Here is a 130,912-nt window from a genome sequence, read left to right on the forward strand (position 1 = left end):
GATTCCCAAGGTTGTTAATGTTCCAACCATGAATAATCTGAATGGAGGTTGCAGGCTCTTTTGTCCTAGCAGACTAGGAGGCTCTATTGGCCAGGTCTGGCTTAGTAAATATAAATGCTATAAGTGACATGGCTCAAGCTCTATTTGGAGAAGAATTCTTGTACTTATGACTGGCACAATGGTTAGCCCTGCTACCTCACAGCGCCAGGGACCCAGGTTCAATTCCGGCCTCGGGTCACTGTCTGTGGGGAGTTTGCACATTCTCCCCATGTCTGCATGGGCTTCCTCCGGGTGCTCCGGTTTCCTCCCACACTCCAAAGAGGTGTGGGTTAGGTTGATTGGCCATGCTAAATTGACCTTAGTGTCAGGGGGATTAGCAGGGTAAATATGTGGAGTTACGGAAATGGGGCCTGGGTGGGATTGTGATCGGTGCAGACTCGATGGGCCGAATGGTCTCCTTCTGCACGGTAGGGATTCTATTATTAACTATATCTCATCACTATTTTGTAATTTAGCTATGTCAAAGACGATACACATTGGCATATGAAGGACTCAGTGTTAAATAAAATAGTTTGCTCAACAATTTCACCCAGGCATCCAATTTATTTTAGCTCAAGTTGAACAACAAGGAAGTATTATAATGATAACTTTGACAATAGGACAGAAATTTTAAATTTAAAATTAATTTTTAATTCCAATTTTAAACAAATTTACCTACTTTCTCAATAGAGATTTTCCATAAAAATTCTGGGTTCATCAACTCAAGAATATCATTGGCTCAAGGGCAATATTTGGGAGCATTTCTGCTGCCAGCATTTAACCAATTTTTTTTTTTAATTACCCTTGCATTGTCAGCATCCCTGGCAAAACCAGCATTTACTGATCATCTCTTGTTGCCCTGGAGAAGGTAGCAGTGAGTCTTCTTCCTGAATGGCTGCACTCTGTGTACTGAAACTGCTTCCCTGATGATATTAGTTTGAACGTTCCAGGATTTTGATCCAATGACAATTAATTTAGTGGTAATCATTCTATCATGCATATATATACCTGTAAATATATGTTAAAAACTATTTAAAACAGATTTAAACATAAAAAATTAAACGATGATGATTTGAGGGTTTATTGTCTTGAGAAAAACTCTACTCTGCTGCAAACTGCTCGTGTGACATATCATCTTTGACAATAATGCTTACAAATGCAATTTGAGCATCAACATATGAGAACTGTACACAGTATTCAATGTCCAGAAAATAGGGCTTATTTACCTAATATGGGTAAAGGTCTATGAAATGGCTTGGTACAAAGAAAGAAGATATGAACAATGTGCCACATATTTCATCATCATACATAATATTGTCCGAAACAAATGCATGTTTATGCTTCATGGGCCTTGGAAAGATCAAAAATAGCCACTGATATTGGCGTGCTATCTTCTGGAAGAGACTCAAATTCTAAAGGGAACAGTTTGTGGAGTTAGGACTTGGTGTGCCTTGTACCATGATTGTTATTTATCAGGCTTTACGCATGAATGTCTCAAGTGTGTAGGCGTTACAATTTCAAGGTTGGAACTATACAAAAAACCTAATCTCTTTTGCTCTTAGTGGCTGCAGATGAAACAACTTAAAGAAAATTGAATCATCTGAATCACTGCAGCAAAATGTCACTTTTTCTCATTAACTCCATTGAGTTTGGGAATGAATGAGGTGAAAATATTAGTGTTAATATCTGCAGATTGAAGAACTCCGGATTTTTTTTTCCCTGCACCCAAACAACATGGGTGACTCTTGAATCTGTTAACCAGATGCTAAAAATGACCTGCTCATTCCTGTGCTATTGGCTAAACTAAGGTTAAAATATATCTTTATTGTCCAATTGAATTCATCGAACAGTGTATAGAACAATCCTGTTAAGCTGAATTAATTTTCCTTAAATGAATTATATTAATTTAATTGATTATTCATTTAATTCATATTCATGCGGCGGTTGGAACAATGGTTAACACTGCTGCCTCACAGCACCAGGGAGTCAGGTTCGATTCTCAGCTTGGGTCATTGTCTGTGGAGAATCTGTATGTTCTCCCCTTGTCTGCCTGGGTTTCCTCTGGGTGCTTCCGTTTCCTCCCACAGTCCGAAAGACATACTGGTTAGGTGCATTGGCCATGCTGAATTCTCCCTCAGTGTACCGGAACAGGCACCGGAGTGTGGTGACTAGGGGATTTTCATTGTAACTTCATTGCAGTGTTAATGTAAGCCTACTTGTGACACTAATAAAATAAACTTTAAAACTTTATAAACTATAATATTCATACATACCAGTTTGTTCATTTTATAATCAGACTTGCCATATAATAGAAAGATAAATTAGAATATAATTTGATGCTTTTACAAAAAGCACCAAATTAAAAATTTGTACATTATTCACTAAACTTCTGAAAGACATCCTTTAATGGACACTAAGCCTGAATTTATGTATTCAGAGGATCTAAGTCGTGTTTAAGGCATCTGCACAAGATGGCTAGAATGGGCGTCACAAACTGGACTCGCACCAATTTATACAGATGCACTAAAGAAAGCATTCTTTCTGGATGTATCTCAGCTTGGTATGGCTCCTGCTCTGACCAAGACTACAAGAAATTACAAAGGCTTGTGAACGTAGCCCAGTCCATCACGCATACCAGCCTCCCATCCATTGACTCAATTACACTTCCTGTTGCCTCGGGAAACCAGCCAGCAGAATCAAGGACCGCACCATGCACCCTGAATGTACTGTCTTCCACCTTCTTCCGTCAGGAAAAAGATACAAAATTCTGAGGACACATACCAACCAACTCAAGAACAGCTTCTTCTCTGTTGCCATCAGACTTTTGAATGGTCCTACCATATATTAAGCTGATCTTTCTCTTCACCATATCTGTAACCGCAACACTATATTCTGCACCCTATCTTTTCCTTCTCTCCTATGAACCCTATGAACTGGTTTTTCTGCATAGCATGCCAGAAACAATACTTTTCACTGTATCCCGATACATGTGACAATAATAAATCAAATCAAAATTTGGCAGTGGAACCATTACCTATTCAGATTGAGTGCAGGCTGGCCCGTTGCTAAATTGTTACATGTGCCTGTTTTACGCTCAGCAATTAGGCACAATGTTCTGGACCACCCAACTCCCTTCATGGCATGCTGGACAAACCAATGAGCTAATTATCCCTGGTGTCAGATTGAGACAGATAGGTACAGCCCGTTCCAATTCAATATGCATTGTTTGATGACCATAGCGTACTGCCATTGTGCAAGTGATTTAATCTCTGTCAAAAAGGTGGAAAGTTTCTCCCCACTTTTACATTGTCAGGGTTCAAACAATCCTCTCTGTTGTCATTTCCAATGTGCAAATGGTAGTCTTCAAGCCTAGTATCTGGTGCATCTAATGAGCTGTTCTAACAGAGTGCCCTAAAGTGGAGTACCAAATAGATCGAGGATTTTTAAATGCCCTCCAGCTGTTAAAAATGAACACTGATCATTTAACCTCATCCCGTCTCATAGAAGGACATTTTCAGCTCTGATTCCTTTACCAGTGAAACCATTATAGTCACCAAGTTTGCCCTGTAGAACATCATATGAAATACAAAATGTTGTTGTGCCTCTGCAGAGAGGAAATTAGAATTCTGCACACACAAAACATTGTATTCTTAAGGGCCAAACTCAGCCATATGTGCAAGTCTGTGCTGACCAGGTTTTAATGGGGTTCTTCTTCTGTTTTCCAAATGTGGCTTTTCATGAAAGTAGATTCGCTTTGTTTTGTAACCCCTTAGCTTGCTGATTCCCTTCAATGCCCTCGTCTTCTCTTCTTTCAGGTACAGCTCTCTATTCTGCTCCATCAGGGAAATTCTTTTTCTACCTTCCATTTCTTACCTCTTCCCCCAACAACAGCGCTAACCTACATTTTATAGCACTATGAGCACAGTGAAACATCGCATTAGCCTCTGCAGGAACATTATCAAACAAAATTTGACACTGAGCCACATTAAGGAAATTTTAGGACAGATGAGCAAAAGCTTTTTTGAAGAGATAGGTTATGAGGAACACATTAAAGAAGGAAAGAGGTTTGGGGAGGGAATTCCAGGGCCTAAGGTCTTGGCATCTGAGGGTATGTCTGCCAATGGTGGAGCAATTAAAACCAGGGATGTACAAGATTCCAGAATGGAGGAATGTCGATATTTCAGAGGGATGTAGGGCTTAGATAGATAAATTTTTGAAAAGTAAAGGAATTAAGGGTGAGCGGGCGGGTAAGTGGAGCTGAGTCCACGAAAAGATCAGCCATGATCTTATTAAATGGATGATGCACATCAATTGGACACGAGGCTCGAAGCTTCGGTAAAAGAAGGCTTTTATTAACTAACAATGGAACTATCAGAACTTTAACACACTATCCCAGACTGAAGGGGTACCGTCCGAGCAGGGAGTCTTATACCTCTCCCAGGAGGCGGAGCCCGACTGGGATGTGCCACAACAGTAACAAACACAGGTGTAACAATCCCACCCTAACCCAACAGCAACATTAGTACAATCCCACAGTAACCTATATACATTCCTGTAGTACTGGCCAGCCCTGGCTCAGTACTATCCAGTGGGAACCAACGATGGTTCACCACATTCACCCCTCCTTTGAGAACAAAGGCCGGCGGGGTACGAAAACAGACTAAAATGTCAGCAGATTATAAGTTCAGACGGTCTGGAGGACCGCACCGTCGTTGTGACCTCCTCAATACCAGCGGTGACACCGGAGTAGGCACTTGCGGTGGCGTTCTCCCCAAAACAGCGTCCAGCTGTTCTTCCACGGACTCACAGGCCGGTTGACCCTGATGAGACGGTAGTGCAGGGGATCCTGACACGTCCTGCGGTGGCAACCATCTTCGGGGCTCAGGCAAGCTGTGCATTGGAGTAAAACTGTTCAGCAATGGTCCCGATGCTGCCCGCGCCATGTCCGGGGAAGAAATGAGGGATAATGGATTCGTCACTGGGGGTATGGGAGCGACAGGAGTTGCTATGTCCCCTGCAGGCGCCAGGTCTCGGATCGAGACTGTGTCCTCTCGCTCGTCAGGATATGCCACATAGGCATACTGAGGGTTGGCGTGGAGGAGGTGGACCTGTTCGACCAAGGGGTCGGACTTGCGGGCCCTTACATGTCGCCGCAGGAGGACGGGTCCTGGGTACGTCAACCAGGCTGGTAAAGATATCCCCGAGAAAGACTTCCGAGGGAATGAGAACATCCTCTCGTGGGGAGTAGCATTGGTTGCCGTACACAGGAGGGAGCGAATGGAGTGAAGCGCATCAGGGAGGACCTCCTGCCAACGGGAGACTGGAAGACCTTTGGATTTCAACGCCAATAGGACAGCCTTCCAGACTGTAGCATTCTCTCGTTCCACCTGTCCATTACCCCTAGGGTTGTAACTCGTAGTCCTACTAGAGGCAATCCCGTATGAGAGCAGGAATTGCCTCAAGTCATCGCTCATGAACGACGAGCCCCTGTCGCTATGGATATAGCTGGGGTACCCGAACAGGGTAAAAAGATCACGGAATGCCTTGATCACCGTGGCAGCTGATGTGTCCGAGCAGGGGATGACAAACGGGAACCGGGAGTACTCATCGATTATGTTCAGAAAGCACACGTTCCGATCTGTTGAGGGAAGGGGGCCCTTAAAATCAACACTCAGCCTCTCGAAGGGGCGAGTGGCCTTGACCAAATGTGCCCGGTCAGGTCGGTAAAAGTGCGGTTTGCATTCCGCGCAAATCCGACAGCTCCTTGTCACCGACCTGACGTCCTCCACTGAGTAAGGCAGGTTGCGGGCTTTGACAAAGTGGTAGAGCCGAGTGACCCCAGGATGGCACAGATCATTATGGAGGGCGTTCAAGCGATCCTCCTGAATACTAGCGCATGTTCCGCGCGAGAGGGCATCCGAGGGCTCATTGAGTTTCCCTGGACGATACATGATATCGTAGTTATAGGTGGAGAGTTCAATTCTCCACCGCAAGATCTTGTCATTCTTGATCTTGCCCCTCTGCGAGTTGTTGAACATGAACGCCACGGACCGTTGGTCCGTGATCAGGGTGAACCGCTTTCCCGCCAGGTAATGGCGCCAGTGTCTGACGGCCTCCACAATGGCCTGGGCCTCCTTCTCCACCGCTGAATGCCGAATTTCGGGGCCTAGGAGGGTGCGGGAAAAAAACGCGATGGGCCTGCCGCCTGGTTTAGTGTGGCGGCCAGGGCGAAATCAGATGCATCGCTTTCCACCTGAAAAGGGATGGATTCGTCTACCGCGTGCATCGTGGCTTTCGCGATGTCGTCTTTCAATTTCTTGAAGGCCAATTGGGCCTCTGGCGTGAGTGGAAAAGTCGTGGACTTAATAAGCGGACGGGCTTTGTCCGCGTAGTTGGGGACCCACTGCGCATAATAGGAGAAGAAGCCTAGGCATCTTCTCAGTGCTTTTGCGCTAGCGGGCAAGGGAAGTTCAGCAAGGGGGCGCATACGGTCTGGATCAGGGCCAATGACCCCGTTTTCCACCACGTATCCCAGGATGGCTAACCGGCGCGTACGGAATACACACTTCTCCCTGTTGTAGGTCAAGTTCAGGCGAGATGCAGTGCGTAAGAAGTTATGGAGGTTTGTGTCATGGTCCTGCTGATCATGGCCGCAGATGGTGACATTATCTAGGTACGGGAAGGTAGCCCGCAGCCTGTTCTGGTCCACCATTCGGTCCACAGCACGCTGGAAGACCGAGACCCCATTGGTGACACGAAATGGAACCCTGAGAAAATGATACAAACGACCATCCGCCTCAAAGGCCGTGTATTGTCGGTCCTCTGGGCGGATGGGGAGTTGGTGGTAGGCGGACTTGAGGTCTATGGTGGAGAAAACCCGGTACTGCGCAATCTGATTGACCATATCAGATATGCGCGGGAGAGGATACGCATCCAGCTGCGTATATCAAAGAACAACAAAGAACAATACAGCACAGGAACAGGCCCTTCGGCCCTCCAAGCCCGCGCCGCTCCCCGGTCCAGGATTGAATCCTGAATCCAGGATCCCCGCCCAATTTTCCAGCCTATCTACATACCAATATCCTATCCACTGAGCTGTCCCTCACAGCTACGATGCTTTGTTCATCACAACCTATTAACTCACCCCCACCCCCCCATTCCAGACCATGTGATCTCCAGGGAGAGGCGAAAACCCAGAGTGAAAACCCCAGGGCCAATATGGGGAAAAGAAAATCTGGGAAATTCCTCTCCGACCCCCTGAGGCGATCGAAACGAGTCCAGGAGATCACACTGGCCCTGATCGGAAAATGCTTCCCAACCCTAGTCATTTCCACTTCCACGAACACCATATGAATTCCCTGCCCCCGAGACAGGTTCCCAACTATCCGCAGTCTCGCTCTGTACTGGCACCAGCAAGATGATCATAGAATGAAGCCTTGAAACGAGAAACAAGGAACAATTAGCCCGCGCCGCTCCCTGGTCCAAACTAGACCACTCTTTTGTATCCCTCCATTCCCACTCCGTTCATATAGCTGTCTAGATAAGTCTTAAACGTTCCCAGTGTGTCCGCCTCCACCACCTTGCCCGGCAACACATTCCAGGCCCCCACGACCCTCTGTGTAAAATATGTCCTTCTGATATCTGTGTTAAACCTCCCCCCCTTCACCTTGAACCTATGACCCCTCGTGAACGTCACCACCGACCCGGGGAAAAGCTTCCCACCGTTCACCCTATCTATGCCTTTCATAATTTTATACACCTCTATTAAGTCTCCCCTCATCCTCCGTCTTTCCAAGGAGAACAACCCCAGTTTCCCCAATCTCTCCTCATAACCAAGCCCCTCCATACCAGGCAACATCCTGGTAAACCATATCGGTTAATGGTCTGACTGTAATCAATGACCATCCGGGGTTTGTTCCCGCTCTTGACCACCACAACCTGTGCTCTCCACGGACTAACACTGGGCTGTATGATCCCTTCTTTGAGGAGTCGCTGAACCTCAGATCTGATGAAGATCTGATCCTCAGTGCTGTAACGCCTACTTCTAGTAGCGATGGGCTTGCAGCCTGGTACCAGATTCTGAAATAAAGAGGGTGTGGCGATCTTTAACGTAGAAAGATTACAGGCGGGGCGCGTTGGGCAATTTGGAGACTGCAGCTGTTCTCCCACTGCCAGCGAAGGGAGTGGCCCACCATACTGTAGGATCACACTCCTCAAGTGGACCATGAGGTTTAGTCCGAGAAGAATTGGTGCGCAAAGATACGGCAACACAAGGAGCTTGAAACGCTCGTAAATTGTGCCTTGTACTTTCAAGGTTACCACACAACTCCCTAGCACGGCGACAGACCGGGACCTTGATGCCATAGAGATTGTCTGTTTGGCAGGTTGAATCTGGAGTCCACACCTCTTCACAGTGTCAGGGTGGATAAAGCTCTCAGTGCTCCCGCTGTCAAACAGACAATAAAGCACATGATTGTTTACCTGGATATCCATCATTGAACAATCAAGCCTGTGAGGCTTAGCCTGGTCCAGGATGATCGACGCCACCGTTGGTCCATGAACGTCACTGCAGGCAGCTGAAGTCGATGCTGAGGACCCCTGCTGGTCGCTCGTGGTCATCGTCGACCAACATGACCGCCCCCATGAATCGCACATGGGTGAGGGCGCCAAACTCAGCGACCCCTGGTGGTCATACTCCTCCGACTCCGTCGACCGCAATGGCGTCGTCCTGGACTCGCACGTGGACGAACCCCGCGAGGACTTCGACGACGATGGTGATGATCCCAGCTCCGAAGAGTCGCAGGCCGCACTGCCGTTCCTGGGCTTCGATCTGCACACCTTTGCATAATGCCCTTTTTTACCGCATGCGGTGCAGATTACTGCTTTAGCGGGACACTTTTGCTCCTCCGCAGAAATAGCACCGCGGGCCGCATGGGGCTGCAGCCGTCGTCTGGCCCACATGGGAGCACGCCATAACACAGCACTTCAAGCCCGAGGGGCGAGGAGGGATTTGCGACTGCTCCTGCCACGTTGTCTCCACGTGGTCCTCTGGATATAGGATTAAGCTCTTCGAAGCCGACTCGAGCATTTCAGCTAATTCGATGGCCTGGGTAAGGTTGAGATTACCCTTTTCTAGCAGTTTGAGACGGATGTATGAAGACCCGACCCCGGCCACAAACGCATCTCGGGCGAGGTCGTACATGCTCTGCTCAGCCGACACAGCTTTGCAGTCACAGCCCCTGGCTAGCTGTAAGAGCTCATTGGCGTAGTCCTCCATGGTTTCGCCCGACTGCCGACGTCGTGTAGCGAGGAGGTAACGAGCGTGGATCTCGTTAGGAGGTTTTGTATAGCGCTTCTTTAGAAGCTCGAGGGCCCTAGGGTAAGTGGTGGCCGCACGGATCGCGAGGTAGACTGTGTCGCTTACCCTCGCATGGAGGACCCGGAGTCTGTCATCATCTGTGGTGACCGCTGCGGAGGCTGCTAGGTAATCTTCAAAACACTTCAGCCAGTGGTCGAAGGTGTTAGAAGCGCCCACCGCACGTGGATCTAGCGTCAGACGTTCTGGCTTGAGGATTTGCTCCATACTCTCCTTTCTTTTTTCTTCCGTCGAGAGTTTAATTTTAGTTAATAAAATTGATGCACATCAATTGGACACGAGGCTCGAAGCTTCAGTAAAAGAAGGCTTTTATTAACTAACAATGGAACTATCAGAACTTTAACACACTATCCCAGACTGAAGGGGTCCCGTCCGAGCAGGGAGTCTTATACCTCTCCCAGGAGGCGGAGCCCGACTGGGATGTGCCACAACAGTAACAAACACAGGTGTAACAATCCCACCCTAACCCAACAGCAACATTAGTACAATCCCACAGTAACCTATATACATTCCTGTAGTACTGGCCAGCCCTGGCTCAGTACTATCCAGTGGGAACCAACGATGGTTCACCACAATGGATTTATTCCCACTTGGAATTAAGTGGACGTATTAGTGAGAGGCAACATGGTTTTGTGAAGGGGAGGTCGTGTCTCACTAACTTGATCGAGTTTTTCAAGGAAGTGACGAAGATGATTGATGAGGGTAGGGCAGTGGATGTTGTCTACATGGACTTCAGTGAGGCCTTTGACAAGGTCCCTCATGGCAGACTGGTGCAGAAGGTGAAGCCGCATGGGATCAGAGGTGAGCTGGCAAGATGGATATAAAACTAGCTCGGTCAAAGAAGACAGAGGGTAGCAGTGGAAGGGTGCGTTTCTGAATGGAGGGCTGTGACAAGTGGCATTCCTCAGGGATCAGTGCTGGGACCTTTGCTGTTTGTAATATATATAAATGATTTGGAGGAAAATGTAACTGGATTGATTAGTAAGTTTGCGGATGACACAAAGGTTGGTGGATTTGCAGATAGCGATGAGGACCATCAGAGGATACAGCAGGATATAGATCAGCTGTAGACTTGGGCAGAGAAGTGGCAGATGGAGTTTAATCCAGAAAAATGTGAGGTAATGCATTTTAGAAGGTCTAATACAAATAGGAAATATACAGTAAATGGCAGAACCCTTAAGAGTATTGATAGGCAAAGGGATCTGCGTGTACAGGTACACAGGTCACTGAAAGTGGCAATGCAGGTGGAGAAGGTAGTCAAGAAGGCATATGGCATGCTTACCTTCATCAGCTGGGGCATTGAGTTAAAAAATTGGCAAGCCATGTTGCAGCTTTATAGAACCTTAGTTAGGCCGCACTTGGAATATAGTGTTCAATTCTGGTCACCACACTACCAGAAGGATGTGGAGGCTTTGGAGAGAGTACAGAAAAGATTTATCAGGATGTTGCCTAGTGTGGAGGGCATCAGCTATGAGGAGAGGTTGGAGAAACTTGGTTTGTTCTCACTAGAACAACGGAAGTTGAGGGGTGACCTGATAGAAGTCTACAAAATTATGAGAGGCATGGACAGAATGGATAGTCAGAAGCTTTTTCCCAGGGTGGAAGAGTCAACGAGGGGGCACAGGTTTAAGGTGCGAGGGGCAAGGTTTAAAGGAGATGTACGAGGCAGATGTTTTACACAGAGGGTGGTGGGTGCCTGGAACTCGTTGCCGGGGGAGGTAGTGGAAGCAGATATGATAATGACTTTTAAGGGGTGTCTTGATAAATACATGAATAGGATGGGAATAGAGGGATATGGTCCCCGGAAGGGTAGGGGATTTTAGTTAAGCCGGGTAGCATGGTTGGAGGGCCGAAGGGCCTGCTCCTGCGCTGTAATTTTCTTTGTTCTTTGGCAGAGCAGGCTCGAGAGGCCAGATGGCCTACTCCTGCTCCTAATTCTTATGTTCTTAGGAGGTTGCAGAGTTAGTGAGGGATGATGCCATGGAGCAATCTGAAAACAAGGATGATAATTTTAGAATAGAAGTGTCAACCATGCAGCCCAGGTTTATGGAGAGGTAAGATGGAAGGTTGGCCAGGAATGTGTAGGAATAGCCAAGTCCAGAGGTAATGAAGGCATGGATGAGGATTTCAACAGCAGATGCATTGAGGTGGAGCAGAGTTGGGCAATGTTACAGAGATAGGGAGTCTTAGTGATGGTGCAGAGAAGTGGTCAGAAGTTCACCTTGGGTTGTAATATATACCAAGGTGACAAACAGTCTGTTTCAGCTTCAGTGAGTTTCCTGGGAGATGGATGGAGGCCGTGGCTAGGGAACAGGGTTTTCTACAGGCCCCAAAGACAGCTTCAGACTTCCCAATACTTAATTGGAGTAAATTTCTCTAATTCAGTCCTCGATGTTGAATTAGCAGTCTGACAATTTAGAGACAATGGAGGTACCGAGAGAAGTGCTGGTGAGATAAATCTGATTGTTGTCAGTGTACTATTCTTTAGGGACACCAGAGGTAATGGTGCAAAAGAGAGAAGAGAAGCTATTGACGGTAATTCTATGGCTACAACTGGACAGATGAAGGTGGATCAGCAGAGCCCCCACAGCTGGAAAATAGAAGACCAGCACTGGAGGAGGATGGTGTAGTCAATTGTGTCAAATGTTGCAGGGAGGCTTAGAAGAATGAGTAGGGGCATGATCATGGTCACAAAAGATGTAATTTGTGATTTTCTTAAGAGCCTTTTCAGAAGGGTTGGAAACCTGATTGTAGGGATTCAAACATGGAGTTCTGGTAAAGATGGGCATGGATTTGTGATATATGGTAGCTCATTCAGGTACTTTGGAGAAGAAAAGAAGGTTGGATATGAGGCGGTCATTTGCAAGGACAGAGGAGTCAAAGAATGCTTTTTGAGAGGGACTGCTGAGCAGAGTTGAAGGGGAAGGGTCAGTACTTGAGAGAAAACCATTAAAAATGTCAAATACCATAGAGGCCAAGAAGGGAAGTTGGATGGTCAACAGTTTAGTGGGAATAGAGTTGAGGGAATAGGAGGCATGTCTCATGAGTTTGGAGGGGGCATGAGAATAGGTTGGAGATAAAGCTCCAGGCTAGGCAGCTGGAACCTTAAATGAAGGATACTCCAGTGAGTTAGGAGAAGAGAGAGAGGTGGCAGAGACAATCGGATGGATGGTCTCAATCTTAATTACAAAGAGGTCTATGAGCTCCTTATGCTTGTTCTTGGAGGAGAAAAGGTACGTGCCTAATTAATGTCCACTCTCCCCAACCTCCCACATGGATGTAAAACATTACCCTCAGTTTGCCACAGCTTTATCTGATCTCTTTCTCATTTCCCTTTGCTCCCAATCTCATGATTTCACAGTTTTGCCTGATCTCGCCTTTTATTTTCCTGTCGCAAACTTTCCCAGGTCCTTCTCTTGATTAATCCCTCAATGAATCTTAACATTTGTTTTGAGATCTCTCGTTTTCCCACATGTTGCAGCCAGCACCCAACTCCCTCTCTCTGCCTCTCCCTCCCCTTATTCACAAACTGGCCAGTTTGTCTTTAACATTAGTGCTGCCTGGGCACTCCCTTGATTGGCACTTGGCCAGTATTCTGTTTGCTCTTCCTGTTGTCCTGGAATTGTGTCATCAAACACTGTGACTACATTTTATCAAGTTTGTAACTATTAAAGCACACAGACTGCATGCAGAGCTTATTCCAGTAAAACTCTATTGAAAATGAAATTGTTGAAACTATGACAACACCCAAGGCTTTCTTTGTATTTTATAGTGCTCAGAAGATAAAATACTACTTTCATCTACAAACATCAAACGCCACACCGCAGGGAAGGAAAGTCCATTACTGCCGTAACTCTGGCAGAGTTTATGATGCACATTCATCATTCTCTTCCATTCCTCTTTATTTCTAAGCTCCTTTATTGGTAACTGCTTACATCCAAGCAAAGGAACTAAGCAGTACATACTCCATCAAAAGGAGACAGTGTAATTTGTTTTTCCTGCCTCTTCCACATCTTTAATAGTTCTAAACAACTCATGTAAGGTATTATGGTAACTCAACCTATCAACATCGTTTTTTGCAGTTTCTGTTGTTTGTTTTTCTCATAACAGCTGTGAAAGTGGTTCTTCAATCAATGAAAACCTCCTGACAAGTCCACTAAATGGGTGATAAATGTCTTCTGGTACCATATGGTACAGAACCATCTCCAATCCCCCAACCATTCCTTCTATGTATGATGGACTTGTTTTGGTTAGTGAAGTGATGGAGTCATAGCTGGGCATCACACCAAATCTCTAGTATGGCACTAACTCTCACACAATCCCACAGTTTTAAGTGAAGGACTGTAAAGACAGCTCAGGTATGGAGTCCATTCTCATTTAAAAGTGGCCTCTCTTTGTGTTTGCCCAACTTTAGTGTATCAGCCAGGTCAGGTACCTGCAGTTTGTCAAAGCTCTTGAGAAAGGTGGCTAGGACACTGATCGCCTCCTGCTAGTTCACATTCTTGACTGGCCCATCAGACAGTTTATCTCCCCCTCAGCATATGAAATATGCTCCATTGTGTCCTTGAACATAGGCGATGAATAGCGGCGTTCCCAAGGTCCTTTTATATGTGCTGAAAGCTTCCTCTCAATGTCAAAACCTTTGTCTAAGGATCATAACTCTATAGATTGGTCATTTGTATCATCCAGAACAGGCGGCACAGTGGTTAGCACTGCTGCCTCACAGCACCAAGGGTGAGGGTTCAATTCTGGCCTCGGTGACTGCCCGTGTGGAGTTTGCACATTCTCCCTGTGTCTGCATGGGTTTCCTCCGGGTGCTCTGGTTTCCTCCCACAATCCAACGATGTGCGGGTTAGGTTGATTGGCCATGCTAAATTGCCCTTAGTGTCAGGGGGACTAACGGTAAATATGTGGGGTTATGGGGATAGGGCCTGGGTGGGATAGTTGTCAGGCTTGATGGGCTGAATGGCCTCATTCTGCACTGTAGGGATTCTATGAGAAACATCAGCTGGATCTACTGAAAGTTTGTTTCTTCCAAGATTCCTATTCCTTATCAAGCTGTATAGGAAATATATTTTGAAAAGTATATTTTAATCCCTAGTTCACTGATAATGTCCTTCAGGATTAGTTTGAGCTTGCAATAGTTGTTGTGGTCTTTCCTCCCTTTCCAAAGAAGTTAGGAGTCTAACCTCAGTGGTTGGTAAGCTGATGGAGAAGATCCTGAGGGACAAGATTTATGAGCATTTAGAGAGGTTTAGTATGCTCAAGAATACTCAGCATGGCTTTGTCAAAGGCAGATCGTGCCTTACGAGCCTGGTGGAGTTCTTCGAAAATGTGACTAAACACATTGACGAAGGGAAAGCGGTAGATGTGGTTTATATGGATTTTAGCAAGGTGTTCGATAAGGTCCCCCATGCAAGGCTTCTCAAAAAAGTGAGAGGGCATGGGATCCAAGGGGCTGCTGCCCTGTGGATCCAGAACTGGCTTGCCCAAAGGAGGCAGAGAGTGGGTATAGATGGGTCTTTTTCTAATTGGAGGTCAGTCACCAGTGGTGTGCCCCAGGGATCTGTTCTGGGACCCTTGCTGTTTGTCATTTTCATAAATGACCTGGATGAGGAAGTGGAGGGATGGGTTGGTAAGTTTGCCGACGACACGAAGGTTGGTGGGGTTGTGGATAATCTGGAGGGATGTCAGAAGTTACAGAGGGACATAGATAGGATGCAAGACTGGGCGGAGAAGTGGCAGATGGACTTCAACCCAGATAAATGCGTAGTGGTCCATTTTGGCAGGTCGAATGGGATGAAGGAGTACAATATAAAGGGAAAGACTCTTAGTACGGTAGAGGATCAGAAGGACCTTGGGGTCCGGGTCCATAGGACTCTAAAATCGGCCCCGCAGGTGGAGGAGGTGGTTAAGAAGGCGTATGGTGTGCTGGCCTTTATCAATCGAGGGATTGAGTTTAGGAGTCCGGGGATAATGCTGCAGCTATATAAGACCCTCGTCAGACGCCACTTGGAGTACTGTGCTCAGTTCTGGTCGCCTCATGACAGGAAGGATGTGGAAAAGATTGAAAGGGTGCGGAGGAGATTTACAAGGATGTTGCCTGGATTGAGTGGCATGCCTTATGAGGATAGGCTGAGGGAGCTCGGTCTTTTCTCCTTGGAGAGACGTAGGATGAGAGGAGATCTAATAGAGGTATGTAGGATGTTGAGAGGCATAGATCGGGTGGACTCTCAGAGGCTTTTTCCGAGGGTGGAAATGGCTGCTACGAGAGGACACAGGTTTAAGGTGCTGGGGGGTAGGTACAGTGGAAATGTTTGGGGAAAGTTTTTCACACAGAGGGTGATGGGCGAGTGGAATCGACTGCCGTCAGTGGTGGTGGAGGCAAACTCAATAGGATCTTTTAAGAGACTCCTGGATGAGTACATTGGACTTAATAGGATGGAGGGTTATAGGTAGGCCTAGAAGGTAGGGATATGTTCGGCACAACTTGTGGGGCCAAAGGGCCTGTTTTGTGCTGTAGTTTTCTATGTTTCCATGTTTTACAATGATTACCTCCTGTGCTCTAGAGAAGTCTGATGAATTTATATGCCCACTTTGGTTATTAGAAAGCTTGGTCTATTTATGAAAGATACCCCTTTTGATGTAAATAAAAGACTAGAATTTGGAACAAAGCTTGAAAAGTAGCAAATGTTTCTGTCCTTAAAAATATTTACCCATGTTATCAATCTCAGCTAGTTTTACAGCTTATTCAATCTACATGTTAGCAAAAGCAAAGAACAAAGTGCAAAAATCTATGGTCTGAAAGTGTGCTACAGCAGGGATAGCTTCTGTCAAAAGGCATATTTTTCCTGCCAGTTATATGGATATATACCAATGAAGCTGCAAGACAGAGGGTTCCCGCAAGCTCCAGGATATTAACTGCTTTAAAACTAACCCCCCTGTAAGAGATAATAGGTTGAAAGCCACAGAGTCCATGAGAGTGGAGAGAGGGCAGATCTGCAATTATCCTGTCTGAGTGGCCATTCAAAGAACAAAGAACAAAGAACAATACAGCACAGGAACAGGCCCTTCGGCCCTCCAAGCCCGCGCCGCTCCCCGGTCCAGGATTGAATCCTGAATCCAGGATCCCCGCCCAATTTTCCAGCCTATCTACATACCAATATCCTATCCACCGAGCTGTCCCTCACAGCTACGATGCTTTGTTCATTACAACCTATTAACTTACCCCCACCCCCCCATTCCAGACCATGTGATCTCCAGGGAGAGGCGAAAACCCAGAGTGAAAAACCCCAGGGCCAATATGGGGAAAAAAAATCTGGGAAATTCCTCTCTGACCCCCTGAGGCGATCGAAACGAGTCCAGGAGATCACAATGGCCCCGATCGGAAAATGCTTCCCAACCCTAGTCATTTCCACTTCCACGAACACCATATGAATTCCCTGCCCCCGAGACAGGTTCCCAACTATCCGCAGTCTCACTCTGTACTGGCACCAGCAAGATGATCATAGAATTAAGCCTTGAAACGAGAAACCAGGAACAATTAGCCCGCGCCGCTCCCTGGTCCAAACTAGACCACTCTTTTGTATCCCTCCATTCCCACTCCGTTCATATAGCTGTCTAGATAAGTCTTAAACGTTCCCAGTGTGTCCGCCTCCACCACCTTGCCCGGCAACACATTCCAGGCCCCCACGACCCTCTGTGTAAAATATGTCCTTCTGATATCTGTGTTAAACCTCCCCCCCTTCACCTTGAACCTATGACCCCTCGTGAACGTCACCACCGACCCGGGGAAAAGCTTCCCACCATTCACCCTATCTATGCCTTTCATAATTTTATACACCTCTATTAAGTCTCCCCTCATCCTCCGTCTTTCCAAGGAGAACAACCCCAGTTTCCCCAATCTCTCCTCATAACCAAGCCCCTCCATACCAGGCAACATCCTGGTAAACCTCCTCTGTACTCTCTCCAAAGCCTCCACGTCCTTCTGGTAGTGTGGCGACCAGAACTGGACGCAGTATTCCAAATGCGGCCGAACCAACGTTCTATACATCTGCAACATCAGACCCCAACTTTTATACTCTATGCCCCGTCCTATAAAGGCAAGCATGCCATATGCCTTCTTCACCACCTTCTCCACCTGTGACGTCACCTTCAAAGATCTGTGGACTTGCACACCCAGGTAAATTCTTTATGAATGAGTCTATACAAGTGCCAGCAGATTGTTCAGTCATGGAAGGTTTACTATCAGTTATAACCCTAATATGATATCCCTAAAGGTACAGTTTCCAGCAAGTTACTGATTGCTAATTTGGGGTGGAAACCACGACTACTTTAACCCTTTCTAGCCTAAGGATATTGAGACCATTAGTAGCTCCCCAAGATATCTCATCTGTCCCAATGATAACCAGTTGGTAACAATGTATATAATTAAACCTCATAATAAATATCTCAGCATCTTATCAACTCAGAACCAATTGAAAGCACTTTTGCATCTGAGTAATTGCTTTAAGGCGCATTGTTGTTTATGTTATATGGATGAATGCAGTAACTATTTTATTCAAAGCATTGAGGAGAAGTGACCAATTAATCTATGTTTTGGTGATGGCAGTTGAAAGGAGAACGTTGGCCAAAGCTCATCCTCAAAGAGTGTAATGAGTTCGACAACCTCTCCTTTCTTTCTCTCTCTTGCTCTCTGTCACTCTCTTTCATTCCCTTTCTCTATAGAAAGTAAGGGTGCTGTAAATGACATAAGCATTAATGGGCCAGGGAGAAGTGAAAACAATTGATGGATTCCGCTTCTCACTGGTGTCCAATGAACTTGCCTTATTGAGTGTCAGCCTAGACTGTGCTGGTTAACATATTAATAATGACTCTTGTGTGCCAGCTCAGCCTGTGGCTGAGTGAGGAAAAGAATATTTGAGGACCAGGATCTCAAACCAGACACAAAGGTCATGGTTAACTGGGGAGCCATGATCCTGAAGTTGCTATATGCTTCAGAGATTTGGACAATGTACAACATGGATCTCAAAGCACAGAAGAAGTATCATCAGCGGCGCCTTCGTAAGATCCTCCAAATCTGGTAGTAAGAAAGGCAATCCAATCACTGTCCTCTCCCAAGCCAACCTGCCCAGCATCAGGACACTAATCACTCAGAAATAGCTTCACTGGGTGGAACATGTTGTTGATATGCCTTAGAACGGAGAACGGAAACACTTTAATGATATCCTCAAAGCATTCTGGAAGAGGAAAAACATCCTTGCCGACTCATGGGAGACCCTGGCTTGTAACTAACCAAAACTGAGAGGAAGGCTCATTTGGAAAGATACCGAACACATCGAGAGACTTTGTCAAGAATCTGCATAGGCAAAGTGAAGGCATCAGAGGGAGCATACGTACCTCTGAACAATCCACCTCTCTAAGCCTTCAAACACCACCTGGCAAAGTCTGCAGATTGCACATTGGATTTCTCAGCCATCTCAGAATTCATCAAACTGGACTGGGAGCCAGTCATCCTCAAACGCAAGGGACTGTCTAAGAAGGGGAGAGATTAATAATGACAACAGCTATTATATCTTAAATAGCAAGAGAGGCGTTGAGAAATTATAGACAGGGCCCACTGAAATGATCAAGGAATGTCACCCTTATGATTGAAATAGAACATTCTGTAATTTATATAGTTGTGGATAGGATAAATTCAAATTATAAAATGTAGGATACATCTTAATTAAAAAATGCATCAAGAGTTTCATCTTTGGGATGTCAGTGTGAAATTTCTTCTTTTGTGTGACAAATTGATATGTAGGCAGTCAATATGCACTGTGATGCACATAGATATTTTTCAAACATTATTTTGAAGTTACATATCACTACAGAGCTACCCAAAGTGCAAGCCCTTGGTTCTTTCTGTTATAGGATCACTTCTACCAATACTATCATGGACACATTCATCTGTGATAGACTGGTGAGGACAAGGTCAAGTAGATTTTTCCCTCTTGTTGGTTCCCTCACCATCTGCTGCAAACCCAGTCAAGCAGCCTTTAGGAATCAGCCAGCTCATGTGATGGAATACTCACCAAAAGACGGTTGAAGCAGCTACAACAGGCCATGTTCATACAAGTCAGAACAACTCCTGGTGCTCCTGTCACCAGCTCCTCCAGCTGTACTAATGTTGTTGCAGTAAGTATGACCTATGGGTTGCACTGCAATAATTCGTCCAGAGTACATTTACTGACTCTCCTTCACCTGCAATCTCTTTGCTATCAAGAAGGATAAGTACAGCAATATTATGGAAACACCATCATTTCTAAGTCACAGACCATCCTGACATGAACTTATATCATCTTTCCTTCATTGTCATTAGCTCATTGCTGTCTTACAAAAGCAAAATTTCAAATGAAAACAGAACGTTCTGGAAATACTCAGTCTGTCAAGCAGGATCTGTGGAGAGTCATAGAGATTTACAGCATGGAAACAGGCCCTTTGGCCCAACTTGTCCATGCGCCCAGTTTTTAACCACTAAGCTAGTCCCAATTACCTGCATTTGGCCCATATCCCTCTATACCCATGTAACTATCTAAATGCTTTTTAAAAGACAAAATTGTACCAGCCTCTACTACTGCTTCTGGCACCTCATTCCAGATACTCACCACCCTCTGAGTGAAAGAATTGCATCTCTGGCCCCTTTTGTATCTCTCCCCTCTCACCTTAATCCTATGCCCTCTAGTTTTAGACTCCCCTACCTTTGGGAAAAGATATTGACTTTCTAGCTGATCTATGCCCCTCATTATTTTGTAGACCTCTATAAGATCACCCCTCAGTCTTCCATGCTCCAGAGAAAAAAGTCCCAGTCTATCTACCCTCTCCTTGTAACTCAAACCATCAAATCCCGGTAGCGTCCTAGTAAATCTCTTCTGGACTCTTTCTAGTTTAATAATATCCTTTCTATAGTAGGGTGACCAGAACTGTGCACAGTATTCCAAGTGTGGCCTTACCAATGTCTTATACAACTTCAACAAGACGTCCCAACTCCTGTATTCAATGTTCTGACCAATGAAACCAAGCATGCCGAATGTCTTCTTCACCACTGTGTCCCACCTGTGACTCCACTTTCAAGAAGCCATGAACCTGTACTCCTAAATCTCTTTGTTCTAGAACTCTCCTCAATGCCCTGCCATTAACTGAGTAGGTCCTGCCCCGATTCGATCTCCCAAAATGCATCATCTCACATTTATCTAAATTAAACTCCATCTGCTATTCATCGACCCACTGGCCCAATTGATCAAGATCCTATTGCAATCCAAGATAACCTTCTTCACTGTCCACTATGCCACCAATCTTGGTGTCATCTACAAACTTGCTAACCATGCCCCATAAATTCTCATCCAAATCATTAATATAAATAACAAATAACAGTGGCCCCAGCACTGATCCCTGAGGCACACTGCTGGTCACAGGCCTCCAGTTTGAAAAACAACCCTCTATAACCACCCTCAGTTTTCTTTCATCAAGCTAATTTTGTATCCAATTAGCTACCTCACCCTGGATCCCATGGGAGAGGTATCAAGTTAACATTTCAGGTTAATGCCATTTTATAATTGAACAATTAGTATTTTGTCAATCTAGCGATTTCTGTACATTTTGATCAGTAAGCCAAACTCTATGAGCACAGTTAGCCCATAGTGGCATGGTATTTCCAGCCTTCTAACAAAAAAACATGGTGAACATCCCATAAATTATTCACTGAGTGATTTACCACAATGTTAGGTTGTGTGATCTGGACTATGCTTCCCATGCATTGGCAGAGAATAGAAATACAGGTTTTGGTTTACAAAACACTTCCTCCAGTCTAATTGTGTAAGAAGTTGAGAATATAAGGACAGTTTGGGTGTGGAAGGACTGAGTTTTAGTTCCAAACTGAATTCTGGATCGGGAACCCAGAAGTGGGCATGGTGGGACCTTGGAGGAGATGTTTGGGGAGGCAGCAAATGAAGAGGCTGCTTCCAGGAGCCTCATCAAATTAAGGATGATGAGAAGGCTCAGTAGCTGAGAGGGCCAATTGGAATATCCAAGGCTCTGGGTAGCTGGCTGCCTCACCTGGAGAAGTGGGAGGTGCTGCTATGGGTGGGAGAGCACAAGGGTACTCCAAATGGGGGAGCGCTCTCTGAAAACATATAGATGGTACAAAATCATTGCAGAGGGAGTGAGGGGGAGGGGTTGCTCACAACCGAATCATAGAATCCCTATAGTGCGGAAGGAGGCCATTCAGCCCTTTGAATCTGTACCGACTCTCTGACAGAGCATCTTACTCAGACCCTATCCCCATAACCCCACGCATTCACCCCATACATCTTGGGGCACTAAGGGAGAATTAGCATGGCCAATCTACCTAACCTGCACATCTTCGGACTGTGGGAGGAAACTAGAGCACGGGGAGAAGGAGCAAACTCCACACAGTCACCCAAGGCCAGAATTGAACCAGGATCTCTGGTGCTAAATAACCACTGTGTCGCCTGCACCCTGCCCCCACAATTGTGTCAATCACAGGTGAGCAATTCCATGCTGGACTGCTTTACATGATGCAGCTCTGGCAACCCCTGGCCTGCTGGGAGACTGCCACCATTCGATCTACAAGATCCAGCCACACTGGGGAGCTGGGGGAAAGGGGGCTGTGCCAGTCTGGAAAATCCAGATGGCGTGTGGAGTGCCCTCAATTGGCTGTGTAATGGGCCTAATTGACTACCCACTGCTAGTGAGTGTAAGGTCGCCAGCCCCCCAACAGCGGCCTCCATGGAAATAGACTGGAGGTGGGAACATGGGATCATGCCAATCAGTAGCGAGAAATTGCTAGCAGTCCCATCTTCAAACCTACCTTTACCTCGGGATGAAATATCAGCCCAACGGGTTTGGAAGATTATGAACTGAAACTGGTGATATTTTAATAATTATTTTCTTTTGTTAATTCCTTCTAGGCAATGAAACGCTCTTTGGAAATGCTGATGCTGAAAATGGTAATGAAGACAATTCATCTCAAGGTGTCCCTGCATTGCATTATATTCAATTGCAAAGGATTTTCATTCCTTAAGAATCTAGTCTATCGTCAAACAATCCCCATAGAGATGTGAAATGGTCATTTTTCGGTAAGGAGTGAATTAGTGACACAGTCCAGTCCTCATGATGACGGAGTGTAATCACACCCTTCAGAGCTGTGTTCCTGAGGTTCTGAATGCAACTGTGAATTCAGGCAAGACAAATCTTCCCATCCTTGTAAGGATATTACTAGCAATAGTTATGATGTCAATGATTGCAGTTGGTTTCCTTGGTAATGCAATTGTGTGTTTAATTGTGTATCAGAAGCCTGCGATGCGCTCAGCAATCAACCTGCTCTTAGCAACCCTTGCATTTTCTGACATCATGCTGTCTTTGATGTGCATGCCTTTTACCACGGTCACCATCGTAACCGTCGAGTGGATCTTTGGAAGTTATTTTTGTCGGATATCTGCTATGCTCTACTGGTTCTTTGTCCTGGAAGGTGTGGCCATACTTCTGATAATCAGTGTTGACCGCTACTTAATCATTGTGCAGCGACAAGACAGACTGAATCCTCACCGTGCCAAAATAATGATTGTCATTTCATGGGTAGTCTCCTTTGGCATTTCATTTCCATCAGCGATTGACGGGACCATGGTGGAAGTGCCAACTCGGGCACCTCAGTGCGTTCTGGGATATGCAGAGACTGGAACTGACCGCGTTTACGCAGTGCTCTTGCTGGTTACTATTTTTTTTGTTCCTTTCAGTGTGATGCTATACTCTTACCTCTGCATACTGAACACGGTGCGGAGAAATGCCGTGCGGATCCACAACCACGCGGACACCCTGTGCCTGAGCCAAGTAAGCAAGCTGGGACAAATGGGCTTGCAGCGCCCTCATCAAATAAACGTCGATATGAGCTTCAAAACCCGAGCCTTCACAACGATTTTAATCCTCTTCATTGGCTTCTCCTTTTGCTGGTTGCCGTACACAGTGTATACTTTACTCTCTGTTTTCAATGAGAACTTTTATCACAGCCAGTCCTTCTACGCTGTCAGCGTCTGGATTTTGTGGCTCACTTACCTCAAATCCGTGTTCAATCCCCTCATCTACTGTTGGCGCATTAAGAAATTCCGCGAGTCCTGCATGGAATTCATGCCAAAAACATTCAAAATTCTACCAAAGTTGCCGGGCAGGACAAGGCGGAGAGTCCGGCCCAGCACAATTTATGTTTGTAATGAGCATCAGTCAGCTGTATAAATGAAAACTTTTGTTCCAAATGCCTTGTCAAACTACCCGTAAGTAGAATAATTTTTGGTGTGACATGCACTTGCCATTTATTGTATGAAATTGATCTTTTATTGTGATGGGTTGCTGCCAAAAAGTCATTTGTTAATTTTGCAAACCTGTTTATTGCTGCCCTGAACGGATGTGTTAATGAGAAAATGATATTTGCGATTTGTGCTTTACTATGTAGCAGCATTGAGAAAACCCTCTACACTTTTAAGGATCCTCATTAGAAGTGAAACAAACAAGACTTCATATTTCATTCAAAATTGTCCCATGGCATTGTGCAAACAGAGTATGTCACAGTGGAATTAACACTTTAACACGCTAAATGTTGTCACCTGTGATTTATAATTATTTCTTTTGTGAAATGGACTGTGTTTTCACAATTTTCTAATGTGTTGCTCCAATTTAAATAGCATCAAACTTGCTGCCTGGGTTTAAAGCTACTGTTACAGATCAGTCACCCATTCCAGAAACTGCACCATTTTAATTCTCACTGAAACTATTTGGAATGAAAATTAGGCAGTTTCTATAACCAGCAGCCAATCCACAATGTTAACAAAGATAGATAAAGAGCCTGTGGACTCGATGTGAATCAGCATATTCTATCACATGTTAATTCTCCCAGTGTTGATTTCCAGTCTGTTTACTTGCACACGGATTGGCTCCAAGTCACAAAGATCCGTCAAGAATATCAACATTTGTAAATGAACTGCCTATTTACTTCTAAGGTAGAATAAAGTTGGGGGTCTTGAGAATAGCTAATTAGCATTGCTGCTGCTTGGATACAAGGCACATGTGATTCATATTATCATGGAGATAGGCTTCGAGAAGAGGAGAGTCCATCAGAAACCATTGTGGGACGAGGTTCTATGTTTTCCTAAAAATGTTGCTTAACCTCACAAACATGGTCAGTCTGCACAAACCTGAAAACAAACAGAAGGATGGAGAGGGCAAGTCTCTATTATTTACCATGCAGATTGTGGGTAGGAGCTCCCATTCAGTTAAAGAAACCATGTTTGTGAGGATCCACATAAAGCTAGAAGATTTGCCAAGCTTTAGCTAGAGGAAAGGATCTCCAATTCGTTCTTCACAGTGCAAGTCAACTGGGGGAGAAGATGTTATCGGCCTGGAAAAGGATAAAGGAACTGTGAATAGCTTTAGACTGCTTCACAAAATGAAGTGCCCATTTAAGGGACAGAGTACAGTGTGTAACCATGGCAGGGGGATTTTTGATTATTGTAAAAGTTAAATGGGGGATCTTTTCTGGCATTTATTGTGTAAGTTTCCCACTGAAATATTGTTTAGTCAATGCTGCTTTTAGTTTGTTCCAGTAAAAGTTTTAAAAACCTGAAATCTCGATGTGTGATCCTTTCAGCATTTACTGCAAGTTTGAATTTCTTTTTAAAAGTTGTCGGTGTCCACAGGAATCATAACAAGTACACTGGGATTTGCCAGAGTTCAAATGAACCAGGTTTCACGGTGAAAATGCCTTGCAACAGTTAACAAAGATTCAGGAGCAGAGTCAGATTGAACAGTTAACTTTGTTTCTCTCTCTACAGTTGCTGTCAGACCTGCTGAACCTTTCCTGCATTTTCTGTTTTATTTAAGATTTCACTGTGACGGTCGCTGTATTAATTGAAAGATTACCATTGTCCAGTGCTAAAGCATTCCTCAAAAGAGAGGAGATATCTTTGCAGCAGTTAATAAAAGTTAACTTGAAGCTGATAGCAAAGAAATTGAAAATAACTTTAAAAATAGGTGCAGAGAAAGTTGAGGTATTGGCTCAACATTTGAACATTGAGGAAACAAAAGTAATCGAGATAAAATACGGGTTAGGTTAGCCAGGATTCAGTTACAGATAAAGCAACGTGAATTAGAATTCCAAAGGGAAGAAAACGAAAGAGAATTTTTAAAAAAAACTTGAATTAGAATTCCAAGTGAAAAAATTAAAGACAGAGGGTCCTATTTTATCATTTTGATTCAAAGTGCTGGGCGGACATGAAACTGGGAGTGTTTCAGATCCACCTTTTTGACCCGTTCTCATCCGCCCCCATACACACTCTGCCTGCGAAAATATCAGTGATTCCGAATTGCGCTGTACAAGCCTGCGGGCGGGGCTTGACGCGCCTGAAATCCTGCAGCTCCGATCGCCGCCTCCAACTACGCATGCGCAGAAAAAAAATGAGAGAGTGTGGCTCCCCTGCCACATCACTCTGCAAGTCGTGCCAGATCATCGACATGGATGCCAACATCTCATGTGAGAACACCCTCCACCAGGTACACGGTACATACTCTGCGACTCGGCCAACGTTGTCTACCTGATACGCTGCAGGAAAGGATGTCCCGAGGCATGGTACATTGGGGAGACCATGCAGACGCTACGACAACGAATGAATGAACACCGCTCGACAATCACCAGGCAGGAGTGTTCCCTTCCAGTCGGGGAACACTTCAGCAGTCACGGGCATTCAGCCTCGGGTAAGCATTCTCCAAGGCGGCCTTCACGATACACGACAACGCAGAATCGCTGAGCAGAAACTGATAGCCAAGTTCCGCACACATGAGGACGGCCTCAACCGGGATCTTGGGTTCATGTCACACTATCTGTAACCCCCACGACTTGCCTGGGCTTGCAAAATCTCACTAACTGTCCTGGCTGGAGACAATACACATCTCTTTAACCTGTGCTTAACCCTCTCTCCACTCACATTGTCTGTACCTTTAAGACTTGATTACCTGTAAAGACTCGCATTCCAATCATTATCTTGTAAATTGAGTTTGTGTCTGTATATGACCTGTTTGTGAACACAAGTCCTCACTCACCTGATGAAGGAGCCTGAGACTCCGAAAGCTAGTGCCAAATAAACCTGTTGGACTTTAACCTGGTGTTTGAGACTTCTTACTGTGCTTACCCCAGTCCAACGCTGGCATCTCCACAACATCGCTCCTAGCCAGTACTATCTTTAACTATAGACAATACAAAATTCACGAGGCAGATATCTCTGTATAAAGACGTAACAATCATTCAAAACAAAAACACAACAAGCAGCTGCTCGGAGATCACCAAAAGGGTTAAGTAGCTCTGAGATAGAGCAACAGAACCTCTCCAATGAATCTAATGTATACAATCAAAAACAGATCAATTACAGGTTTTCTTATCAATTAATCCCACCTCATATTAGTTTAAAATCAATTACATTCAGTAAACATACATCAATAATAATTCCTGACGTACACTTTAGGCAATTGCATTTTATCATCCAGCATAATGATATCTCATTCATCCATTTAATCCGGACGCTAGCTCCCATCTTGGCTAAAGTCACTTTCTGGTTGCCTGGTTACCCTGGATGCTTGCTACAGGGGTCAAAGTGGATGTTCTCACCGAATCATTGCCAACCTGGATAAACACATGTTCCTGCATCCAGGCACGTCCTTATCCAGAGTCTAGACAATGAATGGACCTATTCACAATGTTGCAAGATGTGTTCACTCATAAGAAACCTTCTGATATGAATTTCGCTAACTACAGAAGTTCCCAGGCCTTTGGCTCTGAACTATCCACCTCTACCATCATCCCTTGTAGTAACCTGCTTTCGGCTGAAGTGAGCAATGATTCATACAACACTTAAAATATATTCAAAATATCAACATATGTTTTAAAATCATAATTACTTGTTTAATTCTTGTACTGCAGCCACATATGTGTAATCTATTTGTCTCATTAGCTTATTAACTTTGTTTCAAGAATCATTTAACTCTTTACTGGTAGTCTTGTCAGTGCCTTATGGATTCTGTCTAACACCTTATTAATTGGTTAGTAATTTCCCTCTTCAGTACGGAAAGTGTTGGAGGTTGATTTGACCCTGTTGGATGAACAGTGTGTAAGGTTACAAAATGGTTAAGAGTGCTGTGTACATTAAGCATATGAGTTAATTCCAGAAGGTCGCACACAAGACTTTGGAGAGCTGAGGAATGGACTGCATCAGACTTTTGTGGAAGTTGCAAGAGAAAAACATTGTTTGATGGATGGTGCGGAGTGATGAAGCTTGAGCAAGATTTTGAAAGCCTTAGATAATAGAAAAAATGAAAAAGGAATAAGGTGTCACCTAGAAGACTGTAAGGTTTCTAAAATAAGAGAAGTTGCTGTTATGGCTGATGATTACAAACTATCCCACAAAGCTTTGTTTGCAAACACACACACCATTTGGAGAGATAAGAGGAGGAATCATGAACTGGATACGAATTACCATGAGAGGTGTGGGAGAAATGAACAGATATGCTTCTGAGGGTAGTGAAAAAAAGTGTGGAGGATAAGTGATTCAGGGGGCCAGCATGATACTTTTGCCACAAGGTGAGGCATGTGAAAGGAGATTTCTGGAAATGAGAAGTTAAAGCTGGTGGCATCTATAGGTGTGTCTAATGTATTTCCAGATTATGTTGTACCAGTGAATGGAGTTTGTGACAAATAGTGGATATACATTGGAACATAAAACATAATGGGAGTTTTATGCTTGAGACTAAGGTGAGTTTGCTTTCGTCTGAGAAAGGTACCAAAAAAGTTGTTATTCTTCATGATTTAGGTCTGGGCTCAATCCCTGGTATCAGTAAAAGATCTGAATTTCTCACTGGACAGTTAATTAAATAAAAGCGTATTGATACAGAACATTGATGGAAATTGTTTGCCTGTTTCATTGTGTGGAGTGAAACTGTGTTTTAGTCAAAGGTTCTGTTATGAAGGGAGTGGTGTCAAGATTGCCTATGAATGATATTGACTTTATCTTGGGAAACAATCTAACTGGAAACCATGTGCTACCTCGGGACATTTCCACCAAATCCGTTGAATTTGTTAAAGGTACAGATCAGCAAGATCAATGGAAAGCGGGCGGCACGGTGGTACAGTGGTTAGCGCTGCTGCCTCACAGCGCCAGGGACCTGGGTTCGATTGCCGGCTTGGATCACTATCTGTGCGGAGTCTGCATTTTCTCCGTTTCTGCGTGGGTTTCCTCCAAGCGTTCCAGTTTCCTCCCACAGTACAAAGATGTGCGGGTTAGGTGGTTGGCCACGTTAAATTGCCCCTTAGTGTCAGGGGGACTAGCTAGGGTAAATGCATGGGGTTATGGGGATGGGGCCTGGGTGGGATTGTGGCCGGTGCAGACTCGAGGGGCTGAATGGCCTCTTTCTGCACTGTAGGATTCTATTATTCTATAACAGTACAAGGACAAGAATAAACTCATTATGATATTCTTTGGTGCCATGCCAAATAGCCTGCAAAGTGTGTTAGTGCTATGCAGGAACGTGAGAAAAGAGTTTGGACAGATGTGCCAAGGTGCCCCCACCTCCTCCTGCTTTCCCCAGGGTAGCTTCTGTTCATCAACAGCAACTTACCCAGCAGCAGCAAGAAACTTACTGAGGTTACTAATGATGCAATTAGGAGATATTTTGCGAGGGCAGTGGAATTTTACCAGTGGTGCACAGGACCCCAATTGTGTCTGCAGCTTGTCAACTCAAAAGGAGATGACTGCACAGCAAAAGATTGGAGCACCATAAAAATAATCTGCAATCTGCACATTAACAGAGCAAATCAGTAAGCTTGAGGCCATCGGCAAGCAAAGACTTGTAATTAATTTCATGACTATCTCCTTGATAATTCAGACAGTTCTGGTGGCTGCCGTTTCCTCCAGCCATTTCGGCCCTCACCCGATTCACCACTCTCACTGCAGATGTAGTGAAGGCTGCTGTAGCAACTGTGTATGCTGAACTATCCTCCCATCTCCTCAACACACCTGCTGTCCTGAATTGGTCAGTCATCCCGAGAGCTTCTACAGGCAGTCTCGCTGCTGTGGTATTCAGGCTTGCAACCTGAAAATGCTACAGAAAAATCCAAAGGTGGGAAAATTCATCTCAACATGTGAAGGATTTGAACAATGCGTCATGTGGCTACTTGACAAGATTGTGAATACTTTGCAGGCAACAGCAAGGATAAACAAATGGTGTGACTCACTGCTTGGAGACCTTGGATTCTCACCTACAAAAGACTGACTTGACCAATTTGAGATTGCTTTGAGAGAGGTCTGATAATAGGATTCACACACTTTGTGGAAACAGATGATGTAGACATGTCCAGGAGCTGAGACATGAGAGAGAGAGAAACAATGAATGCTTTCTCTCAGGGCAATCACATATCCAACAAAACACAATGGTAGACAGTAGCAACCTAGTTATATAAATTTCAGCTGATGACTTTTGAGCATTTTATTTATCTTTAGTGAATTTTGCCTCTATTAAGTGCCGTATTAAGGTTAGACCTGGTAATAAGATAGTGACTGTAAGACACTTGTTAAACTAGAGTAGACAGAAAAGTACAGATTATTGTTTGAATGCACATTATATTATTTTGTTTATTTACAATATTTGTAAAACCATCTAGAAATTACAGAAACAGCTAGGAACGTCTGCATACTAATCTTCCAAGCTGTAATCTTCCTGTGCTATTACTATACCCTTGGCCAGCTCATCCTGTCTCGCACTGACACCTCTTTGTGTTGCAAAGCTGTGTGACATGCAGCAAATGTTGTTTATTTGGGCCACCTTTGCAGAGTGACAGAGAGGTCCACTGCTGTTCTAAACAGCAGACACTTTTCCTTCAGCAATAATGTAATCCCTACAATTTCTAGTTGAGGCATGTGCTTCGATGTAGCTACATTTCACTGTTGTTCAGGAGTTTCGCAATGTGATGGGAGTGGGTTGGGTTTGTCTTTGAATAACCATCCATAAGTCTTCATGGCACACTGGCATTGTTGGCTGTCTTATAATGACAGCATCATAGGTCTTGCCTAAATAACAATCACAGACTTGCATTAGGATGTTTCTGTGATCAGACGCCACCTACAGATTAATTGAATGAAAACACTTTCAGGTTAGAAGTCGGGTCACCAATCTTTTTCTAAGTTATATTTTTTAGAAATGATATTTAAAAGATCACGTTGTATCAAGTACTGGCTTTCAAACTTAAAAGCCATTGGACAGGATTTCCCCAAATGAGAGGCAGTCCCAACATCAAGGTTAAATTCAGGTCCTGTAGCCACCCGAGTGCGTGTGTGTACCAGGACATCCTCATCCGCAGTCAAGTAACATTTGTCAGGTGGGACAGCCAGTTACTATCAGGTGGTGAGCAGGCGATGGTACTATATTGTCAAAGAAAGGTGCCATTTTAGTCAGCACAGCCTTCATCCAGGTGGCACACAGGGCATTGCAAAGGAATCTGAACAAGGGAGGCTCAGAAGGAAACACTAGTGTCAGAGGAAGGGTTGGACCAAGGTTCAGTGATGTCTCCCTTGAGGTGCTCCTGCAGATGGCAATAACACAGAGAGGGGTATTCTTCCCGGTGAATGGGAGGAAGAGGCTGGTAAGTTTCACAAAGGATTACCAAAAACGTCAGCAGCTATGGGACGCTTGCAGGAACATTGGTGGAGTACTGGAAACATCATAAATGACTATATATGGTCTGGCAAGGTGAGTGGTATTCATAATTATAAACACCCATAACACCTGGTCGACCCATGCATTGGACATGGCCAGGGGCCAGCACCCACAGTTAGATACAGAATTGACTCAGACCAGAGCCCAAAATAAATCACTGCATTGACAATACAGAATAGCCACTTGCAGCAAGCTTCCATTGGTGCAATGTTGTAATGGAAAGTGACAGGCTGATGAGTGTAGCTGGGCTATGAAACAAGAGTGTCACTGTGTGTCCATGTATATGCTCACAGGAGAAGCATTCTCACAATGCCAGGGAGTAGGGAGAAGTGGAGGTGGTGTGCAATTCATAGCATTGACTCCAATAGACGAGGAAGCAATGAAACTAGAATGGGTTGGAGAAGGGCAATCTGTCACTGAGGGCAAGATGGAGTCCACAGAGAATGAGCACCATGATGGATGTGGGCACTTTCTGATAAGCACCAACTATAGTTCACGTTATCCTTGAACACAGGAATACCAGATCACGATCAGCAAGCAGGAGTTAGTTGGAAGCACAGCACCCGCATATCACTCGTCTCCTCAGCAGGCCTAGTTCTGAGTATGGGACCGGCAATTGCTTAAAAATCATGAGACCTCAGAGGAGAAGCTACCATCTGAGGAGACAATAATTCAGCACACCCTCCAATGCGGATACTTGCACACCCGAGGGCCTTCATGTGCAGTTAGAAACTGCAGTGGGTGAGCACAGCATAGATGCGCGAGGATAGCTAACAGAGGCAGTGACAGCAATGGGCACTTACCATCGGAGGACTGAGGGAGGGTTCAGTGATGCTCAGTTTCAGATGTCGGTACTCGGGAGCCACCAGCAAAGTGGCAGATGCTGAAGCAGCAGCGTGAAATGTGGATATTGGTCAGAGTTTTGAGAGGCTGTTCACTCCCATGCACATTCAATGGAGGAGTTTCTAAGCATGTGCCTGCTTCACAATGCTGCTGAACTCAACTGGCTGCCAACTCCACCCAACACTCACCTGCCACTGAGCTATCACAGGCATGCCACAAACGCTCTGTGGATCCCACGCGCCCCAGGGAAAATTTAAAATACACTTCCAAATTACTGTCAATTGGCTGTTTAACAGCCCTAATTGTCTGCCCACTGCTGTCCTATGCATTCGCAATCCCACTGCCTGTATGCCCCTGGTTTTATGATCTTTTAAAAGGAGATTCAAATTTCCAGTTATTAGCTGAAAGAAAGACATGACAAGATTTCACATTTGAAAATTTTACTGTAACAAATGACAAACAAAATGCTTGACAAAACACTATTTTCTTTTTGTAGGTAACTTATACTTTAAACGCCAAAGGATACAGACCTTTGGGAACGTGTAATTGGCAGAGAGGGAAAGCCAACACCAATGGTACCCTGCTCCTGACAAAATGCCTAGAACGTGACCTTGTCATAACCAACACCATGATCCATCAGACAGACAAGAATAAGGCCTCTTTGCAACACCCTTGCTCCAAGCACTGACACCTGTTTGACTATATGATTGTCCAAATGAGAGACCACAAGTAAGTGCACATCACACGCACCATGGCTGGAGGCAATGACTGCTGGACAGAGCACCATCTAATCCACTCTGTGATCAACATCAATGTAGACCCAAAGCAGCAACAGCAGCAATGCTGCAGGAAAATCAACGCCAAAATTGCTTGGGAACATTTCTCTACAATGGAAAGAGTAGGAAAAGTACAAGATGTTATTGTTGTCCTGCACATTTTAATTTCACCCAGAAGTGACCAAATGTTGGATGGATTAGCAGCCCAGCGCAAATGCAAAAGCATCTTCAGAAAGGATCTGTTAACTCCCATACGCTAAAACATTGTCTGCTGTTGATTATAATTAATAGATATGGTAAAATAATTTTAGGGCGATTCTAAATGTTGTACAGAAAAAGTAAAGGTATCTTGCACATTACAACCCAACCATTTAACAGCCATTCTTGCTGGCAACATGACATTGATTTCTTCCTATGTAGATTTATAGTCAGTCATGATGTGGAGATGCCGGCGTTGGACTGGGGTAAACACAGTAAGAAGTTTAACAACACCAGGTTAAAGTCCAACAGGTTTATTTGGTAGCTTTTGCTACCAAATAAACCTGTTGGACTTTAACCTGGTGTTGTTAAACTTCTTACTGGATTTATAGTCAGGCCAGGAGAGCAACTTTTATTTGCAACATTGTGAAATGGCTATTCCAAATATGATTCTTAGATTTTTTTTAAAGCAGTGATACAGTAATGGGGTGGTTATGTTAATAGAGGTATAAACCAGCAAAGCAGCATCAAGTTTTCATGGGGTCACATGATGTGGGCATCCAACACCATCAATGTGGCCATGAAGCTGTCACTTTACATGGCCATATTAGTACCAGCAACAATCTATACCAGCAAGACATCGAAGAAAGCAGCAAAGATGTCACCCAAGTTGGACATCTTTCACCTGCCCAACCCAAGTAAGAAACTGGGCATCACATGGAAAGACAGCCAATGAGGGAGTGCTATAGAGGACTGATCAAAGGTGCCTGTGTGTGATTGTGACCGAGAGCTGATTGACGCTGGCAGGACAGGGATTTTACCTCCTGGACATCCCCCCCCCCCACCGACCCCCAGCATGGCAGTAGAGTGGAGACCAGCAGGTGGAAGAAGAAGACAGGGCTGCCCTAAGATGACATGCTAAAGTAGTACATTTAAGGAAGATCTTAAAGACTGGGACATTACCTGCACTGGAGCGAAAGGGATTGTGATGAACCTAGGCCGGGCAGAGTCTTGCTGCTCATTGTCCTGCATGGGACTGCAGGAACCAAATCCAAGCCTAAGGCAGCTTGTTAATGGATCAACAACCATCCAATGCCAGTTTGAAAACTTGAATTCAGTTACAAAAATACTCTGAAGTAAAATTTTAGCAGCAGTAAGACTGATTGTAAAGCTGTTGGATTGTTTCATTCACATCTAGAATGAGAAAAAAAGTGAAAAGATTAAAGTATTATTTTGTAAATCTGTAGCTGCTAAATGCTTATAAGATGATGATTTAAGAGCAATTTTTTTTACATCATAATATTTGAGTAAATAGTGTAACTACTATTAAACATGTTTTACGAACTGCATTATAATATACACCATTAGCAATGCTAAACTATTGTGTGTGTAAACAATTTACAATGCTGTGTTTAGGTCCACTGGAGGTTTCAATCTCTGAAGGTACCTCTCCTTCCATTCTGAAATATTTCTGTGGTTACATTTAGTAAACAAAGGGGTTGTGTTTTTGTCTTCACCGTCTGGGCAGTAATCCGGCAGGGAAGATTGCTGGCTTATTATAGATGAATGATTTTCATTCCATTGAAATCGAGCTGGTTCTATGACGTCCAGGCAATCTGCCACACCAAATTATAACAGCAATAATTTTCTCCAATGGTTTTCAGAAAGCTTTAGAAGATTTTCATTTTGGCAAATTAAAAACTTAGGTACTGAACAGAAAATCAATGGTTTAAAAGATGCACCAAGGGAGTCTTTCAGTATTTTAGTCTTACTTCATACAATCAGTATTTTCCTTTAATTATCCATGGGAATTGGTATTTGAGGTTTATCGGCTAACTTTTAGAGAAGGTTTCAAGGGGCAGTTGTGAGGCCCATTTGCTTTTAATCAGGTCTCTTACAAACACAAGAAACACAAATGTTCTAATAGTGTGTAGGTTAAAACAAGGTGAAAACAGCATTCTATATACAAATACATTTTTGGCCCTACTATCATTCCAACAATACAGTTGGGCTAAATTTACTTGCAAAATAATTATGAGTTTAATGCTATTTGCTGTCATTAATGTCCAAATCAGTGAGGATTGTGGTGAGATAAGAGATACCCCACAAATTGCAAAATACAGCGTATTGCTGGACAATTTGAGTTGCTTGGCTGTCAACTTCTTGAAAACAGCAGCTAACAACTTCCCCATGTGTTTCAAGAAATTTTCTACATTTACAAATTAAACTTGCCACAGTACATTAGGGCGTAAGTACCCTTTTGATGGTGAAACATATTTTAATCCAATGCCACTCAACCTCTCCAGTCCAGAAAAGGGTATCAGTGAAATTGCGGAGTTTCATCCTACGAATAATAAATAGTTCATCTAGATTTTAATCTTTTTCTTACTTTTCCTTTTAATTTGTTTCTTGTAATCCAAAGCTTAATTCCCACTTCATTTCTTTCTGTGCCTTTTTTGACTTAATTCATCCTGTTCCCTCCTCAGTCTCTTTCCCAATTCTCAAGTCTCATTGCTTGAGAAGATATTACACATTGTTGGTCCTCACATTCACCTGTCCATCTGGTCACGCTGCTATCATCTCACACATCCAACAATTTGAGATGCAAAGATTTTTTGAGCTGAAGGATGAAACAAAAACTGTTACCATGCCTTACTGAGAGATGCTCTGTTCCAGAAGATTCTGGGCTAATACATAACAAATGACTGCATGGTTGGCTTTCGATCCATGCATGATCGAAATTCATCTGTCTGAAGTATTGTAACAATGGTACATGACACTACTTTAATTTTGAACTGTGCTTTTTGTTATTATGAATTTCCCTTCCATATTATTCACTTTTTACCTTAACTATTTGCCTCCTGTGTACAAAAACCATTGGGAAATCAGAAATGATTAATGACAAGAGAGTGCATTTGCAAGGCTCACCAGTAATTTTGCAAAATTTCCAAGGGTGGTTATAGAGTCATAGAGGTTTACAACATGGAAACAGGCCCTTCAGCCCAACTTGTCCATGCTGTCACTTTTTTGAACCTCTAAGCTAGTCCCAATTGCCCACGTTTGGCCCAAATCCCTCTGTACCCATCTTATCAATGTAACTGTCTAAACCCTTTTTAAATGACAAAATTGTACCCGCCTCTACTACTACCTCTGGCAGCTTGTTCTAGACACTCACCACCCTCTGTGTGAAAAAATTGTCCCTCTGGACCCTTTTGTATCTCTCCCCTTAAACCTATGCTCTCTAGTTTTAGACTCCCCAACCTTTGGGAAAAGATATTGACTAGCTGATCTGTGCCCCAAATTGTAATGGCAAGGTTATACTATAAGGTTGTCGTACTGCTTTGCGTCTCCTCCGGAAAGGTGACAGTGAAGACTCCCATGGCACAACTGGGCTGCCAATCTTCCCCCTATAATAACTTAAATTCATGTCATACTTTTAGTGTAGAAAATAATTTTGAGGAACTTCACAGGTGCAAGATAAATATTGGTACAGAATCAAAAATTGGAGAAGCTCGGACAACATGATCGAAAGCTTTTGCGAAGATATAAGGTCTGCTGGTAGAAATACAAGTTTTTGTTGACAATGAGTTGGTAAAGCAGCCCTGTTACTATACCTCCCATCCTGTTGGGCTGAATTGCACGTTGCAGGAGACTGGGAATGATTGAGGACCAGAAACTCAACCCATCATCAATTGAGAAATGCAAAGGGTTGGTGGCTAAGAGTGAGAGCAGTGTTTCAGGGAAAAAGAAGTGGCAGCAAAGGGAATTGAAATGAATGCCCTTGGACCTGAGCACACAAAATGAAACCATGCCCTCTGAGAACAAAAGTGGGAGTCTAGGAGAAGAGTGACATCTCAGGCAATTGATATGGCAGCCCGTGGGCAGACAAGCAGATGCTGTAGTCAAGGAACTATCAGGACAGAACAGATGCAGCTGCGGGTAATTTGATGATTTCTGGTTTGGTTTTAATTTGGAAATATTTATCAACATAAGGAAATCATTTTGGTCTCTCACAGAAGCCCACTGGAAATGGAATAATATGGAAAATATATAAACATAACAGGATATTTTCGTTCTAGTGGGAATGTTTTTCAATGCAGTTCACCATTCAACTGAAGTTACTTGTGCCATGTTATTTTTCAAATGGAATACTTTCATGTTTAAATAGGCAGTGCTTTACAGATTTTAGTCACACTGCAATCTCTTTACTTTTTAAGTTCTTTTTGTATGAATAAAAAGATAGGCAGAATTCAGTGGCAACAGTAATTTTAAACAAATCAATTTTGCAGGAGTTGCTACTACTAGGACTGTAAACCCATATTTATTCCAAGAATGCAAGATTGCTGGACCTGCTTGGCAACATTCTGGAGTAGTGCATTCTGCACATTATAGTGTTGCAGAGTATTGTGCATAGCTTATGTTTGTGGCACTCACACCCAAACAATTATTTATTTGTTTAGTTGACGTTATAAGAAACCTTTCTGTATTCATATCAAACAAGCATCCAACTAAATATTGTTGCAATTCAGCTACCAATTCCATACATTCCTTTTTGTCATACTGGTACGGAGTCAGTTAGATCTGTTGATTGGATGGCTGGCTCATGATGCAGAACAATGCCAACGGCACAGGTTCAATTCTTGTTCTGGCTTAGGTTATTCATGAATGCCTGCCTTCTTAACCTTCGCCTGAGGTGTGGCGATCCTCAGATTAAAATCACCACCAATCAGCTCATGGTCATCTGGGACAATGGTGACTTTACTATTACTTGCCACATTTGTCTTCATTCTAATTTTAAGTCTCAACAAAGCAGATTGTCATCTATGTCCCCATAATTCTGTATTTAAATAAGGAGATGCAAAATGAATCTAATGCATAGGATAATCATCATGCAATTCAAAATTGGGACGGCATGAATCACTAAAACAAAGGGCCAAACCCAGCATGATCTATAAACAATTGGTGCAAAGTTACGTTTCTAATAATATGTACTCCCACATGTGTGGAATGTGAAAGGTAAAATGGTAGAACCTGTTTTAGAACCCCAACATAACTCATGAGCAGAGCTGGCCCTATTTACATGATGTGGAGATGCCGGCGTTGGACTGGGGTAAGCACAGTAAGAAGTCTCACAACACCAGGTTAAAGTCCAACAGGTTTATTTGGTAGCAAATACCATAAGCTTTCGGAGCACTGCTCCTTCGTCAGATGGAGTAGATATCTCCATGGAGATATCCACTCCATCTGACGACGGAGCAGTGCTCCGAAAGCTTATGGTATTTGCTACCAAATAAACCTGTTGGACTTTAACCTGGTGTTGTGAAACTTCTTACCCTATTTACATGGCCAGTGAGATAATTTTGCCAGAATATTTAGGAGATTCTGAAAAATGGCAGATGTGACTTATGCCCTATGTCACCCTGCCAACATTTTGTTGACAATTCTGTAGCTCGGCAACTTTGTTTAATGCCGAGTTTCAATTGGCAAACAATTATGTAACTTTCAGAGTAAAATAAGCATAAAATCGAATTGTGGAGAGGGATTTTCTATGCTAGCATGCCTCTGGGAAAATTATTCAATTTACCACCAATTTCAGCCCAGCATTCAGTCCAGATTGAATTGATGCTGCATTTTGCACCTTAGTTGAGAGCTGCCAAAATTGCCTGCCAACATTATGGCAAGTGACAGGCATCTCTGGAGTCAATGACAATCTGGTTTGGTGTCTCAAGGCGATTGTATTCAAGTTAGCCAGCAAGAAAACATCTAATTATTCTATCCATTTTTAAAGTTCTTTCACAGGATGTGGCTATACTAGCAAGTACAGTAAGAAGTCTCACAACACCAGGTTAAAGTCCAAGAGGTTTATTTGGTCGTAAAAGCCACAAGCTTTTGGAGCGCTTGCTGCTCCTTCGTCAGGTGAGTCATATACTAGCAAGGCCAATGTTTATTACACATTTCCAATGTGTAATTGTATGAAGGTGCTGGTGAGCTGTTTCAGTCTGTGTGAAGAAGGTAATTATGTAGGGAGTACCAGAACTTTGACCCAGAGCTGTTGAAAGAGCAGCAATATGTTTCCAAGCCATGATTGTATGTTGCTTGGAAGAGATCTCTGTGATGGTGGTGTTTCCATGCAACAGCTGCGCTTATCTTTCTGGGTGGTAGACACCTGGATTTGGAAGATACTGTTGAAGGAGTCTTGGTGAGTTGCTGCAGTACATTTTATAGGTGGTACACACTGCTACACTGTGTGCCGGTGACGGAGAGGTGCCAAACAGGCTACGTCCTGACTGTTGACAAGTTTGAGCATTATTGGAACTGTTTTCATCCAGGCAAGTGGAGAGCATTTCATCTCACTCCTGAGTTGCTCCTTGTAGACGGTGGAAAGGCACTGGGGAGGTGAGTCATGTGTGGCTACAAGCGCCTCTGCTCCCCATTGAGTTGTCCATCAACATTCATGACTGGATGTGGCAGGACTGTAGAATCTTGAACTGATCCTTTGATTGTGGGATTGTTTAGTTCTGTCCATAACATTGTGCTTCAGCTTATGTTTTGGCATGGCAAGTGCTGCTCTTGACATGCTCTTCTACACTACTCATTGAGCCAAAGGTTGGTATTCTGGCTTAGTGGTAATAGCAGAATGAGGGATATGCCTGCCCATGTGGTCACAAATTGTGGTTGAATACAGTTGATAGCCCACAGCAGCTCAAGGATGCCCAGTTTTGAACTGCTAAAGCTGTTTGAATCTATCCTGCTCAGCACGATGGTAGTGTCACACAACACAATGGCAACTGATTTTTGTTCAAAGATAGGATTTCACCTCTTTTTGATTTATTGTCACATGTATTAGCATACAATGAAAAGTATTGTTTCTTGCGCGCTATACAAAGCATACCGTTCATAGAGGAGAACAGTGAGTGCCGAATGTAGTTTTACAGTCAGAGCTAGGGCGTAGAGAAAAATCAACTTAATGTAAGGTATGTCCATTCAAAAGTCTGATAACAGCAGGGAAGAAGCTGTTCAAGTCCGTTAGTACGTGTCCTCAGACTTTTGTATCTTTTTCCTGACAGACGAAGGTGAAAGAGAGAATGTCTGGGGTGCATGGGGTCCTTAATTATGCTGGCTGCTTTTCTGAGGCAGCGGGAAGTGTAGACAGAGTCAATGGATGGGAGGTTAGTTTGAGTGATTGACTGGGCTTCGTTCATGACCCTTAGTTTCTTGCAGTCTTGGACAGAGCAGGAGCCATACCCAAGCTGTGATACAACCAGAATGTTTTCTATGGTGCATCTGTAAAAGTTGGGAGAGTCGTAGCGGACATGCCAAATTTCGTTAGTCTTCTGAGAAAGTAGAGGCGTTGGTGGATTTTCTTAACTATAGTGTCGGCATGGGGGGAACCAAGACAGGTTGGTGATCTGGACACCTAAAAACTTGAAGCTCTCGACCATTTCTATTTCGTCCCCATTGATGTAGACTGCTTCTGAAGTCGATGACCATCTCTGTTTTGTTGACATTGAGGGAGAGATTATGGTCGTCGCACCAGTTCACCAGATTCCCTCTTTCCTGGACTCCATCTCATCATTGTTTGAGATCCGACCCACTACAGTGATGTCATCAGCAAACTTGAAAATAGAGTTGAAGGGGAATTTGGCCACATAATCATCGGTGTATAAGGAATATGGTAAGCGGCTGAGGACACAGCCTTCTACAAGGACTGTACAGTAGTCACTCCTATCAATACTGTCATGACAGATGCATTTGTGATAGGTAGATTGGTAAAGACAAAGTCAAGAAATTGTTTCCTCATGTTGGTATATATAATTCTGACTCAAAAGGTTCATTAAATCAGAGTGCACGTTGTTACGGGACCCATGGGGAAACCATAAATCAAACAACTAAATTTTTGCAATGACCCCTCCAGATGAAGAGATTACCAACAAGATTCTACTTTTCATAGCATTTACTTTAATGCATATCAGAATCAATACCAATTACACATGAATAGGCAAACGATACTTCAAACAAAATGGTAAATTTCAATATAACAAGGATACAGCTTACACAACCACAAGCATTTGCATCACTCCCCATGGAAATGTGACATTATGTACCCACATAGTTCCACAATCTGATGTTCTTTATTCATGATGTGGAGATGCCGGCGTTGGACTGGGGTAAACACAGTAAGAAGTTTAACAACACCAGGTTAAAGTCCAACAGGTTTATTTGGTAGCAAAAGCCACACAAGCTTTCGGAGCCTTAAGCCCCTTCTTCAGGTGAGTGGGAATTCACCTGTGGCTTTTGCTACCAAATAAACCTGTTGGACTTTAACCTGGTGTTGTTAAACTTCTTATTACGTTCTTTATTCATGCAGGAAAGTTTGAGTGTTCTAATTGACAATACCTTTTACCAAGTTTCATGGGTGTGATTATCATCAGCAAGGCACACTTCTACGAACCGTCTCTCCCTTGAATCATGACAGTCCTGGTGGTGTAGCTTTCCAGAGTTTATTTTTAATTGATCAACTAGTTACATCCTAGTCCACTGTTTGGCCACTTCTTGAAAACATTCGGTCCTTTAGTGTCTCTGAGCTAATTATGCTGTGTTCCAGGTTTTAGACTTGTTCAGCCAACTCAAAGTACCTCCAAGAGCTCCTATTTCCTTTTCCGCCAAACAGAAAAACTGACCTCTTCCTGAGCGTGACTTGCTTCTTCTCCAAACAAAAATCTGTGTTCCTCTTTCTGGCTCTGCCTGCTTTCTCTTTGTGCCTGAATCTGTACCTTCACCCTCCAACTTCTCTGCTTGTAGTTCTTGCAGTCAAATGGACAAGGCCTGAGAAATTAGGCCCAACATAAAAGTGGACTTTTAAAATTAATCCAGCTAATAACTGCTTCTGAGGTTACCACAGGTCAAAAGCCAACAGGGACACATACCAGAACTGTCTCGCCCATCGAACAGGGTGCTTCACTTTAACAATAGGGAAGTCATCAGGACCTGAAACCAGAACCCAGACCTTTTACATATTGAACAGAGAGGCTCAAACTTCACAATGGAAGAGTCGTTACAGGCTGAAACCCATCAGGGGGAACTCAGACATTATGATTGTGTATTCCCTAGCTTCAGCCAGATTCCCTGCTGCTAAAGAGATATGTACAACTAGGATGACCTGGCCTAACCTCATTGGGTGTTGTGACCCCCCCCCTCCCCCCGCCCCCCCAGCCCCCCTGCACCCTGTCACCCCATTGCCCAAAGACCAGTGAACATTTGAAGGAAGGAAGGAGAATAATAAAAACAGCCATATTCAAGACAACCTCCAGGAAAGACTCCTCCAAACCTACTGTGCCCTGGGATGATGCAAGTGGTCGTGCAAGATCCACCTTCATACGAAGAGGATGCTGAGCTCAGTGAATTGAATCCAACAGCCCAATCAATTTCACCAGATTGGGTCATATCTATTTCTAAGGCAATTAGCCTAATTTGGGGAAAGTTAACAATCTGTGCAAGAATGATTTTTTAATCCAGGAGTGTTTTTAATAAAGTTAAATTTGAATCACAGTCCTTTGTCTGAATCAAAGTAAAGGCATTTGAGATAAATGTAATAAACTGGTCGAGGTGATTGTATAAAATATTTCGCCATCAACACTCACTCCTTTGTGTCTTTACAGCTCCCAGTCTTAACTTTCTTCCTGTTGGTGCTACTTTCAGGTCACATGGACCAGTATTTATTACCCAAGAAAATTACAATTGATCTCTATAATTGATGCAACTCTTAAAAGCCCTTCTCAGTCATTCCGAAAAACAATTAGATTCCATTACCATTGCAATTGCTAATTTTCCTTACTGTGGTGCTTCCAGATCAAAGGTCATCATGACATCAACTTTGAACTCAAAATGATAGGATCATTTGCACTTGTTATATTTGCACTGTTACCATCACTTGTAACCCAAAGGAGTTTTCATCATGTCTGAATAAATTCAGGTCACCAAACTGAGAGCTCAAAGGCCAATATTCTAACTCAATTTCCACCCGACATCACACGTGAATGTGCTGTTACCTAATTTAACCCAAATGTAACTGGGGATCTCATTACAGCAATATTAAGTGAAACAACTTGGAAAAAAATGGATTATTTTGTTGGAATAAAGAAAAAAACCTGCTACAACAAACAGAATTAAATCAGTGGTGTTGAGCTTGTGGTCTAAATAAGTAAATGCACAATTGACAATGCATGGGGTAGCTCAAATTCTGCAGTATTGAAATGGAAGTTAACAAGAGCAAACTATGGTTTGACCTCAGGAATAACGGTATCAGTTGGAATCGTTGAGTGTTTGATCCAAATCAGATGATTATAAAATATGGGGTACACTGTAAAAATTGAAATCGATAGTTGATGCAGTTAATAATTTTGAAACCAAATTTGTTTATTGGGTTGGGGTTGGAACAAGACATTTCAGTTTATATTTAATTTCTCACTATGCATCTCCTTCAATACAGTACTGGGGAATATCTGGCTGGAGTTTAGCAGATTACAGGTCACAGCAGGTATACTGATATTGCACAAATCAAAGGGGGACATCAATTCTGGATTATGGATGGAGGTTTTGGTCCTGTAAGTTGGGCTAAGAATAAAGCTTTAGGGAACTAGGTTTTTCAAGACAAGCTCAAGTAACTACTTTCCTTGAGAAAGATAACCAGGATGATCCAAGTGTTAAAATACTAAAAGCTAAAGTAAGGAACTAACATGGACAATAAACAATATAATACAAGATTCATAAGACTCAAACAACATTGGAAATGAAGAATAAGCGTGGCAAATTGTTACTATTTTGTCAGAAGAGAACCTAATGCTCCTTAAAATATAGGACAACTTGATGGGGAGAGTAATATTGATGGGGTGATGGTGGGGGGTGACAAGGGATAGGATTGTGTAGAAAAGTTTTAATTAATTCTGATTAATAATAATTTGACATGGACCCCAAACATAGCTAACTTAATGGGCTGAATGGTTTTCTCATTTCAGTTTATGCTTGTAACATTTCTAGCTTGCTGCAGAAATTCAATTAAATAATTTCCAACGCACTCGCATCTCAAGTGAAACATCTGTGTGTATGTGGTACCTGACCACCTTTACATTTAGTACGCATGACAGGAATGCTACAAAAATGCAACATTTGCATTGCGCAGAAAGACTGCAAGAAACTGAATGAATTCAGAAAATTGTGGAAACAACAACTTAGATGTGGAACTTAAGGTCAAAGTGTGAGGATGTACTTGAAGGTTAACATGAAGAATTAATGAAAGCCATCGAGTGGATTTTCATAAAATTATTTAATTACTGTACAAAAAACTGCCAAATGTCCAATTGCAAGCTTCTTCACAGATTCAGGGATGTTGGTGGGGGGTCGGGTGTATGGTAGGTGTAAGTTTCCCTCTAATATTAAGTTCTGGGTGGCCCCCACATCCCAGAGCAGCACCACAGACTTGCACACATCGAGGGGTAGGGGGACATAGTTCCTGACAGGTCAAAACTCGCTGGGAGTTTGATTGGAGTGCATGGCACTGTGTATGTGCCAAAGGGCAAGTTTCTGTAGTGAGAGGCTCTGCTTGCTGTGCTGCAGTATCCATCAAGGCATTCTTCAAGGGACTACTCATGTGATGTCTGACTGGACCAAATGGCTTGCCTTGCAATCTCCAGCATTTGGGACTGCAATGGCCTATTTTGTTGCAATGACATATACAATAGCAGAGCAGGCTCAAAGGGCTGAATTGCTTACTCTCGCTCAGAATGCTTGTGAGAACACACTGGCCTCCATTTAATCTCCTTTTGGGCTTTAGGGGGGCTTCTCAAACCCTCTTTAGTGTTGTCTTTTCTGGATGAGGGTCTTTTCCTGAGTGGATTGCTTTGCTTATCTTTACAATGCTCACGGGCATAGTTTGGAAAGGGTCAGCCTGAGTTTCTGGGCTGCTGGGTGAGGTCATAACTGTCTGCTGTGATTGCTGAGAATTCTTTGGTCCTCGAGGTGTATTCACAGGTTGGAGGCTTGGCAATGTCTTAATTCCTCCAGTGCAAAGCCTCATGGGTGAATGGGATTTTTTGAGATCTTATCCATTAATTGGACACGATTCATTTCAGCCAAACGTAATGTCGACTTGTGATGGAATTGCCGGCAGAATGGCTTTGGGATTAACTCTCAGGCACTTAGGATGGCAGCCTTACTCTGCTCATTATTTAGGGACACCTCAGTGGGCAGAATGGAGTAGACCTCTTGGGCTCTCCCACACAGCTGCCCTCGAATTAAAAATATCCAGATTTCCGAGGGCCATTTTAGATGTCCTGCTAGCTTCTCAAAGGTGGTAAAGAAATGACTATGTCACTTCAAATTTGGGAAGGAACCTCGCATACCTCAAGGCCTGGTGATTTGCACTCAAATTGCTAAATCAGCTTCCTGTAATTAGTAATTAACACCTATTCAGCAGCCACACTTTCAATTGATTGACAGACAACTGCCACAGCTCAACAGTTTGTTTAATTAGGCTTTTTAACTAGCTTGCAGTTTTAAAGTTCCAATTCAGAGTCTGACTGTTAATCTAAATTATAGCTGGACAAAAACTTAACAGAGATATCCCAACTGCACCAAATTGCCACCCACACCTCAAAGCACTCTGCCCTCAACATACTGTAATGCTGCATCAAAGTGCCAGGGACCCGGGTTCGATTCCTGGCTTGGGTCACTGTCTGTGCAAAATCTGCACGCTCACCCTGGGATTTCCTCCAGGTGCTCTGGTTTCCTCCCACAGTCTGAAAGATGCACCTGTTAGGTGCATTTGCCATGCTAAATTCTTCCATAGTGTACCCGAACGGTCACTGGAGCGTGACGACTAAGGGATTTTCACAGTAACTTCATTGCAGTGTTAATGTAAGCTTACCTGTAACACTAATAAATAAAATGTACTCCCACACACCTAAATGCAAGCTTGTTTGATGAAATAATTAAAAGCCTGTAAAAATTAATGTTTTAAAGGGTATGAGGACAATTGATATAAATTATTAATATTGGCTACTGGGATGTTACCTGGATAGCCTTAAGTTCTGAAGTGCTCGAGCAAACATAACAGAGGCAATCTTTTAAAGCTGGTACTTAAGCAACAAACCAGTATATTTTCCCCTTCTTCAGTGCTGAGAATCAAGAAAATTGCTGGCAAAATACGTCACAGAAGTTGTTACTTTGCTGCCTTAGTTATACATTTCTATTAAATATACAAAGGGGTATGATTGGAAATAAGGATGGTCTGTCAAAGCAACCTTATCAGCTTTGCATGTTTATACCACATCCCATCCTGAGATTGTTCAAAAAGGAGAAAATGTCGATGGAATGAACATAGTTATGTTCCAATTGTAGCAGTCCAAGGATAATTGCCCCGAGAATGCTTCAATTGACAAAACTTTGGATTTTTGTTTACAATATTGCCTCTAATTAAATTAGTAGCAATCTTAAATGGTAGTTCCTTCAAACAGCAAAGAATACAGGGAGCTGAGGACAAAATGCAAGCTGGAAAATTATGGGCAACACCAACAATATCAGACAATTCACCCTTGCCAGCAGTGTGGTCTGCAATCAAGCCCCTTGGCCACATTAGAATGCACAACAGATGATGCTACGCAGGCAAATAGCCATTTTCAATAATGAAGAGAAACTACTGACGACAAAACAAGTAGCTCAAAATTAGTCAAATTCCGACAACATCCAATCGGTTGGTACATTCTTTGACCTGGGAAAAGTCAGTTCGGTGCAAATAAACATAATGGATTATCTTTATGATAAGGAGATTTGAACTTGGTAACCTCAGTACAACAGTTTTAAATATGGAAGGCAAGTTTCCTTTTATAGGTTAACCAAGAAATGATACATTAATGGTGTTTGAACAGGGTTGCTACTTGTTAGGAGTGCAATGATATTTCAACAGTTTTTACACCAAGAAGTTTAAAAAGGAAAATTGAATTCAGGCAGCAATGAGGAGGAAAGTTAGGAGAGATGACTTGAAAGGCATGATCAAAGTTGGAGAAATCAAGTTCACATTCCCAAGTTTAGGGCAATATTTAAAGGAAAACAGGACTTAATTTAAGTTCACTTTTCTGACCATTTTTAGAATAGAAAATATATGCAAGAAATTGCAAAGTAAGCTTATGCTTCATTATAGTTCAAACTATAATGAAAGGGTTAAAGGCCAGAACATACAATGGCCAGAATTTTCTGGCCGTTCACCCCGGTGGGATTCTCCGATCGTGCCAACAGCACAGCCCCGCCCAAGGATTTAACAGCGGCAGGATCAGAGAATCCCACCGTTAGCAAACAAAGCGCCACCTCTCGCAGGTGGAAAACATGTGGCTGAGAGGTCGGAGGATCTTGCCCTCTTTTTAGGTCAAACCAAACCAAGTAAACAAACTCAGATTAAATCAGGACAAAGTAAAAGGGGCAGCTCCCCAAAAAGGAGGGGGAACAGCCCGAACAGAAATCAAAGTACAAAGGAAACTTAAAAACATCAAATTAAAATGTGATTATTGGGGTCAATAGTGCACCCCAACCCCTGCGGTGCCCAGCGGGCGCGGAAAGCGTCAACCGCGCCCGTGGACACCGCATGCTCCCTCTCCAGGGACACCTGGCCGCGAACATAGCCGCGGTAGAGGGGAAGACAGTCAGGATGGACGGCCCCCTCGATCGCCCGCAGCCTGGACCGGTAAATGGCGCGTTTCGCCAGGCCCAGGAGCAGGTTCACGAGGAGGTCGCCATCCCGACCCTCCCCTCTCCGCACCGGGTGTCCGTAGATCAGGAGCGTGGGACTGAAGTGCAGACAAAACATCAACAAAAGGTTCTTCGGAGGATCTTGCCCAATAGGTTTGATCTAATGACTCAAAAAATTATTGATCAAATAGATGTACTGCAAGCAATCATATGTTTTAGAATTTAATTTTGAAGCACCGGTCAGACTTAATGTTTCTTGATGATATGGTGATCTCCGTAAAACCAATATCATCCAAAACTCTGCTGCCTGTGGCCGAACCTACACCGAGCCTGCTTCACCTGTGCACTCATTAGCTTTGGTTCACTAATGCCTTAAACTTTAAAATTCTCATGCAATTCTATTTTCCCAATGAAAGAATTTATTAAAATTGCCATCTGTACATTTATACAATTAATTATGTCACCAAATATTTACAGTGCAAAGTTTAACAGAAGCAGAGCAGTCAGATACAACAATTAAAGTAGAAATTACTTCACCGCATTAGGCAATTTGCAAAGGTTAAAATGTTTCCACCTTGATGTCACCAGGTTTAAGTGAGCATATGGAGGAAACAAAGTTTAGATCATCATCCAATATATAATTTACTGCTACCAGCACTAATGCATATGCACACAGACTACAAAACCACAGAAATAGTAAGTGCACATCTGTGATTCAATAGTGAACATGCACTTTGGTTCAGTTTTTCTCATTTGATTGCATTGTTTAAAACTTACTGAATTTTTAAAACTTGGTTGTTTTGCTATTTGAAGCAAAAGTTACGTTTTCCTTTTAAAATCTAGTACAATTCACAAATTGTAAAAATATGCACAGTTTGGTAGAAAAACCTTTGCTTACTTTAGGATATACCTTTCAAAGGATGATGTAACAGAATTGGAAGTTATCATCGATTTAAATCCATATCAAACAAAATGTCATTGGAGATAGGGACGTTGATGAAGATTTGGTTGCAAAAAAAAAAAACCGGAAAGAAACGGAAGAAATACTGTAAAGGATGTGCAAATTTTGATCTAGTTTTTATCAGTAAGCAATATGTTCAAAACACACATCTGTTACTGCAAACATTTTAAAAGTATCTAGAGTAAGAGTCTTTCATCCAATACTTAATAAATCCTCCAACATAGGTTAATACAGAACACCTGAAAAAGATACATTTGACCAGGCTAGAGAGTCAATAAACAAGATTTATAAATTAAATGTTTACTTACTACGGAAGTATAATCATTACAAGATGGAAGATTAAACAAAACTCAGCCAGTTGCAAGAGTTATTATGTTATGATGTTAATAAATTAATGGCATCATTGATAAATATTTAGCTGTAGATTAAACAAATAGCATTTGACAGGTCCAAAGGGGTTATTTATTCTCATTTTTACAGAATTGGATAATCAAACATTGTTTCATGAAATAATGTTCCAGATCATTTAGATTAACCAACGTTCTCGAGTAGCCAAAAGCTATCTTTTCGAACAGAATAGAATTGTGTGAATTAAAACTTAATCCATCAGCTCCTTATTCTGTCTTCCCCATTGTTTCCCTTCTAAAAATCTATGGAAATTGCATTAGGACGTTCACAAACTGGATATATTGGAGATCAGACAATTATTATTTTCAAGGATTTTTTCAGCTCTCTTTCCTCCCCCCCAAACACATCCATCATTGTTTATCAACTGCCTGCAATCCATCATTGCTGGGAAAGTCAGATTAAAAGATGGTTAGGAAGGAAAGTGTAATTCATTACATAAAACAGCTGGTCAAGACTAAATTACAATAGGACATCATACTGTTAGCCTGTAAATGAACTCTCAGCTCTCCCACTATATACATACTGGCCTAAGTGTGACATGTACATCCACAGTTCACTCTCATCAGTTATTCTATGACAGAACTATTGGACAGTAAGAAGTCTATTACTGATGTTCAAATAAGTCCTTTCAGGAGCAGCAGGGATAGCCTACACATATCCAATGGAAGGCAAAAAATTCAAGGGATAAAGTATGATTCTTGCACACTCTCATAGGGCAATATTCCCAAACCATCAAGAAGTACAGAACCAAAGTCTAAGTCACCATACTGTGAAGTTAAACATGGCCAGGTTATCAGAAGATCAGTGTGTTTTCTGCATGTTGCATATTACAACTAATAGCATCACCTTTAGTATTGGGGAATTTGAAAAGTTCAGGTAATGCTCGACTGCATTTTCTTTGTAGATCAGTGCAATCAGTTACATATAATGTAGGTTGCTGGAAATTTCCAGTAGATGCAGACTCTTTTTCTTCTTCCTCGATTAGCAGCATGTTCCTCTTCCTTACCGTGATCTTCAATAAAGTAATTTTTGAACTGGCCAACCCACTCAGTTCTGGCCACTATTTCATGACTGATTTCTAGCACTGGCAAAGTTCTGACCAGTGGCAGGCGAACTGTGGAGTTTTGTAGTACACTGGATGTGAGCAAGACCACCCTCTGGGTATCGCACAAAGACTGGCTCAGTGAAAAAGCCCCGGCATACTTGGCAGACCTTTTTATCTGAAAGTTTAATAAGGTTTCCTCTTGATTTTACCTGAAAAGCGAGGAGTAGAAAGCAAAAACAAAGAGGGGACTATGTTTCAGTTCATTGCAGTTTAAGATCCTAAAACTTGAACTAGAAAAGTAATAAACAATATGATACAGAATATCACAAGGCAACTTGTGTGCAAAAAATCTGAAATGAATAAATCTGTTTTATACTGTAAAAAAAATATTATTTTTGTTCGTCATGCCCTCGATTTTGACAAATTAGTTTTTGGGTTTTGTCATTTGGACATTTTGAGTTAACCGTCACACAAAGAGCTGCCGCACTCTCTGCTCAGTCTGTACCTGAAGCTTTACTATCCTGTGGCAGACAGAATAAGAATAAAATATACTTTGTGCAACATTGTGGTGCAGCAAGAGGCAATGGTATGATAGACAACTCTGAAAGCTAGTGGCTTGTGCTACCAAATAAACCTGTTGGACTTTAACCTGGTGTTGAGAGACTTCTTACTATGATAGACAACGTCATGGTTTTGCTCCCAGTGAAATTTCATCATGGGACTACAGACAGATATTTCTTAAAGTCAAATGTATACCCCATACAGAGTTAAAACCAAGATAAGACCTCTCATATTGGTGCCAGAACAGACAAGACACGAGTCAATTATTGGTCAACCCTCTAATAGCATACTTGTACAAAGCTGCTGCTGCTTCTTCAACTTAATAAAACCAGCTTGGTCTGAAAAGAGACAGTATTGCATTCTCAGTAGACTTTGATCAATTATGTCTCCCCTAGAGCCCGAGATGGTCAGGGCATAGATGTGTGTTGAAAGCTGATCACTGTCTGAATATTCAAAGAACCAACTTGGACAATGTTTTCGTCCAAGCTGTAAGAAAAACCAATATATGTACTGCTCTATGCAATCACAGGCAAGAGCTATTGAGGTAGAGGTTGAAGAGAATGATGAAACAGCTGAAGTAACAGAGCATGTCATTTATGATTCTGACCAGCGCAGTCTCTGCTACAGATGTGACAGAAACCATGATCTCAAAAGGAACGGTGGAAGCTTGGATGAGGAAACATAATTTTTCAGATTTTTCTACTGCAGAAACATTACCAACTCATGTATTCAATCACTTCTTCCTATTCTATGATCACATGACGGAGTTAGGGGCATTTTATTTTTCATTGGAGCTTTACACCACCACAACCAGACTCCAGTTTGTAAATACAGAGTGCTTTCTGGACCAAGCCAAATAGAATGAATGGATACCAAATAAGCAAAGAAAAATTAGAGGGAATGTGTTTTTTTTATTCTTACATGTGGGCATTGCTGGCTGCCCATCCCTAATTGTCTCAGTCCTTGGACTGAGTGGCTGGCTAGGCCCATTTCAGAGTCAACCATATTGCTGTGCGTCTGGGGTCACATGGTAAGAATCAGGTAAGGATGGCAGATTTCCTTCCCTTAAGGACATTAGTGAACCAGATGGGCTGATGACAATTGTCAATGGTTTGATGAATCATCGTTAGACTTCCCCACCCCACCACCACCTACTGCTGATCATTTGCGACCATTTTAAAACTTGTCGAGAGATAGATTGTTGGCAAATATGACATTTAGGACAAACTTAATCGGGTGAAGCTTGGTATCAGCTGTTAAATGATATGGGAGAAAGCAAGAGTTACTACAAACTAGTTTGTAGCTCTGAAGAGTCATATGGACTTGAAATGTTAAGTCTATCTCTCTCTCCACAGATGCTGCCAGACCTGCTGAGTTTTTCCAGCATTTTCTGTTTTCAGATTCTCAACATCTGCAGCATTTTTCTTTTATTATATAGGAGTTTATGGTTACTATGGAATACAAAGTCCCCCCTGGCCTAAAGCAAATATGGGAGATAGGATTAAAGAACATTAAAACTTGTTTAGTTTGCCTAGTACAACCTCAAGTTCAACAACAATTTGCATTTATATAGCATCTTTAATTTAGGAACGGGTTCCATTGTCTTTCACAGAAAAGTAATGAGAACAAACTGAGACAGCTGAGGCGAAGGTATTAAGACAGGCCACTAAAAGCTTGGTCAAAGAGGTTTTTTTTTTAAGGACCAGAGTTGTATAGAGATGTAGAAGTTCGTGCCAAGATGCCTGAAGGCACAGCCTTCAATAGTGAGGCAAAGCGAGTGAGGGATGAATAAGAAACGGAAATTGGGGAATGAAAGACCTTGGAGCACATTAGAGAGAGGATGACTCAGGCAATGAAGGGATTTAAACACTAGGTTGAGAATTCTAAATTGGAGGCATTGTAGGGACCACAAACCAATGAAGGTCAGTGTGCACAGGAATGACAGGTGTGAAAATTGGCACAGATAAGTCTGGGGTAAGTTCACGTTTATGGAAAGTTGTCATTTACTACAAGGAAATGAAATATGAAATTAGTGAAGTTGTGCAGGGCTTTGGTGAGGCCACATCTAGAGTAATGTCTACATTTTCTGTCTCCTTATTTAAGAAAGGACATAACTGCATTAGAAGCAGCTCAGGGAAGGTTCACTCGACTAATTCCTGGGATGAGGGGGTTACCTTAGGAGGAAAGATTGGACAGGTTGAGCTGTAGCCATTGGAGTTTAGAAGAATGAGAGATGGTCTTATTAAAACAAAAGATCCTGATGGGACTTGACAGATTGGAAGTTGAGAGGATATTTCCCTTGTGGAAGAGATTGGAACCAGGGGACAGAGTTTAAAAATAAGAGGTCTCCCATTTAAGATGGAGATGAAGTGAAATATTTTCCTCTCAGAGGGTTGCGAAGCCCTTCCCCAAATACGGTAGAGGCAAGATCATTAAATATTTTTAAGGCAGAGGTAGACAGATTCTTGACTAACAAAGCAATCAAAGAACATATGGTATAAGCAGCATCGAGACTGCAATCAGGTCAGCCATGATCTTATTGAACGGCTTAGCAGGTTCGAGGGGCCAAAAGGCCCACTCCTGCTCCTAATTCGTACATTGGTAAAGGATACAGAGAGGTTGAGAAGGACGAGGAGGTTCAGGGCACCAGGTCACTGGTGGTATCATTTGGACCTATTAAAGCTGTGATAGGGACAACAATTGCGATTAAAATAGGAACAGAGGCAATCACAGATTAAAAGAACTTGACAGAAAATGCTCGGACGATAGATTACAAGGAGGATTGAGGGTGTTCATCTTTAAGGATGTAACAAAGTAACATGCTCAAAAAAAGGTGTATGAAGAATAGGAGGATGAGGCTAAGGTGAGGTTTGATGAAAAGGACCATGGCAGTGCTTCAGGTGTGCGAGATGGAGGGCAGAATTTAATAAGAGGAACAACGTTTGCTCCCATAAGCCAAGCTTTCATCAGTGCAATCATGCATGAATAGTATCAATACAATCACCAATTTTAAAAGGTGGTGAATGACAAAGACAAATGGCAAAGGGAGATGCAGAGGGAATAATTAGCAATTGACTGGCAGGGTCCAAGGAATCTGTGGTGCAAGGCAGCAGCAAAGCAAGGAGGAGTTTGGCAAGATTATCCCAAATTCTTTTGGAACAATATAGAAGCATATCAACAAATCATTACAAATATATTGGTTCCAGAATTATACTAAAGCCACTATTGAACAGTATAACCAAGATAAAGAGGACTATACAGGTATACTAGGTAGATATTGCATCTGATTAAATTAATATAGAAATTAAAATTTAGAATAATTCTATACATAGCATTTGACATTTTAATTATTTTTAAATTAACCTAATAAATGGAAGATTGAAACAAAAAGTAACTTAAGTGCAAGGTTTGCTTTTACTGAAAGCTACCCACCTTTGCATATTTATAATTTAAGTTTTCGGATCTTGCCAAGCCGGATGAAAGTTCTGCTGTGCATTTGGAATGAAAGCTCCCTCTCATTGCCCTAGTTAGGAATGGTGAAAGCAGTTGTATTGACCAATTTTCAGGGACCTGCTGCAAAACGCGAATTGCATCAAATTCAACAGCACGGTTATTTAAGAGGTCCACACCAGCCATTGTTAATGCATCACTGGCAACACTGGGGTGCAGATAAAGTGCTAATAACATGTGAAAGAGCCTTTGCCGACATGAAGGATCCTTTCCATGAGAATTCCACAAGCAGTAAGACTCAGCTGCTCGGAAATCCTTTAACTTGTGAACCAGGATTTCAAGAGCTTTCTCGTGCTCTTCCAGCTTTCCGTGTAATATTGCACATTCCATGTAGAGATCAGTGTCTTTAATTTTACCTACAAAGAGAGGAGGGGAGAATACACATTAGTTAACAAGTAAAATGCTGTTGCTATCCTTCTAGATGACGGTTTAAGGCAGTGGTTCCCAAAGTTTTTTTCACTGGGCCGCACTTTCGGAATAAAAATTTGCTCGCGCCACACCGAACTTTTTATTGATAAGAAATACATTCAAAAACAAAAAATAAACAACTCCTAGCAGTGCTTGATTCATAACATAGAACACAACTACTTTATAATATGATCATGGGACATCCAGAAAGTATAAAACAATCACTTTGGAAAAATATCTAATCCATGTTTAAATGTTTCTTTGATTGTCCTTGAATCTTCCCGGCACACTTGCCATCCTCTCTTGCTGTACCAGTGTGGCACGCCGCACCCTTTGGGAACCACTGGTTTAAGGTCATTACTTTTCAAAACCAACTAAGGATACCTTTTTGTGATGCAGTCAGTTATAAAAATATGAACAGTGGGGTGCACAAGCCAGGTATAGACTTTCTGCAAGGAAATGCTCTACCGCTGTCAGCAGGATCATAAAAATCCAATAGATGGGACCACAGCGTGCACAGTTTTCTCTTATTCAGAAATTTCCTGATCCACATTCAAGGGAAACTTAGATGTCATAGAATCCCTACAATGCATAAGGAGGCCATTCAGCCCATCAAGCCTCAACTGACTGTCCAAAAAAAGCATCTCACCCTTATCCACATAACCCCATGCATTTACCATACCTACCCGAGACATCTTTGGATGCTATGGGGCAATTTGGTATGGCCAATCCATCTAACCTGCACATCTTTGGACTGTGGAAGGAAACCAGACCACTTGGAGGAAACCCATGCAGAAACAGGAAGAATGACTCCCCATAGTCACCCAAGACTGTAACTGAACCCTGGTCCCTGGCACTAAGGCAGCAGTGCTAACCACTGTACCACCTGTCGGTCCATGTCAACCTACATAGAGTTACTTGTTGGCCTTCCAGCAGTTGGCATCAGCTGTCATCAGGATAGCTCACTACTGAAGGGATGAATGAAAATTGTGGGAACCCTTGGGTTTGAGAATGACTCTTGCCAAGATAGCTAGATAAATCCAGCACTGAGTTTGGAAGAAACAAGATGGTACATTGAAAATACTTAGCCATTTTCTCCTTTTATGCAGTGAAAGCACAGGCTATAGAAAGAGATTTCTTTCAAGCCACTAAGGCAAGTTTCAATATTACAAGTTTAATTTTGCATCACTTTGAAGTGTTGAACTAACAGGAATATGTTGGCAGGATTTACCTAGCAAAAGATGGACTCTATAGAGATTAGAGTGTTGAAGCAGATTCTTGAGACTGTGACGTGCTGAAATTAGTTCTTCTGACATGCTCCCTGTCTGAGAGTGTAATCCTAGAACTTTATCCAGGTACAATACAGCCAAATGAGTGTGGTACTTTTCCTTCTGTAGATGCAAATAGATCATAATTCACTATGATTAAAATAGGCAATAAAAATGAACAGAAATTTTATACACCGTTTGAGAGCTATCAAATTGCCAAAAAGACAATTGTCTTCTACAGCTCCATACATCCCAATATGCTTATCAAATTAGATTTGGACGACTAGAACCGTGGCCAGAGCAAAATACATAGCAACCAAGGAGAGGTTGTAGAATACAAAGAGGCAACTCTGGAAATACAGCAGGAGTTGGGTAAAGTGGGTAAATCATCACCAAAACAGAAAACGCTGGAAAAACTCAGCTCGAAGTCATATGGACTTGAAATGTTAATTCTATTTTCTCTCTCCACAGATGCTGCCTGACCTGCTGAGATTTCCCAGCTTTTTCTGTTTTTGTTTCAGATCCAGCATCCGCAGTATTTTGCTTTTATTTTAGGTAAATGATTAAAGAGATTCAGTCTAATACATTTGTTCCAGAATACCATTTCAAAAAGGACACAGATCCAAACTAGTGAAGGGAATATTTCAGATTGATGTCAGAAATTTCATCACACCAGTGACTAACAAATGGTATAGACACTGAAATGAAAGCAATCCATTGAATTGTTTAACAGTTGGATGCTGTGATGGGCTGGAGGGGAGAGATAGGTATGAGACTAATGATCTTTCTGGGTGCATGTATTAAGCAGGGTCAATAGCTTTCCTCTTCTGAAAATCAATCTTGTGGTCAACTATGCTAAAAATCAATTTCCAGCCATAAATTTCTAAATTAAGGAATATATTCCACTACAAGTGACAGCTGTTCATCTGGTGCAAATGGATAACAGAACAATTCAGCTTTCCATTAATGCTGAGTGTCTGCATAGTTTAAATATTCCAGCAGAAACTAAGGCCCACATTTTGCTGGGGGGGGGGGGGGGGGGGGGGAGAGGGGGGGAATGGTTCGCACTACACATCCAGCAGATGCAAAGTCAGCGTGTACCTTGCTCCCATGCCTGCCTGGACCCACAGCCATAATGTGCTACGGGTGGACTTCTGCCCCTCCCTCCTGTGGAAGTCCTGCCCTCAGGAGCTTTTGGCCAATTGCACTGGCCGACAGCTCCAGCAGTCCTGGCAACACCAAGAGCACATTAGTGGGCACTGCCAGGACTGCAAGCAAGCCCATTTTATTTCAGGGGGTGGGTGTGAAGGTGACACGGTTGGCACCAGTCCTATTTTACATGCCCTCCCCACCACCATCAGAAACACGTCCTGCACATCAAATCCAGCCCCAAGTTGTCAGTTGGGTTTTCCCACATATAGAATATCATATCTCACATTTATGAACCATAAATATTGGGCAGAACTTTTGATTTCCAAGCTCCATATTCATACAGGTTTGCTGAAGGTTTACCTGAATATTTCTTTCAAATACTAAGTGTTCCAAGTATACAACAACAGCTTTCTTGTACTTATGAAGATAGTTGACAATGTCATCTGGATTCATATGGCTTGTCTGGTTTTCATCCAAAGGTCGCCTTGTGAAAATTTGTATGCCAACCTACACCACAACAACAAAATGATAACTATGTCACTGTAGGGACTCTTAATTTACCACAACACCCCATCCCCCTACTGACAAGATTATTCTAACTTTTCACAGGACATAAGCTTGCCTACAGATGGTGTGTTTACAGGGAATAAAAAGCCCTCTTTCTTTCCTCCCCTATCCCAGTGTGCTAGCCGACTTGTTCGGTCGAACAAAATCTACTCAGAAACAGACTCAAATGACAGTCACAGGTCGCGTTCCCCAGAGCGGGTCTATCTAGCTCAGATGTCCCCCCCCCCAAACGTCTTCCACAATTTTGTTCACTATCGATTCTGAAGCCACTTGGTATTTAATTCTAAATTTCCTAATTCATAAGCAGGTGGTGATTTTTATTTTAAAGCGTGCCACACATCTGTATAAAACAGATTTACACATTGCTGAGATTATTGTATCAATTTTTCAGTTTTCAAACTAAAGATAACCCATTATCCTTATGCCTCATTTCGTACAGCCTGTAGGAATGTGCACCATGTTCTCAAGTTACTGCTCATGATAGTAACTAATATACCCTTTTATTTAAGCTATACTTTGGAATAAATGCAACTCGAGCTCAGCTTGTGCTACAAGATTAGTCCATGTGAAATTAATTCAGATTTTAAAAAACATACATTACATACACATACATTAGAATAAGTTGCATTTGTAAATTACCATAGGGCAAGTTGCCCTTTGTACATTGTGCATTCAAATTTTCAGATGATGAGACCAGATTGCAAAACAATAATAAAAAAATCAAGGCAAAGACAATTCATCGAGCACCTACATCCATGAAATTAAAAAAAAACAAAGCAAACCTCTTCATTTTTCTGCAAGGCCCACTCCGCATACTTCCACACCAGTTCATGGTTAGAGCAGAAACTGAGAAAATCCACAATATACTCAAAAAGATCTGAACGAGTTGCATCCTGGAGCTGTCCATCAACTATCTTCACCCACAACTGAGGAAAAGAAAGGAAAACATATAGTTGTATAAATGCCTCAAATTATCAGACATAATGGACCAGAACCTCTGAGGAGTGGAACTCACTGTTGGATTGCCACTCCACTCTATTTCACTTGTCTCAATCGGGAGCTGCACATTTCTCGCCCACTCTTCCAATTCAGGTCTGGTAAGAATGGTGCAGTGCAGCAAGGTGCCGAGGACTTCAGTCTAGGGCAGCACAGCTGTACAGCACAGTGGGACAGGTAACTGAATTGACACCTGACGGGAAGTGAATCTATGCTTCCTTTTTAAGGCATAAGCTACCGTAAAACAGGCAAGTTTAAAAGTCCCAATCACTTTGAGAAGATAGGCAGAATATAAGTGTGTATGTTAAGTGGTAGTGTCATTGGTATGGAGTCTTCAGGAGTTAGAAGTGGTTTTAATTCTTACTTTTCCTGGATCACTATTCTGCTGAGGGAGTCAGAAGCATCTGAAGTCTCTGATTTAAATTATTGGATGGATGGTTGGTTCCCAGTGCAAGGTAACTGGCCATCCAAAGTTTTAACTTTCCAGGTAATTCCCAGGCAGTCCTGGTGTGGGGACTTCTGGAGGATCACCCTGCGCATCTTCTGGGGTACCTCCAGGGTATGTGTTTCACTCTCCCCATCCCCCCCCCCTCCCCCCCTCTAACAATGCTGTAATTGATGGCTGATCAAACAGTGGAATTTAATAAGGTAAGGGTGGCATGATGGCACAGTGGTTAGCACTGCTGCCTCACAGCGCCAGGGACCCGCTCGGACACTGTGCGGAGTTTGCACATTCTCCGTGTCTGCGTGGGTTCCCTCCCACAGTCCAAAGATGGGCGGGTTGGGTTGATTGGCCATGCTAAACTGACCCTCAGGCGCCGGAGTGTGGCGACGAGGGGATTTTGACAGTAACTTCTTTGCAGTGTTAATGTAAGCATACTTGTGACTCATAAATAAACTTTAACTTTTAAATGGGACGCACCAAGTCTTAAACACCTCAATCTGCTCTCTTCTAAAACTGAGAATCACAGACTAAACGGCTACTTTGTCAAACCCCTGTTCCAATCACAAGTATAACTCAAGCTTCCCATCACTACTCAATTCAGTTACCTGCCTTACTCCAATTTAACCTCCATCTTTTGCCTTCCTCACCTTTCCAATCCAGCCCAACACAGACTGGAAAAACAACACTCTCAGCAAGCATATTTTGCCTTTTTTAAAGTCCTGCAGCTGTAATCTCTTATAGTTTTGACCAAAGGACTTCCCGTCAGGTGTCAACCTCAAGTGTTTACACATCAATTCTCACCAAAGAATGTTTAACATTTTCTGGTTTTGTTTCAGATTTTCAGTACCTGCAAAATTTGGCTTTTTCTCCTCTTAATGTTCTTGGCTCTATAACAAAATGTCTGCTCATATCCTATCATCTCTGGTATTTTAGTCAATCTCACTTATATCTGCTCAATTATCCTACCATTGTTCCTGAAGTAAGGCACCCAAAATCTAACTGCAGTTCAATCTGTAGAGATTTAACACTGCTCCTTTGCATTTGCATGCTGGATCCTATATTAACCCAAGTAGCCATCTTAAAAATGTACTAAATACACTTGTGAAATTAAAATGAGGATTATGGTGGAAACCAAAACAATTAAAATACAGGTTTCCTTGACCTAAATCTCTATCACCCTCCATTTCATTAAGACTCTCCTTAAAAGCCACCTCTTTTGACCAAGCTTTTAGCCATCCCATTATCTTGATCTCTGTGCAATTGTCTTTTGATTACACTACCATGAAATAGTTTTGCCATGTTAAAGGCACTATATAAATGCAGGTAGCTATTGTCATGAACTTTCAAAACATTAGTTGAAAACAAATGTAGCACAAAGTAGTTAGCTTGAATCAGGGCTGCTTTTCTCACTTTGTTTTGAAGTTCAGTGTGGATCAATGACTTGGGTACGGCTGGTTTGCAGTACCCAGCATCTAACCAGGATTTTTACTTCTGGTTGCTCCAGTGAAAGTGCTTGTGGATATCAAGGAGGAACAGGTTTGGGCTTGTCTATATTCCTGATACACTGTCCAGCTAACATGAAAAACGTGAACGGAAGTAATAAAGTGAATATATGTCTTTCAATTGATTTGCCAAGGCCCCACTGATGCTATATAAAGCTCCAAACAATTTTCTCTCTCAAATCTGCCATGACTGCAACAACATATTCATGACAATTTTCTTAATTTGCTTAACGCTCATCACTTCATCCACTGGTAACTTCCATCTTCCCTGCCCCTCTAAGCATCTCAATAATCATCCTACTGGAATCACAGCACCTCTCCATCCTGTCCTTTACCCATTTAAAAACTCTTTCACAACATATCAACTCAGATTCCAGTTGAAAATCAACACATTTTTCAACCAGTTCCTCCAGTAGCTTGAAGGATAAAGACCTCAACTTCTGTTTTTCTGATCCAGGCTACAGGCTCAATCCCTGATCTGTACTGAGCTAGTTGATTGTGGATGGAACACGAGTCACATTTGGCTTCAGTTTCTTCAAATTAGGAAAGGAAGGGAAGGGGGAGAAAATAGGATGCTAAGTGAATAAAGTAGGATTACAAACTGATTAATACATTACTGATTAAGCTGATCTAAGCACCTCAACTCTCAGAAGTAAAAAGGATTCCCTGATAATGTTGAATTTAATTTGATTGATGGTAAAACAAACCTCAGTTGAAAAAGCAAGATAAATGGATACTGGCAATCTAACAAAACCAGACATAGACTGTTTAGCTTCATCAACTTGGGGAATATGGTGAACTTTAATTACTCAAATCTTGATTAATATAATGTTTTAATAAAGGAAAAGGGGGCAGAGAGGAAAGAATTTCTGTAATGTGTGGAGGAGAATTTCCCTGACTAATATGTTCTCAATCCAACTAGGAAGTAGGTATTGCTGGGTCTGGTGCTGGGAAATGAAGTGGGTCAAATGGAGCAAGTGCTTGTGAGGGAACACACAGGTAAGAATGATTAACACAAGGTTCAGACTAGTAATGGAGAAGAACAAGGAACTATCCAAAGTGGAACTTCTAAACTGAAAGAGGGCTAATTTCATTGGATGAGAGGGGAACTAGCCAAGGTAAAGTGGACTGACAGGAAAAGTTAATATAACAATGAGTGTTTGAAGAAGAAATGTTTCAGGTGGCAGATAGAATTTAATACAGAGAGCTGAGAGGTGATGCATTTTGGCAGAAGGGACAAGGAGGGGCAATATTGGCTGAATAGTACAATTCTAAATTGCGTGCAGGGACAGAGGAACCTTGCGGTTCATGTGCACAGATCCTTGAAGATAGGAGGACATATTTGGAGAGCAATTAGCAAAGCATATGGGATGCTGGTCTTCATTAACTGAAACATTGAGTACAAGAGTGAAGTTATGTTGAACCCTTATTGGTTAGGCCACGACTAAAGTATTGTGTTCAGTTTTGACCACCACACTTCAGGGAGGATCTGAAGGTCCTCGAGAGGGTTCAGAGCAGATTTACCAGAATAGTTCCAAGGACGGGGGATTTTAGCTACAAGGTTATATAGCTGGAATTGTAAAACTGACTTTGGGGAGATAGAGATATACAAGATTATGACAGCTTTAGATCAGGTGTACAAAAAACTGTTCCCATAACTTAAATACTGGGCAGACCCCTAGTCAACAAGGACGAGGGTACACAGAATTGATGTTTTGGGGAATGAGTTTCAGGAGGAATTGAGAGGAATAATTTTTAGTGCAGCGAGTGGTAATGATCTGGAACTTGTTACCTAAAAGAATGGTGAAAGAGGAGACAAATCAATGATTTCAAAAAGAAATTGGATGGACACTTGAAGGAAATAAACTTGCGGGGTTATGGGGATGGACTGGGCAAATGGGACTGATTGGATTGTTCGACAGAAAGCTGACACCGATTCAAATGGGCCAAATTACCTTGTTCTGTACCATAATGGTTCTAATTTTGAACAGTGAAGAACCTCCTGGACATTCCTTAATGCCAATTAGAATATCAACTCTTATCTTTACATTTCAGGGTGAACATCAGCTCAGCATAATTGACATCTACTGAATTCAATGAAAAGCAACTAGAAAGATGCTTGTTAATTATCATGAAGAACAAGGCGGCTGGACCCTTACACAGAAGGAAACATGGTACCTGACAGAAGAAGCATTCTTCAATACTGTCGACAGTATATATCAGGTAAAGAAGTACTACAATTCAATTTGAAAAGATGCACTCTGTGATGTTTAAAGAATGAATCTCATTTTGCACCAAATTTCAAATTTTACACTGTAATCATTACATCAAAAAGGAACATGACAAAGAATGTGATGTATTAAAATGTTAAAAGTTGAAAAGGACAAACAATAAAATAAATTCTGCAGTGAGCGGTATTAGAATTTAGTGCATTTTAAGATGGTACAAAGAAAGGTGGTGTATTAGAATCAGAATCCCTGCAGTGCAGGAAGCCGCCATTCGGCCCATCAAGTCTGCACCAAGCACAATCCCACCCAGGTCCTATTCCCGTAATCCCACATATTTACCCTGTTAATTCCCCTGACACTAGGGTCAAATTAGCATGGCCAATCAACCTAACCCGCACATTTTTGGACTGTGGGAGGAAACTGGAGCACCTGGAGGAAATCCACGCAGCCATGGATAATGTGCAAACTCCACACAGACAGTGACCCGAGGTCGGAATTGAACCCGGGTCCCTGGTGCTGTGAGGCAGCAGTGCTAGCCACTGTGCTGCCCATGGCAGTAAGCTGTCAAACAATGCAGACAGCGCTAATCTAGGTTTCAAATAAACTGGGAAATCTATAACTTGAGAAATTAATATTCATTAAAAACTATTTCAAGCCAAGTCTGTTTTGTGTTAATTATATACAGACAAACTGACAATCAGTTCAGAAATTTGCAATGTTCTCAAAAATGGTAAGCAACACAGGTATGAACTGGGTTATACCCAAGGGGCACATTTATCCAGATTTGATTTCTCCATGCCTGCTGGGAATTTTAAATTGATTCTGCATTCACAGTCACTGCAAAGCCTGCACGTTCCTGACTGCTCAGTGAAGGTGACTTCTTAATACAACAACGATCTGCATAATCACATTAACGTCTCCAAAATGCGGAATCTTTTCTATTGCTGTTTTCTAGACTGTGCTAAGAAATATTTATTAAAAAACATGAATAAAAGGTAGAAAAACAAAAGGCTTGGAGTTAATCTGCTGAAAACTTTCATACATGTTTACCAATAACGTTTTTCATTAAATATTGGAAAGGTGGAAGTTTTTTGGGCCTCACTCCAAGCTCCAATCCCTAACTACTGACCCTGTTAAGTCTGAGATTAAGCAAATTTGTTTGCAATCGTGGTGTTACATTTGATCCCAAGATCAGCTTCTGACCTCAAATTTGCACCATCACCAAGACCAACTACCATCTCTGTAACATTGCTCAACTTTGCCATCTCAGTTCATCTGCTGCTCAAACCCTCGCCATTGCCTTTGTTACCTCTAGATTTAACTATTTCAGCACACTCCTGGCTGGGCTCCCATGTGCAAGCATCTGTTAACTTGCGGCCTTTCAAAATTCTGCAGCCCATGTCTTAACTCATACCAAGACCTATTCACCTATTGCACCATAGGTTCACTGACCCAGAGTTGTTCAGTCAAGGGGCATTTAAGGACAAGAGACATCTTCTTTTAAAATTCTCGTTCTAATTTTCAAAACTCTCGTCCTTCTCCATCTCCCACAATACTCAAGAGATCTGCACTCTAATTCTGGCTTCAAGAGCCCCAATTTTAATTACTCTACCTTTGATGGTCACGCAAACTGATTAGGCCATAAGTTCTCGAATACCTTACCTACATTTGCCGCCCCTCTAACTTGCTTACTTCTTTTCAGTCCCTTCTTCAAACCCACCTCTGTTACCAAATTTCTGGTCATTTGACCAAATTTTGCCTTGTGGTTCAGTGTCATATTTTGTTTCATAATGCTCCTGTAAGGTGCCTTGAGACATTTTCTAATGTTAAAGACACCATATAAATTATTGCCATGCTAGCCAATATTATGATCACCTAATATTTACAGGACTATACATTAATACACCATTCTAGCAATCAGGCATGTAAGGCACTTTCGCTTCGCTAATGTCATGGGCAGATTGCAACTACAGTTGCCATCCAATAGTAGATTTGGATAGTGATCTTCACACCAATGTTGCTGGATTGGCCCTATGTTTGGGCAGTGGTCTCTACTGGGTTTTATTTGGGGGGGGGGAGCAAAGGTGAAATCCCAGTTACAATCAGGAATATTAAATAGATGCTCTTCTTAGATGTAGTAGTGACTGATCTTCCTCGATCAGATTTCAATTTTGTTGCATTTACATGTGATGTTCTAATTCCATAACTAGCAAAATCTCCAAGTCAGAACATTAAGACCAGCATTCCGCCATAATAATCATGAACCTTCTCTGCAGGAATCCTAATGAATGTCCTAACAGTAAGTTATTTACTTTGGATTATTTCTAAGCTAAGTACATATTGTACATTGTGGCATCACCACCTACAACAACGTACTTTCACTTGCCCTGGTCATTGCTTGTTCCCAATTGGGATAAGAATCTATTGAATATCACTGTATTGGACCCATCAACACTTCATAGTTGTAAGCTGTTTCATGTTGCACTAAGACCACTGCATTCCCTAAGTGTGGGTGCCCTGCAACCAGCTGCAAATAAAGTATGAAATTGCTTCGATTCACCAAAAGCTGTCTGGGACCCCTATGGCTTGGGGAAACTGTTTACGGGAGCATACGTCTCACACTATATAAAAAGCACCTACATTAGTGGTATGCCGCTGACCACTAACTTCTATCACTACTTTCGCCCATTTGAATAGCCAGAAGGCAAATATCTGGATTGCTCCAACTGTTGTCATATTCCACAATTACCAATGTTATTCACGTTTACCCCTCTCCTCACTCCCACTCACTAATTGAGAAAGTTAAGTCTATTTCTGCCAGTGAGTTTCACCAATGCAGAAAATACAGCACAGCGGGTAATAATGGTATTCGAATAAGATGTGTAAATATCAACTTACCTGTAGTGCTGTTTCATTTTGACCATTATAATGGTAAAGAAGACCAAGTGCAAAATACCTATGTTCAGAAAAAACATAAGTTAAATCGCCTTAAAAAGTTTAAGGGCTTTAGCATTTAGTTGGATTTAAGATGGTGATATTGTATGTTGCATCAGACGTCAGCAATCACTTAAATTTCAAGAAGTAAAAGCTACATTAGAGCTGCTTCCATGGTGTTTCTAACCTCGAGATACAGATGATCTGTTCATCTTTCCGCGCACACTCACCTTCCACAACCCCTAAATCAAGTGGCCATTGAAATGGCCCAAGTCAAGCAGCTTTAAACTCTAATGTGGGGAAGTATAGGAGTCAGGAAAAAGGATAATTCTAAAGCATTAAGAGAAAAGGCAAGGTTGTAATAGAGAAACAGCTTGGGTAAAAATAAGCATGTTCGCTCAGGAAAAAGCAGAGAACTTAAAGGTAATAAGCATTTATGACAATGGCTGCCATCAGGGAAAAGTGGAAAAATGTTAAAAGCTAAGGGCGGCACGGTAGCACAGTGGTTAGCACTGCTGCTTCACAGCTCCAGGGTCCCGGGTTCGATTCCCGGCTCGGGTCACTGTCTGTGTGGAGTTTGCACATTCTCCTCGTGTCTGCGTGGGTTTCCTCCGGGTGCTCCGGTTTCCTCCCACAGTCCAAAGATGTGCGGGTTAGGTTGATTGGCCAGGTTAAAAAATTGCCCCTTAGAGTCCTGGGATGTGTAGGTTAGAGGGATTAGTGGGTAAAATAGGTGGGGGTAGGGCCTGGGCAGGATTGTGGTCGGTGCAGACTCGATGGGCCGGATGGCCTCCTTCTGCACTGTAGGGTTTCTATGATTCTAACCACATATTTGAAGCATTCATTGTGAATTGTTAGCACAGATAGAAATAAATATGTTTGATCCAATAGCCGTTACAGAATCATGGTGCAAGGGTGACCAATAAATACTTCCAGGAAACTTGATTTTTAAAAGCACTAGGCAATATGGGTATCTGATAAAGGATGGGATAAAAAGACAGCAGAGAGAAGGGACCTTAAATAAGTATGGGTTCAACTAACAAGGGGCAGAAAACATTTAGTAGGAGTAATTTATAATCCCCAACAATAATTGTAGCATCAGGCAGAATAGAAATCAATAAATTAAAGTGTATGTGAAAAGGAAGAGAGACTAATCAGGGAGAACTTTAATCGTCATTTAGAATGGGCAAACCAGATTTGTGGTAATAGAGGAGATCATGAAATGCATTCAAAGTAGTTTTCTATGTCAATCTGTCAATGAATCAACAGGAGAATGGGCTCTTTTAAATCTAGTTTTGTGCAATTAGACAGCGTTAATTAATAACCTTATAGCAAAGGAGACTGGGGAAAAGTGACCATGATCTGATATAGCTAAATCCAAAACTAGGATTTAAACTGAATAAAGCAAACCACGTGGGTACAAAGGGCATGTTGGCTAAATTAGGTTAGATTAAAAGATAAGGTAGCAGATAAGCAATGGCAAACTATGTCGGGACATTATTCATAATTTGCAATGAATACATATTCCCTTCAGGAATAAAAGCCCACAGGAAAAGTTATCCAACCCTGACTAACAAGAGAAGTTAAAGATGGTAATAGATTAAAGGAAGAAGCTTATAATTCACTGGAATGTTTAGGACCAATACATTTCTATATTACGGAATTACATTAGAATGTAATGTAATTCCGTAATATAGAAATGTCTTATTAGATTGTGAACCAGAAACACTGCAAATATAAACATTTACTGAAGCATAAAACAGTGATAACACATTATAAAGCAGTAATAAAAATGGTTTTACTTATCCAAATATTCTATCTTCCATTATATTAAATTCCATTTAAAGAATTTAAAGAGTTTTTCACGCTACTTCTTGGGGTCATAAACTGTTCAGTTGCTTGGATCTGCTCAAAATATTTGCGGACAACTTGTGTTTCTGAACAATAGACTTCCAGATGGGAGGTGTTAATGTATTGCCAAAAAAAAAGTAAGCCCGAGGATTAGGAGGATTTTGGAGTTCAGCAAGAGGAGAAAAGTTGAGAGAGAAAAAACAGATTTGGTGCAGACCAACAAGAGGCATAGAAGCTTTTACAATCTGCTCAGCAGGTATATAAATAGGAGAGGTTGGTGACAGTAAACGTATGAAACCAAGAGATAGAGAAGGAGAAATTATAATGGGGGACAAGAAAATGGCAGAGACATTAATACTTTGCATCTGCCTTTACAATAGAAAGATACAAAGAACATTTCAGAAATAGTGCAATGCAGGAGGATCTAGTGAGAATGAAGAAATTAAGATAAATAAGTTCTAGAGAAATTATTCAGAAGTTGACCAATCCCCAACACCTGATGGCCTATATCTTGGGGTTTTAGAAGGGATAGCTACTGAAATCAGGGATGCAGTGGTCTTCATCATCCAGAATTCCTTAGATTTTAGAATGGCTCTCATGGATTAGAAAGCAGAAAACATAATCTTGCTAATCAAAAAAATGAAGAAATAAATAAACCAGGGAACTATAGGCCAGTTCGCCTGACACGAATAGCAGGGCAAATGCAAACACCTATTATTAAGGACATAATAAGAAGACACTTTGGGCAGAGTCAATATAGATTTAAAGGCAAATAATGTTCAACATATTTTAGGATTGGCAATTAGTAGAGAATGCAAGTATGAACCAATGGAAATAATGTATCTGGACTTTCAAGGTTATTACCAAAAACATAGAGCACATGGGATTAGAATTGGATAATGGGCAGAAAGGAGAGAGTAGGAATAAACAGATCATTTGCAGCTTGGCAGGGTGTAAATAGCGAGGAGCCACAAGGGTCAATGTTAAGAGTCTCAGCCATTTACAATCTAGATTAGTTATTAAAATGGGAAAGTGTGTAACACTGAGTTTGCTGACAATACAAAGCTAGGCGGGGAAGTACACTGTGGAGGACGGCACAAACTGCAAATGAATATAGATTGGTTGGGTGAGTGGAATGTACTGTGAGGAAATGTAAAGTTATTCACTTTAGTCAAAAAATAGAAAAAAAACAGAACTTTTTTTTAAAAAGCTAAGACTAGGAAATATTGATATGCAGAGGGACTGTTTCCTTGTATACAAATCACAAAGTTACTAGATAGCACAAGAAATGAAAGTGGTGCTTAGAAGAATGGGACGTTATCGCATTGAAATTAAAATAATATATTAAGGGAACTGACAGGATAGACGCTGAGATTATGTTTCCGCTGGCTGGGGAGTCTAAAACTAGGGTACGCAATCTCAGAATAAGGGGTTAATTATTTTAGACTGTGATGAGGAGAAATATTTTTCATTCAGAGGTTTATGGTTCTTTGGAACGCTATTTCACAGAGCTGCGTATGAATAGTTAGAGTATATTCGAGACAGCAATAGTTCACAAAGGTGGAGTGGGCTTGAAGAGCCAAGTTGCCTATTCTTGGCCCCCATTTATGTTTTTGTTCTTTACCTAGGAACTAAGCATCAAGTCATTGGTAGCCAATCTCGCCACTGCTATCAGGCTGACTTCAAAAGAAATTAGATAGCAAATTGCTTTGTTTAATGAATATTTAGTAAATGTACTGATTTAAATATTCCAACTAAATTATTCTTAATTTACTGCAGCTTTTAAATCTTTGAAAATGCAAGAGACATGCCCACCCAAAAGAAGAAATAGGAAAAACAGTAATCATTTGGAAAGTATCACAGGACTCATTTGGACTTTGTTTCCAGTCCAAATAGAAACAAACCAAACTTGCCAATTCTATTGATTTAGTAAAAGACAGACCGGATGCATGATTCATATTACACAAGGATCAAAGTAAAGTGGTTTATAAGTATCCAATAAGCAGATCTAAAGATGCAGAAAATAGCTTAGAAAAAGTGATATGGAAACAATAATTAAAATGTCTCTTTCATTGTCTGATAAATGCAAAAAAGCAATGGAAAAGCTCAAATGTAAGGATAAGAAACAGAACAGTATAGTGTAAATCTAGAGATTATGCTATGGCAGTGCAAACTAGTCAGATCACTTCAGAAATGTATTCAGTCTTAAGACTAAGAAAGCAGGATCACTGGAAATAAATAGAAATGAAGTAAAATTTAATTTAATGCAGATATCAGGAAGAGCTTTTACTTTTTGGAATGGTCTGTTGGATCAAAAACAAACCAGAGGCAGGAATCATAGGGTTAATTTGGATCTTGCTTTGAGATACTTAGGGATGAACATTGCTGAGGCCAAATGGCCTTCTACACCCTCCACTTTTCTTATGTTCCCAGAACACAAAAGGTTATGATACCCACCAAATTTTAAGAAAATACAAGACAGCTGTGTTACATACTTTTTGTGTTTTTCCAGCCAGGGAATACAGTCCACTAAGAGACATGAATTTTCAGAAACCAACAAATCCAGCAAACTGTCATGATTAGCTTCCGCATAGAGTTTCAGCAAAGCTGTGTCGATATCTTCTTTATAACCATTTGCTACTTCAGTGCTCCGAATCTCATTCAAGTAGCTCATAAGGAAGCGTTTGCACTTTGTAATCTTTTCTTGGTCACCCTGCATTAGTTGATTTAAGTCAGCATATTCATGCAATGGGGGATGGGAACGGATAAATGTAGAGGTTGAAGGAAGCAGTAGCGGATAGAGAGACATCAACTCTCTTACATCCAGCTGGCCATTCCTGTTGACAAAGACAAAATTAAAATAAACAAAAGCTACCAATGTTGAATAAAATACACTCATGTGGATAGTAAATTGATTCAGGCAGTCCTAAAGGAACTATTTTGTCGATAAAAGGCATTAAATAGCCAGATGTGAACTAATAAGTGACAGAAGTAAAAGTGCTAATCATTGTAACTGGAGGAGTGGTAGCGGGCTGATTGGATAGCTCTTTCAAAGAGCACATGCATGATGGGCTGAGTGGCCTCCTTTTGTGCTGCACAATTTTATGATTCTATGACACTTAGAGCCCTGGTTAATTTAAGATTGTTTGACAGAACTACCCAAGTTGAATCTTCAGACAAACAGCAGAACAAATAGAATTCTGAAAATTTTTGATAACAACTGCAAAGGTTCGTTAAACACCATTAAAGACAATGATTGCACAGCACTGAACTAATAGAGTGGCTGCTGTAATTATACTGAATCACGTAAAGCAAATACCATAAGGGAACAAATTGCAGTTTGTACGTAACAAGGTTGGTTACTGCCTTCCTGGACTTGATATTTGGACACTTCTCCCCCTCAACTATTATTCAAAAACACTGAAACATAGAAAATAGGAGTAGGCCATTCAGCCCTTCAAGCCTGCTCTGCATTCATTCTGGTCATGACTGATCATCGAATTCAATATCCTAATTCCCCCCCACCCCACAAATTCCCTAATCCCTTTAGCCCCAAGAGCTATATCTAATTTCTTCTTCAAATCACACAATAATTAAAGAATTTAGTAAAAATTAAACAAAAACAATATTTTAAACATAGATTTAGTAAGTATAATCTAGTGTGCAGTAGTCAACTAATTTCCCATATATAACAAAAACAGAAAACGTCGGAAAACTTCAGCAGGTCTGACAACATCTGCGGAGAGAGAAAAGAGCCAACGTTTAGAGTCCGGATAACTCTTTGTCAGAGCCAGATATAATGATAAAGGGTCATCCAAACGCGAAATATTAGTTCTGTTCTCTCACCACAGATGCTGTCAGACCTGAGATTTTCCAGCATTTTCGGTTCTTGTTTCCGATTCCAGCAACGACAATAATTTGCTTTTATCAGATACAATATTTGTTGCTTAAAAGTTTTTAAAAAGTTTTTTGAGAAACATGCATTATATTTCTATTGTAAGGTCCCTAGCAGTGGGATTAATGCAAACTATTAAAGGAAATTATATTTGTATGCAAACACTTTAGAATTAACACAAACAAAACCAGGCATCCATTAACGAAGTCTACATAGTACCAGGGCTGTTCATACCTGAAGAGTTCTTTAGCTTCTAAAAACTGAAGCTGGCCAAACTGTATGAATCCTGCTTGCTGCAGAATTCTTCTGTACATACCCTAAATATTATAAACAGAGGTGGTTAGTCAAATATCTATGAACAGTTAGCTGGAGCCTTACAAGAATCAACATGGATAATTAACTGGGGCTATATAAATTTTCACAAGTTAGCACACTGAGATTAGTGTTATTTATAAACACACTTTCCTGCAAAAGAATACTGATTCAATCCATAACAAAATCATGCAATAAAATCTTTAACCAAATACTACTGCAAACACCTCAATTATTTTTCAATATACACAACAAAAGCAACATTTTTCATACTACAAGTTAAATTTGTGATCCAGTTTTATTCTGGTGTCGAATTCATTATTACACAACACTTTTAATATTTCACTCCCAACATATTATTAATAACGATCAATGGCACAGGAGTATCTATAGTACTCAAAGTTCACAAAAAGCATTTTTAAAATTTTAAATACACAGATTTGATTAGAGTAAAACAGCTAAATATTAGCACATTTGAAGAGAATATAGAATGCATCACGTTCACTTTCATGTTGCAACAAGCTTGTAGGAAGCCTAGGGACAATACTGAACTGCAGCAATGTTAATTAATAAGGACAACAGATAGATGTATGTCACCATGTCAGTAATAGGTAATTATCAAGGCGGCCCTGTTTATTTGTCATAAGCAAAAACGAGTATTACTTGATGTGGATGAAGAGTCATCAGTGGAGCAACAAGAAGCGATATAAAACAACGAATGACCCAGATAAATATTCACCATTTGAAGACACTAAATAAACATGGGTCTTTACATTTAACAGAACAGAGTTAGCAATTTCCTCACTTAAAATCCTACTAACCTGGAATTTCTCTTTTGGAATGTTCCGTCGAGCTCCTTTCGTTAGGACTAGTGCTTCTTCTACTCTCTGACTGGCCAGAAGATCTTGAATTTGCTTTTCCAAAGGTAAAGGTACCAGGATATGTACTTCTTTACTTGTGGCTAAAATTAGTTTTCCTATTGAGTAACAGACCTAACAAATCAAGATCTGCAAATTTATGATTTAACTAATATACTGCCAAAAACAAAAGGTGAATGCAAGTAACTAAGCAACATCTGCGACATGGTCTATGTTGTTCAATTAAGAGAAAATACAATTCATTCTGATCTAATCTTGAAATTCAAGGTCAATTTAAAGATTAAAACTCAAACAGAAAATACTGGAAACACTCTACAAGTCAGACTGCCTCTGTGGCAAGAGACAACCTTTATGAAATGTTGCTCTCTTCACTGCTGTTGCCTGACTTGCTGAGTGTTTTTAGCATCTACATTCAAAGATGTGCCGGTTAGGTGATTGGCCATGCAAAATTACCCCGAGTGTCAGGTGGGTTAGTGGGGTAAATAGGTGGGGCCTGGGTGGGATTGTTGTCGGTGTATGTTTGATGGGCTGAATGGTCTCTTCTGCACTGTAGAGATTCTAGGATATAACTTGCTTTTAGAACCATTGAAACCCTACAGTGCAGAAGGAAACCATTTGGCCAGTTGAGTCTGCAATGAGTCTCCAAAAGAGTATCTTACTCAGTATCCCCCTCCAATCTATACATCTTTGGACACTAGAGGGCAATTTAGCATGGCCAATCCAACTAATCTGCACATCTTTGGACTGTGGAAGGAAACCGGAGGGAACCCCTGCAGACACGGGGAGAACGTGCAAACTCCATACAGTCACCCAGTGTTTTGTTCTGAAGATTTGAGCAATTATCCGAAATCGCATGTTACAAGTCAAATATTGCTCAGTAATCTCAGGCACAAAACTGCCATTAGGAACAAAACTAATCAACATACATTGTCCTTTCAAGCCCAAATAGTTGATAAATTGGGATAAAATAAATGTACGTTTGTGCACAACTCCCATGTCATATCCTCTACAATGTAATCTTGTATTAAATACCTTCATTTTGCTGTATTGACTGCTACAAATTTTCAATACTTTGAAAATTCTAATAACAAAGATTTTCACAGCAGGCAGAACTCTTGCCTGCCGATGCTATCAGTGGAAACCCACCTGTGCTTGGCTGGCTTCACACCACTGGGAAGGATATAAACATGGTGCTCAAAGTACAGAAAATCAAAATGTAGAAATACATCAAAATTGTATAATGGAACAACAACACCAGAAGCACCTGTTGTGACAAGATTCCCCAGATTGTCAGATCTTTCCACAGATATATATCAATGGGGGGAAGGGAAATGACAGATTGGCTCTTTGGCACTCCCAAAAAGCCCTAGGAATTATGGAGGGATTCCAAGGCAAAACAGCCCACTTGATTGGCACTCCATCCACCACAAATGGACCGTGGCTGCAGTGTAGACCATGTACAAGATTGCTGAGCCTCCTTTAGCAGCATCCATGACCTCCATCACCTAGAAGAACAAGTGGACCAAGTGTGGAAACACCACCATCTCCAAAGTCCCATCCTCAAAATCTCACACTGTCCTGACTTGGAAACGTATCACTGTTCTTTCACTGTTTTTGGGTCAAAATCCTGGAACATCATGGGATATAGCAGTTCAAGAAGGTGATTCACCACCAGCACCTCATCAAGGGCAAATAGGGGTGGACAATAAATGCTGACCTTGCCAGCAGTACCCATGTCCCATGAATGAATGAAAGATTGATCTGTCAGTGCCCAAGCTGAGATTGCAGCATAACCTGCAATTGAAGGGACTAATCCTGGAACTGTTGCAGCCACCTGGATATGTTAAATGCATCATTCAGGGGTCTTGAGCAACACACATTATCCCTGCAAAGAGGGAAAAAAAATCCTATCAGTGACAAAAAAGTGTTGGGGTGGTTGGTTGAGGGAAGTGAGGGGAGGGAGGGAGGGAAGAGGAGAAAGGGATGGAGTAAAGGAAAGGAAGGAGGCACAGCACCTTTCAGACCCTGAAGTGCTTCAACTTCTTTTCAGTGACAGAGGCTGATTTGTGTCGATTGGTTTTCTGCTAGTATTAAGTAGAATGGGAAAAAGTGAATCCAGATTATGATCATAAAATAAATCATGAGAGAAGGAAACAGAGACATTAGTGCAAAAGCCAACTTCAGGAATCATGCCAGAAGGTGATTCATACCAGAATGGTCTGCTAGATAGAGCAGTGAATCATAGAATCCCTACAGTGCAGAAGGAGGCCAGCCTATCGAGTCTGTGCCGACTCAGAGCATCTTACTCAGCTCTACTCCCTGCCTCATCCACATAATCCCACGCATTTACTTCACTAATCACCCTAACCTACACATCTTGGAACAATAAGGGGCAATTCAGCATGGCCAATCCACCTAATCTGCACAATTTGGACTCGGGGAGGAAACCGGAACACCTGAAGGAAACCCACGCAGACACGGGGAGAACATGCAAACTTCACAGACAGCCACTCGAGGTCAGAATCAAACCCAGGTCCCCGGTGCTGTGAAGCAGCAGTGCTAACCACTGTGCCATTGTGCTGAAAGTAAAACTCAATCCATTCATATTAGATAGATGGGCCATAGGCCTCTCTCTTTAATATTTCTTCATCTGCACTGGAGACATGTTATTGTACCAGTCTATCACGTCTGGACTGATCCTTGTTAAGTATTATTTGAGTTTATTACTGTGGCATAAGTTGATCTGAACCCCCAAAAATTACTCAGTTAAGTCCATTCATTGAAAGAACAATTGCCCTCAAGTATAAAAATATTCCACAGTGGCAATTTGCAAAGTGAAATGGCTCATGTTGGAACAAATGTATTAAAAAAGCTTCTAAAAAAAGATTTAGGAGAGGGAGTTTCAAAGAGTTGAGCTAAGATGACACTGAATTCACGGCCCTCATTCTCCCTCAATCTCTTTGACTGTGTAAACTTCCCAACCCATACTCTCAGCCTTCCCCTTGACTTTGCCATCTCACTTGGTGTCACTAGCCCCAACGTATCAACTTAAGGCCATCTCTGATCATTTTCTCACATCACTCACCCCCCACCACCACCACCACTTCCAAGTCTCCTTGACCTACCTCCTTCTGTGTCCAACCCTGGATCTACCCCCAATTCAACTTACAATTGCATTTTTAATATCCCAACTAAAAAACCTTTGGCTCACTGTTCACCATAACATTTCTGCAGCAACTGATTTACTCAACTGCACCCTTACCCCCACACCTTTCCTGCCCCAGCCTCCAATAAAACTATTTCTCTCTCTCTCACCCTGGCACAACCCTCATCTCAGCATCCTTCAATCCAAGGGACGCACATTCAAAAGAATGTGGTGGATAGCTTGTTTAGTCATTCGCCAGCAGATCTGATGGACCCTTAAAACATTGTCAGGTTCTGCTCTCATCTGCAAGAACTGCTCATTATTCCAGCATCGTCCTGGAATGCAAAGATAACACCCTGACTTTTTTTCTCTACAGCAAATAATCTTAAACATCTCTCCCTGTCCCCTCCAACAAGAGAGAAGAGATCACGGACTGTTTTGACACTAAGATCAAGACATTCTGATCAGTTGCCTCTGCCGCAGCCTACACTTCCATTAGCCCATCTGACCAAACTTCCTTTAACACTCCCTCCTGTCCAAGCCCTGAACTCACATCTTTCTCTAGTTTATCTACTCTCATGCCCTCTCTGAGCTCATCTTGTCCATGAGGTCCACCTCCTGCTCCCTCATCCCTATTCCCACTAAACTGATCAACCAGCTGCCCCTCTTGGCTTCCATGTTAGCTGCTGTAAACAGTTCTCTCTCTTCAGATGTTGTCCCTCCGCTCCTTAAAACCCTTCTTCTCATTGAACTTGAAACAACTGTCCCATCACCAATCTCCCTTTCCTCTCCAAAGTTCTAGAACATCTTGTTGCCTCCCAAATCTCTTCCCATCTTTTCTAGAACTCCATGCATGAATCACCCCAAAGAGGTTTCTGTCCTTGCCACAGGACCAAAGCAGTTCTCATCAAGTCGCAAATGACATCCTATGTGACTGCAATAAAGGTAAACCTTCTCTCCACATCTTTCTTGACCTGTCTGCAACTTTTGACAGCTGACCACACTATTCTGTTCCAACACCTCTCCAAGTTCTCATGTAATTCCATCCTTACCTATCAAACTGTAGCCAGAGAATTACTTGCAATGCTTCTCTTCCTGCTCCTGTATTGTTACACAATCACAGAATGATTACAGCACAGGAGAAAGCCATTCAGCCCATTGTATTTATGCTGGCTGTCTGAAGGAGCAATTCACCTAGCACCACTCAAATCTTTTCCTGCAGCCCTGCACATTCTTCCTTTTCAGATAACAATGCAACTTTCTCGAGTGCCTCAATTGAACCCGTCACCATCACAATCTCAGATTGCACGTTCCAGATGCTAACCACTTGCCGCTTGAAAAGGATTTTCCTCATGTTGCCATTGCTTCTTTTGCCAATTACCTTCAATCTGTGCCCTCTTATTCTTGATCCTTCCACCAATGGGAACCATTTTTCCCAATCCACTCTGCCCAGGCCCCTCAAATCTCCTCTCAACATCCTAGCCTGCAAGAAAATAGTTCTAACTTCTCCAATCTATGGAACTGAAATCCCTCATTCCAGAAACCACTCGCATGATTACTTACTGCACTCTCTCTAATGTCTACACATCCATCCTAAAATGCAGCACTTGGAACTGGGCATACCACTAGAGTGGAGGCCATACCAATGCTCTTTACAGGTTTAATATAACTCTCTCGCCTTTGATCTCTATGCCCATATTAATAAAGCCTAATATGCTGTGTCCCCCAAGAATCTATCCTTGGCTCCCTCCTCTTTCTCATCTACATGGTGCCCCTTGGCAACAACATCCGAAGGTACAGTGTTAGTTTTTACATGTTTGCTGATAACACCCAACTGTATCTCACCAGATTTCTCAGCTCCTCCACTATCGCTAAATTATCAGACTGCCCTCCAGTACCAGATGTTACTAAGAACCATTGATTGATGGTAAAGTCAAAACCAAGAAACAGACCTTTTCTTTATAGAGTTCATTGAATTTGTTGAGTCTCACACGCCCGATGTTGTGATTCTAATAATATAATTACAATAGCATTAACACTGGTGGAGCAGACATGTTCCCCAATTAAATAGTGGGAAGACTGAAGCAATTGTTTTTGGTCCCTGCACCAATCTCCATCTGGTAATTGCTGATTACATCCCTCACCTTGGCAACAGTTTAAGATCAAGCCAGTCTATTTGCAACCTTGGTGTCAACGTCCTTGGGGTTACCATTGACCAGAAGTTCAATTGGTCTCGCCACGTAAATATAGTGGCTAGAAGAGCAGGTCAGAGGCTAGGAATAATGTGGCAAGTAACTCACCTCCTGACTCCCCAGAGCTTATCCACCATCTACAAGGCACAAGCCAGGAATGTGATGGAATACTCCCCACTTGCCTGGATGGGTGCAGCTCCAACAACACTCAAGAAGCTTGACACCATCCAGGACAAAGCAGCCCGCTTGATTGGCACCACATCTACAAATTTCCACTCCGATGCTCAGTAGCAGCAGTGTGCATTATCTACAAGATGCAAGACAGCAATTCAAAGATCCTTAGACAGCAACTTCCAAACCCATGACCATTTCCATCTAGAGGGACAAGGGCAGCAGATAAATGGGCACACCACCACCTGCAAGTTCCGCTCCAAGCCGCTCATCATCCTGACTTGGAAATATATTGCTGTTCCTTCACAGTTGCTGGATCAAAATCCTGGAATTCTCTCCCTAGCGGTATTGTGGGTCAACCCACAGCACATGGACTGCAGCGATTCAAAGTGGTGGCTCACCACCATCTTCTTCAAGGGCACCTAGGGATGGGCAATAAATTTTGGCCAGCCAGAAACACCCATGTCCTACGAATGAATTAAAAAAAAATTTTTGAACTGAGATGAGCTTCTGGACCCATATTTGGGCAATCACTCAGACTGCCCATCTCCACCTCCGTAAAGGTCCTCACTTTGCACATCTTTGCTCATTTGCTGCTGAAACTCTTGTTCATGCCTTTGCTACCTCTAGATTCAACTATACCAACACATTCCTGGCTAGTGTCCCATATTCTACCTTCCGTAAACATAAGTCATCCAAACTCTCCAGTTTGTGTCTTAACTCGAAAGTTCCCCATCACCCATATGCTTAATGATCTAAATTGGCACGGTACAGTGTTAGTTTTCACATGTTTGATGATAATATCCAACTGTATCTCACCAGATCTACATTACACAACATCTTACTTTTATAATTCCCATCCTTGTTTTCAAGTCTCTCCATGGCCTCACCCCTCCCTACCTCTAAGTTCCCCCAGCCAACAACTCTTAGAAATATTTGTTTTCCCATAATTCTAGCCTCTTCCATATCCCCAATTTTAATTGTTCCATCATTGGTGACTGTGCCTCCAAGCTCTGGAATGCCTTCCTTACACCTCTCCTCTCTATAGCATCCGACCTTGCCTTCTTCCTTGAAGATACGCCTTGACCAAGATTTTTGGAAATCTCACCGAATGTTCCTCATGTGGCTTGGTGTCGTACTCTGTTTTAGGATGCTCTTGTGAAGCACTTTGGGTTAAAGAAGCTATATAAATATATCATGTCACAGCTTCCACAATTAGAAGCAATACATTACTGAACTCCATAATGGAGGAAAATAGTCTTTACAGAACTTAAATTTTATTCTGAAAGAGTGACAGTGAAATCTAAGCACAATGGGGAAATAAAATTGCAAAAGAAGTTAAAATAAGTCAATGTCGCTTGTCAAGTAGGCTTGCATAGCTTTTGAATGTTGAGGTTGGACACAGCTTAATTATGTAACAGAAAGTGCTCTTTCCATTACCCTTAACTTTCAAGTTTCTAAATGACACTCTTTCTTGCCTCAAAAATGTGTAACTATTGATACTGAAGGAACTGAACACACGCTGGCCAAAAGGTACTTCCTTTGAATTACCTTCAAAGTCTTGCAGTATGTGGCCATCTCTGAATGGAATAGTTTGCTTCTGTTGCTGGTCAAGCATGCTGTGCACAGTAACAAATTCTTCATCAAGAGCTACTACATAAGGAAAACATACAGCTGCTCCAATCACATTCTCTGACCAGTGAACAGGTGCACGCTGGGAGATTCCTGCAGCTGTCACAAACATTCCTGCAAAGGAAAATTTTTAAAAAAGAACCGAAATTAATGAGTTGCAATTACCATGTCCCTAATGCCTTGCAGCAAATTTGCTGCCTGAATGGTAAGCATTTGTTAATAATTATAGGACCTACACTACTGAGAATAAAAGTGTTAATTCACACATTTAATTACAAGCAATGTTTCAATCCCTTTTCATTCCCAAGACTCTTGACTAGTGGAGATTGTATTGGAAGCTGTTTCTTCACTCCTCGAAAAGAAAAGTGCATGAACTTTATCCACAAAACATGCAAGACCACTTGGATGTACTGCCGGTGACCAGAATAGCAACCCAGTCTTATGTCTTTCAACTAAGGCAGTTTAATTTAAAATTCTTTACTGGAATTACTGGAAAAAGACCAGTTTAGAAAAGTACAAAAATCACCTAATTATCAGTAATCTTGAATAACTGGTAACAGAAACAAAAAATGATTTCTGTATGGACTGCTCGCTCAGGTTATTTCCACACAAACTTGAAAAGGTTGATAATATTTTGCAAAGCTTAAGTCCAGGCCCTGAGCAATGAAAGAAAAAAAATGTTTTTCCATCCAGGAATATTTTCTTCAAAGGCCATCTCCATTAAATTGTGACAGTGTCATGGCAATTAACTCTTGGCATTTGGTGGCAGTGTTAAAAAGTCTTCTTTTGAAAAACATTAGATTACTGGCAAGCTTATGCTACCAGGGGCTTTGTTAAATTGTGATGCACTTCTAGAATCTTTTATTAAAATAATGTATTTAGATAGGGAGTGAGATTTGTACTCCAAATGTTACAATGATTGATTCTTAATGTCACCAATCAGTTCTATGCAATGTCAAAATGGAGAGCACTTAAACCCCAATACTCCCTGTTTACACAAACTAGCTACATTCTGTCCACTGAATGAGGAAGCAACTTCGCATCCTGTTCTTTGACACGACGTCCAGGATAATTAGTAAAAAAATGCTGACAACATTCAAGTCATCGTGCTTTCATATTTTCCACTACTTTTCTTTCCTCTAATCTGCCCTTCTTGTCTCTTTCAATACACAAACAGGAACTCTTAAATGAGTTAGTAGAAAATGGTCAAACCATTAACACTTGATGAACACACAAAAATACATACACAAAACTGAAAATTCAATCCCAAATTCAGCTGGCAAAATAAGATAAAGCCATTTATTGGTGTCACTGGGAATTATGCAAGTGTTTTCCAGAAAATTTGTACTGGATTAATACAATTGGAAAGCAGGGATATTATGTTTAAAGTATACAAAGCTTAGTTAGACTACAGAGTACTGTCCACAGTTCTGGTCTACATATTACAAAAATAGATACACAGACATTGGAGAAGATGCAAAATAGATTTTCATCTGGATTTACCAGAATAAGAGGTCATAACTATCAGGAAAGATATTTTTTCTCTGGCAAAAGGAAGGCTGAGGATTGACTTAATGGAGATCTTCAAAATTATGAAGTGACTTGAGATGATAAAGGTAGGGAGGGATATTTCCACTTGTAGGGATGTTCAAAATTAATGTAACTGTAAATCCAATTGGGAATTTAGGAGGCACTTCTTTATCTAGAGAATGAGGAGAATGCTGCACCTACTTCTACCTGCAGAAGCTGAGAAAAGGTCTCACAATATGGCTGCAAATTTTGTTAAAAGAAGTTCTAACAAGATAACCACGGTGTTGGAACTTTCCATCGTTATTTCTCCAGATCCAGTACACCACATATCTTTCTCAAGATGACCAATGTGTAACCTGCTTCAGGAGCATGGCAATACTTTTCAGAAACCAGCAAGTAAATGACCTCATTCAAATGGGTGGCACAGTGGTTAGCACTGCTGCCTCACAGCACCAGGGACCTGGGTTCGATTCTCAGCTTGGGTCGCTGTCTGTGCGGAGTCTACATCTTCTCCCTGGCTGTCCGGGTGCTCCGGTTTCCTCCCACAGTCCGAGAGGTGTGCTGGTTAGCTACGTTGGTCATGCTAAATTCTCCCTCAGTGTACCTGAACAGGCACCAGACTGTAGCAACTAGGGAATTTTTACAGTAACTTCTTTGCAGTGTTAATGTAAACTGAATGACACTAATAAACTTCATCCCCCAGGAGGAGGAGAAAAAAGTTGAAACAAGTACTTGATTGCCCAAACTGGCAACTCATCACATTCAAGTGTTTCCGGTAAAGATATCATGACTCTCTTCTCTCGATAATCTCATTAAAGGTCACTTGTTACTATATAATTTTATGCCTCCTTTCAGTAGCTATAATTGGAGTTAAATGCACCCATTAAACTTCTGAAATTAGATACTTCCTTATGCAGTGAATCTGTTTCTACCCAAATTGGTGTTGCATTCATTCGTATTGATTACCATTTTGTAGGGGGAGACATGGGGTGGGGAGTAGGGGAGGAGCAGCACGCGAGTACACACAGAACAGGTGGTGAGAAACTTCTAGATTACAGTACACTGTGTTTTCACCTGACTGGATAGCTAGATGCGTCCAGATAAACCATTTAAGTCAGGATGGTATAAACTAGTGATACAGTTAACATTGTTATGGTGGAGAATTACAAGCAGATTCCCTAACACAGAGCACCGGGGCAGGAAAATGCTGCCACAAAGCTTCTACGTGCAACACAAATATGGAAGCAACTTTCTCATTTTGTGTCCACACATCACATGTTAAAGTTAATATTGACTACATTAAGAGCTCTTGAACCCTTTCCCTTTTTAACTGCGGCAGACCTCATAGTCTTAACCTCATCACATTTATGATCGTATTAATTGTCATGTGTTGCTGAAAGATACATCTCTGCATTATTCAATAACTGAAAGACTGAGTATGATTTTTCACATTTGGGACTAGACAGCCAGTTGATCAAAGATGACTCCTTTTGTCTGAGACAGTAATCTGTGAGCGGTGTAATCAATTCCAAGAACCTCTGGAAGTTTCTATATCATCCAAATGCTGATTTTTGTATGTCATTGAATAGAGGTCCATGAATTGCATGCATTTGCAGATTTATCACATTTACCACAAGCTGAAAAATTAGAAATGTGCATAGCAATAAATATCGAAGAAAAGATTCTGCAGCTTTTCAGGCTGGTCTTCAAAGTAATACATCTTCCTTAAATATCTAACCAATTTTCCCTTTCGTTACCCCTCCCCATCCCCCCCAACAACCACCCTTCCCACCCACACACTAACCCACCTGCCCCTAGAATAGTCTGCTTCACCATCCTCTGCATAAAAGTAAATAGAAGTAAACTATCTGGACCTTTTTCTCCACTTATTTCCCATAACCTGAAGTTGAGAGATTTGGTTGGCAAGAGTTGGTAAAACATGTGTCTGCATAGCTTTGCTTAATGTGGTGACAATTTTCAGCATCTCACTGTACGAAATCTTCCATTTCAGTTTCCAACGCACTCAACGGCACCAAGACTACTTAGGTCAAAATCAGAAATGGCACCCTGTCCAACTGTGGCTCAGTATTGATCCTTATTTTCTGCCTTCCCAATACTGCATCCTCAACTTTGTGATACTGTTTTCTTGAGTTTCCAATGTTGTAGGGTGCGAGAACAGGTGATGCTCAGAGGGACACAGCAAAGCTGGACTATTTAATGAGTACTTTGTATCAGTGATTATCAAAGAGGGGAAGCAAATTGGTAGAGGTAATGGATGGGATGAAAATTGAGAAACAGGATCAATTGGAAAGGCTGGTTGCGTCAATCTTCCAAAATTCCCGGGGTGCCAGAGCATTGGAAAGTAGACACTCTTACTCAAGAAAGGGCACAAAGACGTTCCTAGTTACTGCAGGCCAGTGGTAGGTAAGGTTTTAGAAACAATACTGAGAAACAAAAAGAAAATCAATGGACACTTGGATAACTTTAAGTTAATTAAGGAAAGTCAATACAGATTTGTAAAAGGTAGATTTTGATAAGGTAGACAAAGTAAAGCTGTTCTAATGAGTTGATGGCACAAGGACTAGGAGGACACAGGTTTACGAGTGTGGGCAAGAGAAATGGAAGATATAATGTAGAACTTTATTTTAAAATGTGGTAGTGACCTGCAATTTGCTGCCCGAGGATGATGGAAGCAGATATGATCAATTATTTAAAAGGAAAATTGGATAAGCATTGAGGGAAATAAACTTGCATGATTACAGGATAGAGTGGAGGGATTGGATTGCTCTACAGAGCGCCAGCAGGGACCTGATGAGCCCAACAACCTCCTTCTGTGTCTTTAAGACTCTTATGACTATACTCTAACTCTATGAAGTTTTCTAGGTTTTAAACTAGGCAACCCAATGTACTGTCATTATTTGATGTTTCAACATCAATATAAAAGGATCTTTATTTAATTAATTATTTTTAACACACATGACTGAACAGGACCACTCAGCCCATCATACTTATGCCAGCTCTATGAAAGAATTACCCAATTCCTCAAATTTTTGCTTTAAGTACATGTTAAATTCCTTCTTTAATGTTACAACTGAATCTGTTTCCATCACCCTTCCAGGCGGAGAATTCCATATCACAACACTCTTCTTCAGAAGTTTTCTGTCCAAAGGAGAGTCTTTGACAATTATTTGCCAACCCACAGCTGTGATTTTTATTTGTTAACTACAGGTAGGTTGAGAAGGCAGGCCCTCAGCATGAATGGAATTGGAGCCAGTGCTGTTGGCATTAAGTTGATTACATCATAACCGTCTAGCCAATTGGTCCCTCTTGCAATAACTTCCCATTTCTGACTTTTTGGCACAATATATTAAATCTGTCTCCTCTGGTTACAGATCTTCCTGCTAGTGGAAGCAGTTTGTTTCCATCTACCCTATCAAAACCCTCATTAATTTTAAATACCACTTTCAAACCTCCCTTTTAAATATTTTTCTGCTCAAAGAAAAATCCCAGATTCTCTATTTTCTCCAGATAGCTGAAGCCCATTACCCTCAGTATTATTCTGGTATTCTTTGCATCCTGAAAAAAAATGCCTTGGCATTTTTCCAAGCAGTATTGACCAGAATTGGGTGCATTACTCTAGCTGAGGTCTAACCAGTGGCTCATAAAAGATTTATCATTATTTCCTTGCTTTTGTACACTACTCTAATTTAGGACCTTGAACGCTTTATCAGGGTTGAAGCATTCAAGTTAGTCTGTACCGAGTTATCCTGTCATCTTCAGAGATTTGTGTATGTGAATTCCAAGGTCTATGTTCCTGTACCCACTTTAAAATTATACAACTTTCATCACCATTCATTCTTTTTACCAAAACACATCATTTCACACTTGTCTGCATCAAATTTAATCTGCCATGTGTCTCCTCAAGTCTGCGATCACCTTCCTCATCGTTTACCACATTTCCAGCCTTTCCCTTACCTGCAAAGTTTGAAACTGTGTCCACTGTCCCCAAATTACATTCAATTTAGGAGCAGGAGGCCACCTGGCCCTTTGAGCCTGCTTCGCCATTCAAGAAGATCATAGCTGATCTGACTGTAACCGTAACTCCATATTCCCACTTACCACAGATAACTGTTCACCTTTGAGGAAGAGTTCCATAGACTCTTAAATGAGTGACCCACTATTTTTAAACAGTGATTCCTAGTTCTAGATTCTCCACGAGGAAATATTCTCAACATCTACCCTGTCAAGGCGCCTCAGTGCTTCAGATGTGGTCTCACCCTCTACTTATGTAATCAATTGTCCTCAAAATAAACAATAACATTCTATTCACTTTCCAAGGGTGTCCTTCCTACCTGCATAAGTTTATGATTCGTGCACTAAAACACCCAGATCCCTCTGCACCCTCTCACAATTTAGATTATATGCTGCTTTTTTATTCTTCCTTCCAAAATGGAGAATTTCACATTTGCCCACATTATACTCTATTTGCCAGGTCTATGCCCATTCACTTATGACCCTTTGTAGCCTCCTTATGTCCCATTTAAAACTTACTTTCTTACCTATCTTTGTGTCATAAATTAAAGCCATTAATACATCAGAAAGAGAAGTGGTCCCAAGACCGACCTTCATGGACACCCCTGCACGTTTCTATCCACTCTGGAAAAACAAACCATTCATCTTTGCTTTCTGCCTTTTAGCCAATTTCATATCCATGTTGGCACTGTTGCTTTAATCCCATGGATTTCAAATTTGCTAACAGGTTTAGTATATGGTACAGTATCAAACCTTTGAAAGTGCATCACAACATACGCATTATGTTCATTAATTCTTGCCATTATTTAACAACTCAAAGTTTGATAGGATTACAGCCTTTAACAAATTCGTATTGGCTGCCATTAATTAAGTCCTGTTATTCCAAGTGACAATTCATTTAATTGATATTATACACTCATTTTGTCTCCTTATTTCCTTTCTCTGCTCTCCTCTGCAATGTGCAGCTTGAGAGATTCTTTACTGTAATATGAACGTCATTTACTATGAACCTGTATCATTTTAACACAATTTATTTAGTCATTCATGGATCTTTATCTTTGGAAGGTGTCCTTCCTTATAGGAATGTTTTGAGTTTGCATCCAAACTATCTCCGCCTTGAAAGCCTCCCATTGCTCACGTATTGTTTTAGTTGAAAATCTGTTTCCACTCAAGCTGGTTCAGGTCCCTTTTCTGGATGACCTAACTTTCCAATTGAACACAGTGTAGCAAGTGCAGAAAATCTTACTGATTACTGAGGCTCTCTGGCAGAGTTGATGCAAAAACAAAGCACTTTGAAGTTTTCTGTGCATTATTCCCAAACTAAGATCCTTTCTTCCCTCCAGGTCATTTAGGGTTCCAGAACACAGTTCAGAATATTAGGTCAGAAACATTTGTCTTTCTCCTTAAGCTGTCCAGTCTAATCCCACTGCCCTACTTGCTCTCCAAGCACATTGTCTCTTTTGAGTGATGGTGAATCAAATTGTGCTTTTGAGACTATACATTGGACTCAAAACTGGCAGCAACTTTTGAAATGGATGACTTATCCACCCTTTCATCTGAAATACTTAAAAGCCATATCAGTCTATATAAATGGTAATCACGTTCACCAAATGACACTCAATATCATAATCAAATTGCCAATTAACTTACCCAATGCGCCTGGACCAGCTAATAGAAATTCCTCTCGACCAATTCGCTTTACAATCGGTCGTTTCTCCTCACTATTATACGGAAACAGGTCCTGTGAAGTTCCTGTGTTATAACTCAAAATAATATATTGTGTGCTCATTGCCAAGCAAAGAAAGTACCCATCTGCAGCTATAGCAACCGGCTGTTCTGGTGTGGAGACTTCCTTTATTAGTTGGACACGGTCCTCATGCACTGCATATATTTGTACAGTTTTCCGCTTCAATGAAATGGCACAAACCTCAATACAGAAAGGATCTCCAGTCACTGGATTCTCGTTCACAGCAAATGCAGTTATTCCTTTGATTTTAGCTCCTGATGGTACAGGCTCTAGGTTGATCATATTCAACAAAACCACAGTGTTGTCACACAGGACCATAAGTCTGTTCAAAGCAGATGCTGCCTTTAGCTCATTCACAGCTTTTTTTAGCCCCAGGTATTTGTGTAGTTGTTTGGTTGGAGTAAAGGCAAGTCTCCCTGAGATGGATGCTTTTTCTTCCAATAGAAAGTGATAGATACAGCAGTCACTTGTCCCTATATAAAGATTTTTCCCACAACATTCAATGCAATCAATGGACATCCAGGTTTTGTCTATCAGCAGATCCTGCCCAAGCACAGGAACAAGTTCAAATGCCTTCACACTCATTGTGTCTTCTCAGTCATCTTAAAAAAAAGACAAAACAAAGCAATGAATCATAAAACATATAGACATTATCAAAGCAATGGAACCTCAACCCCTCAGAAATTAATGGCACCCGTGGCTATATTTTTGCAAGTTGACTAAAAAATTTGTTTTGTAAGGCGCACTCACCCAACATACAAAAAATAAATGATCATCCCATAATCCTACTCACAAAAGCAGTATCTAAAGCTTTTCAACAGAACTGGAAACAGCAATAGAGCTGGTCAATACATTACTGTCGTGGTAACTACACAGCTTACATTTTAATAGAAAAAATATGGAATGTGTGATTTAAGGTACCATAGCTGATTCACATTCACAAACCTCAAAATATTTAATTGCATCCTTAACATTAGGTGAAACGGCACAGCACAGGAAGAGAGAAGGGACCAAAAGAGTGAAAGAGTTACTTGGGCCATTTATGGCAAAGTCCCTCTGGCATTCAGTAATTCCAAGATAACACGTACCATTTAAGATTGGAAGTGAATCAACCCCAAGCTTGGCTCATTAAAGAACATGAATATGTAGATCTGTCATTGTGGGCTCTGGTTCTTCCTAATCTTGGAAGATAATTCTACAAGCCAATGCCCCAGCAAGTGTAGTCATCCTGGCTGGAAAAGCTTATTAATACTGTATGCTACTAGACATCAAGTCTGTAGCTGGTAAAACTCCCACAGCATTTCTATGCACACATGGAACTCCTACACTTGGGCATTTGCAAACTTGTCCCTCAGCTATTATGGTTTCATTAGTTGTTTATTTTATTCATAGAAATCCCTTGCAGACTCACACATCTGTGCTGAACTCACCAGTTAGAACAAAAAGATAAGTCTGACTACTGACCCAGCCATCTGGCAACAATTTCAAAAATTACCAACTTTTTTTCCAATAACCATGATGTAAAAGTTAATCTGTAAAGTAAATGACAGTAATGGGTCAATATAGATCTTTGATGAAAAAGCCTATGTAACTATTCTGACAACCTTTATGTCAATGCCAACATGGTTGTGAAATTGAATGCTGGATATCAAATCAATGCAATCTACACTGGAATTTCATTGAAATAAAATCTTCACAACATGCTGAAACACTTAGTCACAAATGTTTTGAATTAATTGCTAGCCTGTCCTTCAACAGCTCAAAATGTGGTGCAGTCCTCAGCTATACAAACAAGCAGAGTCCAAGATTTAATTCCTTTTCTAAGCTAAATTAACTGATCTCAGCCAAAGCAGCAATGCAGTAAACCATGTCCCCTGCTGGAAGTGTACATGCTGGACTCAGTAGCAATGTGCCCAGCAGCTGAATAACCAGCTGATAGTCAGTATTATGGAATACAGGAACAGAAGACCATTTGGCCCTTTGAACCTGTTCTGCTGTTCAAATGAGGTCATGGTTACATTACCTAACTGCAATATGTCTGCCTTTGCTCCATATGCCTTTAATTTTTTTGCTTAATAAATTTGTATCAGTCTCAGTTTTAAAAATCAACAATTGACCTGGGCTCAATTGCCATTTGTGAAAGCATTCCAAACTTCCATTAGCCTATGTATTTTCCTAACCTCATTCCTGAGAAGTCTGGCTCCAATTTTTAAACCATGACCATTAGTCCTGGACTCCTGAACCAGCAGAATTGGTTTCTCTCCCCAAGCGTTCCCTCATTATCTTGAAAACTTTGATCAAATCACATCTAAGCTTCTGAGTTTGAGGGAATACAACACTAGTTTTGTAAATTGTTCCTTATAAATTAATCCTTGGAATCCAGGTACTATTCTAGTAAATCCGTACCGTACTCCCTCCAAAGGCAATATATCCTTCCCAAAATGTAGTGTGAGAGCTGCTCTGAGTACACCAGGTGTGGTCTGACCAGATCTTTGTATAGCTGAAGCATGACTTCTGCACCATTGTATTATAGTGCCCTCAGTACAAAGGCCAGCAATCCATTAGCTTCTGGAATATTTTCTCCGTCCGCCAGTGACATTTTAGTGATTCATGAACTTGAACATGTTCCAAACTTTCACCACCGTGTACTTTCCTAACCTCATTCCTGAAATTCAGATTTCTTTGAATCTCCACTTTTTCTAGCTTTCAACCATTTAGAAAGAAACTTAATCTATTCAGTCACTTGGTATACAAAACTTGAATATTGATGAAAAGATACATGTTGCCGAAGGTTTGCTTATCCGGACAAATACATGAATGCCAAATTTCAAATGACCACAACAATTGACAAAGCAAGAGAAAAGGGTGCTGACTGATTGGCCGAGTTGTTGCCATGATTATCGCAACTTTAGGTGCTCCAAACTTCCACAGGTAATTCAAAGCTTGAACATAATCCTTTCGGTTGCAGCAAATGGATCCCTGCACATGAATGTATGTCGCTTCTAACAAGTTACCCTGGAAAGGCAAAGCATCTCAAAATTTGAACAACAGGTTAAGCAATGTTTCACGCTGCTACTATGCAGTACTACTCAATGGCGTTTCCCACTAACAGAATGCTGCCATCAGACCAAAACTGCCAAAGTTTTGTTTATTTGCTTAATTAATTTAACTTTTATGCTTCCATCTACACTGCTTACATATTGGCAATCTTGGATATATTTCTACTCCATCTAAGTCATTCACAAATAAGGTGAATAATTGAGGCTCCAAGACACATCTTGCAGAACACTATTTATATTAGCTGCGCATTCTTCCTACTCTCTGCCTTCTGCCACTCAGTCCATTTCCTAACCAAGTCAATAATTTGCCTTCAATTCTATCAGCCTCGGTCTCTTTTCAGGGACTTCATCAACAGACTTCTGGAAGAACATATAAACAACATCCAGAAAGGCTTGCCTGCCAGTACTTTCAGCCAGCTCTTCAAAAAGTTTGACCAGGTTGATCAGGTGTAGCCTACCCTTTATAATTCCACGCTGCTGCTCTTTGATCAGATGAAAGCTTAAGATGTTCATCACTATCCTCAATTGTAGATTCTAGTAACTTCCTGACAACAGATGACACAGGACAACACATGACTAATGGTCACTTAAGAGAGATAGCAGATACCTGCTGCAGCTCATGAAACTAATCCTAGTATGGATCATTGCCTTCTGGAGAAAAGAGAACATTTGAAAAACATCATGAACATGTAATAACCAGTTGGAACCAACCCAAAATCCATTTACACACTGACATTGGTATTTGTGACTTATTGCACAATTCCAAATACAAACATGCAGTTTAAATGTGACATAGCATGAAATGTCAACAAAGTCAGATTGCTGGATACAAGGGAGTCTCCCTATCTGCTAAATAGCTGATCATTGCAAGGACCCTTCTCAAACCCCTCCTCCCAGTGGGGAACTCATTGCAGAATTGAAGTGTGGTTTTTGCCGATCAAGGGCCACCACAGATATGATCTTCACTGTGTTGCAAATTCAAAAAAAGGGCAGAATCAAAGCCAACCACCGTACATGGCTTTTTCAACCTTACCAAAGCCTTTGACTATCAACCATGAAGACTTATGAAGTATCCTCATCAAATTTCACTGCCTTCAGAAATTTGGCATTATCCTCTGCCTAAGCTATGTTGATGTGCCAGCCGTGGTCCTCAAGGATGGAATCACCACAAACTACATCTCAGTAAATACCGGGTCAAACAACATTGTGTCATTGCACCAGCTCTTCTTCATTTCCCTTGCTGCAATACTGCACCTTACCTCCAGCAAATTAGTTACAGATGTGGAGGTAATCTACACAAGAGATGGGAAACTATCCAACCTATGCCACCTTCAATCCAAGACCAAAATCACTGTAACCTTCGGCATGGAACTTCAGATGCTGCTTTTATGTGTGCTCGCTCAGAAATTGCACTCCAGGTTATTGTTTACTCCTCCTCCGAAGCATGAGAAAATTGGCCTTTCACCTGGAAAATTAAGGCCCTCTTCCAATCAGCTCCCACAGCACAACACCTCTCTAAGATCAACAGCAATATCGTGGAAAACCTGGACCAATTTCCATATTTCAGGAGCCACCTCTTGACCAAGAGTCGTAAAAGAGGAAAATGAGGCAAAGAGGCAGAAGGAGGGAATTCCAGAATTTGGGACCTGGGCAAGTAAAGGTACAGCCACCAATGGAGGAACAATTGTAATACAGAATACACAAGAGGCCAGGTTTAGAGGAGCAGAGGTATGTCGGAGGGTTGTGGAATTGGAGGAGATTACAGATATACAGAGTGACAAGGCCATGGGGAGGTAATCTAATTTCAGAACAAGGAGAAGAATTTTAAAATCTTAATGCACTATTCAGATAATTCGAGGCCTGGAGACCAGAGAAAAAGCAGAAAATTAGGAAGGGAAAAATAATGTCAGCTGTTGCTTGCCCCGGTCTCCTGAGCATAAACATGAAATTGTTTTTTTTTCTTTTGTTTGAAGTTCAGTAATGAGAAAGATTGGCAGTTATCTCAACTGGGCCCAATTAAATGCTTACCGCCTTTAATTGCATTTATATTGTTAATTGTCAAATTTTTGCATACATAAAACCATAGCAATAGTGAACATGGGCATTCAGCCCAACATGCTGATTGTTTTCAAGAGGCCATATAGTGACTTTACTAATCTCATTGGATAAGCAGTTCTATTTGACTGAGCTAAGCTTCCAACTCTATATCCTCTCCCTCACAAATGACGACTACTTCCACCTCCTTCATATCATTCATCTCTGGCCACACTTCGGGTCACCTGCATATGAACCCCTCAATCAAGTTGTTGTTTCTTCCGGACTCAACTATTCAAGTGCTCTGCTAGCTAGTCTCTCAACTGCTACCCCTCCTATACATAAGCTCATCCAAAACTCTGCTGTCTATGTTCTAACCGGGACTGGTTCTAAACACCCATCATCCAAGCTTACTGACATATAGCGGCCCCCACACTTGTACCTTGAATTGAAAATTCTCATCCTTGTGTTCAAATTCCTCCCCATCTCCTACTGCCTCCTGCTCTCTGAACTCTAACCCTGCTCTAATTTCAACTCAATACTGACACTGAGCCTTCAGCTATCTCAGCCCAAAAGTTTGCAATGCCCTCCCCAAGTCCACCTCCTCTTAAAACCCTCTTTACAACTAACCTCTTAAGATTTTAATCATTAATCCTAACATTTCCTCCTTGGGCTGTATTAAACTTTAAATGATCACTGCTTGTGAAGTACAAAGAACATGGGCGGCATGGTAGCACAGTGGTTAGCACTGCTGCTTCACAGCTCCAGGGACCTGGGTTCGATTCCTGGCTTGGGTCACTGTCTGTGTGGAGTTTGCACATTCTCCTCGTGTCTGCGTGGGTTTCCTCCGGGTGCTCCGGTTTCCTCTCAGTCCAAAGATGTGCGGGTTAAGTTGATTGGCCATGCTAAAATTGCCCCTTAGTGTCCTGAGATGTGTAGGTCAGAGGGATTAGTGGGTACAAATGTAGGGATATGGGGGTAGGGCCTGGGTGGGATTGTGGTCGGGCCTGGGTGGGATTGTGGTCGGTGCAGGCTCGATGGGCCCAATGGCCTCTTTCTGCACTGTAGGGGCTCTTTCTATGTCCCTACATGAATGATTTTTTAGGGGTGGAAATTAAAATACCAAAATAAAATCAGAATTGCATTACAAAAAGGAAACTTGGGGCAGGGGGGAAAATCAGATAGAAACTTAAACTGTGCCAACTTTGGCTGAAAGATAACGATCTTGCTCGAGTCAGAAGATCCTGCATCTAAGTAGATAATCTAGGCTGATCTTCAGTGCTGCACTGAAGGAGTGCAATACTCAAGGGTGTCAGATATCCGATATGGCTGTAAACGGAGGCTACATAAAAGACTCAGAACAATATTCATAAATATATGGCATTCTCAGCATATCCTGATCTACTCTTTATGCCTCAATTAGCTCCAGCAGGACAGATTCACAAATCATATATGTTAATGATATTGTGTGGAATCCTGTTGTTTGGAAGCCAGCACCACATTTCCCTACATTACAACAACCACCACTTTAAAAATTATTTCATAGGCTGTAAAGCACTTTTGACAACCCAGAAATATGGAAGGTACAATATAAATACAAGATATATATAAAACGCATCATATAAAAGCTTCCAAAACTCATTATTGCAACATAGCGGGTGCCAGCTGTATCCAACAGATAATGCCTACATCATGTGATTTCTCCATTGGTGGTGTTGTAGCACTCTCCTCAACATGGGATTCTGCTCTCTCTTCAAAATGTATATGTTTGTGCAAATAGTTCCATAGAGTCAGGATTTTACAGCATGAAAAAGGGGCTCTTCGGCCCATCAAGTCTGTGCCAGCCATCAAGCACCTATCTATTCTAATCCTATTGTCTAGCACTTGGTCTGTAGCCAGTTTGAGAATTTTCAATACCCGGTTTGAATGCATTGCCTTCAGTTATGCATCTTCAGGCTTTTTTGGAAAATCCCCGAGGTCTCTGCTGACATACAGAAATAAACAAACAACACCAAGTCAGTGCCCCTCCCAGCCTTGCTTCAATAATCCGTTAAACAGTTCTTTGCCCATGCTACACAGCTTTGTCCCCGTATCAAAGTCCTCATGATCCTTGGGTTATGACATTTAGGACAAATTAATAAATAACCCTTTAAAGTTCTGTCACAGCAAAAATTACTTGATTGCCCAGCAATGTGTAATTTCCACAAAGTTCATTTTGCCTTGAATGCATTTTGTTACTGGTTGTTCGCCATCATGTTAAACAGAGAAATAAATTAATAACTTGGTAAAGAGAAAAACACTATTTCCCTCATCCAAAGCAACACTTCAATTGATTACTCCCTGCCCCAATACCAAACTACCCGATTCCTATTGCAGCTGGTGAGGACTGTTCACCTACCATCATAATCACATGTCCAACCCAAAGCAAGACAACGCCTGCAGCTTTCCTTTCAATAACATAGTCAGTGGCCAGGATTATCCTCAAATCTTCCTCCGCTTCACTGCTGTTACATCGTTAGCAAAGTGGGAGCAGTTACAAGGACTTTCCCAGCCAGTGAGTTCCAAAGACATGATTGAACATCATATTAAAACACAAACATTTACAGCAGCAGGAATAAAATGACTAAAATGACAAAGCTGTTTAAGCATTTTGGGTTACCAGCAACAAAAATCAAAGCCTGGCAGATGCCACCCTCGTTTTGAGGGTTCTATGATTCTATGACTGACAATGTTTACGACAATGACCACTTATATCTACATTAACAATCATGATGCAAAAACGCTGTTAGAAAAAGGAGGCACTTATGGATTACAATTCTACCAAGGAAGAGGCTCAAACAAAATTTGGGAACTTGATATTGAGTTAGTCTTGGAGACTCTCCTCTGAGGCAATGTTATGGGATCAAGCCCTTCTGCAGAGACTTGAGCACAAAATCTGGATTGACACTTCAATGTGATACAATGCTACACTATCAGAGGTACAGTCCTTTAGATTAGAAGTTAAACAAAGGCACTTTCAGATAAAGGCAAAGAACTTAACAACACTATTTGAACATCAGGTGAGTTCTCCCCAGTGGCCTCGAGAACATTTATACCTCAATCAATATGAATCAGAATTTAAAAATCATAGAATGATTATAGCATTGAAGGCCACCATTCAGCCAGTATAACCATCCCAGCTCTCTGCAAAAGTGACTCAGTTCAATCTGTTCCTGAACTTATCCAATTCCCAGTTGAAAGCCATGATTGAATTTGCTTCCACCTCACTCTCAAGCAATGTATTCCAGATCCTAACTACTCACTACATAATGTTGATGGCAGCACCATCTCTCATGTCGCCTCTGCCTCTTTTGCTATAATTTCTCCCCATCTACCCAGTCCAGACCCCTTGTTATTCTGAACACGCCTATCAAAACATCCCTCAACTTTCTCTTCTCCAAGCAATCCTCGTGACTGAAGTCCCTCATCTCTGGAGCCATTCTAATAAATCCTTTCTGCACCCCCACTGATGCCTTTGCATCCATCCCAGGTGCACAGAGACAATGCTCCAGCTGAGGCTGACCCACTGTTTATATATGTTTATCATAACTTCCCTGCTTTGCTAATCTGTGCCTTGATTTATAAAGCCCAGGACCCCATTTGCTGTATTAACTGCTTTCTCAACCTGTCATAGCACCTTTAACGATTTGTACACATACACCCCCCAGTCCCTCTGCTCCTGCACCCTCATTAAAATTATATCCTATATTTTATATAGTCTCTCCTCAGTCTTCCTACCAAAATGAATCACTTCATACTCCTCTGCATTAAATTTCATCTTGCCCTTGTTTGCCCATTCCAAAAGACAATCGCTAGCCTCCACACATTTCACATCTTCAAATTTTGAAAATCATGCTCTCCGTACTCAAGTCTAAGTCATCAATAAAGATCAAGAAAAATAGTGCTCCATAGTTTTAGTCCTGGGGTACCCCATTGTAGACGTTCCTCCAGTCTGCAAAACAATCCATTTACTCATTTGCAACTCTCTCTTGCCTGTCACTCAGCAAACTTTGTATCTATGCAACCACTGATCCTTCTATTCCATGGGTTTATCTTTGATGAAAAACATGTCAAGGGTCACTTTATCCAATGCCTTTCGGAAAGTGTTTTTTCTTAATGACATGTAAAAGACCTACTACTTCTCAAAAGACAAGTTTATTTTATGAACTCAGTCCAGAAGGACAAAACTGAGAAACAGATACAGCACGAAGAACCAAAACCTCAGCACTCTGGCTTCATTTTCCCTCAAACAGAGTGGATAACACACAACCAAATAAAGGCACAGGAAAAGGACAAAGCAGCCACCTGTTACATTAAGTGGGAGATAAGGGACGATTTGAAGTGCAAATGTGGCCATAAACCACGGAACACATCACATGAACCTGCCTCCCAGGACCTGTTGTGGGAGGAACCTTATTTCTGTATTCAGCACCTCGGGGAGGCCACTGAATGGATGGTCAAACTGGACATTGTTTTTCTCATCATACAGAAACAGAATAAACCTGCAGCACCAATATTCGATCTGGAAATGATTGAAGATGCACCTGTGGACGTGTAAATAGATACAACTGGGTTCTTAATCCCCATTAAATTGACGCTTTCCCTTTAACCCTTCCCCGAGGCGGCACCGACCTATGTTCACTATCCCTCTCAATATTCGCAGATTGTTAATCAAATTACACATCGCCAGCCCGGGTCACAGCGTCCTCCCGCTTACCCAAACCTCTGGCTCCCAGCTGTATACCTGACCTCCTCCTCCTCCTGCAGCTGCTCACATCCGGCGCCCCCATGTGTTTCCGGTCATGTGACTTCTGAGAGTCGTCCGGGTTGTCACGTGATCGTGGCCGTGCCGCCACCTCCGCTACGGGAGGGGGCGCTGCGCTGCCGACTCCCTCAGCCTAGTTCTGTTCTGGTCATTGCCCGGAGTGCCCGCTGGGTGGCTGTCTCTCCACCACCCACTCCATCCCGCGCAGACGCAGTATTCCACTATCCCGGGGGCTCCCGGGCTGTGACGTCAGGCGGCTCTTCTGCGCCCTCTGATTGGCCGGAGCGGAGGTCACGTGGCGCTAGCGCGCTGGGAGATTGCGAAGATGGCGGTTGTGGAAGCTGGGCCTGCAAACTTTGATTCGCAGCTGCTGCTGCACCCGGAGCTGCTGACCGGGGACTTCCTCCTGCACCTTTTGCAGCAGGTGAGGCCATGGGGGATTGCATGCCGCTGTCCACTCCTGTCTCCCGAGCCACAGCAGCGGATTACACTCGGCCGCACCCCGGGTTGTTGTTGTAGTGTCTGCTGCTGGTTCTTATGGGAAACTGGATTCAATTCAGTCCTCACCTGAAATGCACAACCGCCCCCCCACCCCCACCCCCCCCCCCCCCCCCACTGACCCTGGGGCAAGCACCACTCTCACTGCACAGCTCAGAGATTGGACACACTGGCAGCAATCTATTCCTCACAATATGCAAACTATCGACCGCTTAAAAAACTAAACTTTGTGCCCTTAATATTTAGTCGGTGACAATGCAAACTCTCCCAGACTGGATAATGCAAAAGCAAAATGCTGCTCATGCTGGAAATCTGAAATAAAGTTCGAAGTTGAGGGGTCATTGACCTGAAACATTTTCTGGCCACAGATGCTGCCTGATGTGTGCTGAGTATTTCAAGCATTTTCTGTTTTTATTCCAAATTGGAAAATGTTGTTTTAGTTGTGCTATTTTAAAGACTTGAGCAGCACAAATGCAAATTGGATTCTTAAGGTTAGGTTGAAGAAGTTGGGATTGTTCTCCTTGAAGAAAAGATTGAGGAGAAATTTGATACAAACAGATTTAGATCTGGTTGATAAAGGCTGTTCCCATAAACTGCTGCCGGAAAAAGAATTAGAGAATAGAGATTTAAGGTTTTGAGGTTTTAAAGTTTGAGGGAAATGGGAGGAAGAACTTTTGTAATGTAGCAAGAAGTCTGGAACTTCCTGCCAATTAAGGTGGTAAAAGTGGAGACGATGATTTCAAAAGGAAGTTGGATGAGCACTTGAGGGATAACTTACATGGCCACAGAGGGGAACTGGGACTAACTGGATTGCTTTACAGAGAGCTTTCCTTGGACTTGATGGCCTTCCTTTGTGTCATAATGATATTTGATATTTTAAAATTCCTCATATTCTTTGCCCTTGCCATTGCCTCTTTGGTTAAGGTGATAGTAATAGACATGCAGCAATTGGGAAAATACAATAAACTCTTAGTTATAGGAAGACAAGATTAGGCAATGAAGTTCTGAATTCATATTGGAGATGTCTGACCCCTTAACATTTTCTGTAAAAATTGACAGATATGAAAGCCTTCATCTAATTTTGAATATCAGTATTAAATAAAATGACTTACTAAAGATTTTTTTTAGTTTACTGGTGTCACAAGTAGGCTTACGTTAATGCTGCAATGAAGTTACTGTGAAAATCCCTTAGTCACCACACTCCGGCGCCTGTTCGGGTACTCTGAGGGAGAATTTAGCATGGTCAGTGCACCTAACCAGCACATCTTTCAGACTGTGGGAGGAAACCGAAGCACCCGGAGGAAATCCACGCAGACATGGGGAGAATGAGCAAACTCCAGTCACCCAAGGCTGGAATTGAACCCAGGTCCCTGGCACTGTGAGGCAGCAGTACTAGCTACCATGCCGCTCTTATGATATGGGCGAGTTTCAAATTGCTCCAACTGGGTTTTCTTCCATTATGATTTAAAACTAGTGCCAGTAGACCAAAGCCATTACGTTCTGCAAGTATAAAATACCACACTAAACCTATGGGTTTCAGCAGGTGTCCTCGACTTTGACATTCTATTGAATGTGAGGCATTATTGTTTGATCAGCTACTGTATCATCGAATTGTTGAAGCTATATTTCATCCAGACAAGTGGGAAGTATTCCATCACACTCCTTACCTATGCCTTATAAGTAATGGACAGGCTTTGGGCAGTCAGGAGGTGAGTTACTTCAGAATTCTCGACCTCTTGTAGCCCCAGTATTTATATGGCTAGTCCATTAGGTTCCTGGTCAATGGTAACCGCCCTCCCTCACCCCAGTATGTTGATAGTGGATAATTAAACATTAATGGCATTAACTGTCAAGGAGAGATTGTTGATTGGGGCTGTATATTGGAGAACAGTTGGAAAGTAATATTTACAGTGTTGCAGTTCTCAAGTGCAATTGTTTGTGGAATTTAACTAGATCTGCATGATTTTCTTCAGAGAAAAATAACTACTGAGAACCTTCATGATGCTGGGAAGGATCAGATTGTTGATGTGTACATTCAGCATGTCATTCCACTGCCACAGAGAGAGCTGCCCAAGAATAGATGGGGAAGAATGATGGCTGAAAAAAGAGGACAACAGTCCATGCTACAGATTGCTACAGAGAGTAAAAGGCATGTAATTTGTGTATTATACAGTGAATCAAAAATGTTCATAAGTTTCTTTATATTATGGTTTGATATTGTATGAGCTCCTGCTAACCGTTTCTGGTTATGTTTTTGTTTTAAACTGAACTGGGTGATAGTTATCAGTGATGGTTTTGACACAGTTAGCATTAAGAAACTGAAGCACTCACTGTGGCAACAAATAGTTATTTGGGTGTAAATAATAGACTGGTGAATCATAGAATCTCTGCAGAAGGAGGCCATTTGGCCCATTGAGTCTGTATCTACTCTCCAAACATCGTGCCCATCTACAGAACATTTTACCCAGGCCTCCACCCACCTCCTATCCCCATAACCCTGTGCATTTATCATGGCTAATCCCCCCTAACCTACACATCTTGGTACACGAACGGGCAATTTAGCATGGGCAACCCACCTAATCTGCACAATTTAGGAGTGTGGCAGGAAACCGGAGCATCCAGAGGAAACCCACGCAGACAAGGGGAGACAGTGCAAACTCCACCCAGACAGTGACCCAAACCAGGAATCGAACCCAGATCCCTGGCGCTGTGAGGCAGCAGTGCTAACCACTGCCACCATATGTCTTCAGAATTGGTCAATTAGTTCATGTTTTTATCGTCAGTTTTAAACGTTCTTCCTGCTCCAGTTGGCTCAGTGAAATTCGTTTTCCTTTGTGGCTACGTGAATATTGCAGCAAATAAAAGGAAATTGTTTTATTTCACTGAATTATCTCTGAAGTTCATGTGGTTTCAATGAACAGGAAATGTTCAGCTGCAAACCTTTGATTCATATGAGATTACAGTATTAATGTCTTGCCATTTTGTTCAAGAATGCTTCAGTGCTTATTTGAAACCTTAGTGAGTAAAGTTATATTGCCTAATTTTGATACATATGCATTTGGATATATGCAAGGGTTCAGTCTGGTATTTATATTCAGTAAGATTCTGGCACTTGTTGCTTTTTATTTCTAATTAATTAATGTAAACATGGCATTGCTGACTACCCTTTTCCACTTCAGTATTATAGACTTTCAACATTCAAGGTAACCTGTTTTGCTATAAAGTGATTTGTTTTGCATTGAGAGGTGCAAATGTTTAGTGTTATCTGTAGAAAAAGCTGCAAATTCTTTTCATCTGATTAATATCTGAAATACATTTTGTGCAATGGCTGTAAATCCATATCATGGTACGAGATAAGAAGGTCATAACAATATTTGATTGAAGAGTAAAGTATTTTTATTTGACAATGTATGAAATCAGAGATCTATTTATCAACATTAGTGTGTCATATTCTATTTGTAGTTCACTTCAAGACAAGTAAGTTTCTTGAAGTATCCACCCACTTGTAGAACATCTTTGTAACCACTTTTATTGTTTGTCGTTTTTCTTTGTACTTTGATGGAATGTGAGCAGTTCTGGCAAGGCCAGCACTTGTTGCCCATCCTTAATTGCTCTTGAGAAGGTGGTGAGCTGCTTCTTGAACTGCTGTAGTATGTCTGGTGTAGGAACTTCCACAGTGCCTTTCGGAACAGAGTTTTAGTTTTCTGACCCAATGCTAATGAAAGCAATATATTTCTAAGTCAGGATTGTGTGGGCCTTGGAGGGGAACTTGCAGAGGGTCATGTTCCCATAGGTCTGCTGCCCATATCCTATAGTTGGTCGGTGTCATGGGTTTGGAAGGTCAAAGGAAGTTGGATGAGTTGCTACAGTGGGGAATGAATGTTTAAGGTGATGGACGGGGTGCCAGTCAAGCAGGCTACTTTATCTTGGATGGTGTCGAACCTCTTGAGTTTATTGGAGTTTCACTCAACCAGACAATTGGAGAGTATTCTCACACTCCTGACTTTTAGATGGTGGGCAGGCTTTCAGGGGTCAGGAGTTACTCGCTGCAGAATTCTCTATCTCTGACCTGCTCTTGTAGCCACAGTATTTATATGACTCGTCCAGTTATTTTTTCTGGTCAATGGTAACCGCTCAGGTTCTTGGAGGGGAAGTATTAAGCACTGTCAATGGGAGATAGTTAAATTCTTTTTTATTGGAGATTGGCATTGCCTGACACTTGATGCAAATTTGTTGAAAAATATTAAATAGTTCCTCAAAGATATACTATGTATTGATATATATTTTATAGAGAAGAAAGAATTATTGGCTTTTACATTTCAAGACATTCCACTTTGCCACATTAATATACCATTCAGCTTACAATCCTTTATCACTTATTTTGCAGATCAGCAACGGAGGGCTCAAGGAAAAGACCTCTAATTGTGTTTGATGGCAGCTCCACAAGTACAAAAATAAAACTGAAGAAGACCGAAAATGCAATGGCTGATCAAGTAAAGCAGTTGCCACCAGCGATCATGGACACCAGCCCCACGAATAAACTTGCTGCCCAGCCAAGTGGCACAAATATTTTGACCGATAATAATACAGTCAAAAGTCCAATTCGAAATGTACCTAGCAATGGGATGGCTGCCGGGAATCATGGAGGCAATATGCTTTTGAAAACCTCACCATTGCCTTGCCCAACATCTGGAGGCACCAACCCCATAAAGCTAAAGCGAGCACTTGCAAACGATGGAGAGGGAGATGCACCAGTAAGTTTTAAAATTTACCGTTTTTAGCAGACCTAACTGGACATGCAGAAGTAGATTTTTTGCACGCTTGTGTAATTGAGATGTAGCCGCTGTAATGTAACTTTTTATGGAATTTGATTAAATGGTGAAGTATATAAGCTAAAAAACAGGTCCTGTTGAAGAATGACCTTAGATCAGCTTGTTTGTTATATCAATTGGAAATGATTTCATAAAATAGTATTCTGTAATGATTCAACTTAGTGCATTTGGTCCAATAAACATAATCGTGTCTGAGCTTACATTTTGTTTGTTGTTTGTTGAGTGATATTTATTACCTAACATTAGATATATTTAAATAAAAATTGATACACAAGGCATGCAAGTCTGAAGCTCACATTCCAGCATCAGTTCTCACTGCAGTCTCTGAATCACTGTGTTCTCAGTTATAGTTCTGTTGTTCAATGGATGCCCTTGTGCATACGTATAGTCTTAATCTTTAGTTCTGTTCAGATCACGTGTGCCTCCTCTCCTGTTGGTTATTATTCAGAATAGAAAATGTAGCCCTCCATCACTGCCAAATGTGAGTAAGCTGGTATGAGTTCCCTTTTCCCGCTCCCTGCAATCTATTTATTAGAAGGAAAGGTTAGCCAGGATTTTAAAAGTTTACATAAATACTGCAGAGTTAAGTATAGTTGAAAACATGCACTATTTCAAATTTTCTATCTGTATTTTTTGCTGCTGGGAACTTTTAAAGTAACCTGTTGCTGCATTCCAAGAGGTATCATTCGCTCTTCAAATATGCTGGAGTATCAACTTCTTATGAGCTCATCTTCAAGTTAATGTCTTATGTTGGTGAAGCATTTTAGGCACTAGAACTGTGGTCTATAAGCTATCCTATCCCTCTATCACTAAGATTCCTGCCCTCAAACCCCAAGGAACTTGGTTCTATTTCTGCTCATATTTCTTATTTGTGATTTTCACCTCCGGGACCTAGATGATTGGAAAGGGATGATTATAGCACAGCTGCCTCATTGGATAGATCTTGCATTAGAACATCAAAATTTCAAGTTCAGTGATATAAAAATTAAAGGAAAAAATCAATATAAACCTTATGAGATGATTTTCCTGTTCTCCATTATGAATATGCTGTGTGTGTCTGGACCAGGTGTGCTTGAATTTTCTGTCCCTGTCACCTGCCCAGGTCCAGGCTAGAGAACTGGAGCACAGCTGCAACCCTTGTACCTCATAGTCTGATGACCTGTTGCAGAAAAAGTTGTATTTACCTTGGGGATCTTCTTTAGCTTGCCCTGGTCAAATCCTCTGATTTGAGCAGAGTCCTCATGCAAAGCTCCTGTGTTGGTTTCAAGAGATATCCACACCCATGGCTGCAGGAGAAGGTAATTAAGCAATAAAGACTGGCAATGCCACTTTCTGCTTACGTTGTTATATAATTATTGTCCCTTTCCTGTGGCTGCTGCAGGCAAGGCTCTACTGTTTGGAGAAGCCTTGGAAATTCAGTTGCAATGTGAAAGTTCTAGAGATCTGGTTTTTCTCTCTTTATTTTTCCTGAGCTTTGTTTCTGGAGGTCAAGCTTTCCCTTGGGACAAAGATCGAGAAAACTGGCTGCTATTTAGAATCATAGAATGATTCATTGCAGAAGGAGGCCATTTGTTCCCTCATATCCGTGCTTGTTCTATGATAGAGCTATCCAATCAATCCCAGCACTGCTCTTTCCTGATAGCCCTGTCAATCTTTTTGTCTTCAAGTATTTACCCAATTTTCCTTTGAATGTTACTATTCATTCTGCCTCCACCAATCTTTCAGGAGGTCCATTCCAGATCTCTGGCACATAGATACATATAATAGAATCAATGAAAACTAGAAGATTTTACACTGCTGCACTTGTCCCCTTAACCAAGTGTTCATTCATGTGTAAAATAAGAGTACTGAAAGGCTATGTGGTGACAGTGGGCATCATGCCGAGGTCCAGTAGCTCACACCACTTTTTCTACTTCTGACAGAATGAATGAACATGAAACATAAGTAAAATGTAAGAGATTTAGAACACAGAACAGACAAAACCATTTTGCATAGACAATTGTGAACTGTGGAATGGACTGTCAGTGCAAGTTATTGAACAGGGACTATAACTTGTAAGAATAGGTTCGATCCATTGTTGTGGGAAACAGGATAGGCACATGTGATTAGGCCGACTGCTTTTGAGAGAATAAACATTAACATGCGCTAGCACATTCATTTTTTTCATGTGCAAATAGTCGTTTGGTTCCTCACCTCTCGAGCAAATCAGCATTGCTTACATCACAAACTTTCCTTCGTAGACTGGTGCTGTTCTTACAAATGATCAATCCCCTGATCAGAAGTATAGGTCCTGTGTATGAATTGGGGCCTGCCTTCAGTTAATAGGACAAAATTAATGTGCAGCTTTCCTTCACATTAAGTCCTTGAGATGCTTTCAGTCAATTGACTACTAAGTTAAAATTACAAGAAATAAAGTTGATAAAATAGCTAATCCGAACAAACCATCCAGAAACCAAAGTAAAAATGAAAATGCATATCTGACCATCTGCACCCAGATTATAGTGTCAGTAAATATGAGAAGATGACTGTCATGTTTGACTGGAAAAGCAATGACCACTTTAGTTGGGATGAGCAGTAAAACCTTGCTTAAAATGCATTTTGGCATGCAGCTGGATGATCTGGTTGAAATTAGATCTTAGTTTTAAGTCCAGTTTTTCTACCTATTGTGGTAAGTTCACTGAGATAAAGTAATTCATCCTACTGGACAGATTTTGAAGATAAGATTTGTTAAAAGAAAGGAAACATTATGTTTCAAGATGATTCTGGCCACTTAGTGTTATCCATTAAGAGCCAATTGGGCCAGTGGGCTGACGAATGGCAGATAAATGTGAGATGATGCATTTTGGTAGATTAAACCAGGGCAGGACTTACTCAGTTAATGGTAGGGCTTTGGGGAGAGTTATAGAACAAAGATCTAAGGGTACATGTTCATAGCTCCTTGAAAGTGGAGTCACAGGTGGACAGAGTGGTGAAGAAGGCATTCAGCACACTTGGTTTCATTGGTCTCAACGTTGAATACAGGAGTTGGGACGTCTTGTTGAAGTTGTACAAGACATTGGCAAGGCCACACTTGGAATACTGTGTACAGTTCTGGTCACTATTATAGAAAGGATACTATTAAACTAGAAAAAGTGCAGAAAAGATTTACTAGGATGCTACCGGGATTTGATGGTTTGAGTTATAAGGAGAGGCTGGATAGACTGGCCCTATTTTCTCTGGAGTGTAGAAGGCTTAGGGGTGATCTTATAGAGGTCTATAAAATAATGAGGGGCATAAATTAGCTAGATAGTCAATATCTTTTCCCAAAGATAGGGGAGTCTAAAACTAGAGGGCATAGGTTTAAGGTGAGGGGAGAGATACAAAAGGGTCCAGAGGGGCAATTTTTTCATGAGGGTGGTGAGTGGCTGCAACAAGCTGCCAGAGGTAATAGTAGAGGCGGGTACAATTTTGTCTTTTAAAAAGCATTTCGACAGTTACATGAGTAAGATGGCTATTGAGGGATGTGGGCCAAGTGCGGGCAATTGGGACTAGCTTAGTTGTTTAAAAAAAGGGGCAGCGTGGACAGGTTGGGCCGAAGGGCCTGTTTCCATGCTGTGGGCCTCTATAACTCTGAGAGCAGAAAATCACTGCTCTAAATCTTTGCAATAATTGTAATACCACCATGGAGACTGCCTTCTAAGGAAATAATTTTAGTTCAAAAGAAGGAATTGGTTCAAAAAGTAGGTAGCCTAATGGGGAAAGTTATTACTCCAGTTTGAAGGAATGTTTTAAGGTGTAAATTGACTAAAGTAGGATAGTATCACAGGAACAGGAGCTGAAGTAGGCAAACTCAGCCCTCTGAGCCTGCTCTGCCATTCAATCAGATCATGGCTGATCTCTCCCTGGTCTCAAATCCACCTCCCTATCTGTTCCCCATATCCCTTTAACCAACTTTTTGATCAGAAATATATCTATCTCCTTGAAAGCATTTAATGTTTCAGACTCCACCGTGCTATTGGGCAACGAGTTCCACAAATTCACCACCCTCTGCGAGAAATAGTTCTTCCTCATCTCAGTTTTAAAATCTACAGCCTCACAACTTATACCTGTGACCCCTTGTTCTAGATTGTCCCACAAGGGGGAACATTTGGTCTACATTTACTTTATCAATCCCTTTTAGTATTTTATATACCTCAGTCAGATCCCCTCTCATCCTTCTAAACTCCAGCAAGCGCAGGCCCAAATTGTTTAATCTCTCTTCATACATCAACCCTTTCATTCCCGGAATCAATCTGGTGAGCCTCCTCTGAACTGCCTCCAACGCCACCACATCCTCAAATAAAAAGACCAAAACTGTACACCATACTCCAGATGTGGTCTAACCAGCACCATATGCAATTGCAACACTTCTCTACTTCTCTAATTTTCTACTTCTATACTCCTCAAACAAACTTTCTGAAAAGTTTTAACATGCATCTAAGATATAAATAGCTTCTTATTATTGGATTTTGAGTGATAGGAATAGGCCATTCAAGTCAACAGTACCATTCAATCAGATTGTGCCTGACTTGTACTTCAATTGCATTTAACTCTATACTTTGATGGGCTCATCGAATGATAAACAATCAATCTCAGGCTTGAAAATTTCAAATAATCCAATATCAACAACCTTTTGGGAACAGAGATTCAGATTTCCACTACCTTTGGATCAAAAGTGCTGATTTCACTCCTAAATGGCTTAGCCCTTTATTCGGATATGCACAGCAGAACTCTATCAGTACATCAAATTACTTTATCATTTTAAACAGCTTGATTAATTCACCCCTCAACCCTCTAAACTCAAGGGTACACGAGTTACCTTTATGCAACTTGTCCCTATAATTTAACCCTTTAATCTATGATGGGAATCTGCATTGTGCGCAGACCACAATACCCTTCTTGAGGTGTGTTACATTAAACTGAATCGGGTCAGGCCAAGGCTTGGTATGAATTCCTTTTTTTCAGATAAAGTTTAACATTCCATTAGCTTTTTTGATTAAATTCTATACCTCTGAACTAGTTATTAATGATTGATTGTACATGGACATACAAATTCCTTGCGAGTTCCTAATGTCTCACCATTAAAATCATGTTCTATTCAGCCCAAAGTGGAATATCTTGTGCTTCCCCACATTTAACACTATCTGCCACAATTTTGCCTACTCACTTCATCCATGTCTATTTGTAACTTCCTGCTTCCTTCTACACAACTTTTTATGCTTTCAAGTTTAACATCGCCTGTAAGCTAGGATAGCTAACTCTGTTCCTTATTCTAAATCATTGTAATATATGGTGAAAAGCTGAGGCAATTCCCTAGGGAACCTCACTCATAGAACTATACAGTAAAGGAGAAGACCATTTGGTCCATTGTTAACTGCTGGCTCTTTGGAATTGAATTAGTCCTACTCCCCTGCTGTTATCCCTAGCCGAGTAACATTTTCCTTTTGAGGTATATATCCAATTATCTAATAGCTTTGAATCTGCTTGAGCGACTTTGTAGGCAGTGTATTCCAGATCATCATATCTCAATGCAGAAGTTTTCCTTTTACTCATTCATGGGAGATGGTTGTTGCTGGCAAGGCCAGCATTTGTTGTCCATTCCTAATTGCCTTTGAGAAAGTGATAGTGAGCTACCTTCTTGAACCACTAGCCTGGGGTGAAGGCATTCCCAGTAAGAAGTCTAACAACACCAGGTTAAAGTCCAACAGGTTTATTTGCTAGCAAAAGCCACTAGCTTTTGAAGGCATTCCCACAGTGCTGTTCAGGAGCTCCCAGATTTGGTCGAGTGATGATGAAGGAATGACCATAAATTTCCTAATTAGGATGGCATACGAGTTGGGAATGTTGTCCCTATGCACCTGTTGACCTTCTCTGCCATTGAGGTCACAGTTTTTGGGTGTTGCTGTTAAAGATGTTTTGTTAAGTTGCTGTAATGCATCTTGTAGATGGTCCATATTGCAGCCTTGGTTCAGCAGTGTTGGATCAGATACCAATCAACCAGGCTATGTTTTTCTTGATGGTATTAAGTTTCTCAGTGTTTATAGAGCGACACTCATTCCGTCAAGTGGAAAAGATTTCCATCATATTCCCGACTTGCGCCTTGTGGATGATGGGAAGGCTTTGGGCAGTTGGGAGGTACACACTCACCAGAGGCCTGCTCTTGTAGTCTGAGCATTTGAGACTGGTTTAGTTAAGTTTCTGGTCAATGAAGTTCTTCTCCAGGATGTCGAGCTTGGGGCGTTCAATGATGGTAATACTGTTTCAGGTCAAGGGTAGGTGGCTCGACTCTCGCTTGTTGGAGATTGTCATTGCTTGGTACTTGCATGCTGTAGATGTTACTTCTCACTTCTCGGCACAAGCTTGAGTGTTGTCCTACTTGCTGCTTATACTCGGATATCTTCATTATATAAGGAGTTGCAGTGAGCAGTGGACTTCTGATCATATGTTGGAGGAAAGATCATTGATGAAGCATCTGAAGATGGTTGGGCCCAGGACACTACCATGAGGAAGTCATTCAGTCATATCCTGGAACTGAGATGATTGGCCTTCAGCTAGGTATGGCTTCATTCTCATTGACTTCAGTTTTACTGAGGCTCCTTGACGCCACATTCAGTTATTCGCTGCCTTGATGTCTCACCACTGGAATTCAGCTCTCTTGTCCATGTTTTGACTAGAACTGAAATTAGGCCAGGAGCTGGGTGGTCCTTGTGGAACACAAATAGTGCATCCGTGAACAGGTTGTTAAAGTTAATTTATTAGTCACAAGTAAAGCTTACATTAACACTGCAATGAAATTACTGTGAAATTCCCCTAGTCGCCACAGTCCGGCATCTGTTCGGGTCAATGCACCTAACCAGCATGTCTTTCAGAATGTGGGAGGAAACCGGAGCACTCGGAGGAAACCCACGCAGACACGAGGAGAATGTGCAAACTCCACACAGGCAGTGACCCAGGCCAGGAATCGAACCTGGGTCCCTGGTGCTGTGAAGCAGCAGTGCTAACCACTGTTGGTGGGTAAGTGCCCTTTCTTGCACAATCAACAGCATTTTCCATTTTGCTGATGGTTGATGATGAAGTGTTAGTTGACCATACTACATTTGTCCTGCTTTTTGAGGCAGGCCATAGCTAGGCAATTTTCTACTTTGCAAGGCAGATGTAATGTAACTACTGGAACAGCTTTGTTAGAGTGCAGCTGGTTCTGAAGCACAAGCACTACAGCCTGGATGTTGTTGGGGCCTTGGTTGTATCCCGTGTTCTCTTCAGTTTCTTGATATGAAGTGAAATTGACATTTTTCCTAAACCACGTTGCCCAGAATTAGATGCAGTTCTGAAGCTAAGCCCCAAACAATGTCTTTTAAAGGTTTAGTACAACTTGCTTTGTACTTAATGGCCTGGAGCTTCCACTTGGTTTTGCGATCTGTGCAGCCTGCGTGGCATTCACCATAAATATTTTTGAGGAACGTAGAGCAGTAGCGACCAGCAGTGCTGTCAGCCTTTGGGAAGGCCGTTGTCTACAAAGTGGTGCTGTTTGAAAAAAATATTTCCTCCATAATTTAAAAATCTAGAGTCCGTCAGAAAATTATAGCTAATGCATCTAAAATGTCTTTACCTATTTTTTTAGATACCCTGGCATGAAAGTTGTTAGGTCCTGGAATTTTATCCATCTTAAAGTATATTATTTTCACCATTATCATTTTTGAAACATATGTTTGCACCTCATTACTTTCTTCCTCTTGCTGTTCTGTTGCTCTCCTTGAACTTCTATATTTTTTCTTGCAATTGTGTAAATCTTTTCTTTCCTTCAGTGCCTTTATAAATTGGTTGCAAAGGTACTGAAGAGCCAAGTGAAAACTAGACCCAGACATCTTGCCATAGCTAAATTTTCATCTGTGGCCTTCTTGCACTGAAATTAGTTATTGCTCTTTAATGGTTAGATCATGGTTCGTTTCCTACTTGAATTAAAACTTATTTTAGATTGAATACCATTGGAAGCACTCCGCAATCTCGTTTTTCTCTTCTCTCCTCCAACAGCCCCCTCGACCACCCCCCACGCCCCCCACACCATCACCAGCCATCACCCACAGTCCACATGTTTACTAATCCATCTTTTGCACTTTGTGCAGGAGATCTGAGGAAGTTGTGAAGTTAGGTTTCTTACCTTTTTCCAAAGGTAGTTTTGAACAATATTTCATTGCTCAAGAAATGTACCGTACTCCAGTTTATTCTTGGGATCTGGATGTGAAAACCAATCGTCAACTGTCTTCCAATTCATGATAGTAGTATTGTAGAAAGTAAGGGATGCTAGTTCTGACTGGGTAAAAAAGACACATTAATGGTGAGTAGCACTAAAACTGCAGCACAGTTCCTGATTTTCAGCAGTTCTTTGAGGGAAGTGCTCAGCGCAGATATGGAAATTATTTTGTTCGTTTTAATATTTGAGTTAATGATTTAGTGAATTCTTCAGACAACCCCAGGAGCATCTTTCTTTCACCAAAGGTGCTGGTGCTGATTTTACTGTCCAAACCCCAAAGCGATCAATAGTACTGGCATTGATTGAACTGAAACCAATTCCATTATTTCCAAGGAGCCAACTGGCAGACAAGACAATTACCAGGAAAATTCTAGGAGGAAATGTGATCTATTTTACCAGCCGAGTACTTCCATCATTTTCTGTTTTTATTTCAGATTTCCAGCTTCCACAGTATTTTGCGTTTGTGAAGATTAAAACATTGTCGATCAAAACTATAGGGAGAATGTCTGCATCACATGCTTTAATTTAACCAACTTAAGTTTTGTGCTTTACTGGGGTAATCGAGGTAGTGGATACCATACAATTGAGACACCTGGTCTCCTTTACATACCAACGTCATGCTCTATCAAACAAATCAGCAGCAAATCTGTTTGTGTTTGCTTATGTTTCTTTGATGTTACACAGCAGAGTTGAAAATTGTATTTTGCTCAAACCCAGTACAGGACATAGCATTGGTGAAACCTTTCTAAATGCAAATTGTATTCAGCGATTACAAACACAGTTTCAGTCCTGGCGGCAATCTAATGAGTACATTATTGCTGTTATATCCACAGGCGCACAGAACGATTGAATTGTATTTAGTATTGCAAATAATACTTTGTTTTTGCCTGCAGGTGGAGTTAAGATCTACAGAGCCAAAGAAAAAGATTCAACATGTTACCTGGCCATAAGGTCTGATAGTCTTGTTTTTACATTTTTCATTTACATCTTATGATGTAGCCATGCCGACTGACCTGTTGGAAATGGCAGGCTGGAAAACCAGCTGGAAAACCAACTGGAAGCGAGGCACCTGTTAAACAATTGAAAGAAATCCATTTGGTTTTAGTTCTGTAAAATAGACCAAGCGGTGAAGTAGCATCTCTCACTGAACAATTTTATACTACGTGCAATTTATATACTTTAGAACAATGGATTTTATGGGTGTAATTGCTTTCTGTTTGTGAAAGAGACCAATTTCATTTTTGAATAGCAATAGCAATATCGGGTATAATACATCGTTTTATGCACAGTTTACACAAGTCTGCATTTAACTGAGTATATATATGTTTGGTTGAAGTTTGAGATGCTTTTTAAATTGAAAGATAGTTAACGCTGATAAATCGGACTGTTAATTTTGCACTGTATTTTCCCTTATAATCATGTCAGTTTTCAAATTTGACTCATCATAGAACATACATTTTAGTGTTGCAAACTAAAGTCCCTGAAGAAATGCATAACAATTGATGTTTCTGTTATGTACTCATGGAAACTTGTGTATGCCACATTAATAAATCCAGTGAAGACAAACTTCAGGATAGGCAGTTTTTCATTGGTTCCGCTCTTCTGCTATCATTGTAAATTTGTTAATATCGATTACCTTATCAATGGACATTAAATCACCATCTCAGATTTCCACATCTGTTATGATTAAGCTGTGTCCATGTATCTGTGAAAATGGGAAGTTACCTCAGTAACTTGAAACCTCTTTTTAGTTGTTCTGTGTGCATCTGTCATCAGCTTCTGGATTCATATCAAAACATGTAAACTAACAGTCCTCAATGGAAAGAAACAGGGTTCTGTGCAAATCTTTTACAATTAAATAATGCAATTAAGGACCCACATACAAAGACAAGTTCAATTTATTATAGTATGTGATCACTCCTTAGAAATGACCCAATGCACTTCACGAATGTTGATTTACTTTACAATTCCACTAATGTTGTACAATTTGCACAGATAACTATTATAAATATAATTAACTCTGAATAAGGTGTAAGAACAATGTGCCTTACAGAAACACAAATCAATGTGATACTTCAAGTTCCCTCAATGACCATCCTTGTGCCCTCAGAGATTGCCAATTAGTGACAAAATAGATATAATTTAGTGTTATGGACCATTAAGTTGAGACTGCCAAAGATTTGGTTTGATAAGAAAGTTTACAAACCAGGAAAGACCGGGTACCTTTATCTGAGCGACTTAGGTTGAAATCAAACCCAGCTGCCAGAGGTGAAAAGTAGAATGCATTTATACCATCATTGCAGACAGAAGTCTGTAGTCTGTACACATGTGACTTCTTATTAGGCCAGACAATATGATCAAAACTGTGGTGCATTTGCTTTGTATTCCAATGCTATGATGTAATTGGTAGTGTTGGGGTCTTTTACATGTTGTGAGACGAGCTGTGTAGCATCTCTCAAATTTTAGTCTGCCCAGTACTGGACATCATCAATTATCTGTCAGTCAGACAGGCAGTTTTATTAAATTATCAGATCTATAGTCATATTCCTGAGAAGATAATTTAAAAATTGAAAAAACAATTTTTGACTGTATTATGTAAAGGAAAAAATAGTTTTGATTCATGTAGTGCCTTTCTTAACCTCAGAATGCCACAAAGTGCTTTACAGGCAATGATGAAACAAAAACAGAAAATGCTGGAAAATCGCGATGTGCTTTTTGAAGTGGATTCAGATGGGAAACAGAGCAGCAAATTTGCACACAGGAAGGCCCCACTAATATCCATGTGATAAATAACCAGATCATCTGTTGCAGATGGTGCTCTTTGCAGTTTCCCCAGCTCCGGCAACAAGTAATTGCATGGGATCTTCTACATCCACCTGAGAAGGCAGACGACCTAGATTTAATATCTTCTCCGAAAGATAGTATTGCACTGAAGTGTCATTTTAATTTTATGTGTCATATCTCTACAGTGGAGTGTGAACCCGCAGTCTCCTAACTCACAAGTGTGTGCACTACCGTTGATACCAAGAATGGGCTACTTGGGTGATGTCCTAAATGGGACCCCTGTGACAGTGAGCTAGAGCACCAGTGTGGTGGTGGTGTAGGTGTTCCTGTTGACTGTTGGCACCAAGTAACCAAACAAGATCCAAACTCCTTCAGGATTACTTAAGGGAGACGTTCGAACACCGGAGGCACCAGGAGGAGAGCCACAAAGCTGATTCATAATGTCACAGGGAGTGTGTTATAATAAGAGACTTGGGGACAACCTTAACCTAATCCTGTAATAATTTGGTGATTGTTATTCCTGTACTAGTCTCTTTTTCTCAACTACACAACCATTAGATTCTGCGTACAGATTGTGTTAAGGAGAAGTTCAAATTACTGTACATATAATTAATCTGCAGACTTGTCAATAAATCCATAGCTACCTTACACTCAGCTTTCGGAATTAATTGCAATATTATCATTGCGTACAAAGAAATCTCCGCTACCGATATTAAATTAAAATGCCTGTCAAAGCATGAGCTCCAGATTAGCAAACTATAATATGTTATCTCTGGACTCCACTTTATTGCTGTTACAGCAATTCTGTAAATCAGTTGTCATTTTGTTGGATATAGCGAAGTTTACAAAATATTGTTTTAGCTGTGAGTAATTTTTGTATGAGTGGTAAAAGTAGCAATGACTGAATAAATGTTTTTGAATCTTTAATCTTCCCCTTCTTTACCCTCAGCATATAGGTATATGTAATTGGCATCATTCACATATTCCTCATATTTGGTTGATTTGGAGTTCAGTCTTGGTATTTGATATGTTCTGAATGCCTTTTATGAGGCAAGTCTATTTTAACAGATGATTTTTACAAGTTCTCCTCAAAAGGATAACATTGAGAATGTTTTCTTCTTTTAATTCCTTCTGAGCAATGCTATGAACTCTGTATAGCTGTTACTTTACTTTGTAGATGCTGCAACTGAAGGTGATGTATGTTGAGTGAAGAAATAGCCCTTTTTGGCTATTCTCTTGCATTGTAACCAAAATGATAAACCAAATGGTTACTATTATATATTAAGAGTGCATTTCAATTTTCAAAATCAAAATGTATTTTTATACAGCATGTGAAAAATAAAATCCCCCATGTTTTGTGCACCAAAGGCTGACATTTAATTCAATGCTATATGTTGGACTAGCTCTTGACAGACCAAGGCATTGTGCAATGGAGTGTTGGGACAATAGAATTGCACCTGATGTGAGCATTCACCTGTCAGCTGGGCTTTCCAGCAGCTGTGAATTTCCATAGGAAGTGAAATTAATGTAAGTCATTCTCTGCCACTTGCACACACATCTTATTCCTGCCAAGCACCTCATGGGTTCAGTAGAGGCCTAGGGTAAACTGAAAAATTAATTTGAACCTTCTGATCCAAAACATGATTCCTGGGATGGCAGGTCTGTCATATGAGGCGAGACTAAGTCGGTTAGAAACATCATAGAAAGAAATCATAGAAACCCTACAGTACAGAAAGAGGCCATTCGGCCCATCAAGTCTGCACCGACCACAATCCCACCCAGGCCCTACCCCCATATCCCTACATATTTTACCCACTAATCCCTCCAATCTACGCATCCCAGGACACTAAGGGGCAATTTTAGCATGGCCAGTCAACCTAACCCGCACATCTTTGGACTGTGGGAGGAAACCGGAGCACCCGGAGGAAACCCACGCAGACACGAGGAGAATGTGCAAACTCCACACAGACAGTGACCCAAGCCGGGAATCGAACCCAGGTCCCTGGAGCTGTGAAGCAGCAGTGCTAACCACTGTGCTACCGTGCCGCCCTTTATAGGATTATATTCACTGGAGTTTAGAAGAGTGAGAGGGGATCTCATAGAAACTTATAAAATTCTGACAGGGTAGATTCAGAAAGAATGTTCCTGATGGTGGGGGAGTCCAGAACTAGGGGTCATAGTTTGAGGATAAGGGGTAAACCTTTTAGAACTGAGGTGAGGAGAAATTTCTTCACCCAGAGGATGGTGAATGTGTGGAATCTACTACCACAGAATGTAGTTGAGGCTGAAACCTTGTCTGATTTCAAGAAGAAATTAGATATAGCTCTTGGGGCTAAAGAGACCAAGGGATGTGGGGGGCAGGGGGATAGGATATTGAATTCGATGATCAGCCATGATCAAAATGAATGACGGAGCAGGCTTGAAGGGCTGAATGGCCTACTCCTATTTTCTGTGTTTCTATGTGCACATTTAAATATTAACAGTTAATAAAACAGATCAACTACTCGACTCATTTAGTGGGAACCAGCAATTTGCATTTTATGAATGTTGATGGCTGTGCAAATTTAAAAAACAGAACTCCTAATTTTCAGCTTAACAGAATACTGAGATATATTGCCAAATCCATTAACTATAAACCAGAGGCTGACGTTCAAACTACATCTCACTGTAGTTAGGCAAATGCCTTGGGTACTGCATTTAATTCTGGCCACCAAAACAAGAGGGACAAGTATCAGAGACTGTATAATAAGGCTGATTCCTACCTTGAGTTATAAGCATAAACCAGAAAATTGAGCTCTTGAACAAAAAAAGGAAGTGATATTTGAATTTTTACAAGACAATGACTTGACTAAAGTTGGAGGAGTACTGCAAGTGGCTCCTTGCATTTCATTGCAGGAAGAATATTACAGCCATTGAATGGTTACGGTGAAGGCTCACCAGAAAATTGTTTTATGAAAAGCAGGTTCGGAAAGTGGGACCATTTCAATGGAAAAAAAGCAGATTAAAACATGATCTAACATTGAAGATATTGGAAGTTATTAACACTTTTGAGAGGTTATAAAAATTATTTCAATTGGTTGATAAATTGATAAAGTGGGGTAGACTCAGGATTGTCACTAAGGCAACAAAAGAAAAGGTTTTATTGCAACACCATTTACATATTTGAGTTGTTACTGAGGTGTAAAATTTACCGTTATAAAATAAAATTGGATAAGTCTTTCAAAAGGAAGGGCATAAAATATGTGGAGAGTGGAGTTAGCAATAGATAGCTACAGCTGAAGGTCTAACATTGGCAGAAAAATAGTGGATTGAATGGCCTTCCATGCTGTAATTTCTAGGAATTCTTTAGCCTTGATAAGTGAATGAAAGAAGCCCTATAGACATATGTAAAATAAGATGAGGAATAATAGAGGTACATCTGGAGTATGATTTTTTGTTAAGCCACAACTATAGAATATATGGCAGATATCAATAAGCAAAAAGCAAATTTAGAACTGACGCCAAGAAGCACAGTGACTAAGTCCCCAAATTGTCTTTTGGATCAGAAATTAAGGAGAAAACTGGAATTTGGGATACCACAAGGATCAATACTGAGCCATTTCTGTTCTCAGTGCATTTAAATGATTTGGTTCAAAGAAAGGACCACAGCTGAATGTGCAATTAACGTAATAATGGGGGTGGGGGAATTGAAACAGTAAGTATGTGGCAAGTTGAGAAGATTGGCTTGCAAGTGGGATAAGCCATTTAATGAGGAGAAATGCTGGGAACGGAAATGATTCTAAACTGGGGGATATGAAGAGGAAAGATAATTGAGGGTGTGTTGTGTAGTTTACTAAAGTCAACAACACATTTATGGCAGCAGAAAGGGAGAATATTTAGATGTTGGACTGTATAGTAAGGATGGTTAGCACAAATCTCAGTAGCTGATTACAAGTATCTTCAAAGCATTAGTATGGCCATGCCTGGAGTAGAACATAGAACAGTACAGCACAGAACAGGCCCTTCGGCCCACGATGCTGTGCCGAGCTTTGTCTGAAACCCAGATCAAGCTATTTCCTCCCTATCATCCCGAAGTACTCCATGTGCCTATCCAATAGCTTCTTAAATGTTCCTAAAGTTGCTGACTCCACTATCCCTGCAGGCAGTCCATTCCACACCCCAACCACTCTCTGAGTAAAAAACCCACCTCGGACATCCTTCCTATATCTCCCACCATGAACCCTATAGTTATGCCCCCTAGTTACCGCTTGATGCGCGTTATCACACACGAGGCTTGAGATGCTCAAGGAAATAAAGGCTTTTATTTACTATTACAACGAAGCTACCATGTATAGTACACGATCCCAGACTGAGGGGTCCCAGACAGAGCAGTGACCTTTATACCTCTCCCAGGAGGCGGAGCCCGACTGGGATGTACCATAATAACTATAATACAGGTGTAACAGCCCAACCCTAACCCCAACAGCAACAAGTAGAATAACCCATCCCTAACCCCAACAGCAACATATATACATACTCGTAGTACTGGGCAGACCCTGGCTCAGTACTACCTAGTGGGAACCAACGATGGTTCACCACATTCACCCCTCCTTTGAAGACAAAGGCCGGCGGGGTACAAAAAAAACAGAATAATTTGTCATCAGTCTATAAGTTCAGACGGTCAGGGGAACCGCACTGTGGTTGTGACCTCCTCAACACCGGTGATGACACCTGAGTAGGCACTCGCGGTGGCGTTCTCCCCAAGGCGATGTCCAACGGTTCCTCCACAGTCTCACGGGCCGGCTGACCCCGAGGTGATGATAATCCGTTGAGTTCCGACACGCCCTGAAGTGGTGACCATCTCCTGGGCTCAGGCAAGCTGTACACGGGAGTAAAAGGGTTAAGTGATGGTCCCGATGCTGCCCGCGCCGTGTCAGGAGGGGAAACAATAGTTGGGGGGTCTCTAACAGGAGGTATGGGAGCGACAGGGGTTTCTACATCCCCTGCTGGCGCCAGGTCTCGAATCGAGACCGTGTCCTCTCGCCCGTCAGGGTATGCCACATAGGCATACTGAGGGTTGGCGTGGAGGAGATGGACCTGTTCGACCAACGGGTCGGACTTGCGGGCCCTTACATGTCGCCGCAGGAGGACAGGTCCTGAGTACGTCAACCAAGACGGTAATGAGGTCCCAGAGGAAGACTTCCGAGGGAATAAAAACAGCCTCTCATGAGGAGTAGCGTTGGTTGCCGTACACAGGAGTGAGCGTATGGAATGGAGCGCATCAGGGAGCACTTCTTGCCAACGGGAGACTGGAAGGCTTTTTGACTTCAACGCCAGTAAGACAGCCTTCCAGACTGTAGCATTCTCACGTTCCACCTGTCCGTTACCCCTAGGGTTGTAGCTCGTGGTTCTACTAGAGGCAATCCCGTATGAGAGCAGGCATTGCCTCAAGTTATCGCTCATGAACGTCGAGCCCCTATCGCTGTGAATGTAGCAGGGGTACCCGAACAGAGTAAAAAGATCACGGAATGCCTTGCTAACCGTGGCAGCGGATGTATCAGAGCAGGGAATAACAAAAGGGAATCTCGAGTACTCATCAATGATGTTGAGGAAGTACACATTCCGATCTGTCGAGGGAAGGGGGCCCTTAGAGTCGACACTCAGTCTTTCGAAGGGACGAGTGGCCTTGACTAGTTGTGCCCGGTCAGGTCGGTAAAAGTGCGGTTTGCATTCCGCGCATACCCGACAACTTCTCGTTATGGACCTGACATCCTCCACCGAGTAGGGCAGATTGCGGGCTTTTACGAAGTGGTAGAGCCGAGTGACCCCAGGATGGCATAGGTCATTATGGAGAGCCTGCAAACGGTCCTCCTGTATACTGGCGCATGTTCCACGCGACAGAGCATCCGAGGGCTCGTTGAGTTTCCCTGGACGATACATGATGTCGTAATTATAGGTGGAGAGGTCGATTCTCCACCTCAAGATCTTGTCGTTCTTGATCTTGCCCCGCAGCGTGTTATTGAACATGAACGCCACGGACCACTGGTCTGTGATCAGGGTGAACCGTTTTCCCGGCAAGTAATGGCGCCAATGCCTGACGGCCTCCACAATGGCCTGGGCCTCCTTTTCCACCACTGAATGTCGAATTTCGGGGCCTTGGAGGGTGCAGGAAAAAAAGGCGACGGGCCTGCCCGCCTGGTTAAGTGTGGCGGCCAGGGCGAAATCAGATGCATCGCTCTCCACCTGAAAGGGGATGGACTCATCAACAGCGTGCATCGTGGCTTTCGCGATGTCGGCTTTTAGTTTATCAAAGGCCAATCGAGCCTCTGGTGTTAGGGGAAAAGAGGTGGACTTGATGAGCGGACGGGCTTTGTCCGCGTAATTGGGAACCCACTGTGCATAGTAAGAGAAGAAGCCTAAGCATCTTCTCAGTGCTTTTGCGCTAGTGGGCAGGGGAAGTTCAAGGAGGGGACGCATACGGTCTGGATCAGAGCCAATGACCCCGTTTTCCACCACGTATCCGAGGATGGCTAAACGGCGCGTACGAAATACACACTTCTCCCTGTTGTAGGTCAGATTCAGGCGAGATGCAGTGCGTAGGAACTTAAGGAGATTTGTGTCGTGGTCCTGCTGGTCCTGGCCGCAGATGGTGACGTTATCCAGGTACGGGAAGGTAGCCCGCAGTCCGTTACGGTCCACCATTTGGTCCATAGCACGCTGGAAGACCGAGACCCCATTGGTGACACCAAAAGGAACCCTGAGAAAGTGATACAAGCGACCATCCGCCTCAAAAGCCGTGTATTGTCGGTCCTCTGGGCAAATGGGGAGTTGGTGGTAGGCAGACTTGAGGTCTATGGTGGAGAACACCCGGTACTGCGCAATCTGGTTGACCATGTCAGATATGCGCGGGAGGGGATACGCATCCAGCTGCGTGTATCTATTAATGGTCTGACTGTAGTCAATGACCATCCGGGGTTTGTTCCCACTCTTGACCACCACGACCTGCGCTCTCCATGGACTAGCGCTAGATTGTATGATCCCTTCCTTGAGAAGCCGCTGAACTTCAGATCGAATGAAGATCCAATCCTCAGCGCTGTAATGCCTACTCTTAGTCGCGATGGGCTTGCAGCCTGGCACAAGATTCTGGAACAGGGAGGGTGTGGTAATCTTAAGCGTCGAGAGGCTACAGGCGGGGCGCGTTGGGCAATTTCGAAGCTGCTGTTCTCCCACTGAAAGCGGAGGGAGTGGCCCACCGTACTGTACGGTTACACTCTTCAAGTGGACCATGAAATTTAGTCCGAGGAGTATTGGCGCGCAAAGGTGCGGTAACACCAGGAGCTTGAAGCGCTCGTAAACCGTGCCCTGCACCGTTAAATTTACCACGCAACTCCCTAGCACGGTGACAGACCGGGACCTTGATGCCATCGAAATTGTCTGTTTGACAGGTTGGATCTGGAGGCCACACTGCTTCACAGCGTCTGGGTGAATAAAACTCTCAGTGCTCCCGCTGTCAAACAGACAATAAATCAAGTGTTTGTTTACCTGAATGTCCATCATAGACTTGTCGAGTCTGTGAGGCTTAGCCTGGTCCAGGGTGATCGATGCCACCGTTGGTTTGTGAGCGCCACTGCAGGCAGCTGAGATAGATGAAGATGACTCCTGCTGGTCGTTCGCGGTCGGTGTCGACCAACATGGCTGCTCCCATAGGTCGCACGTGGGTGATGGCGCCAAAATCAGCGACCCCTGGTGGTTGTAATGAACAAAGCATCCGTCGACTGTAATGGCGGCGTCCTGGCCTCGCACGTGGACGAAACCCTCGACGATGCCGACAACGAAGAACCGGGCTCTGGGGAGTCGCAGGCCGCACTGCTGTTCCTGGAAGTAAGTTTGGATCGGCATACCTTCGAATAGTGCCCCTTCTTACCGCAGGCGGAGCACAACACAGCTTTAGCGGGACATCGCTGCCAAGTGTGCTTCACTCCCCCACAGAAGTAACACCGCGGGCCGCCCGGAGCTGCTGCCGTCGTCAGGCCCGAGTGTGGGCACGCCATCACGCAGCTTTTCGAACCCGAGGGATGAGGAGGGATCAGCGACTGCTCCTGCCACGTTGTCTCCACGTGGTCTTCGGGATACAATACTAGGCTTTTGGAGGCCACCTCCAACGTATCCGCTAGTTCTATCGACTTAGTGAGATCAAGATTACCTTGCTCCAACAGTCTGAGTCGGATATAAGATGATCCGATTCCCGCCACAAACGCATCTCGAGCGAGGTCGTTCATGTTCTGGTCTGCCGACACTGCTTTGCAGTTACAGCCCCTGGCTAGCTGTAGGAGCTCGTTTGCGTACTCTTCCGTCATTTCGCCGGGCTGCCGTCGTCGAGTGGCTAAGAGGTATTGAGCATGCATCTCGTTTGGCGGTTTAATGTAACGGTTCTTAAGAAGCTCGAGGGCCCTTGTGTAGTCGGTGGCCGCACGGATCGCGAGATATACGGTGTCGCTTACCCTCACGTGGAGGACCCGGAGTCTGTCGTCGTCTGTGGTGACCGCTGCGGAGGCTGCAAGGTAGTCCTCAAAAAAATTCAAACAGTGGTCGAAGGTGTTAGAGGCGCCCGCCGCACGTGGATCCAGTGTAAGACGTTTGGGTTTTAACATTTGCTCCATACTCTCTGTATCGTTTTCTTTTTTTTTAACGACGAGAGTTTAATTAATAGTAAATAAAATTGATGCGCGTTATCACACACGAGGCTTGAGATGCTCAAGGAAATAAAGGCTATTATTTACTATTGCAACGAAGCTACCATGTATAGTACACGATCCCAGACTGAGGGGTCCCAGACAGAGCAGTGACCTTTATACCTCTCCCAGGAGGCGGAGCCCGACTGGGATGTACCATAATAACTATAATACAGGTGTAACAGCCCAACCCTAACCCCAACAGCAACAAATAGAACAACCCATCCCTATCCCCAACAGCAACATATGTACATACTCGTAGTACTGGCCAGACCCTGGCTCAGGACTACCTAGTGGGAACCAACGCTGGTTCACCACACCGCTCCATTCACCCGAGGAAATAGTCTTTGAACGTTCACTCTATCTATCCCCCTCATCATCTTATAAACCTCTATCAAGTCTCCTCTCAACCTCCTCCGCTCCAAAGAGAAAAGCCCAAGTTCCCTCAACCTTTCCTCATAAGACCTACCCTCCAAACCAGGCAGCATCCTGGTAAATCTCCTTTGCACTCTTTCCAGTGTCTCCACATCCTTCTTGTAGTGAGGTGACCAGAACTGCACACAATATTCCAAATGTGGTCTCACCAAGGTCCTGTACAGTTGCAGCATAACCCCACGGCTCTTAAACTCAAACCCCCTGTTAATGAACGCCAATAGTCTCACAACACCAGGTTAAAGTCCAACAGGTTTATTTGGTAGCAAATACCATAAGCTTTCGGAGCGCTGCTCCTTCGTCAGATGGAGTGGAAATGTGCTCTCAAACAGTGCACAGACACAGAAATCAAGTCACAGAATACTAATTAGAATGCGAATCCCTACAACCAGCCAGGTCTTAAAGGTACAGACAATGTGGGTGGAGGGAGCAGTTTAAACACAGGTTACAGAGATGAGTATTGTCTCCAGACAGAACAGCTAGTGACATTCTGCAAGTCCAGGGGGCAAGCTGTGGGGGTTACTGATAATGTGACATAAATCCAACATCCCGGTTTAGGCCGTCCTCATGTGTGCGGAACTTGGCTATCAGTTTCTGCTCAGTGACTCTGCGCTGTCGTGTGTCGTGAAGGCCGCCTTGGAGAACGCTTACCTGAAGATCCAAGGCTGAATGCCCATGACTGCTGAAGTGCTCCCCCACAGGAAGAGAACAGTCTTGCCTGGTGATTGTCGAGCGGTGTTCATTCAGCCGTTGTCGTAGCGTCTGCATGGTTTCCCCAATGTACCATGCCTCGGGACATCCTTTCCTGCAGCGTATCAGGTAGACAACGTTGGCCGAGTTGCAAGAGTATGTACCGTGTACCTGGTAGATGGTGTTCTCACGTGAGATGATGGCATCCGTGTCGATGATCCGGCACGTCTTGCAGAGGTTGCTGTGGCAGGGTTGTGTGGTGTCATGGTCACTGTTCTCCTGAAGGCTGGGTAGTTTGCTGCGGACAATGGTCTGTTTGAGGTTGCGTGGTTGTTTGAAGGCAAGAAGTGAGGGTGTGGGGATGGCCTTGGCGAGATGTTCGTCTTCATCAATGACATGTTGAAGGCTCCGGAGGAGATGCCGTAGCTTCTCCGCTCCGGGGAAGTACTGGACGACGAAGGGTACTCTGTCCACCGTGTCCCGTGTTTGTCTTCTGAGGAGGTCGGTGCGGTTTTTCGCTGTGGCGCGTCGGAACTGTTGATCGATGAGTCGAGCGCCATATCCTGTTCTTATGAGGGCATCTTTCAGCGTCTGGAGGTGTCTGTTGCGATCCTCCTCATCTGAGCAGATCCTGTGTATTCGGAGGGCTTGTCCATAGGGGATGGCTTCTTTAACGTGTTTAGGGTGGAAGCTGGAGAAGTGGAGCATCATGAGGTTATCCGTGGGCTTGCGGAACAGTGAGGTGCTGAGGTGACCGTCCTTAATGGAGATGCGTGTGTCCAAGAATGCAACCGATTCCGGAGAGTAGTCCATGGTGAGTCTGATGGTGGGATGGAACTTGTTGATGTCATCATATAGTTGTTTCAGTGATTGCTCACCTGTAACATTTCCACTCCATCTGACGAAGGAGCAGCGCTCCGAAAGCTTATGGTATTTGCTACCAAATAAACCTGTTGGACTTTAACCTGGTGTTGTGAGACTTCTTACTGTGTTCACCCCAGTCCAACGCCGGCATCTCCACATAATGAACGCCAACACACTATAGGCCTTCTTCACGGCTCTATCCACTTGAGTGGCAACCTTCAGAGATCTATGGATATGAATCCCAAGATCTCTCTGTTCCTCCACATTCTTCAGAACCCTACCTTTGACCCTGTAATCCACATTTAAATTTGTCCTACCAAAATGAATCACCTCGCATTTGTCAGGGTTAAACTCCATTTGCCATTTTTCAGCCCAGCTCTGCATCCTATCTATATCTCTTTGCAGCCTACAACAGCCCTCCACCTCATCCACGACTCCACCAATCTTGGTGTCATCAGCAAATTTACTGATCCACCCTTCAGCCCCCTCCTCCAAGTCATTTATAAAAATTACAAATAGCAGAGGACCAAGCATTGATCCCTGTGGCACTCCGCTGGTAACCGGTTTCCAGTCCGAAAATTTTCCATCCACCACCACCCTCTGTCTTCTGTTAGATATGATGTGGAGATGCCGGCGTTGGACTGGGGTAAGCACAGTAAGAAGTCTCACAACAACAGGTTAAAGTCCAACAGGTTTATTTGGTAGCAAATACCATAAGCTTTCGGAGCAATGCTCCTTCGTCAGATGGAGTGGTCTCTGTTCTCAAACAGGGCACAGACACAGAAATCAAATTACAGAATACTGATGCCCGTGGCATTCAGCCTTGGATCTTCAGGTAAGCATTCTCCAAGGCGGCCTTCACGACACACGACAGCGCAGAGTCACTGAGCAGAAACTGATAGCCAAGTTTCGCACACATGAGGACGGTCTAAACCGGGATGTTGGATTTATGTCACATTATCAGTAACCCCCACAGCTTGACTCCTGGACTTGCACAATTTCACAAGCTGCACTGTCTGGAGACAATACACATCTCTTTAACCTGTGTTGAATGCTCCCTCCACCCACATTGTCTGTGCATTTAAGACCTGGCTGGCTGTAGAGATTTGCATTCTAATCAGTATTCTGTAATTTGATTTCTGTGTCTGTACCCTGTTTGAGAACAGAGACCACTCCATCTGACGAAGGAGCATTGCTCCGAAAGCTTATGGTATTTGCTACCAAATAAACCTGTTGGACTTTAACCTGGTGTTGTGAGACTTCTTATTCTGTTAGATAGCCAGTTACCCATCCAATCGGCCAAACTTCCCTCTATCCCACACATCCTTACTTTCTTCACTGGTTTACAATTCTGGTCACCATACTTCAGCAAGATTATTTGGACACAGAGATTTTGAAAAGCCTGTATTGTTTACTCTAGAAAAAAGGTTTAGGAGAAATATTATTTTAGTAATCAAGATTCTTAAAGGACAAATAGATCACATCCAGATGGGACATTTTATACTAGGGGACACAGTGTCAAGTTTAGGAGTGCACAGAGTTTAAATTTATTTCCTTTACACAGAGGGTGGTTAATATGGATCAGTGGAGGCAAGCACTAATGTAGAAAGCATTTTGGGAGAATTGGATAGGTATTTGAGGGGGTGATGATTGAAAGGTTGGGGATTGCTGAGATGGTCTGCCAGCCTGTACTTTCCTATGTTCATGTGGTTGATTCAAGAGGCCATTAAATCACAGAATCGCAAAATTGTTTTGGCGCAGAGGAGGGCATTTGACTTAGATGTCCGCATCGATTCTCCAAATGAGCATCATGGCTCAGTACCATTCCCCTATCTTTTCCCCATGCCCCTGCACATTGTTTCCATTCAAGTAATCATCTAATGCCCTCTTGAATGCTTTGATAGAAGCTGCCTCCACCACACTTCCAGGCAGTGCATTCCAGACCGGAGCCTCTCATTCTCACATCACATTTGCTTCTTTTGCAAATCACGCTAACTCTGTGATCTCTCATTCTAGATCCTTTTATGAGCAAGAACAATTTCTGCCTATCTTTTTGATTTGATTTATTATCGTCACATGTATTAGTTTACAGTGAAAAGTATTGTTTCTAGCGCGCTATACAGACAAAGCATGCCGTTCATAGAGAAGGAAAGGAGAGGGTGCCGTATATAATGTTGCAGTGATAGCTAGGATGTAGGGAAATATCAGATTAATATGAGGTAGGTCCATTCAAAAGTCTGATGGCAGCAGGAAAGAAGCTACTCTTCAGTCGATTGGTACGTGACCTCAGACTTTTGTATCTTTTTCTCGATGGAAGAAGGTGGAAGAGTGTGCGACCGGAGTGTGTGAGGTCCTTTTTTAAACTGGCTGCTTTTCTGAGGCAATTGGAAGTATAGTCAAAATCAATGGATGGGAGGCTGGTTTGCATGATGAACTGGGCTTTGTTCATGACTCTTTGTAGTTTCTTGCGGTCTTGGACAGAGCAGGAACCATACCAAGCTGTGATACAACCAGAAAGGATGCTTTCTATGGTGCATCTGTAAAAGTTGGTGAGCGTGGTAGCGGACATGCTAAATTTCCTTAGCCTCCCGAGAAAGTAGAGGCATTGGTGGGGTTTCTTAACTATAATGTGGGCATGGAGGGACCAAGACAGGTTGTTGGTGATCTGGACACCTAAAAACTTGAAGCTCTCAACCATTTCCACTTCACCCCCATTGATGTAGACAGGGGACTGTTCTCCACTGCGCTTCCTGAAGTCAATGACTATCTCCTTCGTTTTACTGACAGTGAGGGAGAGATTATTGTCGTCACACCAGTTCACCAGATTCTCTCTCTCTTTCCTGCACTCTGCCTCATCATTGTTTGAGGTCTACTCTGTTCAGCCCCCTCATGATTTTGAACAGCTCCATCAAATCTCCTCTTAGCCTTCTTCTCTCCAAAGAGAACAAACTCAACCTCTCCAATCTATCCTCATAGCTAAAGTTTCTCATCCCTGGAACCATTCTAGTAAACATCTTTTGTACTCTCTCCAATGTGTTGATATCCTTCCTACAGTGTGGTGCCCAGAACTGTACAAATATTCCAGATGCAATGCTGCAACAGGATTTTATGGAAGGATAAATTTGAAGGACCAAATAGCCTCCATATTCTATGCACACAACAAAAACAGAAAATGCTGGAAAATCTCAGCAGGTCTGACAGCATCTGTGGAGAGAGAAAAAACGTTTTGAGTTCGGATGACCCTTCATCAGAGCTCCATATTCTATACTTACCTTTGTGATTACAGTAACTTTCTACAGTAAGTGATTTCAAAATACTATTGTAAGGAATAAGGAACTTAAGACTCCTGAACACCTATTTTGTGACTCATGAAAAGTGAAACTGATTTTGTATGCTGCACATAAGTAGGCTGGTCATTATTATTCCATTTTATTACAAAAACACAAACAAGATACTACATCTTGTTTTGTGGAAAGCAAAACTTTGTGATGAGTTTAATTCCAAATTTCCTTCAGATATTATAGAAATAAAATATTTCACAAATATTCAGGGAATTACCATTAATCTAGGAGACTGCTGTAATACTCAGAGTTTACCACTAGATGTCACATGAATTGCATACAAAATCATTTGGGCTTGATCGAGCACACTTGCATTGTTTGATTTCTAAGCAATTGCCACATAGGATGGAATTTTCCCGTCCCACCCGACACGAGAATCGTAATGGGTAGGACAGGACCATTGACTTTGGGTGGGATTTTCTGGTCTTGAGGGCGAAGGTGGCTGGAAGATTCCGCCCATAATTTCTGTCTAAGTGGTGTGAGATCAAAGGGCATGTGCTGATTGTATTGAATTCAAACGTGAATTATGGCAACTGAAATATATATTTGGGCATTGCAGGCAAATAATGGTGCAAGCAGCGGTGGGACAATTGAAAAAGTGACAAGATAGATTGGGCATCATCAACGTGCCAATATACGAGAGGTGTCTGAATGTGAGGGAGGAGAAGTCTTTTGAGACAATGTAATGTCTACAATGCATCAGGTAAGAATGGAAACAGAAAGCAGTGCTGTGAAGACGGACAGTTTAGACATTCAGAGAGACAATCAAAGTAGCAGAGAGGCCCAAGAATTCGATGAGAATCAATGAAGTTCCATCAGTCACATTCGAAAGTGACTTGATCATTCCAATACATTCCTGGACAGCCTCCCATGATTCACCCTTCATAAACCTGAGGTCATCCAAAACTCTGCTGCCATGTCCTTACACCTGACTTACATTTACTCCCAGTCAGGTAGCATCTTAACACAGAACACAGAACACAGAACAGTACAGCACAGAACAGGCCCTTCGGCCCACGATGTTGTGCCGAGCTTTATCTGAAACCAAGATCAAGCTATCCCACTCCCTATCATCCTGGTGTGCTCCATGTGCCTATCCAATAACCGCTTAAATGTTTCTAAAGTGTCTGACTCCACTATCACTGCAGGCAGTCCATTCCACACCCCAACCACTCTCTGCGTAAAGAACCTACCTCTGATATCCGTCCTGCATCTCCCACCACGAACCCTATAGTTATGCCCCCTTGTAATAGCTCCATCCACCCGAGGAAATAGTCTTTGAACGTTCACTCTATCTATCCCCTTCATCATTTTATACACCTCTATTAAGTCTCCCCTCAGCCTCCTCCGCTCCAGAGAGAACAGCCCTAGCTCCCTCAACCTTTCCTCATATGACCTACCCTCCAAACCAGGCAGCATCCTGGTAAATCTCCTCTGCACTCTTTCCAGCGCTTCCACATCCTTCTTATAGTGAGGTGACCAGAACTGCACACAATATTCCAAATGTGGTCTCACCAAGGTCCTGTACAGTTGCAGCATAACCCCACGGCTCTTAAACTCCAACCCCCTGTTAATAAAAGCTAACACACTATAGGCCTTCTTCACAGCTCTATCCACTTGACTGGCAACCTTTAGAGATCTGTGGATATGGACCCCAAGATCTCTCTGTTCCTCCACAGTCTTCAGAACCCTACCTTTGACCCTGTAATCCACATTTAAATTTGTCCTACCAAAATGAATCACCTCACATTTATCAGGGTTAAACTCCATTTGCCATTTTTCAGCCCAGCTTTGCATCCTATCTATGTCTCTTTGCAGCCTACAACAGCCCTCCACCTCATCCACTACTCCACCAATCTTGGTGTCATCAGCAAATTTACTGATCCACCCTTCGGCCCCCTCCTCTAAGTCATTAATAAAAATCACAAAGAGCAGAGGACCAAGCACTGATCCCTGCGGCACACCGCTAGCAACCTGCCTCCAATCCGAAAATTTTCCATCGACCACCACCCTCTGTCTTCGGTCAGACAGCCAGTTACCTATCCAATCGGCCAACTTTCCCTCTATCCCACACCTCCTCACTTTCATCATAAGCCGACCATGGGGGACCTTATCAAACGCCTTACTAAAATCCATGTATATGACATCAACTGTCCTACCTTCATCAACACACTTAGTTACCTCCTCAAAAAATTCTATCAAATTTGTGAGGCACGACTTGCCCTTCACGAATCCGTGCTGACTATCTCGGATTAATCCGCATCTTTCTAAATGGTCGTAAATCCCATCCCTAAGGACCCTTTCCATCAATTTACCAACCACCGAAGTAAGACTAACCAGTCTATAATTACCAGGGTCATTTCTATTCCCTTTCTTAAACAGAGGAACAACATTCGCCATTCTCCAGTCCTCTGGCACCATCCCCGTGGACAGCGAGGACCCAAAGATCAACGCCAAAGGCTCTGCAATCTCATCCCTTGCCTCCCACAGAATCCTAGGATACATTTCATCAGGCCCAGGGGACTTATCGACCTTCAGTTTATTCAAAACTGCCAAGACATCCTCCCTCCGAACATCTATTTCCTCCAGCCTATTAGCCTGTAACACCTTCTCTTCCTCAAAAACATGGCCCCTCTCCTTGGTGAACACTGAAGAAAAGTATTCATTCATCACCTCGCCTATCTCTACTGACTCCATACACAAGTTCCCACTACTGTCCTTGACCGGCCCTAACCTCACCCTGGTCATTCTTTTATTCCTCACATAAGAGTAAAAAGCCTTGGGGTTTTCCTTGATCCGACCCGCCAAGGACTTCTCATGTCCCCTCCTAGCTCTCCTCAGCCCCTTTTTCAGCTCATTCCTTGCTAACTTGTAACCCTCAATCGAGCCATCTGAACCTTGTTTCCTCATCCCTACATAAGCTTCCCTCTTCCTTTTCACAAGACATTCCACCTCTTTTGTGAACCATGGTTCCCTCACTCGGCCATTTCCTCCCTGCCTGACAGGAACATACCTATCAAGGACATCCAGTATTTGTTCCTTGAAAAAGTTCCACTTTTCATTAGTTCCTTTCTCTGACAGTTTCTGTTCCCAACTTATGCCCCCTAATTCTTGCCTAACCGCATCATAATTACCCCTCCCCCAATTGTAAACCTTGCCCTGCCGTACGGCCCTATCCCTCTCCATTGCAATAACAAAAGACACCGAATTGTGGTCACTATCTCCAAATTGCTCTCCCACAACCAAATCTAACACTTGGCCCGGTTCATTTCCCAGTACCAAATCCAATGTGGCCTCACCTCTAGTCGGCCCATCCACATATTGTGTCAGGAAACCCTCCCGCACACACTGCACAAAAACTGCCCCATCCAAACTATTTGACCTACAAAGGTTCCAATCAATATTTGGAAAGTTAAAGTCCCCCATGACAACTACCCTGTGACCCCCACACA

At 42.2% G+C, this 130,912-nt stretch overlaps 3 protein-coding genes across 5 annotated transcripts; 2 read left to right on the forward strand and 1 right to left on the reverse strand.

Moving 5' to 3' along the window:
- Positions 1 to 22,591: 22,591 nt before the first annotated feature.
- On the forward strand, positions 22,592 to 23,704 carry gpr45 (G protein-coupled receptor 45). Its single transcript, XM_078222810.1, has one exon. The coding sequence runs from the start codon at positions 22,592 to 22,594 to the stop codon at positions 23,702 to 23,704; it is 1,113 nt and encodes a 370-aa protein (XP_078078936.1).
- Positions 23,705 to 48,113: 24,409 nt separating this feature from the next.
- On the reverse strand, positions 48,114 to 97,061 carry tgfbrap1 (transforming growth factor, beta receptor associated protein 1). Of its 2 annotated transcripts, XM_078221970.1 has the most exons (12): positions 96,992 to 97,061; positions 87,046 to 87,744; positions 79,753 to 79,947; positions 72,637 to 72,791; positions 71,738 to 71,820; positions 70,104 to 70,445; positions 65,722 to 65,779; positions 58,435 to 58,578; positions 57,446 to 57,592; positions 55,897 to 56,056; positions 54,180 to 54,613; positions 48,114 to 50,395 (listed from the first exon to the last, which is right to left on the reverse strand). In XM_078221970.1, exons 2-12 carry the CDS (start codon positions 87,725 to 87,727, stop codon positions 50,207 to 50,209), a joined length of 2,589 nt encoding a protein of 862 aa, XP_078078096.1. In that variant the 5' UTR covers positions 87,728 to 87,744; positions 96,992 to 97,061; the 3' UTR covers positions 48,114 to 50,206. The 2 variants fall into 2 exon arrangements, with proteins under 2 accessions (XP_078078096.1, XP_078078097.1); XM_078221971.1 differs by lacking the exon at positions 96,992 to 97,061 and having other exon boundaries at positions 87,323 to 87,371.
- Positions 97,062 to 97,318: 257 nt separating this feature from the next.
- Positions 97,319 to 114,787, forward strand: c10h2orf49 (chromosome 10 C2orf49 homolog). Of its 2 annotated transcripts, none has more exons than XM_078221962.1 (5): positions 97,319 to 97,463; positions 99,511 to 99,686; positions 101,925 to 102,291; positions 111,532 to 111,589; positions 113,608 to 114,787. In XM_078221962.1, the coding sequence occupies exons 1-4, from the start codon at positions 97,365 to 97,367 to the stop codon at positions 111,586 to 111,588; spliced, it is 699 nt and encodes a 232-aa protein (XP_078078088.1). In that variant the 5' UTR covers positions 97,319 to 97,364; the 3' UTR covers position 111,589; positions 113,608 to 114,787. The 2 variants fall into 2 exon arrangements, with proteins under 2 accessions (XP_078078088.1, XP_078078087.1); XM_078221961.1 differs by having other exon boundaries at positions 113,283 to 114,786.
- Positions 114,788 to 130,912: the final 16,125 nt, after the last annotated feature.

Source organism: Mustelus asterias, chromosome 10 (genome assembly GCF_964213995.1).
Source record: "Mustelus asterias chromosome 10, sMusAst1.hap1.1, whole genome shotgun sequence".
Classification (NCBI taxonomy): Eukaryota; Metazoa; Chordata; class Chondrichthyes; order Carcharhiniformes; family Triakidae; genus Mustelus; species Mustelus asterias.

Bases quoted from the DNA above. Each gene is read 5' to 3' on its own strand.
- gpr45 (XM_078222810.1), top strand. From the start codon at position 22,592: ATGACGGAGTGTAATCACACCCTTCAGAGCTGTGTTCCTGAGGTTCTG.
- tgfbrap1 (XM_078221970.1), bottom strand. From the start codon at position 87,727: ATGAGTGTGAAGGCATTTGAACTTGTTCCTGTGCTTGGGCAGGATCTG. The intron at 72,792-79,752 runs GTAATTCAAAGG...GTTACTCAATAG, and splicing joins CATACTGCAAGACTTTGAAG to GAAAACTAATTTTAGCCACA. The intron at 56,057-57,445 runs GTAAACCTTCAG...TTGCATCTACAG, and splicing joins TATTTGAAAGAAATATTCAG to AAGGAAAAGTACCACACTCA.
- c10h2orf49 (XM_078221962.1), top strand. From the start codon at position 97,365: ATGGCGGTTGTGGAAGCTGGGCCTGCAAACTTTGATTCGCAGCTGCTG. The intron at 97,464-99,510 runs GTGAGGCCATGG...GATTTTCTTCAG, and splicing joins TCCTGCACCTTTTGCAGCAG to AGAAAAATAACTACTGAGAA. The intron at 99,687-101,924 runs GCATGTAATTTG...CTTATTTTGCAG, and splicing joins ATTGCTACAGAGAGTAAAAG to ATCAGCAACGGAGGGCTCAA.